This window comes from Eretmochelys imbricata, chromosome 8, assembly GCF_965152235.1.
Source record: "Eretmochelys imbricata isolate rEreImb1 chromosome 8, rEreImb1.hap1, whole genome shotgun sequence".
NCBI lineage: Eukaryota > Metazoa > Chordata > Testudines > Cheloniidae > Eretmochelys > Eretmochelys imbricata.
This window is the reverse complement of record NC_135579.1, coordinates 3118051-3221688: the sequence shown is the minus strand read 5'-3', so window position 1 is coordinate 3221688 and position 103638 is coordinate 3118051. Positions and strand designations below refer to the sequence as shown.

The 103638-nt window shown below is 41.3% G+C and overlaps 1 protein-coding gene across 1 annotated transcript; it reads right to left on the bottom strand.

Moving 5' to 3' along the window:
- Positions 1-22198: 22198 nt before the first annotated feature.
- Positions 22199-99877, bottom strand: CLINT1 (clathrin interactor 1). The gene is made up of 12 exons (XM_077824716.1): positions 99684-99877; positions 59290-59394; positions 58467-58563; positions 56755-56863; positions 55699-55863; positions 51175-51352; positions 41926-42172; positions 36723-36801; positions 31220-31297; positions 25574-25866; positions 24632-24836; positions 22199-24028 (listed from the first exon to the last, which is right to left on the bottom strand). Exons 1-12 carry the CDS (start codon positions 99722-99724, stop codon positions 23664-23666), a joined length of 1962 nt encoding a protein of 653 aa, XP_077680842.1. The 5' UTR covers positions 99725-99877; the 3' UTR covers positions 22199-23663.
- Between the last annotated feature and the right edge of the window lie 3761 nt (positions 99878-103638).

Below are 103638 nucleotides of genomic sequence, written 5' to 3'. Positions count from 1 at the left end.
GTCACTTCCCCTCTCCGTTCAGGTTTTGCTTCCAGGATCTCTGAGATGACATAAGAATAAAAACCTTTCAGGCCTTCTTTGCAACTCATGTGGGGAAAAAAAAAAGAGCAGAACCCCAATTTTAGTTTCTTTGAAGGTCCTCTCTCAGGGCTTTTGGGAACTTCCTCAGAGAGACTTTCCCTCCAGAGAAGAAAAATCACATTGCTTTAGGGCAGCTGAAGCCTGAAAGGCAATAACTCTCCAGTCTTCAGCAAACTGTTGTGAGCATGCTGCCACTTGGAGGTGTCTATGGAGGGCTAAAACCTAATCTTACAAATGTGGAAAGCATGCCTTGCTGGAAGAAGGGTTATTTTCTGCCAAGACTGGGACCTGGTAAATCTGGGCTCTGTAGCTTTACAACAGATTTTGTGCATTACCTTGAGCATGTTATATGCACATTTGGGGCCTGGTTTTCAATGCTGAAGACCCTCTACTCCCAGTTAAAATCATTGAGAGTTGTGGGTGCATGCTCAGCGGCTCTGAAAACCAGCCAAGTGGCTCAAGTTGGCAAGACCAAAATTGAGGCCTAGCAGCTACTCTTGAAAACATTGGGCTGTGATCTCTGCATATCCATTTCTTATCTATAAAATTGGGACAATAATACTTCTGAATCTCTCAGGTGGCATGCTCAGAAGACTGATGGCTGTGAAGAGTCAGATACTATGCTGATGAGCATCTGCAAATAAATAGATGTCCCAGCCTCTAGCTGGTGTTCTGTGTTTTTCTCTCTTTGCCTTGCCTTGCCCCATCGTTAATTTGTGGTAGTTGCTTCCAGTGGGGAGCGAGGCACTTTTCATGTCCAAACACTGCTTGAAAGACTTGTTCTGAATTCTGGGTGCTTCTCCTCAACTTCTGATACACTTTGTGTTTGTATATTATTTATTATCCCAAACACCTTATCCATTCCATTCTATTTAGCTTTTTACGTGCCTCAGATCTCTCACCCTCTCTGGAATTTATTACTCAGAAGAGGAGGATGCTCGGTCTAGCTAAGTCTCCCTTCGTAACACAAGTGTAATGAATTACTAGTGAGTATTTGGACTTCATGCCTTTTCAGTCCCTGAAATTTCTTTACCCTGCTCAGAGATACACAGACTATGCCAGATGAGGTCTTTGAGGGGCATACACACCGCGGGCTGTCACTTAGGGCATGGCTACACTTGCAGATGTCGAGCACTTTGAGTTAAACCCACCTTCAGAGAGCGCAGTAGGGAAAGCGCTGCAATCTGTCCACACTGACAGGAACAAGCGCACTGGCGTGACCACATTTGCAGCGGCATTGGGAGCAGTGCATTATGGGCAGCTATCCCACAGAGCACCTCTTCCCATTCTGCCGCTGTGGCTTGTGGGAAGGGGGCAGGAGGTGTGGGGCATTCTGGGTCCTGTCCCAACACCCCGTGATGCATCGGTTCACATCCCAGCAATCCCCGTGCTTCCATCCACATTTGGTGCCATCTTTAAATGTTTTTGTACTGCGCGCTCTGTCTTCCCTTTCGGTCTGCGGGAATGGAGCCCGAACTGCTGGGAAGTATCTGACGAGCCTCACCAGCATGTCATGTTTGGCAGTTGAGTTATTCCTTAGGATCCAAAGTGACAGTGAGGGCTCTGACGATATCGACTTGAGTAACACATATGACACAAGTTTGCTTGTGGCATTCAGGGACATGCTCACCATGGTGGAATGCCGCTTTTGGGCTCGGGAAACAAGCACCGAGTGGTGGGATCACATCGTCATGCAAGTCTGGGATGACGAGCAGTGCCTGCAGAACTTTCGGATGAGAAAAGCCACTTTCATGGGACTGTCTGAGGAGCTTGCCCCCACCCTGCGGCGCAAGGACACGAGATTGAGAGCTGTCCTGACGGTGGAGAAATGGGTGACTATTGCAATCTGGAAGTTGGCAACTCCAGACAGCTACCGATGGGTCGCTAACCAGTTTGGAGTGGGAAAGTCGACTATTGGAATCATGTTGATGCAAGTTTGCAGGGCCATTAATCGCATCCTGCTCAGAAGAACCGTGACTCTGGGTAGCGTGCATGACATCGTGGATGGCTTTGCACAAACTGTTTGACACTAAACTGGGAGGAGAGGTAGATACGCTGGAGGGTAGGGATAGGATACAGAGGGCCCTAGACAAATTAGAGGATTGGGCCAAAAGAAATCTGATGAGGTTCAACAAGGACAAGTGTACTTAGGACAGAAGAATCCCATGCACCGCTACAGACTAGGGACCGAATGGCTTGGCAGCAGTTCTACAGAAAAGGACCTAGGGGTTACAGTGGACGAGAAGCTGGATATGAGTCAACAGTGTGCCCTAGTTGCCAAGAAGGCCAATGGCATTTTGGGATGTATAAGTAGGGGCATTGCCAGCAGATCGAGGAACGTGATCGTTCCCCTCTATTCCACATTGGTGAGGCCTCATCTGGAGAACTGTGTCCAGTTTTGGGCCCCACACTACAAGAAGGATGTGGAAAAATTGGAAAGAGTCCAGCTGAGGGCAACAAAAATGATTAGGGGACTGGAACACATGAGTTATGAGGAGAGGCTGAGGGAACTGGGATTGTTTAGTCTGCGGAAGAGAAGAATGAGGGGGGATTTGATAGCTGCTTTCAACTACCTGAAAGGGGGTTCCAAAGAGGATGGATCTAGACTGTTCGCAGTGGTAGCAGATGACAGAACGAGGAGTAATGGTCTCAAGTTGCAGTGGGGGATGTTTAGGTTGGATATTAGGAAAAACTTTTTCACTAGGAGGGTGGTGAAACACTGGAATGCGTTACCTAGGGAGGTGGTGGAATCTCCTTCCTGAGAAGTTTTTAAGGTCAGGCTTGACAAAGCCCTGGCTGGGATGATTTAGTTGGGGATTGGTCCTGCTTTGAGCAGGGGATTGGACTAGATGACCTCCTGAGGTCCCTTCAAACCCTGATATTCTATGAAATGGGTTTCCCTGATTGCAGAGGGGTGATAGATGGCACTCATATTCCAATTCTGGCACCAGCGCACCTAGCCTCCGAGTACATTAATCCGAAGGGGTATTTCTTTATGGTTCTCCAGGCACTTCTGGATCACTGTGGGTGTTTCATTGGCATTAATGCAGGCTGGCCCAGAAAGGTGCATGACGCACACATCGTTCAGAACACTGGCCTGTTCAGGAAGCTGCAAGCCGGGACTTTTTTCCCCGGATCAGAAGATCACCGAAGGGAAAGTCAAAATGCCCATTGTGACCCTTGGAGACCCCGCTTACCCTTTAATGCCGTGGCTCATGAAACCCTTGACAGCAGCAAGGAGCGGTTCAACAACAGGATGAGCCCGTACAGAATGACTGTGGAGTGTGCTTTTGGCCATTTAAAGGACCACTGACGCTCTCTGTATGGGAAGCTGGACCTGGCCGATGACAGCATCCCCGCGGTTATATCCGTGTGCTGTACCCTCCATAACATTTGTGAAGGGAAGGGTGAAGCATTCACTCAGGCATGGAACTTGGAGGTTCAACACCTGGAGGCTGAATCTGAACAGCCAGAGAGCAGGGATATTAGAGGGGCCCAGCGCGGGGCTGCAAGGAATAGGGATGCCTTGAGGGAGCAATTGGAGGCTGAAAGCCACCAGTAATGTCTGGTGCCCTGCACGGGAGTGAAATGCAGTGCTTCCAATGTTAGTAGGAATCTGTGTTTGCTACACTGACTTGCAGTGCCTGTTTCTTTCCAGGGCTAAGATATCTTTTACTTTTTGTAATAATAAAGAATGTTTTCAAAGCCAAAAAATCCATTTATTGGAAAAAAACACAACTGTTTGGGAAACAGAAAGGGCAAGGGGGTGGGGTGGGGAACGGTACAATCACAGATTTGCTGTTCTCATACTCAGCCTTCCTGTCTGGAGTACCGTACAATGAGCGCTGCACTTCAGGATGGCTCTACTGCATGGTGATGGGGGTTGAGCGCAGTGGGTCAGGGTCGTAATTTTCAGGGCTGGGTGGTGAAGCTACAGATGTTGAGGCAGCTGGTGGCGGTAAGAACCCAGATGTTGGGGAAAGTGGGTTGGAGGTGACATGGGGGCACAAAGGAAAGTTTTGAGACAAGGGCTGCAGGGGTGGGGTCGGGCACGGTAGTGTTCCGCCTGCATGGCTACGAGCGCCTGGATCGAGTCCGCTTGGCGCTCCATGATGCTCATCAGCCGATCCGGGCTTTGCTGCTGGAGCACCGCGCTTTTGGGCCGGCGCTCCTCATTCTGCCGGTGGATTTTCCTTTCACTCTCCCGCCACTCCTGCACTTTTCGATTTTCATTACTTGAATGCTGCATTACTTCATGCAACGTCTTCCTTCCTTCTACGTGGCCTCTTTCTGATTCTTTGAAGCCTTTTGGCCGGTAATAACACGGATGGCTGAAATCTCAACGTTGCATCCGTAAAGGCAAAATGCAACACTTACCAGAGGCAGCATTGTTCACACCAGACAGAGCAATGATTCCCCCGTACGTAAGGGCAAGCACAGTCTACACAATAGAATAATTGGCCCGTCCCAAAGCGAGCGCACGTAAACCATGGGAGCCCCAAAATGGTGAATAAGCACAGGGTCAAGCGTGACTGATTGTTTCACGGCTGTACTGTCCTCTGGGGTTCTGTGCCTTGGGGAGAGCCAACAATAGCAGGGGACCCCAATACTGAACACTGTCCCCACATTTCCACAGGAGTTCGTCCTGGAAGATACATCGCTGCTGAGGGTGACCTGGGAAGCAAGGGAGGATCTCCTACCGCAATGCGGATTCTCCCCTGGCCCATATGCAGCTTGCCCATGAGCAGCAATGGTCCCCCCGCCCCTCCCAGCACAGTGGCGTGGACAAATTAGCCTGACTGGGACAAGGAACACAGTGGCTCTCCCGAGAAACCTGCGCATTGCCCATGTTCTAGCTGAGACCTTTGAAGAGATCACTGAGGCCAATTACCGCGATGTGAGAGAGCACATCAGCGCCCTATTCCGCATCTAGGCAGGCATGCAGCCCTAATCCTCCTCATCCCAACAGCCTGCACCGAATAACTTTCTTCCCAAAATAAAAGCTGCTTACCGGGAACCTCCTCTGGTGTTTGTCCTTCCCCAAGCACCGGCCGCCGCGACTGGCTACCTTCCTCCTGGCTTGAGAACAGCTCCTGGCTGCATGCATCTAGGGAGTCTGGGGTGTCTTCCTCCGCCTCAGCACCCTCGCTCCCGCTTTGCTCCTCCTCCTCCTCTTCCTCCTGCGTTGTTGCACTGGATCTCAAGTGTCCATGGTGGTCCTCGGAGTGGAGGCGGGGTCGACCCCAAGTATCACTTCCAGTTCTTTGTAGAAACGGCAGGTCGTGGGGGCAGCACCTGAGCGGCTGTTTGCCTCGCGTGCTTTGTGATAAGCATTCCGCAGCTCCTTCACTTTAACCCTGCGCTGCAGTGCATCCCGGTCATGGCCCCTTTCCCTCATGCCCCTTGATATCTGCCCGAAGGTATCGTAATTCCTGCGGCTGGAGCACAGCTAGGACTGGACAGCTTCCTCCCCACAAACACTGATGAGGTCCAGCACCTCGCCATTGCTCCATACCGGGGATCACCTGGCACGTGGAGGCATGGTCACCTGGAAAGATTCGCTGAGAGCACTCCACGCCTGGCTGAGCAAACAGGAAGGGGATTTTCAAAATTCCCAGAGAATTTAAAGGGCAGGTCTGATGGTTGGTCACCTGAGGGCAGGGCAGTAGAGTTCAAAGTGATGACCAGAGTGGCTAGAACAGGCATCGTGGGACACGTCTGGAGGCCGATTAGGGCGCACTAACAGACCAGGGCGTCCACACTGGCGCCGGGGCGCTCCAGTGGGGGCGCATGAAATGTTATTCCACTCACCGAGGTGCATCGCCAGGAGCGCTCTAGCCGCGGAGTCAGAGCGCTCTACGTGCCTTGCCAGTGTGGACGGGGAATGAGCTGGGGCGCCCGGGGCTCCTTTATTGCATTATAACTTGCAAGTGTAACCAAGCCCTTAGGGAGAGAAGGCTGGCTGGACCCAGGGTGCTGCGTTGGGCTGCTAGCAGACAGAGCCTCCCTCAAAGAAGGTAGACCTACAAGAGAGAGCCAAATGAAAGCTGGGGGAAAAGAGTCCACCCAGGGTTCTCTGTGCTGGCAGAGAGGCCTGCAGGGAGTAGGAAGATTCCTGCTGGATCAGAGACTGCCCTGCCAGGGGTGTAGAGAGAACTCTCCTGCAGGAGCACCAGCTGGATGGCAGGCAGTGCTAAGAAGCTCAGCAGTGAGCCTAGAGAAGAGGTCGAGAGAGAGATGCTGATACACAATGAGCCCGAGAAGAGGCTGGGGGAAAGGCCTAAAATAGGGAAAGGTAAGAACTGGGCCAGGTAGACAATCCTTGGCTACTTATTAAAGGGACCCTGGACTGGATCCCGGAAGAGAGTGAAGGCTAAATGTCCCCAACCAGCCCACCGAGGAAGGTGGAGCACAAATCCTCCTGATATTAGGGGTAAGGACTAGTGAGTCTGGAGTTGGGCTGAAGCCCCAACTTGAGGTTGGCAGACAATTGTTTGTTGGACTACTAATTTACCCCAGAGGTGGTGGGATTATAGATTTCCCAGCCGGAGGGCCGGGTCAGAGTGGACGTCAGCAGGGGCTGCCAAAGCAGGAGACCCTGACATGCCATGCCTAGCCACAAGGGAGCATCCTAGCTGGTGAGTCACACTGCTAACAGAGTTACCAGAAAAGTACACTGTCAATTTTCAGCCCATGCTCATGAGTCAAACTGGGAAAAAGAGGTGATAGACAGAGACCGTTCTTAATCTCAGAATCTGCTAAAAGCAATCAGCGGCAAAATATTTAACAACATTGATATTTGAATGTGCTATCATTAGGTTTCAGAGTTAATACCCAGTGGATATGAACTGGATAGTTAATTAAAGCACTTGGGTGGGAACCTCTGTCAGTGACAATAGGCATAGATCCATTCTAGTGGGTGGAGGCCTTGTTTTTCTGGCTGTAGACTCAGTAAGACAACAGCGTATCAGGTCATGTTCAGAAGGTTTTCTTCATAACAAAGGCTGGAAACTTAAGCATTCATTTAAAAATAATAAAGCAATAAGTCTTTCGAAGCTGATGGGCACCCCTGGGAGGAGCTGCTTTGAGGAACTGGCTCTATCTGACCCTGTCCAGGCCTCAGGACCTTTATCGCCTTCCCTTTTGCTTTGTACAATATTTGGCAGATTTTATAACATATGGTTTTAATATAACTGCCCCAATCGCCCCTAAATCTCTTCCTCGGGCTAGTCCTCTCTGCTCGGCTCTGCTCTCTAGCTCCCAAGCTGAACGGATTGAGATCACATTTCATTTGCTTGCCTCTGTTTCACTCTAGCTGGTGCCCCAGCCGCAACTCTTCCCTTGTTTTATTGCGTCGTTAGAAGCGGCAGCTGTTTCGGGACACTTAATGCAGGTCAGCAGCAGAGCTGCTTCTCACAGATAAAGCTCGAGTCTGGGGCAGGGCTGGGCCTGCGTGTATCATCACAGTCCCATAGCTCACAGCACAGCTGACTCACAGGGCTCGCTGGAAAACAACTGCCCCTGCACATGGCTAGTGAGTCCCTTTGAAGGCAGACTGAGACCGGATGGCTCAGACGCAGGTTGTAGGTCAAACCCAGCCCTGGTTGATAGCAAGCAAACTCTGCGAGCTGTTCTGCCTGGCATCTTCTGTAGGTGCCGGATACCCAAAAGACAGGGTTTGAACCAAAGCCCCCTTGGAAATACAGACCCTTAGACTGCTCCTTCTTCACTTAAAAGTTCCTGGAGCACATTGCTCCTTCAGAGTTCAGCTAGCATGGGGATGAGAGTTTCGGAGACAGTGTCGGAGAGAATAGCATGGACTTTACGGGCACTGAAAGCGTGGGCTGCTGGAGGAATAAATCCCTGACCAGGCCAGTCTCTGAAAGTGGGAGTTAACTGCACTCAAGGTGGTTGTAATGTGGAGGGGAAAGGCTTGAGGAGGCTTTGCTTTCTCGCCTTTTCACACCAGTACAAGGCCTGACTTCAGCTGAACCTTAAATGGCCTTCTGCACTTAGCTTCAACTGCAAAATCCCAGTCCGCTTGTCTCCCTTCCCACCCACTTCTGGAGGAGAAAATCCTGAAATTTTGCTATAGTCTTATTACAAGAAATCCTTTTTTCAGCTTTTTCTTTCCACCACGAGGTGGCACTAGGTTAAAGAGAAACCCCTACACAAGGCTGGCTGGGGAGTTCTCCAGTCGCAATAGCCGGTTAGTGCTGAATACTTACAAGCCCAGATTGAGGCCATGAAAGTTACACACGATGCAGCCGGCCCAAGTGGCAACACTGACCTTTCTTATCAACACTGAGTTTATTTAGTCCGAGGCACGGGGAAGCCAGCTGTGTAGAAGAGGCAGTACTGAGGACAGCGTGGGCTGGCAGCAGAAGGGGGTTACCTTGACAAACTGCACATACGTGAGTCTCGAACTAGAAAGAGCCGGGCTGGGCATTGTGCCCCATTCAGGGTGATTCTCAGTCTGCAGTTAAGTTAATGTAGCTGCTGACCTTTACTGTGTCCCCTACGAGCTCGGCACTCGTGCTAGTGGGAGTTGGAACTGGTCACAACCTGGGCCAGATCAAACCAGAGATCATTAATGAAGATGTTCATTTAGACTGCTCTGATGGCCAACCCGCACTGGACACCACCCTTCAACTCGGCTGGGCAGAGCACCACATTCTCCACTGGGTACAATCTGCTTGGGAGCGTCAGACTCTGCAATTCTATGACCACACCCTGGATGGCTCAGGAGCTTGGTAATGGGAATATAGAGCCTTTCACCTTCAGGTCATGGGGTCACATTCAATCCAGGTTGGTACTGACCAGAAATTGCTACTCAGCTGTTGAGTGGCCTGTGCAAATTGGGTGGGGGCTTAATTCCAGAGCTCAGTGCAAGGTGTCCATGCGAAGAAAATGTCACTGCAAGTGGCACTGGAAATCCCAAGACTGAATGGAGCTGAGGCTGAACCACCCCTCCCTCCTTGGAGGCGATTCCTGCACAGCAGAAAGCACACTGGTTGGAAGGGCAGGGGGGGAAGCCAGAAGTGCTACTGCCCTGTGCTGTACCTGTTCTGTGGATGAGGATCAGCCTTCAGCCTCCCAGCCCGTCAAGCCGGTTCCTTCCATGACACTGAATTGCACACAGATATTTCTCTCCTGCACAGTCATAGCACGGAAAGCTGAGACTCATGGTCATACAACAATGACAAAAACAGCAGGGGAAAGTAAAATAGGTGGCCAAAAAGCAGAAGGCAAAGGGTTTCAGATGCGATGTTATTGGAGAACATCGTGACAAGCAGTAGCTGTTCGGGAATGTCTTTCAACCTGGCAAGTAATTAGGAATTGGTTTACCTTAAGTGTCAGCTTCAGGGTCACTGGGTGTAGCATCTCATAACTGGGATAGGGTATGATCAACCTGTGTGTGTGTCCAGGTACTACGATGGCTGGAGGTAGAGCAAATAATGAGGAGCAATGCAATCGGATACCAGAAAATTCACATCACTTTGATGGCTGGACAAGTAGACCTGCCTGTAAATAGAATAATTTAAGTAGGAACAAGCTCACGATCTAACATGTCCTCTATTGGGAGACTGTTCTGCTTCTTCCAGGGAGGTAGCCTTTTCCCGTCATGGACTGTCAAGATCTGATCTGTTAAGTGGAACAATCCTCTGGCAGGCGGAGCAGGAAAAGCGTGTGGGGCTTTCTGTGGAAGAACTGAGAGCACCAGCCTAACAGCATAAAGCAACAGGAAAAATGGCAAAGCTGATACAAGGCAGCGTCAGCAAAGGGAGAATACCAAACCACAGGCACTGCTGCTAGCTAAGGTGGCTGCTAGGCTGTCTGTGCAGCATTAGTCCTGGTGCCACTGGCTGGAAGACCATGGGACTGTACTCACTCCATAGCAGACCAGGTCCCCTTCCTGAAAGCATCCAAACCCACCCAGATCACCTCCTCCATCCTGGTGTGTCGTTAAGCCTAAAGGGGTTGGCTAAGAAGCACTCTTCCTTCCTCAGTCCAGACAGCATGGTGCACGACCCACCCCTCCCTAGAGCTCGGACAGGGTGCCCTCATGTATCAGTGAAGCCTGAAACAACCTTTGCAGAGACTCTCCAGACACTGGCTGAAGGTAGGAATAAGAGAAGATCATTTGGCCCAAGCAGTGTCTCCATTTTAATTAATCCCAAAGTGTTTATCCAGTCGCACCCTCCTCCGGCTCCAGACACACAACACAGTGTCCCCGAGACCCACCCATACTGCATTTTTTGAAGACTTTAGTCATTACCCAGCACGAACTTTCCATACAACTGTATTTATTCCCTTGAAAAGACCCATTTGTGTTTGAACAAAATAGTCAGACTGCTAAAAGGCCGAACAAATTCCAAAAACGGGCACCATGCATTACAAAATCCACTTGATCCTGACCCTCCGGCTAACTGTCGTTTTATGCACTGGCAGGATTTCCTAGGCTTTAGTTCTCCAGGCTGCTAATGCTGGGGCGAGCTGTCCTTTCCCCAAAACCACCTACCTCACCAGGGGTTGCTCCTAGCAACTGTGCTATCAGTAGGTCTTTCTCTGAGTGACTGACCCCCCTTTGGATTATGATCTAATGGCATCACCCTGAGTTCGGTAGGCAGCCTATCTTCAGTTCCCTTGAAAAGTCCACCCATCCGCACTAGTTGCCTGATTGGTACCCTCTACCGTACATGTACTGATTTTTGTTATCTTAGGTCCTTGATAGGATTTTAAAAAAGACTAGATGAGTATCAACTAATCGCTTCTCCTTCACTGCTTCCGGCACCTGTGCCTGCCACTGCATGACTGTAGCCACACGACTACCCCACCCTCACCCAATGGACCAGCTCCCACAGTGCCAAAGGGAGCAGGCATGTGCACCTTCCTGGCCTGCTAAACAGACCTAGGATTTCCTGATGCTCTGCTGACTTGCGACATCAGGAGCACAGAAGGGCCAAGCTGCTTATTAGCTTTGAAATGCCCCATTTCTTTTAACCACAACCTAAACTTTCATTGCCTGGAAGATTAGGAAATGTATAGCAATCCCTCCAGGGCTCTCTTTGGGGTGAGTTTGTAATTAAACCTACCAGAACAACATGTTTGGATCAATGAATGTGTTTAGAAGCACATCTCTCTGATCTCTTTTTTTGTGCTCACAATTGTCTGTAGGTTCACTTTTTCCACTAATGTTATTACCTTTACACACACATTTGGATGGAAGGAGGCACACTGGCTCAGTGAACAGATTCTGGGCACACGAGACAGCATTACAATCTACTGTGTAAATCTCAGGTTCAGTACTTTAACAATGGATTTTTGACTATCAAACTGCAGGGGTGCCTTAGAAGTTGTCCTGGTCAGTTTGCTGTTGCAATGTTCTAGTGACTTTCCCTGGTGTTTAACGCATAGCTCACATGAAATACAACCTCAACCTGGGATCTGAACATTAAGCTGAGTTTATTCCACTGCCTGCATCCCCAGCTGTACTAGAGGCTCTGCAGGACAGGTGTACCCTCACCGCCCTTTGTAGAAGGAAGGGAGTGGCCCTCCCATTGAAAACTGGCAGAGAATTTTGTTGAAGATACACAAAAATGCAGTCCAACACACCCTCTCCTAGCTGGGTTGGCTCCTGCAACGCTAATAGCAGTAAAAGAATACTGAATGTACTGGATTATAAATTACTTTTAACACAGCAGGGCCTAGTCAATAGAGCTAAAGCTAGCAGAGGATCTGGCCCTAGATCCGTTGGGCCCACACCTAAACGTGCATTAGGAGGAGCTCCATTGCAGTCAGTGGAACTGCAGCAGTGTAAAAAGGTGTTTGGATGGTAACCCATTGTCAGCCAAAAATGCTGTTTGTGATGCAGTGAAATTCATACACACAGACAACGCTACTAGGAAACCACATCCTGACTGGCTTCAGAAATTCAAAGCAGAAACAGAAATTTCCTCTTTAAAATCTCTCGCCTTAGTCCTAGCTGTGATTTCAAAGGGCAAGGTCCTCCTCTGTGGAAGGGGCTCAGAACAAAGGAGAGACTGTATACAGGCATGTGAAGGAACTGAAGTCTAGTTTCCTGGCCTCGTGGAGTTTAACCCCTTACGCTCTCACCGTGAGTTGTGTGTGCAAATCAAAAATTAGTGAACGATTCTGGTAACCCCCTGGCATCACCAACATTTTGTAAAAAGACTAATTGCCAAGAAGCGTATGCATGTGGGACCATTAGTAATTCTGTAGCTATGCAAATTAAAACAGTGATGTATGATTTATAGCTTTAATAATGTTCTGAAGGCTCTTAAATTTTAATCACTTGCAACATCCTTTTTAATATTCAATTACTTTATTAACTAATTAGGTCACTTGCTGAAAAAGCACATGAGGCTGGTGCTATTTTAATAGCAGCTGTGCATCACAAAATCTTTGAAATGGTGTAAAGGGTTTATTTATTTTAAGCAGATCATTAAGATTCTGTCATTACTAAACCAATTATGAAAAAAGGCAAGAAACTGATAGGTGCCAAAAACGACACCAGCAACGTCCATAGGCTTATTCAGTTTCTGAACAGTCAGCGAGGTGCTGAAGTCAGATGGACCATGGCCACTGAAGTACTTTCCTCGGTGATTCATATTCCGCTGAGGAATTAGCTCCAAGGTACATCTGGTTCACTATAGATACACCTAGTACTTTTTGTACTAATTTAGATTCAACTGCTGAAAGCGCCACAGGTTACTGATTCTGCTGCATCTGAAACCTTGAAAAGTAAACCCTTTAGAAGGACCCCCTCACTGCATTACAGCCCTTTTGTATCCTTTGGAAATAGCGAACACAGGGCATCTTACTTGCATGGTGCATCTTAGTTCTGTTGGTCTAAGGCTTTAAAATTAAAGTAAAAACATTCCAAAGGAACAAAGGGGACTTAAGCAGCACTTTTGAAACTAGGGCTTGGTCAAGATCGAAGCACCTAGGATCCTGTGTCATTAAAAGTCAACAGGATTTTGACTCCTTTAATGCCTAAGTCGCTTTTGAAAATTGGACTTGGGCTCCAGAGCCACACAGGTGCTTTTGAAAAGGTTACCTACAGCCTTTCATCAACGCTTGGCACACCCAACCCCAGGTCAGTCATGACCCCAAGTTGTCACCGTCTTAAGGGTTGTTTGGTGCTCTCAGTCCAATCCTCAGTAGCAAAGTATCTATTCAGCTCAAAGTTCTCCATTTGGCGTCTTTGCTGACGGCCTCAGCCGAAGAGAGACGGGCTCAATGGATGTGGTCCATAAACCACCTTCACCTTTAGAAGTGGTCCCTCGAGGTCAATTAAGACACACTCAGGTAAGGCAATGCACAATAGCTTACTCTGCCACGGGGGATGCTAAAACTATTCAGTAGCTAGAGAGGGGGCTTCAGGCTCCCGGGGTTATCAGTCTGACCAGCAGGATTCACTCTTTGCAAAGTGTACATTTGCACATCTATGTGCCTTTTCCGGGGAAGTTTGGACTGGGCTTTCCCACAAAACACAATTAAATTCCCTGGGCTCCAGGGCTAAGATAAAATCAGTGTGTTCTTTACCTGCGGCATATTGCATTGACCCAATTTTCACTACAATCACAAATATTTGCTGCCAATGGAATTTACGCTCTGACTTCCTTTGACTCACGTGACCTCTGGCCCTAGCTGGTAAATCAATCCTCTTCAGTTGCTGATGAGCAAATAGCAAAATTTGCTTTCAGTCTGCATCACACCACTCACTACCGTCTAGCAATAGAATTGTGGGCCTGTCTCTAGCTGGCATGGCTCCTTGTACCCTGCTAGTGGAAAGTGACCTAATAAAAGGCAGTGATCCAATATTGGTTTTCAGAATGAGAGATAAATAAGTGGTGGGGAAAAATTGGAGTCATTCTAGCAGTAACTGTGGTTTAAATAATCTGTCAGTAATAACAGGGTTCCTTTCACCTATGGGCAGACGAGTGGAGTCTTTCAGGACTTATGTAGTCTGGGAAGCAGTCCCCATTGCCAAAGAAGCTTGAGGTGTATAATGAACACAGGATGCCATGGGATGGGAAAGGTGTATCAGCATTCATTGGGGATGACCTGCAACACTCACTTGTGACTTCCCAGCTGCTAAATATTGTGCCTCTTAATCAGGCCAGACCTCTACACCCCACAATTGTGTATGACATATGCGTGGACACAGTCCCAGAAAAAAAAAAAAATCTTAAGGATTAGGAAATTGTCATGACCCACAAGAAAACAAGAGACTGAATTGATAGCGAACAGCCCCCGAGCTCAAGTATTCACACTCCACCTAGTGGCAGAATTTAACTCTGCAAACAAGCTGCCCATCAGTGTGGCCACTGTCGTCAGTCATTTGTTTCAAACCTTAGGACCAGTGAGAAAAAAAAATACACTACTCCATTCCTGAAGTAATGTCTCTCTCCAACTAGCAGAGTTTCGCTTTAATTGTATGAGTGTCATGGTATGTGGGGAAAAGTAAAGTTATCAGAAGCAATATGCAGCAGATCTGTAGCAAATACATACAGCTTTGCTTCGGATTGAAACTTTTTCTCTTTTGTTTCTTGCTCACTAAATGCTACTGCTTATGAGGAAAGAGAGCAGTGCTGAGCTCAATGCCACTGCAATCATACTGACTTTAGTCACAGCAAAAATCCAGATTTTTCTATTTCACCCCAATCAGACAAGTTTCCCTACAATCTACTTTGTGAGCCAGAACTGGGAGTGACTTGGGGGCTAGAGACGTCTGTGTTCTAATCCCAGCCCCAGTGCAGACTCAGGCAAGCCACACACTGCCTCAGTTTCCGTCACCAGCAAAATATGAAAAATACACACCAATCTCACAGGGGGTACGTGAAGATTAGTTAGCACTTAAAGGAAACTGCTGATCAGTATTAACCATCTATCACTAATGGGAACCGGACTGTATCGCAGTGTTCCCCAGTACAGAACTGCACCTGTTTATCACTTTGCATCCAAAATCCCGAACAATCATCAGTACTTCTCGTATGGCTTATAGACTCATCTAGTCATGCACAGGAATTGGGCACTGGGTCACTCCGAGAGGATCTCTACAAGACAGAGCACTGGGTGCCTGAAACAATGCTAATCCTGTTTAGAATCCCACCAAGGCATGTTAGGATGCAAAGGTCGGGGATGACATCATAGGAGGACAGCCACCATTCACCTTCTCCTGCCATGGATTGGTACGACACATGCTGCTACATATGCTGGATTCAGCTCTTGAGGTCAGGGATTTTAGGAATATAGCCATTGACATCTCCCAGTTCCTGCAGCCTTCTTTTCACAGGAAAAGAGGTTTAGTCTCTGAAATCTGCTATGTTGATTTCACTCTATGAACACACTGGTGTGTCAGAACAGCTCCCGGAGTGTTATCATTCCACTTAGAAACCTGCAGTTCTCTGTCAAATAGATAGGTAGGTTTTATTGCAGTTCCTGTAATTCCTGCCCCGTCATTTATTCATATGCTGGATTCCCAGGTCTCCTAACTCATTTGTGCTGAAGAACAACTCCCAGCTTTGTAGAACACAGTCAGACAAAGCAGAGCGTGGCGTTTGAACTAAAAGGTCACCAGCGCCCAGCACACAACTGGCACCAGGAGAAATAAGGAAAACAACGTGCAATAGAAACCACCACCAACGCTTTGTGACTTCAACCACCATCCCCTGCCGTCTCATGAATGGAAGCAGAAGCCCTGTTCTCAGGCACAAAGACACTGGTACCAAGGAGTTGATTCTTAGCCTCACCAATTCGATTCAATGTGACAGTGACACTTCACAGCACAGTGCACCCAATCTCATTTGACGCTGACAAAGATTGTTTCTGCTTTATATCTATTGGTTTATTAATGGACTACAGCCTCTTAAGCAGATGCATATTCATTAGATAGCCAGCTGTTAGGAGGTTCCCAGATGTCGAATGTAGCTCTGTCTTGGAATGTAATTTTCCCCCCCCTTATCATGAAGCAAAGCAATTGAAGCCCTATTAAAGAACCAGTTAATTACTAAACCAGTACCTTATGGCACAAGGGTTTTTTTTAAAAAATATAATTTAAAGCTGCAAACTCTTGGGGACTGCTAAAAATTGTTTTAAAAGAGCCAATAAATAGTCCTATACCTGTTTATGTATAGCATATACACAGAATAGGTAAAGAGTCCTACCAGCTGTAAGTATTTATTGCTACTATGAGTGTAAAAAATTCAGATTTACATTTATCAAGGAAGGCTCTCGAAACCTAGTTAAAGACTCCTTTCTAATAAACATTTCCATTCAGTATAGTTTCCTGTATGGTTTTCCTCCTATTATTGTGTACAGGAACAACATAAAAATGGAGACTTTTTTCCTTCTGCTTCCTTGAAGCTTTTAGATGTCTGAAGAGAAGAAAATCCCTTGCATCACATATGGGTAGCCACATCCCTGGTGAGCCAACAGGCTGTCTGTCCAAAATAACCTACAAACTCCTTAGGACAGGAAGTCTTATGTACATTAGCTGCACTCAATAAATGATTGTCTCCATTACAGCCTTATTCTTCCCAATCCCTTTCAAGGCTTTTCACTTTAATATTTTTTTTTTTAATGTTTGTAAAGCTCTATGAATGTCTGAAAACATCAGCTTCAAAATACAAGCTTTCAATTTGTTTTTGAAACGTTACAGGAAAACACACACACACCCATATTAATATGTTTGCTCAAAACATTAGGTGAGCTCTGACTCTAACAATTTTAAGGGAAAACTGTTCAGACTGATTCTGAATAATCTGGTGGAAACAGAATTGAAGTTTATAGACAGCTGGGCATCATACCATTCCGCAGCAGAAAAAGGAACCAGAGACTCCAATGAACATCTAGTACAGTGGTTCTCACCCTCTTGAATACAGGGACCGCTCTCCCATTTAGCAATAGGGAAAGCGTATGGTGGTCACATTCCCCTTATGACTGTTTGCAACCTCCAGGTGTAATAGATAGTTTCTAGCAATCTGTACATATTGGACTTCCATTTCTTTATCTTGTGCTTTCATTTCTTATTCTTTTATAGTCAAACACCAGAGCATTGGGAGACTTCTTCTCCTTCTTACTATTCCATCTGAAGTCAACCCTCAGACAAAGGAAACTAATTCATTACTCAGCAATACAATACAAATATACCAGTAGTCCAAAAATATTCACATCTGGCCATCTCTCCCCATCAGTGCAAACTGACATTACTAGGTCTGTGATATCTAAAAGAGAAAAGCATTAACTTGATCATATTGTAAAGCAACTTTCTTTTCCTGTGGTCGTAACTCCTTAGTTTATTAGATTGGAGAAAATTTTTACTTTTATTTTTCACTGTTTTTGCAACGAAGTCCTGTTTGACTTTGGTTTATAGTTAATTTCACTTCCAGATTCTCAGAATTGCAATGCTGAAGTTGCCAAAACTTTTAAGTAAGTGCTATTTAACAATTTTCCACTGGAACATTAAAAAAATGGAAACTAATATTGGCCTTTTGGTTTCACAGAGGTTTATTTTTGGACCAATTTTGAGAGAAGTGTCCCTTTAAAACATTTCCGCCTCCTCCACAAATACATTAAAACTATTAATCAACACCAGGTATGCAACTAGTGTAGGAGTTATTATAAATACTTATATCATATACACACACTCATAGAGGAAGGCAGAGCCTGCAGAAACAAGTTCTTGGAGTAAGTGCCTCCAGGAGCAAAGACCTAGGAGAATAAAAAAGTCTTCAGATGTTTGTTACGCTGTTATTGTTGGTATCACCTTGTGTATAGGATGCCTGCCTGCATTATGTAAACGCTTCATTGATAAATCCCTCCTCTACCTCCCTCAGCAAGCTGCCTCAGACAGTTCCTAGCTGAAACAGATGCTGCTATAAATACCCTTGTTTAGCAGTTTTGAATGTAATTTTTCTTTTGTAGAACATACTGAATGCTCTGGTTATCCCTGAACCTGCATCTGTGCTGCAGTTTTACTTTGCAAGACTCTGGGTGCACACAACAGGAAGACGCATGTGTTTTTAAACAATCTCCTACACACAGAGCCAGATGTACGGGGACAGAGTCTACTGCCCACCATCCTTTAAAATCGCAATGGAACTACCTGTAGATTGAGCAGCTATTCATTGTGAGGGTGGCAGAAGCTGGAGGTCACTGCGTGGTCAACAAAGCAGCAGGAAGAAGTTTGCTCAATTTGAAAACTCCATGCAGGGACACTTCTTTCCTACAAGATTGAAATTAAAATGATTATGCAGATGTATTGGCAGTGGTTGGGGCAGCCTAGGGAATGCTCCAGGGCTGTATTTATTTACTTGATTTTATTTTTTAGCACCCAACCTGCGAGCACTTTCATCATGATTAATAGGTCATACAAAAGTTGGGACTGGATGTAAGCAGGAAAAAAAGCCAGCCCCTCCCTTACCAGTTATAATTCATCAACAGACCCACCATCTCATCAGCATATATAACTGACTAGTTAGCCACATATATGGTTTGGTGATAAAATCGAAATCCAATTGCAAAGTTAATAAAAAGCTTTTGTACAGGTTCTATAATGTGTCATGGTCATTTGGTTGCGTACTCAAAATCTTAGGTGACCGTACTAAGGAATAGGTGAATCAGATTTCATTTTTACAAGTTCCAGCTGTATTTATTTTAGATAGATTTAATCAGGATAGTTTCCTAGAATGTTTTCCTTATCTTTACCTGTGTGAGCAATATAAAGAGTATTAAATAATGGTCTTTACATATTTCATATCCTGAAAATTGGCTGGTGGGACTTCTTAAATATGTGGTCAATACCTTTTCTAAAAACTTACCAAGATGTGTTTGTGGATCTGAGATTTCAGTTTTTCATAATACAGATCCCTTTAAAGAGAAGTGGAAACACTAATTTCCCTGCCTAATACTTCTACATTCATCCTCCGTAGTCTCTCCAACACCAAGACAGTCTTTGTTGTGCATCCTTTATATTGACAAAATGAGGTTTACTTCCTTGTCAAGTTGTGTCAAAGCAGTACCTTTGACCACTGTCTGCATGTATTCCCTTAACCTTTGTCTCTACACTTTGCATGCCCCTTGGGCTGGGACCAAGTTGCCTTTGGAAAATCCTGGATTATTTTGGACGTTACCCAAACCAAGTAATCCCCTCCATCCACAGCTTTGGGTTAAATATGGGTCACCTATGGATTATGCTCATTCTTAAAAGCAGTCATTTATATTTTTGCAGGATGGCAGGTGCTGCAACTCTGGGCCTGATCCCACTGAATTAAATGGAAAGATTCCCATCAACTTCAAAGAGCTTTGAACTAGGCCCTCATTTGGCAACTTATGGCAAATATATTGATTTGTTACACTTTTTTTCTGTTAAAATGGCTTCAAAGGACTTTGGTTGACATGAGGACTGCAGATGCGTGCGTAGGCCAGCTGCATTGGCTATCATGCTGCAAAGCACTGAGAAACAGCTCAGGAAAAAACATTCAACAGAGCATATCAATAAGATTGAAAGATTCCCTCCTCTCCCAGCACTAGTGGGTATAACAACTGAGTAGCTTGAATGAAACTAAAAGCAGGCTGCAGAATTCTGCCCAGATTCCTCCATTTGCACATGTTCACTAGAGCTTCTCAGGCATGCTGTGCTGGGGTCATAAACCAACTCATGAAATGGAAAGAATTGCAGATTCCACGTAAACACATGTATGGGAAAAAAAGGTTGAACTTTGGGCCTCCAGTCTTCAACCATGTCTCGAAGGTAAACATTTAGGCCCTTCATATTTTGTCAGTACTTCTGAGATGGAGGAAGAGGAAAACCCAGGTACAAGCTACAGCAAACCTATTTCAAGGGATTGATACAGTTCTTGAGTTTTGTTCCTATATTCCTGTAGGCTGTTGCCAGAACAGGAAGATCCTGGCCAGCAAAGCTGCTCCACACAGGACGATAGCTAACACAGTGGTCCTTCACAAGTTGTTTGCTCAGCCAGTCACAATGAAGGCTGAAGAACCAACTTCATTTTACCCCAGTGATCCTCAGATGGAGGCTTGGGAGCCACAAGTGGCTCTTTAATGCATCGCCTGCCATTCTTTGCAGCACATATTAAAACCACTGATTTAATTATTAACTAATCCAAAATATTAACCAATCAGGATGCTTTTACTATATTATCAACCAATTGTAGAATACTTGGTCAGTCATTTTAATACTGTGGCTCTTTTGGGTAATGTTGATTGCTAATTTGGCTCCTGAACCACTGAGGTCTGAGTATCATGGCTGTACAGTAACATTTTTATTGCTCTCCCTAGGTGAATATCACCAGCGGCGGTGCTAGACTATATTGGTCACAAGCATTTTTACTTGTTGACTAACCCTGCAGATCTAGAGGACATGGTGGCTAAATTGCCAGTGGTCAGCCCACATCAGTGCTCCCAACAGGGGACATGCACTGAGGAGAGATTGAGACAGACTAGTGTAGGACCTGAACAGGAAGTTTCTCCTATCCTTTCACATGTGCATGTGTCATTACAACATATTGCAAATGTTAGGGTAAGAAAAATTAGTCAACTTGGTCATGTAACTGTCCGCAAACCAGTCTTGCTATTTTGAAAAGAAATGAGCAGAGTGGAATTAGACTTATGGCAAAGTTGGGAAACTTTATTAAAAACACACACACACACACCAAAAAACTCAACAACTAAGTAGTACTAAATACATCAACCCAATAGCTACTAGGCTGCAGGCTGGGCAAACTGCTGGATTATTCTTGTGTTTATTAATCCTGGGAGTGCAGTGTCCCTAGAATTGTTTTTTATTAAGGGGAAGCACCCAGGGTCACACCTCCCAGTATCTTCCTATATTTGCTCAGCATCTGCTTTGCACTATGAGCAGAACACTTTGTATGGTCCTATATGCATACATTGGGCTGAAGTTTGCAGAGAAGTGCCCAGCCATTAAAAATGGATTCACTTGCTCCTTGGGCAGAGCCTTTAAGGATGGAAGAACCTCTTTGAGGTGTTCCAATGAATGTCAGGGAGCCAGGATATTAGCCCATGTCTCACCTTTTTCATAATTCTTTATGGACCAATAGCCTACTGTTGTGTTGATCTATGCAAAGACTCAGCTCAGTATTAAGATTATGGTGTAAGGACAGAGGTATTAGATCTATGAAATGAGTAGGGTGGCTTCATTTGGAGCCATTCCAATCCATTGGCTACAAAAAATATCTTAGAAAAAAGAGGATTTATAATAGGGACCAGAGTAACCCCAATGAGTTAACTTCTAAAAGTAACTGAGAAACCAAGGCAAGGCCATAGATTCTATGTTCAGTTAAAAGGCTGTCAGGCCCCATCCATAACAACCAGCCAAACTGAGTTTAAAGCATATCACTCTAAACAGCTGACTGTAGCTTCCAAATGTTTATACAGAGGACGTTCATGTTGACTGTGTTTGACATTCTTAAGTTGTGCAACAATCTAACAGTTTGGCCTGTACGTTTGGCTTTCTGTGCTTCTCCACCATACTCTCCAAAAATAATCTGTTCCCTCCGCCTGGCAATTCTGTTTTCCAAACCAGCTTGAATCGTACCATCTGTCACAAGTTCTGAAGAGGATTATTCCAACGAAGTTTAAAGGTTTCAAAATGGTAACTGGAGAGAAGATCTCTCTTGCTCATCCACTAAAGTCTGCCTTGATTACTTTGATGTAACAACACTTGAAAGCTCCTATTCTTTGAAACTAATTTAAACACATTGAATTGTTGAAAGATTAAAAACCACAGTCAGCTAATTACACTCACTCTCATCTCTTATTCAGCAAATGAATCACTTTTCATTACCACTTAGCTGAAGTACATGAATTTCTGCCTAATTAGAAATGTTGTAGATGGAGCATTAGCAAGGCTGGAGTGGGTCAGGATATCTTGCCTGCTTCATTTTTAATTCCTAACAGTAGAGCCAGATAGGAAAGGCTGGAGATAAGAAGTCATTAAACAAATTTAAATTATTTATAAAAATTACTTTGCCCAAATTATAATTATTTTTTTTCCCAAACACTCTTATAAACGTCAAATGGAATGAAAGGAAAAGCGGCCCAACACTGATTTTAATGACCATTTTAATGTTATGTATAACAGAACATTGTGCATACAATGGAAACAAAGTTTTATCAATTTAATAATAAAAAAGAAATCCAACATAAGAAAGGGGAGGTAATAAATTTCATACCTATAATATAGTGCTTATTCTCAATAATACTCCCAGCTTGTGAGTATAACCATGTCTTTGTATTCCAGACTCTAGAATCATGATTCATGTGTGAGCTTAAAATGCAGAATTACAGCAGGAAAACAAAACCTTAATTAATTTCCTTTATTTTCATTAAATCAATAAAATCTTTGACTGCTACAGGTTTCCTTTAATATATATGTATTATATATATTTAACTCCTTTCTATTGGATTCCACCACTGCTAATGCCATATTTACACCAAAAAGTCACCAAATGTTGTATAAAATCTAAAATGCAATGCTGTTGGATTGACAAGGTTTAGAGATTTATATTAACTTAAAAGAATGTAGTTACCTTGTTACTTTTCTTTTTGTAAAGAATTTTTTTTTTGCCTTTTGACTGCTGCTGACACTGTAAACCAGTGGCTCCTAGGGTGTATGTGGCATGAAGTTGCCACTGAAATAGAACTGCAAAAAGTGTATATATGCTGGGAGTTTTCTGAAAGGAAACCATAAAGCAGCTCTGGACGAAATCTCTCCCAATTCAGCACTGGGTATTAATTATATCAGTAAAGGTGTGAAAAGCCCCTAAACCTATTAATGACCAAATTGCTTAAAGAGGTTTTTACAATAAAAATTTGAATATTATAGCAGTGTTGCTGGAACATCAGCAAAAGTGTGTGTGTGTATATATATATATATATATATATTATATACATATACATATCTATACACACACACACACACACACACACACACAGATACACACACACACACACACATTCCAGGTCCCTTTGAATTAGCCATAAGCACATATGTAAGCCTTTTTTTGGACAAAAATATATATTCTTATAAAAAACTGATCATTGTACTTGAGTGACTTCAAATATGGACTCAGAGTGGTAGTAAAAGGAATGGCTTCAATTATGACAAAGCGATTCAGGGAGAGAAAAATCAAGCTCTTCAAGAAAAAAAAGAAAAGTATAAAATTAGATTCAAACAGATTTACCCAACACCCATTCCAGTCTCCCCACAAGTTTCAATGTTAAAATTGGTTCTTCCATCTAGAAAGGCTTTTGATGGTCTTGCTACAAAACAATGGCCTCTTAATTGCAAAGTCATCCAATTGATTCATCAGAAGAACCTTTCGTCTCCCCAGAGCTTGAATGCTAGGTGTTTCAAGCTTTTACAAAATAGCCTTTTGGTTCTTTATGTAGGTTCATTTTAATTAACTGATAAAAGGAAAAAGGTATTGATCAGTGTTCTCCATCCCTCCCCCAGCTCTATTTGTGCAGCTAAAAATCCTTCATTCACTCTGACCAATTCTTTACAATCTTTATTTGCTAAAATTGGCAAAATTTGCAAAGGCATCTTGCTTGGGTTGCACAGTTCCAGGAGTCATAGCAGAGGTCATAGCTATATTGGGTACCCCCATGCCCACTGTGCCTGTCAAACCCATTCCAGCAGCTGGCATCCCCATGTTCACATTCATTCCCATTATTCCCTGGTTCATCATAGGTGTGTTTCCCAAGGAGGTCATACCCATTGTACCCGTCATAACACTGGGCATCCCCATTCCCACTGGAATGGGCCCTCCCATCAATGAACTTGTTGGGGGTCGAACAGGCATCACGTTGGACTGGGAGTTGAGGCTCACGGCTGCAAAATTTTGAGTCATCACATTCACAGGTTGTTGCATATCTGCAGAAAAATAAAATACAACAGCCTTTAATTTAATCAATATCCTAGGATTGAACATGGTGAGTTACAATCTACTTTTAGAACTATATTGTGACTTCACAGTGAACAAAGACAAGGACAAAAGTTATATTTATGTTCTCTAGCCAGTTAGCCTACAAAAAATAATTAATTTCCACATCTCTTCCTTCTTCAGTTAAAGTTCAGAAAAGTCTAACAGTTTTACAATATGTCTTACACCCAGGTTAACTATTGCTAACAAATTGAGCTCTGAGGTCAGATAGTTGATACCATCCATAGGAAGAGCTTAAGAGATGAGGGAGACCTAATGTGAAGATTTGGGAATGAAGCAAGCCTCTGCAGTTAGAGGCTTGGCTTCACAGCCCTGAAACATTCCCAGGCTCATTCTTCTGGATCATGTTACAGTAACAGAGCTGCCAATGGTTAGAGGCAGTGTAGCAGATGAAAAATGGGATTATGAATAAAATTAAGAGGAAAAGGTGATCTAGTAAAGGGGTCTTTTTTTTTTTTTTTAAAGACACATTGGGAACATCTGTATAGCAGGTCATGCCAGTGAAGTATTATTAAATCAATGGGATCACTTACTCTGTTGCTGAATCATTGTATTAAGCGATGGCTGCTGAGGTTTAGAAGGCTGCATACCAGGTACTAAATTGTCCAAACTGATATTTACACTGGGATCTGACCAAGTGGATGGTAGAGTTTTGCTGGCATTTTTTTGGACCATCTCTGTACTCTGATTATAAAGAGGACTGGGCTTCTGCAGCATAGTGTTAACGTTCTGCAAAGGCTAGAAACAAAAGAAACATTTTTTTTTAAAATGATACCATTCATTCCCTAACATTTACTACTGCTGTGTCTAAGAAATAAACAGTTCCATCACATCATCATAAAGTACAACAAATGGTTGTTTATGTTTGCATATGAGAAGTTAAAAAGCCGAAGAGAAATGTCATCAGTTTTTATGAGACAAAGAGTTCATATAAAGAGTTCATCTCTTTCAAAGTAGTTTCCCCATCAGTTGGTATCTTGTTGGAAATGATCAGGATGGTATTTCATATGTTAGCACTAAGCATTTGCATCAGTGCATTGTGTGTCACAAAATCAGAGTTGCCTGGTGTCTCCCAGACCAGGAGCCCATTCTATTCTGGGCTTTTTGAAATGCATTTGTAGGTTTTTTGCACAAGAGTCAATGTGCTTTGGTTTCAACAGCCAATTACTTTCCACTGGAGTAACCCCTCTGTGCGTCAGGGCAACACACAGAAGAGGGTGAGGACTGGTCCACCAGTTACCTGACAATGTAGGCTGTGCACATATGCTATTGGGTTTTTTCATGTTCGAACTTTAAAACCTTCCCTCCCCCAAAAAGGATAACAGAGCATCTCAGATAGAGTGACCGAGTGATAAAGAAAGCATCTGAGAGCTACAGGTAACAAGAAGGTTTAAGCTAAAATAAGACAAAAACATTCTAGAACCTTTTCTTTACAGAGGAACCAGTCATTAAGGGATTGAGTAACAACAGCATACCTGTGACCTTGACATGGGTAGACCGATGCCCACCGCACTAGAGCTCATCATAGCAAAATTCATGCTTTGCGAAGAAGCCATGGTTGCTTGAGAGGAACCCATCAAATCAAAGAGGTCAGTAGAATTTGAGGCAGCTGGAGGATGGCCAAGAGCTGGCTGTGAGCTACCAAAGAGCTCTACAGTTGGCTGGGCAGTGCCTCCGAAGAGCTCTCCTGCTGAAGCACTGGGACATGGAGAGGCTTGGTTGAAGGCACTCCAGTCTCCGAAGTCTCCGTTCCCACTTGCTGCTGTACCTGTGGGTGAGGGAAGGAAGGTAAAAGATTTTGAAAGGCACAGAAAAACATCACATTCTCTGAACTGAAACAAATGAGACCTGATTTGTGTCCGTCCAGATTAACATCTGCAGGTAGAATCTCCATCTGGACATCATTCCTTCTCATGAATATTCCAACAGTTTTAACAAGGTAGCAAAGGAAATATGAAACACCCATGCACAGACAAAAAAATCACATCTGATAACGTGTCACCTATGGACCTGGGTGAGTGGGACACAGGTTTCCTTCAACTAAGTTTGCAGCATCCAAATACTTCTAAACAGACGCTGGAAAAGTAGATTTGAGGTTCTGTCAAAAGCAGAGCTAGAAGTTTAAGAATCAAAACTTGCCAGTACTTTAATCCAATGCTCTGATCTTCTCAATAGAGCCATGATCCCATCTAATGGGTATCATCCAGTCATTGCACATGAGAGGCACAATTCCACTGTCATAGTAAAGCATACAAGAAAACAGCCATTTGTTCAAAACTTTTTAATTACATATAATTAATAGTTTTTGCACAACATAGGAACATAGTGACACTAAGTGGGATACCAATAAAACCAAGAGCTTTCGAAACAAATTACCAGAGGGTCCTTATCTTACTCTGTTGCCTGCTAACATCGTAAGTAATATTTCCCCCGGGCTATGAGAATACATGATGCTTTCATATGTACCGGTTTCAGATCACATGCCCCAATGCCTACATACAGACCAGCGAGGCCAGGATATGACAGGATCATTACTTCCATTTCCTTACCTTTCTAAGGATCAGTCAAACCACTGACATCAAAATAAGTTTCCTTCACTTACAGGAAAAAAGTTACAAGAAACATCACGGGTAACATTTTATAGTGAAAGTTATTTAAAATATCCCAAAAGCTGTGGTGTTTTTTGTGGTTTTGTTTTTAAATGGCCACAATCTTCTAGAGTTTTTTTTTTTTTTTTTTTTTGTGTGTGGGGGGGGGGAATTGCATAGGTCAGATTTTTGGTTATGTGGCTAATGTTTTACAGGTCTGGATGTAGTAGATGAATATCATTCTTCTGGCACATGAAATGCACAGGACTGCTTTATTTGCTACATGGATGCACAGCTTAGAGGGAACATTTCCACCATGCATAAGAATTATGATATTCCCCCGTAGGATTGTACCTCATGATGAAGTTCTCACTCCCAGCTAGGCCACAAGCAATATCCCTGCAGTAGGAAAAGAGCTCTGAACTCTAATGAATGATTAAATCAACTCCACTTCCCCTTGCAAAAGCAAAGGAAGAGGCTCTGAGATTTCACGGATTTCAAAGTTACTAGACCTATGCACCTGGCTAAGTGTCCCACCCACACACCTGGCTATTTCCTAGAGCTGTATTTTGTCTAGTCAAAACCAAGGGCAATAATATTTTACACTCCATGTAAATGCTTCAACACCTGTGTGATCAAACCTGGTTTTAATTACCTTTACCTTCACTCGTGTGTTAAATTTTAAGTAATGGAAAAGGGGGCAGGAGGAAAGAAGCGAGTTAGTTTACAAAATCCAAGCACTACCAGCAGCTTTAATGCAAGAAATGGACCAATTGTCATTAGCTCAGGGCCTTACTAGAACGTTTTGCTTTCATTTCCCTTACAAAAGGGACCGTATTGGAGTGTTTCAATTAGTACTGCATATTAAAGATTTAAACCCACTTTAAAGTATTCCTGATGGACAAGTAAACGCTGAATGTGCTGATTCTATGTGTACTGCATGCACAGCTCTGAACACAAAATAAGAAAAAAGAGGGGTAAGAGGAGAAGGTTTTGCCCCCCTTTTGGGGAACTTGATCAAAGATGATTAATCCGGGAAGAAAGGATTACTAGAGGGGCTTATATTGTTAGAGAATGATTAATTATTTCACAAGACTCCTGGCCCCTTGCATAATGGTGATCGGAATAGATTAATCATGTTAATGCAGATAAAGGATTGTGTCATTTAGGCTGTATTCATACACAAATTATTTGCATAGTAGGCAGCTTTATACTTGTAAAAAAGAACTTTATTTTGAATAAGTATCACAAGTAAGGAAGCCTGTACAATTAGGACAGTGCTTTTTTTTCCTGCCGGTTGAAATATTAAAGGTGTGTTAACCCACAGATGCCCAATACAGCTTTCCTAAATGTAGCAAATAATGCAAAAAGATTCCCAGGTGCTGATCTTCAGCCAATTTGCCAAGAGATTTACTAATCTGACACAGAAATGTCTTCATTCCTTCTGAATTTACTCCTATACCCGTAGCTGATGCACAACTCCCAACTGCCTCAATAAAAGAATTAAACCCTTTTTTATTGTAGCTCCATACTTTTTGGTCAATCGCAAATACATGTATTTAGCAACATTGTTAAGTTGGCTCCTGCAAGTGGCCGAGCACCCTCAACTCCTACTGGAAGGCTGAGCTCAGAAAAACAGAAGTTAAGAAAAAAGAGATTTTAAGTGGTCAGCTCCAACACACTTTGCTAGCATAAGACCGTTCACTCTGGTTTGCTTACTGCTACTTTGTTCAGAATAGTTTTAAGCACCACAAGCGACGTGGGCTCTATTTCCCTTGAGAAACCACTCCCCAGCGTGATATTTCATTATGGATACATTCTCCTTGTTAGAAGGAAGAGCTGTTCTCTCTTACTCCTAGATATATTTCTTGTGCCCCTATAAACAGTTCCTTCCCCTCCTTGGTGTTCATATCTTTCCAATACTTGTTTACAAGTTGTCATTTAGCTAAGCTATGAAAGACCATCGATCGGTTTTAGCCCACGAATATGCATAAGCATCTTCCACTGAAGACAATGAAGTTATGCCAGAGTACTGAGGGCATAACTTGGCCTCATGTCAGTCCTTCCAGGTGTAACTCCTATTCCACCTGGAGATTTTGAAATCTTGATAGTATCCTCCTTGACATCCATCAAAGCCAATATACCTTTGTCTCTCCATTTATATTATAGAAATGTTTTGTTAATCTTGGAAGACAAGTGGGATTTTGAGTATCTTTAGGGATTATCATTCGTCCTGCACAGGTGGACTGTTATTCCTCATTGCATATGAGCTTAAATTTTTGGTTTTATTTGTTAGACTTTTATAGGTGAATTGTTTATGGGAGTGTCTGGGGAGGTGGGGTTATCCTGAGGTTAAATTCCAATTTGCCAATGTAGTGGTCAGTCTGAGCTTTGGGCTATGTCAAATATTCTATTGTTATTTTCCCCCAGAATTTCCAACATACTAAAATCCCTTTGTATGTGTCCTCATGGACATTCACAAGCCTCCCAACTAAGTATTCTCTCATATTCCAGATTAATACAGTTGCTATGATACGCCAGTCCTAGAAAGGATCCCTGAAGCCAGTGTTCCCTATAATTTTTCCCACACGTGTGGAATGAATTGTTATGTGCACCAATATGGAGGTGATGTGTGACACATTACCTCCACATTGGTGCACATAACAAAATTCATGTGGTGGGGGTGGGGCCAAGGGGTTCGGAGTGTGGGAGGGTGAGGGCTCTGGCTGGGATTACAGGCTCCTGGGAGGGGCCAGGGATGAGGGGCTCAGGGCTGGGGCAGAGGGTTAAGATGCAAGGGCGGGGGAGGGAGGGCTCCGGCGTTCAGGGTGCAGGCTGCCCTGGAGCTATGGCGGGGAGAGAAGACTCCTCCTAGCTCTCTATCCCTGCAGCAGGTCTGGGGCCACAGGGGAGGCGCCTATCCCCCGGCAGGTCTGGGTGTGGGTGTGTGCGCGCCTCTCCCCCGGCCGCAGCAGGTCTGGGGCTGGAGGAGAGGCATCTCTCCCTGCCGTGGCCCAGAGCGGCTGCGTGGCCACGCAGCTTAGAGGGAACTTAGCCTGCAACACCGCTGAACAGTTTGATACATTGTTGTTTGTCATTACCATGTGTTTAGGGCCCTTCAATCACTTTTCAGTCCATGGCTGTGCTCACAGTCAAGCAATAGAAATTTGTTTTTGAAGAAAGACTATCAAATACTTTTCTGAAATACTGCTGTCCCACTCAGGCAATTTTTTAGAGTCCTTGCTTGTATCTGAAAAAAGTTTGCGAACTTTTGACTGGAAAGATCAGGAGAAAGGCTGCCTTTTCTCAGAGAAAAAAGTCTGTCAGATGATCTTACATAAGGCATTAGAACATTTTGATGAACAGTGATTAGCTGTATCAGTTAGCGATTCGTTCTATCAATAACAGCCAAGAAAGCATGAAGAGTTCTCCAATGATTTTGGAAACACAAATACGGTCAGTGGGAGCACTCAGCATACCACTAAGACTCCTATTAAAAAAGCTCCCCCCTCCCCATTTCCAAATATTATAAAAACCATGTTTTTACTGTGGAGTTTTTTCTGATGTTTAATATGTGTTTTTCACTTGGCACGCTACACCCACAAAACTTGGAAGTGTTGAATACCTTGAGTAAGTTTTATTGTCTTGATTTTCCACCCTAAAAGCCACATCTTATTTTGTTATGGTTCAAGCGAGACCATAATTCCAAATGTCAATTTGTAAGGAATTCTACTTTCACTAAAACAAAGTTATGCCTGAAGTTCCCACTGGTACAGTGTTTTATGAAATAAGGCCCTCACAAATTTCAGAATCAACTATATCTGCTATTGCCAAGAAGTGGGGTTCTCGCTTTCTGTCTGCAACATACCACAGCTGTGTTTTCATGGACTATTTAAGTACTTAAACCTTATGCCAATACAAAGATGAAATTTAAATACTGATTTGTGACATCCACAAACTCTCCTCTAAGCCACCTGACATCCAGGATGGACAATGATATTGAAAGCAACTTGGGAATCTGAATCACTTTGAAATGAATGAAGAGGGAGGGTAAAGACTCATCTAAATTTCCGTTATTAGCCTCCATTTTTTCTGACTATTTATGTACTATTTCTCCTCACTCCCTGTCTCCTTCTGATGGAAGTGACTATGAAGTCTGCCAATTTCCTCTAAGATATCTTCTGAATTTATAGCAACATTGCTAAGGGATGCTTCTCAGCAATGCAGCGTGCATCGAATAAGGCAAAATAGTGTTCTAAACCATACCCCTTAAAGGAGTACAGAAGAATCATTTATCAAAACCAGAAAGCTGTCCTTTATTTATCCTCAACTGCGTGAAAATACCCATAAGAGACCCTAAAAGCTATCAAGCACCACTGAGGTGAGGCATGTGGCTTTCTTGGTCAAACTATACAAACACAAACCAGCCCCAGTAAAGGGAAATGACTGCCAATAATGCCACAAAAAGGAAAATGGCTTCATTCCCTTCTCCTCATCCCTAATGGCAGCTTTTCAGTCAGTAAATTATCCTACCTTGTGGTGAGGGGAAACTTGCTGAGGCAGCAGCAGAGCCAAAGTCAGCGAATCCTCCAAACGGGTCAGTTGATCCACCTAGATATGAGAGGAATCACAGTGTTCTTACAGGATTGTGGAGAGATACCCTGCTCAATGAACTTGAAAAGGGCTTTCTGTAAGCTGCTTTCAGGCGTTTCATTTTATTTTTAAACCTCTTGCATTTGGCAGTCAGAGCTTGTTGATTCTGTCGTATGTCTGTACCATTTTTTGTGGCTTTATTACCACCACCACTCTGTATTTATATGAACCTAGACAAATTGGATTCTTCTTGCCTATGCTGCAGATCTAGCTGATTGTGCTTTGCCATATAGGTGGTGGGGAAAACAATAAAGATGCAAGTTCTGTTTCACAATTCATTCTAAAATAGTAATTTATACACCGCAATGAAGCTTGAGAGATCAAACTGGCAGGAGATGGTGCTGGTATGGTATAAACAACTAAGTAATGGGAGGATTACAAAATTAAAACTTGAGAAGCAAAAAATATCAAAATAAATACTTTTTGTTACTGGAGGAATCCTTAATTTATTATGCTGCTTACCATGAAAAATTAAGTCTTCTTATATTTAGTTTTTATGTTTCTTAAAGCATGAATGATTCTGCAATGATCTTGGTATCAAGATTTCAAGGACAAAGCTTGCATTGGTGTTCATTTTTTATAAGTTTGCTTTCTCTCTAGAGCAACAACATTGAAGTCCCAGCCATGCATTTGTAAGCTACCAGATAAATTATTAACTTTTGAATACAGTATTGTAACTTTTTCATTAAAGCATATTCAACCCAAACTAGAAAGAAAAGGAAAAAAGCTCTAATAATTATATTTGGGACAATAGAATAGGCAGAAGGCTAACTGCTTAGTCCAAAACACACTTTGCTTTACAGTGTAGTTTTGATCACTTCTTTCCCCTACAGCTTTTAAGTGGCTATTCTAATGGCCTAAAAGTACCAAAAAGTTGACCTTATTTTTGTTTGTCCTTAAAGATTTCACCTCTGAACAGTCACACCCTGAGAAGTAGCAGCAGCAGTTCAATTATTGTGCTTTTAGTGTTATGCGTACATTATATAGGTTACATCACAGCTGCTTAGCCTGCAGTGCTTAGAAACTAGCCAGGTGGGACTGGAACATCTGTGCTGCACTCAAACACCACCAGGGACAGCTTCCAACATCTGGTGCCATTTCTGAATTGTCTTATCGCTGCAAGACATTCTGCCCCATCTGCTACTCTCAACTGGGTTAATTAAACTAGAACTATCTCCTTTATAATAAACGGCTAGCAGTAATAAAAGGAACAATTCACTTTCTAATACATGTGTACTTGTATTTTTTTTTCAAATTTTTTTTTTTTACTGTAGTCAATATCAGGAAGGCATGACTGTTTTTCAAAGGGGATATGGTCTCTACCTGCAGAATGTGTATGATTTGATATAAAGCAGCAAATAAAGAGAAAGGGAAGACCATGCGTCTCTGAATTCCCACAGAAGGTTAATTCCATTGTAATTCCTGTACCACTCTTTTTAGAAAAGAGACAGGAAATTTCAGTCGGATGATGATGCTGTCCGAACAAATGCAGTAGGATTTCTATTGAACGAATTTATATAAAACTATTTGTTTAGTCTGTTGTATTTTGATATAAAAACCTTGCATTGGATATAGTGTAAACGTGGGAGGGAGGCGGCATGAGCCAGTCAAATATCAGAGTCAGAAACTAAGTGAGAAGATCAAACTTAGTGGGTCTTCTGCAAAGGAAACACTTTAATAATAATACCTCATTTGCTTCCTGTTAAGGAAAGTGAAGATTTGATCTTTTTGTATACAGAACATACAATGCAATGTATACAGAACATACAATACAATGTATTCTCCCATGTCAAACCACCTCAAGATCAGCTGCTTTCCTGACAAGCATAAAGACGTAACCCAGAGCCACAGCACTGACTAACCCCCTCACTTTGAACCCAAAAGATGTAAGGGATTTCTGAATATTCTTCAGGTCTTTTGTCTCAATGCTCACTCCTGCCAAGTTTCTCTCTCTCATGTGCCTGTTTCATTTTCAGATTGAACACTAAGCTCAAGAGGAAAGCAGCAGAACCTAGACAGATAGCAACAAAAGCTGCTCTCAATGGAGGAAGCCATTGGCCTAGAATTAAACCGAGTCTCCAATAATCCGGGCACTGTCTTGTTGGTGTGACTTCTCTATGCAAGTCTGTCTTTACACCGTCTGTAAACAGGATGTAACTTACTTGGGCAACTTTAGTAATTTGTAAATCTCAAATTTCACCATCCCTTTCCTGTACTGTAAAACTTGCTCAGTGTTCCCGCATCTCAGGAGAAACAATTACAGCACCTACTACACTGAAAAATACATATAGATGAAGAGTTGTTTAGCAAATGCCTCCACAGATCCTTGAACTCATAGTATTTCCCTGCCAATTTCTTTACAGGGGAGATCAAAGGCTGCTTTTGACCCCTCCACTATGTCTTGTGACCTAGGAAATGTTCCCACACCCTGTGCTGCAAGGAACATATTGGTCATCACAAGTGACCTGCATGTGAAGGACAGTGCTAATCTTCACAACATGAGCTATCCTCAAAGATTCCCACAGGAGATCTGTCGCTATAAACGAACTCTTTCCATCTGCCTTCACAGGGCAGCAAGGAGATTATTTACAATGACCAGCTGGTAATATGCCTCTTCTCAATACCACTCCTCAATGCTGCTGAAGAAGGGAAAAATTGGTGTATCACTGTAGAGCAACAAAAAGAATCAGAAGGTCAGATGTGCTCAAATGTGGAGAGCTCCATTTGTTTGAAAAGCAAGGAGTCAGTTTAAAAGTGAAAAATTCCTCAGTTCAGAATTTTTTAAAAACAACTCTCTCTATATATAAATAAATGGGAGATTATACATATACAGTGTGTGCTTGTGTATTTTTTATATATCTCCCATTAAAACTGGATTTAAAAGGGAAAGAATAAAGTGTTACAAAATAGGCTTTTTACAAAAAACCTGACAGAGGGTATTTCCAAGGATAAAGGGGCAAGGTGGAAGACAATGTGGATTCTGCATCTGGAACATATCAGAATGGCCACAGATCTTAGCATTTCCAAAATGCATGCCTCACCTCATTTACCTTTCCCTCAATAAAGGCAAATAAAAGTTAATGTATGAAAACTTTAAAGATCTCTGGGAAGCGGCAAGGAGAGAAACTTAAGACAGATACTAATTTATTATTTATTTTAAACTAGGTTGTCTGGTGAGAACTATGGGTGCTGTTTCTACCCAGCATCACTGCTTTGTCACCCATACTATTTTCAAGATCACACCATTACTGCACAAGTAGTATCTCAGATATTTATCACATTTGACAGTTATTTCATGAATGCGTAACAGGTCTAAACTAAACAAGTTTGCACTCTTTTGATAAGTGACATTGTGCACTGCAGCAGCATTGAGGTTGTGCCACATTGTTCCTGGCTGCTAAAAATGTAATCCTTTACTGAATTTTCACGCACTTATGGATTCATAAATAACCCACAAAGTTAGGAATTAAATACATTTTAAGTTTTATGTAAATCTTATACTATTGTATCTAGTTAATGATTATGCATCATCCACAAAGCTATTAGCCTTTGGTCTGGGGCAAAACTAGGAAGCATGGCCTTAAAAAAAAAACAAACGTATCATATAAAAGAGTAACAAGTTATTTGAAAAATTGTAAATTTGTTTTGATCAATACAACTGGAAAACCTGCAATCAATTCACAGAATTTAAATATTATAACCCAACCTGCTATGGGGAGGACGAGGCTCATTCAGCACCACTATAAGCTACTACAAACACTACAAGGAAAGCAGCACTACCAAGGTGCCCCATGTTCCACAGAAACAGTAGCTTGTGTTAATTAGTAACATTTCTGTTTGCAACTGAGAGAGAAACCTTCTCTCAAAGGTTTCTTGCCAACTAAAAGGGTCACACTGGTGCTTAATTCTCTGTTAAAATTGATCTTGATACAGAGGAAAAAATTACATCCAGCCATTTGACCACCTGAATCCTCCTCCAGTTAACTCTTCTTTGATTGTCCCATTAAAACACCCTAGATACATGACAAACTCCCTTTAATAGTTTATGATCCACTGTTTAAACTGTAGCTGGCATGAAGGTCTGTAGCATAACATTTTTTAAAAAAAATTATATTTGCTCTCTCACACCCAACCCAGTCTTGTACTTTTGTAGGCAAGTCACTGAAATCTAAAGCTTGTCTAAAAGAGTTACTGTGATTTCATAGTTTAGTGCTAGTGTGGACATGAGTGAACTTAAATTTCAGTTTAGTATTTAGAGAATAATTCACCATAAATTAATTGAACAGAAATGTAACTTCAGAGTGAGTTTTTTGGCATTAGGGTTGGGGTTATCCAGGAGTCATGAGAAGATAAAAGAAATGAGTTTGCTTTTGCTGTATACATTAGATGTGGCTAGTGAATGGAGGTCATCCATTTCTATAGCTGCCTATCCCTTAACTTGTAACATGAGAAACTTAAAGCTGACTGGATTGTGCTTGCTTTTAGAATTAATTATAAATAACTCTGCATTATAATCCATGCAGTTTCTGACAGACTGATTTAGTGGCTAATCTTTATGATTTGCTAAGGTTATTATTAATCCTATGTACAGTAAAAGCAGTGTTATCTAGCACTTTACCAACCGGACAGTTTTATAAACCAGCATTTCTGATCTTCATTGAAAGTCCGGTTTATAGTCCGGTTGGCACTGGGTCATCAGGCTCCCTACGTGGCTCAGCATGGCTCCCCAGAAGCGGCGACATGTCCCTGCTGCTCCTAGGCAGAGGCGCAGCTAGGCATCTCTGCACACTGCTCTGGCCCTGCCCCAAGCGCTGGCTCCGCAGCTCCTGTTGGCAGGGAACGGTGGCCAATGGGAGCTGAGGGGGTGGCGCTTGCGGGGGAGGCAGTCTGCAGAGCCATCTAGCTGTGTCTCTGCCTAGGAGCAGCAGGGACATGTTGCCACTTGAGGGGAGCTGCCCAAGGTGAGTGCCACCTGGATCTGGCACTCCAACTGCTGCCCCAAGCCCTCTCCCTCACCCAAAGTCCCTCCCAGAGCACATGCCCCATACCCCCTCCTGTGCCCCATACCCCCTCCTGTGCCCCAACACCCAGCCCCATGCCCCCTCCCACACCCAAACTCCCTCCCTCTTAGTTAACTGGATTTTTTCATTTATGGCACCCCCCATTCTCCCAACATGCCAGATAAAGCTTTTACTGTAATATGGTAATTTGTGTGCAATTATAAACTTATACACAGTAGTCCATTTTTTGAGTACTTGAAACATTTTGCTTTGCTTTTCACCATTTTTCCGATTCCCTTTATCCTTACAATATTAAAACCCACAAGCTTGTGCACAGACAGTCACAATTAAACAGATCATAGATTAAGGATAAAGATATATACCTGTTGAGATTGGCTGGCCAGCACCATCAAACAGATCAAACAGATCATTAGACGACTTGCTGCCAGGGGGTATTGAAGCCTAAAGACGACAGAATTTACCAGCTTTTTAAAAAACATGATTGAAGCACTATTTACAGTTCAACTACAAGTCTGGCTTTTTAACGGTCTTATCACAAACTTCACGCATGAATTGAGCATTGTTCTCCTGATGAATTGGCCCCCCAAAATGGCCAGAATGTCTGCAGAGATGCAGATGGGTAGAGCGGAGCTTGTTTGAGTAACCTAATTAAGCAAAGACAGACTTCACTAGAATATATTTCAGAAAACCTGAAGTTAAAAAGTGCTGAAGGAACTAATTACCTAGTTATTTTTACTATCTGTAGCCATTTATGTCCATGGAAGATTTAAACCGGAGAAGCAAACATCAAAAGGAATGCATGTTTAAATTACTCTGGTTTTGGTTGAATGATGTAAACCTTAAGTAAAATACTAGTAAAGAAGGTCACCGTTAACAGGTGGTGAGTATGTTCCATTAGTACTCCAAGTAATGGATCTTAGGACTTGTCTACATAGGGAGATTTTCTTCCCACATACTTATAGAAGAATTATTAATTCATTAATACATAATTATTCCATACAGTTATACTGGTATAAGTCTCCATGCGGACACTATTCCAGAATTACATTGAGTTTATTCCAGAATAATGACTGTGCTTTGGAAAATTATAAAATCACTTATTTTGGAATTGTGTGTCCACAGGGGACTTTACACTGGTACAACTATTCTGGTATAGCTATGCAAGAAAATTTTGCCATGGAGACAAGCCCTTAGTTAATGGACAGAGCTATCTGGGAGAAAAAGTGTTTTGCAAGACATTATCTAAAATCTCAGAATAACTGACTTGTATTATCAAATATAATTCCAAAATTACTGGGGGACCCTGACTTAGCTTGCAAGGTCACAAAGGAGACAGATGGAAAGCTGTATTGAAGCCTTCCTTTTATCAGTCATGTCACAAAGAAGAGAATGCATTTCCTGACAGTACCATGACCCATCAGAAGTCACTTAATTGGCATAGTCACTAATACTAGTATTGGTCATGAATTTCCAAGAGAATGTTTTTCATCAGAAAATGCTGATTTGGCCAAAGTATTTTCAGGAAAGGGTCAATTCTGACAAATTTTGAAAAAAAAATTGGAAGAGCGTTTTGAAATTTTCTAAACATCTCATTTTGGCACTACTGAAACAAAAATATTTTGTTTTTTGGTTTGAAACTAGTTAATTTATACTAAAAATACAAATTTTAAAAGGTCAGAATTGAAGGGAAACATTTCATTTAACCTGATCTGAAATTTTTGGATTATTGGTTTGTGAACGTTTTTGAAATTTCAACTACTTGTCTGATTCAGGATGGGAAGTTTTTTAAAAAGTCTTCGTATGTGATGAGAAAACTGCTTCTCACCCAGTTCTAATACATGAGATCACCATCTGTTTGGTTAATCTGTCATACTCTGAATCCTATATTCTTGCAGGAAACATCACAAAGAATACAATGGCATTCTTAATGTTCTATGAACCTTGGCACTGCGGTCAAGTGCATCTATGGCAGACTGATGGATGGCCTGCTGAAAAGTGTTAAGTACAATTTTACTAAACGTCTGCCTGACTACTTGCCTGTGAGGAATTGTTTCTTCCTCAAACGCACTGGCGCAGTTTGTGGATTCTCTTACTTTAGGTGGAAGTGGGAGACAGTCCAGACAATCAATCCTGGTCAACAACAAAAAGAGGAAGGTCTGCTGACCCTCCAGAACTCTCCTAGTAGGCTTCCACATTTTAAGATGGTTTCTACCTACTAGAGGAACAATCATGGACTCAGACATTAGTCCGGGGTGGGGTGGGGTGGGGTGTGTGTGGGGGAGGGAGGAAGAGATCCCGAATGGCTGACATTAGCTTTATTCCTCCAATGAGAGTTTTGTACCCCTCTAACGCACTCATTAAATTAGTACTTGTGGGCTACAACCAGCAGTAAGAAAGAATCAGACACAAGAGCATGATCATCTGGAGGGGAAAGCTTTACAATCCCACTCTCAAAAGAGTTTTAAAATTAAAGAACTGCTTCAGAACCCTCTTCCCACAGGCAGCACTAAGGCTGTAGTCTAGTTTGTAGATCCTGGTGAAGATACGCATCAATGGCCAGTCAACTCTGAACATCTCTTCAGGTGAGGGCCTGTGTCAATAGAGAGCATTGCCCCTGTAGACTTTTGGGAACCGGTCTATCAATGTTGGGGTAGACTTTTCTAATATCACATCTTAGCCATTTGGAAATGGTTATTTTGAAGACTTTTTATTCCTGTATTTGGGGTGGAATCTCAGATTCACAGATCTCTAGTCAAGCTGATAACTCATCTGAGATCCAGTTTGTGCCTGAATTCCTCCTTATGCTTCAGATTCAGACAGAGGGAAAGATGATTTTCTTAACATCACAGAGGATTCACAACAGCAATTATTGAAAGCAAAGTTGACAGGATCACCTTGTCCTTGTGAAGTATACAGAATGCTTCTTTGTCTGGGTACTCTGAATATCTACAGAGGTAATGGAAACCAAGAAAGCTACTTCACTGGACCACAAGTACATGGATATGATAACATGAAGTTTGAGAGCTTAAGACCCAGATCAAGTTCCATATAGGTTGTTTGTATAAAGGCAGCTTTATTTGGACTCTGATAAAATCAGGCTATGTGAGAAAGATAGTGGAGTCTTACTGCCTGCTCCTAGAATGCTGGGTATGTTAAAGATCTAAGTGATGGCTTGTCTATTGGATCAGATTATTTAGTAAGAATGGAGGAAGGTCTTTAGTTCTTCTTGGTGTCACACAGTCCATTAGCTCCAACCACCGAGTCTGAGCCAGAAATAAGCAGAGGCCTTCTAAGACTGCGTTCCTTTTGAGACGATGGTATAACATAATAATTAGATAAAATCTCTTTAGTTATGCTACATTCAAGAGCCATACTTCAAAATTCAGAAAAGCAGGTTCCAGATGGAAGATCAGGGTAACCAATAGATGAAACGTACATATGGTTGTTATCTCCATTTGTTCAAAGTATCAGGGACTCATTAACCAACTGGTTATGAGCAGGACGACAAGTAATTTTTCTCTTTTTACACTGTTCTGTTCAATAAAAGCATGGGGAGAGCAGAAGTAACTTGGAAGAGAGCTTCCATGCCTAGAACTATAGAACTATTGAGTGTGTCCTTCAAGACATTTGTTTTACTAGCGATTTGGCTGTGAAGCAAATAGGAACACTTAAGGCTGGCTGAATCTCAGATATGATATGGAAGTACTGGTTGCTCATTCTCCACTCTGATGACTGGACAACTTGACAATTCAGTCAGACTGGATTTTCAGGTATGTAGGGCTAAATGAAGGCTAGCTTCTCTCTTCCCATTCCATACTGTGAAATGTCTCAGCAGTCAAGAGCTTCTGATCCCTCCCGGCCAGCTGATGCAGACAAAGGTGGTCACTTATCACCTTAAAGTACTGACCCTTGGGGAGGTCTGAGAAGCTAGGAATGTGAACTTCACTGATCTCAGCCTGAAGAGACTTTTTTCATAGCTTTTTCCACACTGTGGATGACCAAATGCCCTGAGGGTTGTGTGGGAGCCCAAGGTGAACCCCCACGCCTGAAAACAACAAGAAGTCTATATTATTTTCTGACTTCTTGCAGATAGGACAGCAGCGAAGTGCCTGTCAGAGAGCGCTTGATGAAAGACCTCAACAGGAAACATTTGGAAGTCCAATGGGAAACATGCTCTTCCTTTTTATGGCAGAGAAGCGAGTAGCCTCAGCTTTGCAGCAGAAATCTCTGCAACAACCTCTTGTGGAGTCTAACCAAAGACACATCTTTGCTTGAGAACATTGTGTCTAGCAGCCTGAGGCAGTCTCAGTGACACTAATTTTTAGAACAAGAAAGTTTAATTTCAGAGGATTTACAATTTCAAATAAGGAACAAAGAGCAGGACAGGAATAAAGATCCACTTTGCATGTCAGTGTCAGATTAAAAATAGACACTATAAAGGATATACATATAGGCAAGATGTGCTCCTAAAAGTTTCTGCCATTTTCCAAGAGATGTCAATAGGCTCTTGAATTTTTCAATATTTTCTGATGTGTGTAAGCCAACCTTACAAAAAGGTTCATAAACTGTGGATTGACCATAAATAATCGTTTGACAGAGTCTGGCATGCCCACAATTACAGGGAGACAAAAAACAGAAAGAAAACAGATGGGGTAGGAAAGGAAATACATTAGTAGAAACCCAAGGGAAGCTAGGAAGACTAGACACTTCACCTATACTACATAAGTAGATATGTTTAAACACTATTGTGAAACAGGCTTTCAACCCAGCCATGTTATAAAAGACTTCTTTCCTCTCTTTCCCTTTGCGTACAGAAAAAATTGTGTCTGGGCCACAAACTTGTTCCAACAATTATTTTGTAGCTTAGATTGGACTGTAATTAAAACACTGCCCCAGACACTGAGTTTTCTAGTCTAATAGCGATAGAGATTGACGACCCGGACCAATATTTGTGAACATACTATATGGCTACCCATGCAGGGGCAAGGGAAAAAAACTTGCCACAAGTATTTTTTCCCCCTTAGATATGTCCAAACAATTTAGGAGCTAATTCAGCCTAGTGATAAATCAAAATCATATTTCTGTATTTTAATTTGGGGCTTTTATTTTGAGAGGTTGGCTAATTATATATGGCTGAATGTGGTGTTTTTAAACAAAAACTGTTAAAAATCAAAAGTATTGTATAGAATACTAATGTTTGAAATACCAGACTTTGGAGATTAGAAACAGAAGTATCTTTTGAATTTTAAGTTCTCGCCTCCTGCAATTATTTTTTTTTTTGAGAGATAAAAATAGAGAAATGATAGTTACTTGGTCCAAAAACCACGTCCACCCATCAGAGCCTGTCCGTTCTAAATGTGCGTAGCGATGGCACTATACTACTACATAAGGGACATATATTCTAGGTTCAATTTTGGGTCTTAGACGCTACTGAAAATCCAACCCTTTAATTTCTGGGAAAATAGTTACTCTTTGGGCTGATCTATAATCTACTTAATTCAGAGTCCCCTTGTTCTTAAAGCAAAAATGGTTTCAGAGTTGGAAGAATGGAAGTTTACATCTTACCTTTACTGTAGATTGTGGGGTATGAGCTGCATTCTGATCCGGACTGGTTTTGTCTCCCGTGTAATGTGCTGCTGCTCCCAGATCAATGGTTTTGGAAGGGTTTGCTGTGCGTTTGTGTCTGGTGGTGGTGGTGGTCTCTGTGGCCTGCGTTATATGAATGTGTTTGGTCGTCACAGTCTCTTCTTCATCTTTGAATTCACCTTTGGGGGATTTACCTCTTCTTGCTTTCTTTTCCTCATCACTGTCACTAGAAGAGCAATGAAGAATGAAACAAAAATGATGCTAGTAAGTACAAATATGATTCAGTTCCTCCTCACCAAGATCCAAAGCCCACTGACATCAATGGAGTCTTTTCATCTACTTCAGTGGACACTGGATTCAGGCCTAAGAATTTTGACTATCATCCCCTTCACAGTGTTGACTGATATTAACAAGAGACTGTAGACAGCGACTTAGGGAAAGGAGTACACAGCTTTAATATTTGAGAAATTAATACTTTGCACTTATGTGGCACTTTACAAAAGTGGGGGTAGCATTATCCCAATTTTTCCAGAGACTTTTCTGTGCACGTGTGGGGTATAAAGGTATTTGGTAGATACAGCTGTCTAGCCTGTTATAATCAGGGATATTTAGAAAAAGAGTAAAAAGAAAAGGAGTACTTGTGGCACCTTAGAGACTAACCAATTTATATGAGCATAAGCTTTCGTGAGCTACAGCTCACTTCATCACTCTCTAAGGTGCCACAAGTCCTCCTTTTCTTTTTGCGAATACAGACTAACACGGCTGCTACTCTGAAACCTAGAAAAAGAGTGAAGTTGGTAGGCCTGTTCAACACTTGCCCCAAGAGGTATTCACTGGTCCAAATGAAGCAGCGCACCAAGAAAGGATGCTGGCCTTAAGATGCCAAGCATACCAACTCCACTTCCAGCCCATATCCCATTTGAGATATATGGGCTTTTATTTCTTTGAGGTATTTGTGAAAAAAAGGTTACCCAGCTTTAATAAGACTGTTTCACAGTATTATACAGAACTGTTCTAAATTTCCCAGCTCAGAAAACACATTTATTCTTACACCTCAAAGCATGTGTCTGTTTTAGTTGAAATCTTTTTATGCACCACAGTAATGTATGTTTAACCTGATTATTAAATTCTCCATTCTTACTTTGCTTGTGACCAAAGGTGGTGTACAAGCTCATTCGTTTTTGCAACAGGCATACTGCATGTTATCATTAGGGCAACAGAATTGTACACAACAATGAAAAATGCTAGAGAGAAAGCTTAAATATATTGAAAACTATTTTGAAATAGCAATTCCCTTCTGGGTACACAGTTAAAAGTGAAAGGTTTTTATATTTTAATAATGCAGAAGAGTACTAACATATGTAATTGAACAAAGATTGTCCTTTTGTCAGTGGAGATATGACAACCACAATATACTCTAGAGCAGTGCTTCCCAAACTTGTTCCGCCGCTTGTGCAGGGAAAGCCCCTGCCGGGCCGGGCCAGGCCGTTTACTTACCGCGTCCGCAGGTTCGGCTGATCGCGGCTCCCACTGGCTGCGGTTTGCTGCTCCAGGCCAATGGTAGCTGTTGGAAGTGGCGCGGGCCGAGAGATGTACTGGCCACCGCTTCCAGCGGTTCCCAGTGGCCAGGAGCAGCGCCGCTTCCAGCGGCTCCCAGTGGCCAGGAGCGGCAAACTGCGGCCAGTGGGAGCCACGATTGGCCGAACCTGCGGACGCAGCAGGTAAACAAACCGGCCCGGCCGGGGCTTTACCTGCACAAGCAGCGGAACAAGTTTGGGAACCACTGCTCTAGAGGGTAGCCTTTGTTCTCTGCTGAGAATAGGGGGGTGGATTGTCATACTTCATATACATAGAGGAAACAGGAGACATATAGTCTAGTTGCCACTGGAAGTGCTTCAATTCATGATCACTCAAAATAAACGTCCAGCATTCCATTTTGTATTCCAAAGACTAACAGCATTAGCTTTAGCCAGACATACAAGCAAGTATGGTGCAAGACTCTCACACAGCTCTGCCAGCGCACCTAACCCCTGACTTGTAGCAACTGTTCCAGCTCTTGGCCCTCTGAACCTACAGTACTATTAGCACCATGCACAAATGAGGGAATAGAATGAGACCTCTACATTCATTTTCAGTTGTGATATCAGGATTTTAATCCAAGTCTCCAAAGACGACTGGCAAGCTCACTAATGCAATGCATCATTTAGCCACCACACCCCTGGCTTAGACTGTAAGCTCTTTTGGGGGCAGGGTCTTTCCATTGTGTGTTCATGCAGCGCTTAGCACAATAGGTCTCCAACCCTGATTGGGACCTTTAGGTACTACTGAAATACAATTACTACTGTTAATTGTTAATCACATCAGTGCAGTCCCCGGTACCTAATGTGTGCATGTGTTGTGGGGAATTTGAGGGAGAGGAGATGTTAACAACTGCAGGTGCTGCCACATCCATGGATGAAATGTACGCTTCAGATGTATGCCCTTATTACACTATAGCACAAGTTTCAGAGGAATGTAGCAAGGTTAATCTTACTTGCTCAAGAGTAAAACAGATGACCCTTTAGCGATCTACACCATCTTAACTGCTGCACTACCAGAAATTCTAGCTCTACAAAAAATAAAAAGGGTTTGAGTGGTGAACTGATCTCCAAAATCTACAGCATTAGAGAAGCGACGTTTAGGTGGATACATGTGTTATATTTGAAAGTTTTCCAGAGAGGTTAAATATATATTCTGAAATTAGGACATAAAATATTACAGTGCCCAATTTTCTATAATAAACTGTACTGCTTCAAACTGAATGTCTCAGGAGATTTGTTTTGATTTTTCTTTGATGGTCACATTAACAGCAATGAAACGTTATAGATTAATGTTCGCTTTAAGTGTGTTTACTATGTACAGAATAAATCCCTATAAAATCGCACCGCTTCATGTGAGAACTGCATAGTGAATGTTAAGAAGTTTCATCTAGTATTGTATTGAGTCATTAAATTCAATGTCCTATGAGCAGTACATGTTCACATAACAGCCAGGAGCTGAACTCTAGCCTGTGGTCTCTTCCTTTACTTTAGAGTTTCTCCCCTCACCCTCCCCCAACCCTGGGACTGAAAATGGTTTACTGTCCCTTAGATTCTGGGGGAGATAGTTTGAGGCAGAATGCCTAAACCTAGTCAGCCCACAAAGAAGGATTACCACTCTTTAAACCAAGGTCACCTTTAGCAAAGATGACACTTACAGTTTTATGGGAGACCAACACCACATTTTGTTTTCCTTTGCCATCTGCTGCCTACACTAGCTTCTTAAAATGTTCGAGAGAAATAAATTTGGACAGAGTTCAAGAATTCCTGTTTGGTATTAAGAAATTGTTTTACAGATGCATGAAGGTACCTGGTGGAAAATACTGCTTCTGTACATAAGGATGGGATCAGCATTAATGGAGTGCAAAGCAATGAGGACACTGGGGTCAGGCTTGGATCATTAGTGTAAGATTAGGGGAAATCCCAACGAACAGAAAACCAGGGGCTTTTTTAGTGACTGCTTTCTGAATTGCCTTCTCTTCTACCATTTCAGTTCCAACGAGCCATCAATACTGGTAAGTTGGGAAAGGAACAATTCTGTGAGACAGGAATGTTTTCCTTCTAAGGTTCAAAAATAGCCATATCTCAAATTGTAGGCCCAGTTTCTCTGCAGACAAAACAGCTGCACATACCTTAAGTGTAGCTCTGCTCTGAAAAATGGCATGATGGGGTTACATATTTCTCTCTCAATGACTTAGATCAAGTGTTCAGCATATAAGTAAAAAAGAACCTTTTTTCTAACTGGACCAGGAATCTGAAAGTCAAGCTGGGTTCTTCTAGTTCATGCATCAATAAAAATAAAGATTGTAATTGGAATTTTAAGCATTATAATGACGAGATGAAAGGCAGACGGAGTCTGTTCTCATCCTTCCAGAGCAGTACTGACTGCAGTGCAAACAGGAGTTAAAAAAAAATTTTTAATCAGCAACGTCAACAGTTGAGACTGAACACAGAGAAGATCTGTGGATTGAGGCAGTACCCCTTACGTAGTCACTTTTCAGAGTAGAACAGCACATTAATTCTACAGTACTGCACCCTCACAGACTGCAAATAAACTGGGGAGGATGTTTGTTTTTAAGTGAATTCATTTAGGTGGTAGTACTGCTGAAAAGGATCTGGGGCTTACAGTGGCTCACAAACTGAATGAATCAACAACGTGATGCAGCTGCAACAAAGGGTGCTATTCTGGGATGTATTATGAGGAGTGGCATATGTAAAGACATGGGAGATAAAAGGCAGCTACCTTTTCAGTAACTGGTGTTCTTCGAGATGTGTTGCTCATGTCTATTCCACAATAGGTATGCGTGTTCGCCACGTGCACTGGTGCTAGAAGCTTTTCCCCTAGCAGTACCTGCAGGGGGGGAGTGCCCCCCCCCGGCCCCTGGAGTGGTGCCTGCCTGGCACGATATAAGGGGAGCTGTGCGCCCCCCTCCCCACCCTCAGTTCCTTCTTGCCAGACAACTCCGACAGAGAGGAAGGAGGGCGGGGTGTGGAATAGACATGAACAACACATCTCGAAGAACACCAGTTACAGAAAAGGTAACTGTCTTTTTTGTCTTCGAGTGATTGCTCATGTGTATTCCACAATAGGTGATTCCAATCTATATCTGTTGGAGGTGGGTAGGAGTTCACAAGTTCCCAGGACGGAGGACAGCCCTGCCGAACCTGGTGTCATCCCTGGTTTGGGGAACGATCGCATAGTGCAAGGTGAACATGTGAACTGAAGACCACGTGGCGGCCCTACAAATGTCCTGGATGCGGACGTGGGCCATGAAGGCAGCCGACGATGCCTGTGCCCAAGTCGAGTGGGACCTCACAATGGGTGACGGGGGGACACCCGCCAACTCATAACAGGAAGTGATCCAAATGGAAAGCCGCTGAGTGGAAATTGGCTGGCCTCTCGCGAGGTCAGCTGAGCCGACAAACAGTTGGCGAAGACTTTCTGAACCGCTTGGTCCGCTCGAGGTAGAAAGCCAGAGCCCACCGCACATCGAGCGTGTGGAGACGGCGCTCTTCACTGGATGCATGAGGCTTGGGGCAGAGGACCAGTAGAAAAACGTCCTGACCCATGTGGTAGGCAGAGTCCACCTTCGGGAGGAACGCGGGGTGTGGGCAGAGCTGGACCGTGTCCTTATGAAACGCAGCGTACGGTGGCTCGGAGCTGAGGGCCCTGAGCTCTGAGACTCGCCTGGCCGATGTGATTGCAACCAGGAAGGCCACCTTCCACGAGAGGTGAGACCAGGAGTATGTGGCCAGTGGTTCAAATGGGGGCCCTGTGAGAGAAGCCAACACCAGGTTTAGATCCCACTGTAGGGCCGGGACTCTAGAATATGGAAAAAGACCGTCCAAACCCTTAAGGAACTAGCCAATCATAGCATGGGAAAATACCGTGCCCCCTTGCACCGGCGGATGGAAGGCCAATATGGCTGCCAGGTGCACCTTGACTGACGAGGGCGCCAGGCCCTGGGCCCTCAGGTGGAGGAGGTAATCAAGGATGAGCTGGATCGGGGCAGCCACCAGGGAGACACCGTGGTCTGCCACCCACCTAGAGAAAAGGGACCACTTCACCAAATAAGCGCAGCGAGTGGAGGGCAGTCTACTTTTGAGGAGGACGCACTGAACCTGTTCTGAGCACGTCCTTTCCTCTCCACCTAGCCACTGAGCAGCTACACCGTGAGGTAAAGAGCTGCTAGGTTGGGATGGAGGTGGCAGCCCTGGTCCTGAGAGAGCAGGTCCAGGCAGAGCGGCAACGGCCACTGCGGAGCTACTGCCAGGCCCCGAGGGTCCTGTACCAACGCTGCCTGGGCCACACCAGGGCAATCAGGACGATCCAGGCCTTGTCCATCTTCATCTTCTCCAGGACCCTGCTTATTAGAGGGAAAGACATAGAGAAGTCGGCCTGACCAGGACAGGAGAAAGGCAGAGACAGTGCCCCTCCTCGGGTCCCTCCGGAGCTGAACCGGGGCATCGTTAGTTCTGCCAAGTCGCGAATAGGTCCACCTGGGGAGTTCCCCACCTTCGGAAGAGCCAGTGGGCCACTTAACCTAAATCTCTCTTGCTTCAGATGAAACCCCATTGCTGGGGGTCCTGTCTTCAATGGACATGGAAAACGTAACGTCCCTGGACATTGTCCAGAGCGCCACAGATGTCGGCCCCATGCTCCAGAGGCAAGCCGCCACTGGGATCTCTGCAGTCGCCTCCAGCCCGGTACCGGTACCAGTCGAGGGAACATTCCCGATGCTGTTCACCGCCGAGCGACCACTTGGGGCAGAGTCCACGTGGATCTCCCTCAGCGCCGACTAGATTGTCTGGGTTCCGTCCGACTGGGACTCTCGGCACCGCTTGTCCTCAAGAAGCGAATATCGACGGGACCAATTAGCTATTATGAAAAACTTTTAACTATAAAGGTTATAAAGCTCTGGAATATGCTTCCAGGGTAGGTTGTAGAATTCCCATAGTTGGAGGTTTTAAAAAACAGGTTGGACAATCAGTCAAGTTTACTTGATCCTGCCACAGTGTAGGGAACTGGACTTGACAACTTCGACATACATTTGTATGATTTAGACAGAGGATCTCAGCATTTCCAGACTACTGTATCCCTTTCAGGAGTCTGACTGGTGTTACGTATCCCTAAGTTTCACCTCACTTAAAACTACTTGCTTACAAAAATCATACACAAAAATATAAAAAAGTGTCACAGCCACACTATTACTGAAAAATTACTTGCTTTTTCATTTTTACCATGCAATTATAAAATTAATTGGAATAGAAATATTGTACTTACATATCAGTGTATAGTGTATACAGCTGTATAAACAAATCATTGTATGAAATTTTAGTTTGTTCTGACTTTGCTAGTGCTTTTTATGCAGCCTGTTGTAAAACTATGCAAAATCTAGATGAGTTAATGCACCCCTGGAAGAGCTCTGCATACCCATGAGTATGTGAACCCCGGGTTGAGAACCACTGATTTAGGTTATTTCCATGAACCCAGAAGGACAGAAGGATACAAACTCCATATCTATTGCACACATTCTTCAAAGTACCATTCTGTGCAGTGTTGGATTTTTAATTTTTAAGCCACACACAATTACTAAAATCCAATTTCTTCCAATCACTGATGCTTAGACATTAAATATTTATGTAGAATTTGCACCTGCAGTATTCAATTAGTGGGTTATGGAACAGGAAACGATAAAAATAGGTACCACAGTTCTAAGAGCATAAATAGCTATCAATATGATTTTTATTGGGTTTTAATTACACATTACATCATGAGATTCCTATGACAATATGGACCCACCCTGAAGACTTTGCTCCTCCTGCGGACAAAACTTTCATTTGTTTCAATTCCCACTGCACAAGTAATGGCTTCCAGATTAGGCTCCACATGTATGCTGTTCAGGCAAAAAGATGCTTTTGGATTGCTTTTTGTGCAGTACTAGAGACACGGCATATTGGCATAAGTCTGGATTATTTTGCATTTTGGGACTTAGATGGCACCACCTCACCTTAACTACCACTTGGAAGAGCATTTTTGCTTGTGTATGCTGCATAATTTCCCATTTTTACTCCTTGTTTAAAAGCTGATTATTTAATAGTACCAAATGCTTTTATGGCACTTTACAGAATCAAAGACATTGTCCCTGGGCTGACATTTCTGGTAAAAGATGAAAGGAAAGAGAAAGGATAACAACCACGTATACAAGATGTAATAACTATGAGGTGTGAAAGAGCAAATGATTAAGTTAGAGAACTAGTTAGTGCAGAAGATTAAAAACACTGGAGTAGAGCAGAGATTAGCAGTTGAAAGCTAGCTGAAAGATGACTGTTTTGGGGTGGGATTAGAAGGTGGAGAGAGGCTTGCTTGGCACACTCGGAGATGGAGATACACCCAGGTGATGAGCAGTAGTGGGAGGAAGAACACAGTGGCACAAGACAACACGAGGGGAATATCAAGGTAAATATTTGTTCATTTTCTATTTGAAATATAGCTAAGGATCTTTAAGGATATTCTTGTGTGCAAAATTGCTTCTGAAGGATAAGGACATAAAGCTCAAATCAATGTATCATTATTGTTAAATCTGAAGTTGTTTAGGTTTCTTCTGATCCTTTCTCTTTGTAGTCTATTGATGATAAATTCTAAGAGGGAACGCTGATGTGTGCATAGAGTACTAGGTTTTGGTTTATTAATGTCCTAGGGGGAAGGCCATATTGCCCTGTTCTGAAAAGTGCAGCCATTAGTATTACTTTCACTTCCCTGATGGACCACTTGGTATTAAAAAAAATACTTATACATAGTGTTTTGAAAAACTACCAATACACATAAATGCACGATGTATTAGAATTCCTACAATTTTAGAATGTTTACCCAACAGGAAATTATTTAAATGAGCATTTTCTCTGTAGCAATTTCAGATTGTTAAGAAAAATTTTATTATTGAGAGATCAAAATCAAACACACCTGTTAAACTGTGCTGCATTTAGAGTTCATGCTGTAGGCAAACACACCTCAGTTTTATTTTCTTACTGCAGAGGATTTAGTGGCCAGGTGAACAAACATCTGTCATATTTTACAAAAAGGTTAGCTGAAAACGAAACTATTTGTTTCAAGTACAAGAGTAAGTGGGCCAAATCTGTTCTTCCTGAGATCTGCTCAATACAGAAACCCAGTGAAAAACAATGAAAATAGGAGATGGAGGGTGGGGCTAAAGTGGCTATGAGCAATTTCTGTGTCTCCTCCTATTCTTGGGTCATTTAGGAGTTTGCCTGGACTCCGCCATAAAATAGAGCAGCTTCAAGGCTGCTGCAGTGGGCCCAGGAGGCCAATAGCTGAGAATTACTAGAGCTCAGTGCACTTTGGCCAGACTCCCCCTGAACAAGCAGTTGCAGGGCCAGGGAAGTTATGCTGACTCTACACCACCCAAAGAGCCTTCTTATTCTCTGGGGTTGGGGAGGACAGCTACATAGCCCCCCCCGGACCAACAGAGCAGGGTAAAGGGGGTGGGAGAGGGTCATACAACAAACTGGCCCCAAATTGTATTTCTATTAGGAGGGGAAAGCGTGGCAAAAAACTGCAGACACCTAATAAGCCTTACAATAACAGTGACTATTCAGAATAGATACAGCTATTTTAACACAGTAAAAGTACCTGCATCTTTCAGGAGAGTCCTCTCTATCTTTCCTCCGGAACTTGCTGATGGTATCATCAATTGTGCTTCCAATTTTGTCACTCAGTTCACCTAGTTTATCGCTGAATGGAAAAGCACCCTTGTTTTTATCCCACTCTTCATCCCATTTTGACTTGGGCTCAGAATCATACCTTTCACCTATATAATTTGTGAAGACATAATACTGATGGTAAACACACAAAAAAGCCTGTAGTCTTTTTGGAGTCGTCCCCCCTTACCCCACAAAAACTGTAATCTTATGAGTTTTCAAAGCAAACTGAAAGCTCCCACAGCGCTGAATCAACACTGCTACAGCAAGGCATGCCATGTAAGGCCAATGATTAAGTGGCAGGAATGCAGATTCAAAAGCTTTTGTTTATGATAACTACACAACCTTAATCCACTGCACAGCATAGCACATCAGGATAGTGTTAAACCTTCCTGGAGGAGCAGCATAAGAGAATCAACTCAGGCTGTACAAGCAACTTATCAGAATTGGAACATGCCATTTTTATAATGGTCACTTAATGTGCAATACTGCATTCCAGGCCAAGCTGCTATGCTAAGTGGTAAATCTTTCAAAGATTTTATACATTTTAAAAGCTCATGAATACAGAGGCAGAGTACCAAACACCAAAACAAACTAGTGTGAAAACATATGGTAATATTTCTAGCATCTATTCCTGTTAAAAAACCCTCAAAAACAACAAGATTTAAAAACCATTAAGGAAAGTATAGCAACTTACTTTCTCAGCAGCCAGTCAGTGCTTTCACTTCTCAACACTACAGTGCCATCAAGAATTAGCAGCAAAATAAATCTGCTTCTGAATGTTGAGAAGCAAGAACTCCAACTAGCTGCTGGTTAGTTTAGAAAAAAGATTATAGCTGTGCTTGAATTACGTGCAAATAGTCCATGTACACATCTAAATGGAGATTTATTAAAGTAGATATTTTCACTAAAACTTCCCCTTGAATTGTTGGAATCTGAAACAATGACGACGACTGCACTACGGTTGAAAATTTTAGCCACCCAATCAGTGGCTTGGTTTCCATAGGGCAGGTATTTGGATCCTGGAAATATTAAGCCACTTATGGGGTACCTAAATTTGTATTCAAGTACTTACATTTAAGCACCAAACATTTGAACATGTTGGTTATAGTGCATAAAAATTAGAAAGGAGACATTGACCAGCCTGCTTTTAGTGCCTTACCTGAGTGAAAGGGAACTAGCAAACACACGGCAAAAACAGTAAATTATTTGGGAACTCATAAGAAACTTGTAAGATACTCAAAAAAAAAATACAAGGATCATGCTCAATTAAAAGTTTTAAATCCACACACAATGAATAAGTGATAGGAATATGAAAAAGGTTCAACTGAATCCAAATTATGCCTCTCTCCAACCTGAATTACACATGCAAAAATAAAAATCTCAATCTCTGGAAAAGGAAAATGTGAAGATCAAAATGACTCACTTTGTTAGTTTTTTTGGTATAACACAGAATCTGGACACGTACAGATATGCTTTCTGATCAAATGGCTCAATGTTAGTATCCAGCTGCCTATATCCTTTTCTCCATTTTATATGTACCAAGACTATATTGAAAGTGTCTACCAAACCAGATAATCAATAGTGCTCTCCATCACAGGAAGCAGAGAAAGTGCTAGACAGCACATCAATGTGCACTGAATGTGTTTTTTGTTGTTGTTGTTTCTGTATTTTAACTTATATTGTGTTTCCTTGTGTGTTATAAACATTTAGAATGCTGACAAGCAGCTTAAAAACCTGGCCTGATGTACTGAAATGTAGATTGAGACAACAAAAAGAAATATTGGTTGGGTGGGGTTGTGTAAAAAAAAAACAAGTTTCCCTATGTAAAGTTTATTCACATGTTCCAGAACTTTGTTACACATTAGCCTGACACAGCATTGTTAAAAATCGTGGGCTAAAAAATAGCCTGTTCACATTTTTTAAAACTCACAAAATAACCCAAACGGATATGTTTTTGGATACTTTAGAAAAAGCAAAAAGAATCTTAAAACTATTTCCCCCCATAAATCCTACTGGATCCCTCTGCAAAAAATCCATTTTCTGTATAAGAGACTATTCCTTTCCAGCTGAAAGACCTGACCTTGTATGTAAATTTTTTTGTGCTGGCATTTTAAGATGATGCAAATGGCTTGCAAACACTTCAATATAGTGATAAATGAAGCGACGCTAATTATAGATCCTTTAGTATAAAAACAAATAACATTTGAATGAGATGACACAGGTTCAGATTCGGAAGTGTGGTGAAAAGAGCCGAAGAGAATATGGAAAAGGAATGAAGTTTTCCACTGATCAACATGGGGTGGGTAAGTTATCTTTGGACAGAGTAAAACAAGAGCCAACCCAGACAGAAAGATAGGAGACAACAATGAAGAAGGTACAGAGGCAGTGGCCCATGAGTGTTCTACAAGACAAGAGGATTACCAGAGCCCCCAGCAGGTAGCAAAAACCCATAGAAATATATTGCAAGGAGGCACTTATCCTACAGCATAGTGGAACTGCCTGTCTACATTATTTAGTTGGGGGGGGGGGAGGGAAGGGGGAAGGAAGGGAATCCTTCCCTATACCATGGAGACGGTTCAGCCCACTGGCACTTCTACCACAGTGAGGAGGAAGGGTACGTGTAAGGGTCCATAGTGCCACACAGTGGCTTGTTCAGAGTAAATCTCCAGATCACATAGAGGATGCATACTCCTGGCACACCTCCCTCACATACAGTCCATTCTCGCACAGAGAAGTCACACTGGTTTCACTGCACAGGAGCACTCAGAAGTTGTGAGCATGAGGGTTGGACTTTCCTCTTAGTGGAAAATATCCCGATCTCTAATAGTACCAGGGAGAATATGGACAGACTGATGGTTTAGATGCAACATGTTGGGCTACACTGAAGAGATGCAAATTTAGATGCACCGCTCAGAGCTTTGTTCCTCACTGTGGCAGGGCTGGGAGCATGCAGGAGGCCAAGGAGGGAGTGGTGCACAAAGATGTGCCTTGCATTGCTCATGAGTGATCATTTAAGCAAAGCAGAGAGAGGTGGGGAAGCTTCAAAGCACGGCAAAAAAAGGCCTGATGTGAGATATCAATGCTTAAGTCATAGGAAAAAACCTATCAGTTCTATGAAGCTAGATTTTAGGCAATCACTCCTGCAGATGAAGGGCAACTTCCCCTGGACACATTAGGCTCTGGAGCACCTATTGTCAAGGAGAGATGCAGAGTTATGAATGGTCAAGTGACCTTAATGGCACTTACAGACTTATACATTTTTGCATTTTAACCCTAGAATATCCCTTTAAACTGATTTTTAAGACAAAACTACTGCTTAGTTTTCCTCCCTTAAATTCACAGTTCCCTAAGCTTCAATACCAGCTGTTGCTCAAATAAGGTTCCTTTAAGTTTCCCAAGCACCCACTGAAACACTGAACGGGTGACCTGCCTTCAGTTTTGCAAGGCAGAGTGGGCCTGGTGGGTGCAATAAAGCAGCACAGTACATATTCAGCTGCAAGTTTCCTAGCGTATCAAGGCAAAGTGGGTGTGGTGCTCGTGCTGGCACTGGGAAGCACGCTCCTTAAGGTGCACATGGGAACTGCAGATTCAACGCATACAATAAAAAAAAAAAAAAAATCACATAGACCAGATGCAGACCCCTGAATTCCGTTAGAGATTGTAGATCAGCAAGCAGCACCACACGCACATTAACGACACCACACAGACCTGATGTGAATATCAAAATACATACATATGATGGCTTATATGCCAAGGGTCCATATAATGCTACCCGGGGAGTTTAAGATCTGCTTGCATATCTTAAGGTACGCATTGTTTTACTTTAACACCATACACTCACCACCAAAACAAAATCAGAGGCACGCAGTGAGGTCAGTTCGCTAAGACAAGGGTAGGAAGTCTACGTCAAGCCATTTTTCAGCTATGAAGCGGTGACAAGGTATTAGCAATTTAAAAAAAACAGAACAAAAAAAACCACAGAATTCTTCTGGAAGCCCTGTATTTTTAAAATGCCTTGTTTGATTTGCTTCAAACTTTCCATTCGAATTCTATTGTGGCAAAAGACCCTACATGCCAATTTTTAGGTAGATCAGTTAAGTTTTGGAAGTGTCAGTGCATCACCATCAGCCATATAAAAAAAAAAATCTCCATTTTAGTTCTTTTAAGTGACTCTCTCCCCCTCCCGCCCAGGGACATTTGAAAATATTTAATTTCTATTCAGAGGTACCAGAAGGATGTGAAAAGTTATTAGCTTGATAAGAGTATTAAAATTGCCAGGTATATTTTAAAGAGTCCTTTAGAAAGGGACAATTTATCCAGGAAGGATTTGCTCAGTAAGTAGCTACTCTTTTAGTATTTATTTGCTCCGTGCAGCACATCCATGAAACCAAGCTAAGTCACTGGGTGCAAATTGCTCTCCTCAACTAGTTGACCAACACAGCACTGAACTCACCATATCTGAACCCTCCGACACTGTCAGAAGAAACCCCAATGTATTTGTCTTTGTTCTTCTTTGCCTTTTTCCTCTCTTCACGAAGTCGATCATCATCCTGGGCAAACTCTACCATTTCTTTTACCTTTTGGCGTATGTTTATACCTTGGTCTTTGCCATTCTCATCTGTATATATTGGCAAAGGGGAAAACATTCAGAAATAGCAGTTAGAATTGAGCATTAGACAAGCTAACAAATTTAAAAAGTTACAAAATGAACAGTTATGAGAAAAATCCTAAAATGCACTGAACCTGTCTAAAATATGAGGTCAAACATAACATTTTATTTCAATTGAAATTTCATCCTCAACTAAATCATGTATTTTCATTAAGCACGATTTTTATTTAGAAAGGTCTAGCATTAATCTTTAACAGACCAACAACAGTAAATTTTGGAGTAAAACAACCAGACTCAGATTTAAACTATTTTCTTCACTCATTTTATTCCGATTTTAACCCATTTTAAGAATCAGCACCAGTTTTTAGCTTTTTTAGTGCAGTTTTAGAAACACTAATTGCTAGAATTCTGTCACACTGCAAAACTGAATTTTTAAAGTGCTTTCAGCTAAAAACTAAAATTTGCTTTTCTCGCCAGCCTCTTTCACATTCAAAACACACATTGGCCTTGCTGCCTTTGCACTGTAAATATTATTTGGTGGGAGGAAAAAAACCCCCAGCTTCAAACAGATGTGTGTGTTTTGGAGCTCTAACCTTTTCTTCCCATATGATTAAAGCTATTCCTTTACGGACACCACAGGGGACCAGTCTCTAGTGCATATTTTAATATAAACCCGAACACTCATGTTGTGTTGGTTCTGTTGTTATTAGCCAGTCTTTTCTGCAAGTTCTTGTCTTCACTAATTAATACTCTAGGGTCCCACGTCTTGGATTCTGCACTCTTCACACAACCGGCAACAGTCACATTCTAATTAGAGCAGGGAAGCTTCTAAGCTGGTTCAGGTGACTGACAACTCCAACTCCTGTTTTAATTTGCTTATAAGATTTTTCTATTGCTCACCTACAAAGTGGTAATTTTCCAGGGAGCGCAAATCATAAATGTGTTCTCTGGCACTCGTAACAACACGCTCTGATCCATTCCTTATGAGGTAAGCTAGGAGCAGTAAAGACTATAAAAATACAAAGCACATTAAATGACTGCATGACCAAAAGCTCTATCAGAATTTGTTTTAAGTGCAATAAAAAACTAAATCCTAAAATCCAAAAAAGTCAGTCAATGTCAAGGTTTGTTCCCCTTTTAAATAAGTAACTATTACACTGATTTGCCTTATCAGGTTCTCTTTTTTCCTTCCCCTTTTTCATTTATAAGCATCGCAAGCAAATTTAGATTGCATTTGTTCAGTAAAAACAAAGTAGATTGTTATTAGATCATCACTAATTCTTGAAGCAAAATAACTTTTCATCAGAAAAAGATGGTGATGGAAATCTAAAAAGCAAACCTAAACCTGTAAAACAAAACAGTTTTCCTGTATCCCCCCTGCCCCTTCAATTCCCCAAAGTTTTTCATTTAAAAGCAATTTTTATGGTGACTTATTTCTGTTGCTCTCTACAGGAATGTGTTCATGTATAAAACACAGTATTCTGGAGTAAGTTTAAAGGAAACTTCAAGAGAAAAATTTTAAGAAGTTGAAAAAGTATTTTTTAAAATTGTGAACTTCCTTGAACTTCAATAAGTTCCATCTAAAAAAAAGTCACATGAAAGAGTATCAGCTACAATACGTACTCAAAATGCAATATATTCAAACCTGGTAGATAATTCCAACTTAATTTAGAACATTAAGTAGTACGTATGATAGCATTAAATATTAATTTACATTATACTTCAGGGAAAACAATTACGAGTACAAAGCATTGGGCACCCCAAGAAAACAGTGTGCCTTACAATTATTTTTGTCTTGTTATATATAATCTAAGCCTCAAACAAGACACAGTAGGATCTAAACCTTAAATTTTAAAAATGATATGTGCTATACCAATCCCACCCCATCCCCGAAAAAAAACAATATAATCCTACATATGTTGTTACATTGGAAGTACAGCATTACAATATTAAGGGAAAAGATCTACTTTACACAAATTATTCAAAGCCACAAAAACTTCAACTGGTGTTCAGTGCTTTCTCTACCACTAATAAGACAAAAGGCAAATGAAATACAATCTTCAAAATTAGTGGGAAAATTTGGATTCTTTTCAGGCAGAATACTTAATGTAAATTAAGTTTTAAGCTGTTTAATTTGGAAACAATTTTAATTTTTCTAGTTAGAAACAATATCCTTTAGAATGCTTAAAAAGAATTTGAAAATAATTTGAAAAAGAATTGTTTACCAACAGGGATACATACAAATTATATTTCTTTTGTTTAAGTACAAAATGTAGATGTTATTCTGTTTGACACTCCTGCAACAGTAAAATAAGATTTCTATGTTAATTAAAAAGCATTTTACACAAAACACTTGTTTTTAGAAAGCTCTATACTGCAGAACAAAACAAAACAGAAATTTGACTTTTATAACAGAATTAATAGTAACAACTGACAGGAGAAAACTAAAGTTTATTGTAACTACAGTTTCTTGGTAATACAAACGTAACATAGTTGAATACGTACATGCACAACAGTGCATCAAGATATGAAACTGAAATTAATACCTTGTTTGTTCTTCAGTACACAGAGTAAGAGTAATCACACCCTAAAAATGTCTTATATGCACACACCTTATAAACTCTCCTCCAGTTCTTTTTATTATCTTTCAACATTCGAGTCCAAAGCATGTTCATAAGTTCTGGAAACTGCTCATACATAAATGTAGCTCTAGGAGAATTAAACAAAAGGAGCAAAGCAATTATTTTCATAAGTTTTCCCTAGTAGTTTGCTACAATTAAATGTTGACAGTAGATGGCAGACTTGGTCTAAAACTATTGTAATTCCATCACATTCCAAGTGAAGAGCTACCAAAATTTCTTATTTATACAGATGAATTTCACACACCACCATTCAAACAAAGCTGAGTATCTATCAATTTGGGGGACGCGGGGGGGGGGGGGGGGAGAGGGGAGAAGAGGAATCTATTCTCTTCAAAGCAATGGTTTAATGTCTACAACATGACTGTGGTGGTGCCCCTCATAACTAGCTCATCACACACTATCCAAGCCCTTCTCTGAAAGATAAACTGATACATATGTTCAGGAGCAAAAATTTGGCTAATCTTACTCTGTTTAAACCCTTAAAAAGTATTGGAGCAACTGGCCCCAAACAGGATCTTTTTTATTCTGAAAACCCCACAAAATTATACATATTGTAAGACCAAGAATTAAAAAAAAAAAATAATAATAATACACTGCAAGTACACTGTGACATGTCTCTGATTTGGTGATTCTGATTTTTTTTTTTTCCAGCATATAATCCTAAAATTTAATTTACAATTATTTGTCAGCTCCTCTCTATCAACCTGGCATCCTTGCTGGTTTGGCAGCAAATTTTACATTTCTGTATAAAGATGCATCTTTTTCATCACCGCTGAGTCAAATCATCACTTACTTGGCAATCTCTCCCATGAGCTGCCCTGAAGGTCCCCATGGATCATCATTGGTTGCTTCTCGAACCTTAGACTCGATGTCTGAATAATTCATAACCACGTTGGTGCTGCAAAGGAAAAAAAATTAACACACACATGAAGATTAGCATCAAACTGAGAAACACATGAAAACTTAATAATGACACTAGTGGGTACCTTAATGAGATTCCCACCCTGTAGAGGTAAGAAAACATCTTTAGTGAAGAAGCTACCCTGAGGACATTATACAACACATTTAAGTTATCTTTAAGAAGATTTTTACTTTCCATTAGTCTTCAAGAATACAGATGACAGACTAGGGATTACACGAGAGTTGGAATCAGTCCAGTAAAAATGGCTTTTGGTCAACTTAAAACTGAAACAACCACTAGAGTCTAAATTGGTAGTTTCCCCAGCTAGATCTGGCTTGCTTGCAGGCTTACATGTTGCACAATTATTTGCCAGTACTTCTATAATTCAATGAACAGAAGTGGATGTGTATTTTTTCAAACCATGTGCATTATAATGAAATCCAAACAATGTCAGTATCCCAGCAGGTGCTAGCAAAATTACACAGATAGGAGAAGCTGGAAAGAAGGGAGATGAGAAATTCACAGGGAAGTATGTTTTTTAGCTTGAACAGTTTTAATTAAGGGAAAATGGGAAGGAGAAAGGGAGAGAAGCTACAGGGCTCCCTGTATGCCGATTAAAGGAATGAAAACAATATCAAGAGTTCAAGGACCCTCTACGGGAGTTCTTGCAAAAATGCAATATAGAAAGAGGAAAAAAAGATGTTGCAGTACTATCTTTAAGAGAGTCAAAGAATCTGCCTTCTTAACGAATAGCTGCTGTAGAAAATGTTAACGTTTAATCACAAATCTAATTTTTAATGCTTTCTTACGAAAAAGAAGTCCTAATATACTCTGGAAGCAAGATGATCTGCCTTAACCCGAACAAAAGAGGGGCTCAGTGGATTTATTCCTTAACTGTATTCACATGAAAAGAGCTCTCCTATGGCAATATTTAAAGATGTATTTTTTTCAGATGTTGTGTTAGTGGGAAAATGGAATAATTGTGCATATTCACATGTACATCAGAGAAACACTGCACAACTAAAACACACACCATTACATATACTCTGCCTACTTGTAGAATGTTCTCACATGCTCTAGTGTATTTAAAATAGATATGCAATGGCTATGTTTATACCCCTTATACTACAAAGTTTAGAAAAAAAACCTGTTAAATACATTATACAACTGGTTTCAGAACCTGAAAGAAGTTGCTGCAACATGATTGTTTTCAACTTGGGAGTCCATAGAATGTCTTGTAAACCAACTGGAATGAAATGCGGAACTGGTCCAGTGGCCTAGTAGTAATGCTATGGTGGGGCGGAGACTGGGTTCACCTTCCTTTGTTTTCTGAATCCAGAATGGCAACAAAAACACTGCTTTACAGTCACCCGTCTGGGTGTTTAGGGAGAAGCATGAATAGGTTTTAAAGTGACACCCATCTAACCCTCCGTGCAGAAGAATGATGGAACTGGGAGTGTAAAGCAAAAGAGAAAGGAGAAACAAAAAGTTTTTAAGAGCCAGAAAAGGACACAGAGGGTAATAAATCCAGAGGTAGAACTCCTAGACTTAATCAGGGATTCTCAGCATTAGAATTCTTGCGATCAGATTCTGAAAAATAATTTTATTTGACTGTGTCTGAAGAAAGCATACCCTACATGGCTGAGTAAGTAATCAGCAAGCCAATAGACTATGATCTGTTTAAGAAAGCATGTCCAAACTCAGCAATAGGTTTGAACAATAGCAATTAGGGTTGTATAAAGTCACCGTTAAAAACTATTTAAAAAAACCCTACAAACTTTTGTTTCTGCTGTTTTGTTTGCTGTAGACATCCAGATGTAAGCTAGTACCATTTTCAGTTCTCATGCATATGGAACATTTTCATTTATTTGTTTAACTACAGGCTTCAGAAGCTTTGCAGCTTTCAGCACACTAGTTTTCTTGTCCTATGTAAGGAAAACTTGTGGGTCAAAAGGGAAAGGTTCTGTTTGCTTTTATAAAACCTCCCCAAGCTCTTGTTTGAGGGGATGGATGGGGATGGGGAATATAAAAAAGAGTTTCCTATATTTCAAGTAACGTTTGAGATTGGGGGAAAAAAAAAAAAAATCACATAAAAAAGAAACTTGCAGGAAAAATACCAGCATCAACTAAATAGTTTCTCAAAGTACAGGGCTAACACAGTACTGGGAAGAAGTAAGCAATGGGGGGTGGGGGGGAGTCCAGTTAAACCCCACTAAAATAGGAAGACATGCTCCATTTCTAAAACCATCCTACAGTAAAGTTATTGTTCTCAGCAAATTGTAGAAAGCTCTCAAATACCAAGATGAGATCTAATGGCACAAAACGTTCCAAAACAAAATATCTTTAAGCCACAGTTAATTCAGAAACAAATGTAAACTTAAAAACGTTGTATAGTTTGGCTTTGTTCCAGGTCTTTTAAAAATAGCTATTTTTAAAAAGGTGGAAATATAGTTTTATTCTTCCTTTCCCATGTTTTCTATGGCCCTCATTCCATGCCCTACCCATGATTCCTGTGACCTTTGCAGCAAAAAATAATTTATGTCCAGATGTGAAGGGAAAAAGTGACTAGTTTGATTGCCAAGACTTCCTGTGATTGATATAAATTTAATATCCGAGGACACTTTCAGACGCCAGGGGGGGCTCTCTGATTAGTTTATACTGGGCAGCTTCCAGGGAATCGTGCTGGACTTCATGGACAGATTGCTTTGCAAACAAATGGTTATGCAATAGTTAAGACTAACAGAAGGAATCCTAGTACTGAACGCTTAAAGCACACTATAATCTCAAAGATTCCCTTTGGATTTACACCAACTCATTAATTTAAAGCCCTCACAATTGAAATCTTATAACAAGCCAGTTTTGACATGGATAGAGATGTTAAGTAAACGGAAGAAGTGGATTTAGCCATTAGGTTAAAAGTACGGCATATGGAAAAAGATAAATTAATGATTACAAAACCTTTGCCACATTCCTTTCTGCTTACATGGTACATGTTAGCTTTCTTATAATTGTCTTTTTAATCTTATAGATCAGTGTCAACTCCCACTGATACATTTTAATTTTCTTTTTCATTCACTGTTCCAGCACCTTTTTTCAAAGTCAGTGATGTCAGTATAGGTTTGGTTCTTATATTTCTAGCCAGAAAGAGGCACTAGCAACAAATAAATAAATAAATGGGTTCAGTAAAAAAAGCCGTGGTCCGTGGGGTGTTCTTTATTTTAAAATCTCAGCAACAGATGGGTTAAGTTTATAAATACAAAAAGCTACACATCTACAACAATTTTAAAAAGGTAGCTCAAGTGATGCTCTCAAATTCTTTGGCAGTGGGAATGCCAGTACATCTCATTATTTAAAAATATTTGGCTTGTCTCAGTGTGGATCAATTAACAAAGATTAAATATTCTTCACATTTTTGAAAAAATGAATATTTATATTTAACACCTAATTCTACAATCAGATAAACTAAAAAAAGAGATGCCTTTATTGTGATTAAACATACCCAGTTTACTTAAAGTGTTTTATGTACTTCTGAAAAGGAAAGGATCTTTGAAAGAACTATACAGCAACCTCATAAATATTCCAAATTTCTTTTTGAGTTATGGTTTCCTGAGATCTAGAATATTTGCAATGCGGTTCTCATCAAGACCCAAGTGTCATGCCTTAAAATGAGTTAAAAACAGAAAATAGGGAAAACGGGTTGGAGAGAAATATTGTACATGCTTCATTATATTTCCTGCTGCTTGTCTTTTTTGTGGGGGAGAAGGGAGGTGTGGGAGAAAAAAGTCAGTTCTGTAACCATTCCTACAAAGATAACAGAAAGCCAAAAAACAATAAGCTCCATCCAAAATTTGGTGTGCAGAATATTTACAAATTAGCTATCCGTTCCCACTCATATTAGAGAACACTCATAAATCACATCAGCTTTCAGGAATAAAATGAGGGAAGAAACCTGAAATGCTCTTCCGAAGACAAACAAACATATATGGATTTCTTAAAGCATACAAATGAAATAGTTCATTTGCAAGTAAAGATTTACATGTGTTACAATTTTCTGAAGGAGCGTACTTCACAAGACTAAATACAGAAAGCATGAAGATCATTTTTCACCATACAGATGGTACACACAACTCAGGAACAAAGTAGGCACAAGAAACACTGTGTACAGAAGTAAGCGATAACTATGTTGTGCAGAGTTTTCTAAGTACTTGATTTCAATACATTCCGTGGCTGTGATAACAGTAATATTTTAGGCTACTATACTATGGCTCTTCACAACACTGAACCCCATAATGAATCATCAGATCTCAATAATGCTCCTCAGCTCTGAAGAACAGCGTATTAAAGAGGGTGAAGTGTATTATGCTCTCCAGAAAGTATCAACGTCTCTTCAAAGTGTTTTACCATAAAACACCCATAAAATAAACACTGAAAAGGAAAATACCCTTAGGCTAAAAAATCACTTTAGTGCCAGGAAAAATCTGTTCTATTTTGTGTTTTCAGCCAAAACATTAGGGATAACAGTTTTAAATAATACCTGCAATGTTGTGAGGTGAAACCTTGATCATCAATCATGTGGTTTTCATTATTCTGGATCACAGGACACCCTCCACAGATTCTTATGCTGTACTTGTACCCAAATTGGAACTCCTAAGGGAGGTTTACCATCCAACTCTAGATTTTGGGAAGCAATGCTCTTTTGAAGTATTACAAATACCTGGCTCACTAGAAAATGACATTTCAGCCCTTCAATGGGCACAAGAATCCTCTAATGACAAGAAGTTTCTGGATTCAGAAATGTCCAAGTGATTCCCCCAACACCCAGATCCAGACCCAAACTGTGAAATATCCCTGAAGTATCAAGGAATATAGTACTGCTTTACAAGTATCAGTATACAAAATTTGAAGTGGATAAAAACTAACTATTGCAGCACACTTTAATCAGTATTTACTGGAGTTTGCAAATACAGTTCTTGCCACGGGGAGAATCACTGTGCTGAATAAAACTACGCTCCCATGTAAGCAACACTAGTAAAGTATTCCCTTAATTCAATCCCCACTGTAGCACTGACTATTACTTCAAAGTAGCTAGAAGAGCTGATATTAGGTAAGGAATGCAAATATGAGCCAAAAGGGGTTGAGAAAAAAAATTCACACACTAAGAAGTGTAATGGGAAAGTGTAAAACGTATCCACACACAGAACCCACTTAATGCTGGTTAAGGGACCAAGCAGCATAACAAAAGTTGTTTAAATTAGTATTTTGCACAACTAAAAAACCTCAAGTGCAGCCTGAGGTAAGAGTCAGGGCACTCCATTTAAAGAGCTATGAGAATTAGGACTCCTATTGATGTAGGTGGCGTCAGCAAGTGCACAGGCTCAATTCTGGACAGGAGATCTGCACTAGCTTTGTTCAATGCTAAGCCAAAACTAGTGAGAACTAAATTATCATACACATTGTAAGGAGAGTGGTCACTTTAGATAAGCTATTACCAGCAGGAGAGTGGGGTGGGGGGAGGTATTTTTTCATGCTTTGTGTGTATAAAAAGATCTTCTACACTTTCCACAGTATTCATCCGATGAAGTGAGCTGTAGCTCACGAAAGCTTATGCTCAAAAAAATTGGTTAGTCTCTAAGGTGCCACAAGTACTCTTCTTTTTGCGAATACAGACTAACACGGCTGTTACTCTGAAACCTAAAATAAATTGAAATCATAGTGAAAGAGAATATTATAATAGTTTCTTTATAGTGATGGAAAAAGGTATTGGATTGGACAGGGCAAGACTAATTAGAAACATTTCTCAAACCTTTGGGAAGCTACCCACTGTGCTGAGGGAGCAAGCAGCGTGAAAAGGGAACCTGGCTACCCAGTTAAATTTTTTAAATGCATATTTCAAACCAATTATGATATCATATATACATGAACTCCTATGTGCATAATATTATACCTTTAACTATTACTCCAAGGACCTTACTGGATTATGCACCTTCTGTTTTTCCTTTTTAATTTTACAACTGGGAACACTAAAATACTAAAAGCTGAAACGAGAAACTCTTTTTTAACCACCATTAACAATTTGCAATGAAAGATCATTCCTTAAATATCTCCATTTGAAGAGTAAAGCTGAGTAAAAAAATGTTATATATTATAGAAAGCTTTAATACCAACACTACTCAAACACCAAATTTAAAAAGAAAAAGAAAAAAAAGAAAAACAGCAATCCACATTTGAAATCATTCCTTCCCAAGAATTACTCCTTTGATAAAGACTATTAGGTTAGGTACCGGGCAACAAAAGCTCTATTACTGTAAAACATTGCTTAGTATAGGGAGAAAATTTTGCAAGAGATAAGAAATATTTTTTTTTAAATAATTGAAGTTATTTCTATAAGAGCTATCACAGTATATGCCTAATAGTCCTATCCTCAATCTATAATTACCATCTGCTGAACAGTCATACCTTTTAACAATTTTGAGATGTGAACACTTCAGTTTTCATCAAGTCTAATTTTGTTAGTTGCTTATTCCCTTTTTATGAAGCAGTTCCCACAATACCTTCTACCTGACCACTTCAAACAGAGTTTTCTTATTAAGCGGAGAATAAAATAAAATCTTATATTGGGGCCATGAAAATATGGTTATGTATTCAGAGTTGGTAACAATCTAGTGCTCTCCTCTTCTACATCAACAAATGGTGGTTTTCTGCAACCTCAAGCCCTGCACCCATAAAACCAAATAAAAATATGTTAACAAAGATCTGTTGTATTTTCAGACTGGCCATATCAATCTAGTTACTTGTCAACCATAAGAGGTCAATGGCTGACATCATCTGAAAATGGATATGCAAATAAATAAATAAATAAATAAATCCATCTTACAACAGGGGTAAAGATCACATTGTATCTGGCTCAATAAGCAAGTAGTTCCTTGCACTCTCTCCCTCCTGCACAGCTGTCTCAACCAGAGTATCAAGACTCTTGAGGTGGGGTACACACAAACACACGAATGTTTATCCATGTAATATCATGTTAGTAATTAACTCCTGAGGTAAACCTCTGAGCATGTCCAGTGTGGACTTGGGAGTTTCCAGGAATGTAAGTAGACTCAGACTGAGCTCTGTGTTCATTCTAGTAATATGAGTGCTGGAGACCATCTCTCCAACCAATTTAACTACTATCCACTTCAGTGCATGTTATTGGGATCTGCTCTAAACACCCAAACTGGAAGAGATAGGACTTTGCTTGTGGTAAGAGACAGAAACCCAGATTAATAGTTCAGTCAGCTCATTGGTGCCTCTCTTATGAGCTTTGTTCAGACCTGTCCCCTGACTTCACACAAGCAGCACAGCTAGGGGCTAAAAATGGCATAATAGGTAAAATGAGGGGGTTTATTTCAACATGAGGTTATACTACACAACCTTTAGAAGTCAAAGATAGTAACATCCACACTTATAGAGTAAAATAACCTTTTACACATCATATCACCAGGGTGAACATTTATCACATCACCTTAACAGCAGAAAAAGCAGCTCACATTAATACTATATTTGCAATGAAGTGGCAGTTATCCAGTAGAGCTTGTGTTTAGAAAGAAGTCAGAAATTTTCCTCTACCATTTAACAGGGTCGTCATCATCAAGAGATAGAACAGAAGTGCTATGTCCAAACGTCTGAGTGGATAAAGTATCTTTAGTACCTAGATTGCTAATTAAAGGATCCTCAGTCATGTACTGTAGGAGGAAAACAGATGCATTTTAAAAAGTTAAAGATTTTCCTTCAATATAAACAACGCAGTCTTAATATTGGGCTCAGAAGTTGGCCTCTACTGTTGATGTGTCATAACATACAAAATTTCCAACTGGCTCATATAGAAGACATTTCCCCACATTCCTACCTAAGCTGCTCTTAACCTGTTTAGTCCATCTATATACAGTTTACAATTAGTTTTCCAGAATCATTACTTTGTTATTAAAATAATTTACCTAATACTTAGCCAGCTGTGCTTGAAATATTTCAAAAGGGCATTTAAACTGCAACATGAGAAACCTGAGCTCCTGAACCCCAGCACTGCTCATCAGCCACTAGGGGCCAGCACAACATGTGAGGAACATTAGCATCCCAGAAGAGGAAAAGTTTGATCATACAGCTCTATTCATCTCCTTCTGTTAGCAGATTATCAAGGCATCACTTGTTCCAGACTTTGAGGAAACAGAGTTGATCACCCATCCAAAACAAGCTCCTGTTTCAGAAATATATTCTTTTTTAAACCTTTAAGTCCTGTTCCTTGTATATCAGAGCTCAGAAGAAAAGGTGTATTACAGCCTTAGGATTTCATTGGCTTAACCTGTTACAGTATGTGTCACTGCCTTAGAAAGCTTAATGCACCAAGTAGCTTGGTTTACAGTTGGGAGTGGGAGGTCACATGCTTACTTGCCTGTCTGCTCTCCCAACCACCCCCCCCCAGAAATTCAAGTATCAAAGTTCCTCAAGCTTATTGACTAGGTTTGCAGAGGAAGGGAAGTCAATTGTACCTGGAATAAATCTTAACAGTGCATTTAAAAAAAAAAATAAAGTCTTCATCAATCCAACATAGGTTAGTTACCATCTTACCAGCCAGCAATCCCCCACTTATTCTCAACTAGCCAGCTCGTGTCATTTTCATTTAGTTTGTGTCAGTTATGTCAGTATTGTTATGAAATGTGCAGTCTGGATTTAAGATCTTACAGATGGAACGTATGGATGCCAACTATGACACCGGCAGTTCAAATTCAGCTGAGAAATAGATGGGCACCCTTATTCTAAAATGCCTTCGGTCAAGTGCTACCTGACCATTTGAAATTACCTACTTTTGAAAAGCAGTTTAAAACACCACAAGAATGAAGACCAGTGGCACAATTACAAGGAGTTGGAGCAGGAGAGGGCACGAAGAGCTCCCTCTCCCACAAGGGTTTTGCACTTGCTCAGAGTTCCACAGGTGGAACTGGGGAGGGATATGGCCCAAACAGTTTTAAGCAGTGGTCCCCGTACTAAATCAGTACAGCTGCTGTCAGAGTTGTCTGAAGCATTGCTCAGACTACATGGTTGCAGTGCACTGAAATCTGACCCACCTGCCCCTCCATAGAGAGGGGCTGCTGAGCCAAATTTTAGCAATGGTGTTGTGAGTTGGCACACAGGAAGTCTGTTAGCATACGGGGCAGCGTGGGGGAGTCCGGCAAATACTCAACTCCTTGTGACTCCTGCTCATGCGCTGTGTGGGTAAGAGGGGAGACTTGCCAGCCAAGGGAGATCCCAGGTCCCTGCAGGAGGAGGGTGGATGAATGGGGACCAGAACAGGTTCCAGGCTGAGGGGCGGAGGGAGAACCAGAATTTGCTCCCCCCACCCGCCAAAGAAATATCTGAATTGGTGCCACTGATGACAACAGCAGGCAATGTTGTATATAAATACCGGATATGATAAGAATTCTCTCTCTGGAACTCTCAATCATTTGAGTTTTTTGACCAATGATACCATCTTCACTATAGCACAGTAAGAGTCTGAATATCGTCTTCGTTTTTTCAAGTTAGCAATTTCATAATTTACGTGGCAGATGTGCAAGGCAAATTGTACAGAAAGAGATAAGCCAAGAAAAACATCCTGGTGTCCACAACTGAATTATGACTTGGGGGAGGAAGGAACTATAAAGCTATTTCCTGTGCCTTACAACTTCTGTGGTTAAAACAGTACCAAGTAAATAAGATAACCCACTATGCAGCAACCCCTTTTTCAAACCTTTAAAAAGCATGCCGAATTAAAGAAATGAGGATTGCATGCTGCTATGAACACCTTAATACGCTGTACAGAATATACCCTCCTTTCCCTTCATGAACTACGTTTACTTCTCACTTAAAACAAACAGAATCATTCCATTTCCAGAGCTGCTACAACTTATACCAATGCTGTGCTATAGCTAAAGTACATTTTTTTCCCTTTTCAAAATGTTTTAGAAAACATGAGACTATTGTTTTTAAGTAGTTATACAATGAAATCTGCATTAAAAGGTCAGTGTCCCGTGTCATAAGAGAGGCAGTCGCCCTCTTCTGGTGAAATTTTAAAAGTGCTTTGGGAGAAAAAACCCCCCACACTATCAACAGTTCAGTCTTTCCTGTCCACTGAAGTTTGTGTGTAATCAATTAGTACTTGTTCAAAAACAGAATGATAAATATATTTAAGTATTTTCCATAAGACATATAGGGTGGGAATTTCAAAAGCAAATCAAGTGACTCAGGAGCAAAAGTTCTATTGAAAACTCAATCTGACTTGTGCGCCTAGATCACATAGGTACTTTTGAAAAATCCCACCCATAATCTTCAAACCCATGGGCTCTCTTTCCCAGGTTACAGATCACTGTGGAAATATTTCACCAATATGCGCTAAGCTCATATTTTGTGAACTGCTTGTATTACAAACAGACCCACCCTCAGGACTTTTACAAACAGCAGTTTAAGCTTGCCAAGAAGCACAACAGCACAGGACAATGGGACACCTGGATTGGAAGATAACCTTAGAACTATCTAAACTTGTAGTGATCCAGTACCATAAACTGAACAAAAAATATCTAGTCTGTGATGCTGTACCTAGGAATAAGAGAAAGTTTTCACGGAAGTACTTCAGATAGTTATATTCTTTCAAAGAATTCTTGATGCATCTGACGCTACAAACCTCTAGCCATTGGGGCCACAGGTAAGCTCTCTCACAGTGGTGAGCACTCAGGTCTGATAGTATTTAAGGGTTCAGGGCCCCAGTGACTGTTTTTTCCCCCCTAACATCTCGAAGTCCATTATCCTTTTCCAGTGACGAGTGTAATTTAGGGAAGAAGGCTGGCAAACTGAGAATCTGATTTAAGTTGAAGTCAGAGTCTACCGCAGGTAAGAATTTTGGTTGTGGGCATAGGGTGAAATTCTCAGTTCCACTCAAGTCAAGGCAGAACTCCCACTGATTTCAGTGGACCTGGGATTCTACGCGGTCTCCTAACCAAATAAAATAGCATAAGGAAGATCAGCCACCAGGGCCAATAGTTCACTAACTCTCCTTGATGTTGTTATTGGCAATAAGGAAGGCAATCTAAAGTGGTTAAAGGCTCAAAGGCTGCTTCCATCAGCTTTGTGAGCACTAGATTTACAATCACATTAAGGCATCTATTGGGATAAGAACAAGTTAGAGGATTGAAAAGGTGTGTCGGGAAGCTGATACAATGGCCACATTAAGACTTACCAAGTTCAGCAAGAAACCATTTCTTAATAAATTAAATTTTTATATTGTGGTTGCTCCTAATTCCAAGGATGGGCCCTACTGTGCTAGCTGCAAGATAGACGACACCCCTTCTGCAAAGAACTTACAGTTTAAGAGCCATATGTAACATGGATGAGAGAAGCAAGTGGCATAATAGATAACAGAAATGTCACTCAAGTGTCTTCAGTGTCAAACATTTGCTAATTCTTCAAGTAATTCCTTATATATAAAATCAGTAGACTTGAATTATATTACACACACAGTTACAGTGCGTATTTCCAGTTCTTCACCCATCAGAATGTTACAGAAAGTATTCATGTGAGAGTTTATGCAGACAGTCACAACAGTTTTAATACTAAGCAAAAGTATCAACAATTGTAACATTCCTGGGTAACGTAATTAGTTACTTCAATCAAATGATACACTAATGGCTTACCATAAGTGATACTAGCACATTTAGTGTTGTCAACAGATAATCAGTACCACATCTAAAAGCATGCCTCTTCTCTTATCCAAGTCCTTCAACCCTGGTCTATTCCTTGGTTACCTCTTGCCTTCCTTCTCCAGTCCCAATCTTTCCCATTTTCAGTCTACCCAAAGTCCTGCAACTTATTTTAAAAAATAAATAAATAAAAAATAAAAAATTGGATATGCTGTCAGTGGCTTCCTCTAATCATTACCATCTTCTCTCCAAATTCAAGCTGTTTGGCCCCATCTATGGCCATGTCTACGGTAGGATTAAAGTTATTAACATATGATCTCTCTCTTATACAAACTTCCTTCTTTAAAAAGGTTGTTTAACACACAAAGTACTTAGAAAGTTCTAAATTCAAGTACTTAAGAACCGCACTTCCTTTTAATGGGAGGGCTCGACAGCTACATGGTAAATATAGAGTAAGAATTTCATTTCATTATATTAGGTTTCTCAGTGGATTTACAATGTTTAGATTGCACAGTATTCACTGCTATAATGTTACAGTCACTGCACCTTTTTACAATGAAACATAGCCTAAGAATGGAATTAGTAAAAATGTAAACCAATTTCACAAAGAGATTTAATAGTTCCTTTTCAATTCACCCTCTTAGCTGAAGACAAGACTCAATACTTACATTGCTGAACACTGGAAAAGTAAGCTTGTGTTCAAACGAATAGAACAGAGAAAGTAGTCATGGAACTGCAAATTGGGCAAATTTCCCCATCTCTTCCTACACCAATATACACACACAAATCTGGCTTATTACAGCTGAAGTCACTGTTTAGCAGGATTAGTTCCTTTTGATTTGTATGCTCCCAAGGTTATGCAAATTACATTTAGACTATAATAAATATACAACCAAAAGATTTAAAAACATGTAGTCTGGGGATCCTAGTAATTTTTGACATATAGATTTCTGGTTCTTACAGTTTAGATACATTTCGTAGCCAGAATGATTACACTTACTTCTCTTTTTAACCAGTTCTCAGACTTTTAGATAATGAACAGGACAAGTGAATAAAACATTTTCTTTCGGGTAATGGGCAAACTAGCAATGAGATTAGTACTTTTAAAATTAACTGTGTTCGTGTACAGGATTTAGACATCTCGTTCCCTCCCTCAGGACAGAGTTAGCCACTACTTAAAAGAGGTAACACTAGGGATTGAGAGTGATTGCTTCCCTGGCCTGCCATCTGACTGCTGGTGGAGCTGCTCACCAACCACATCCAGGAGGAAAAAAAGAGTGCTCTGGCCACAGCTACTGCTGACAGCTCCTTCTGCCCACACAGCCACCTCTTGGGGGATAGAGGGCTTCTAGGGAAGAGAGATGAAATGTTTAATTAAGAAGGAAGAAAGGATGGCAGCCAGAAGTTTGCCATAATGACGCTGATTTGTCAGAAGACCTACATAAGCTTTTTTGCTGGGCGCTTTGGCTCTTTCCCCTTTTGAAGAAGAGTCCTTACTTGATTTCTATAGTGGGGTTTGCTTGTTCTATCAATGACAAGTCCATGATGTACTAAAGGAAAAACAGACATCAAAGTCCTTTTGAGGTCTAGTATTTGCACCCCAAGGGACAGGGCTACAGGTGAATGTTCTCCTTCTGCAGTTCCCCAATCCCCAGCACTAATCAGAAAGGGATGTTTTAGTAGTTCTCTTCTCTCAATGTACTAGTGTTTAAATCACTCGGAGAATTAATCAAAAATTCAAGAGATATATGCACACCATGTATCTACAGTTGCACATAAAGTTTCAACGTCTAAAGCAGAACTGTAAACCAAGTAAAACATCTGTTTTAAATGAAGTTGAGGATATTAAACATGTTTTAAGAAATTAAATGCTGTTATTAATGGCACAAAAAAGGAAAACCATAAAGCAAGAATTTGAGGATACTTGAGATTAAAGTAGTTGAGAGCTACTTGAACTTTTAATCAAACTAAATTCAACCCACTCAGGAGGCTGCAGAATTTCTACCATATCCCTGGTGAAATTCTTGTAATCCGGAAAGGAATGATTTGGGGGGCAGGGAGGGGGAAGAGGAGAAGGAAATAGTCCTGATGATCTCTTCAGTGTCTTGTCTAAGTTGTGATTGTGTAAGAGCACCTGTTTTACTTTTACAGAAGGTAAAACAGGTGCTCTTATTTACCCTCTCATAATACAATAATAGGGCAAATTACACAGCAAAATTTCAAACTGATAAAAATATACTTTTACATAACAATTAACCTGTGAAACACACTGCCATAATTTATTGATAGCAAGAGCGTAGACATTTATCTAGATAATGAGAATATCCATAATTGTATTAGATAAGAAATTAAAAACAGTACGGATATATGCCTTTATTCTTCAGAGCATAGGTTTAATAATAACTAAGCATATCCCGTAAAATATTTATAGTCAGTAAAATATATATAGTCAGTATGATAATTCCTAGGCTTCTTAGAAGGAAGAACAGGAGACATGTGGGAGACGCAAGAGGTTTTAACCAAAAGTTAAAGCTAAAGTGGAAAGGAAAGAGTTACACTTAAAACATTTAACAGCATTGTTGCGTCATCAGTTAGCTGACAGAATACTAAACTGTTAATGGAAGATAATTTCCACAATTACATTTTACAATAAAATTACAAACATCTATTTTGATTTTTTAAAGAGCTTGTTACATGGGTGTAATTGAAAATAGCCACTGTTAGTGTCTTATATTCAGTTATGAAAGCCTGAGTCTCTTGCTTTAGATGCAAAGAAAAACATGAACTCAGTTGTTTGATACATAAGATGTCCTTTAACAGAAGCAGCATATTATTTGAAGATCTAAAACCCTGTATAGGGAGGCAGGGCTCCTATGTTAAGCCATGCTCGGTTTGTTTGAACCCTGCACTGGAGCACAGTACAGTTACTGCTAAATTATACAAGCAGGTGGATTTTGTTGAAACTCTCTTGGCATGAGGAAACAAGGATCTGGGTCAAAGAGCTCAAGCAGCAATAAACCTTGGAGAAAGCTTTGGCGTTGTTTGAGCGTTGTGTTACACAAAGTCAAATCTCAGAAAAGGGCTAATCTGGATTATACAAAATGTGCATGTGATTTATTCAGAGGAGGTTGGAAACCACACCTGTTTACAGAAGGGTGAGAGGCAGCAACAGTTAATTGATTGTGAGTAATACACAAACATTAATTTAGAAAATATTGATCGAATATTAGTATTTATCTACAGTTACAGATGGAATCACTAATTAAATTGGATTATTTATTCTGCAATCAGCTGCTGGAGTCAACCGTTTTTAAAAAAGGAAAAAGCACTCAGTCTGTAAATTAGATGTTTAATGCAAAATCACCTCCCATCAAGTGAATGCACATCATAACTATTTTCTTTTAATAGTCAGACCCATCCTTATTTAAAATGCAACACATTTTGCTCCTGAACATTGAGCCTAGTTCATCCCTAGTGCAGTTCAAATGAATATGATGGTGTTATACCAGAGATTAATTTGGGCCCATTACATGTAACAATACATGTGTATTACACGTAATGTTATAGACTTTCAGATATTTTGAGTGCAAAGGATACTAAATATGCAGAGCATTGCACCAATGCCGCCTTTTGTCTTTTGGGATGAATTTGGCGAATCTCTCAGTTATGTGCGTGACACACTGGCAGTGTCGGCTACACTAAAATGAGTGCAAGCTTCCCACCCAGAACTTCCACTGTCTTTCTTGACCAGCAAAACTCCTGCTACAAGACCTCTCAAGTGAAGGCTCCCGTTGTACCAAGGTTTGCTTTCCAGATGCTACCCATAGCAAACTTTTAATATTTTTATGACAGTAACTCTTAAAGGACTATACAAACACATAGGAGTATCAGTCTTGATGACCTTTCCAACTAAAAAGACACAACAGGTAACGATCCTTACATCATCCCCATTTTACAGATGGGGAATTAAAGCAGCGAGATTAAGTGATTTACAGTAAGTCTGTGGCAGAGGCAGGAATGGAACCAGATCACTTGAGACCCAGTCCAAGGCCTCAGCCTGAAGGCCATCCTTCCACCTTAGCCAGTTCGGTTTACAATATAAAGTGTTGAACATACTTGCTTGTCTACACTAGAGAATTCTGTAGAAGTTATACTTCCCCTTGTTCCAACACAAGTTCAGATGAACCAGTGGGAACCATAGAGTAGATGATGTTCTTGAAGCTGTACTAGTTTACACCGGTATATTCACAAGTGTCACTGAAGCCTTGCCTAGACTATGAGCCCCACCAATTCAACTGAACCAATGCGAGAACTGATGAAGTTTTATTGTAAAATTCCATGATGTGAATACAGCTGTTGATTTGGTGTTTGAACTCTATGTGTAAACTAACTTATGTACATTTTTTTTATTTGGACATGTTAAAGCACTTATTTTCTTTATAAGAATGGTCTGAACAAACTTCTAACATTTCCTTTATTCCTCTGACAAGTGTCTCAAAATGGGACACAGATAAGAACAAGTGAAATCTGATTATATTCTGTAAGAGTCAAAGTACTTTTGATATGAAAGGCCCAAGTCTCCAGTATCACATCTTTCACCCCTGAAGTTAATCAGCTAAAGAGTTATTTGAGCAAGGATGGATTTTGGAGGAGAAAAGGGAACACATCACTTCACTTCCATTGTTAGCCTATACCTTAGCCTACAAAACATTCAACAATGACTAGGCCAGCTGATGTGGTATGTCTGCTGCTTATTATACTAATCATAATAGTATTATTGAGCTCCTGTGCTCCCCCATCCATTTGTTGCCTCTGTCATGTTCCTTACTTGGGGCAGAAACTCTTCCTTATGCTGCATGCAATGGCTCACACAAAACCACCTCAACCTTGATTGAGGTATCTAGGTATTACTGCAATACAAACGAAGAATCATCCCAAATTTTACTAATATAGTAACTATATTCAGTTTTTTCCTTTTACAAGATACCTAAGCACTGTTTTTTACTCCCCTACTCAGCTCTTCACCCCTTGCTGTGTTTATATAATTTACGCAGTAATGTCCTTGTAGAAAAAAACTAAATGTGAAGTGTATTTATAAAATGCTGAATAGATGTAAGTCACTGTCTGAGAAACATTTCTGATGTCTTTTTCCTCCAGCATAATTACATTTGATTAAATTATCACTTTAAGGCCCCAATCCCCCCACCCCCACAAGAGCCCTTGAAGCTTGCACAGAGCCCCACTGAAGACAAAGGGCCTTCCATGTACATCAGCTTGCAGGATCAGGCCCCAAAAGTCTTCAACTTCCTAAAAATCTCCACACAGCGAAGAGAATCAGGCTTTTGCCTCTAGAAAGACCATGAGACACAAATGATAAAAATAATGGTTTCAAATGGACAATCAGGGTTCAACTCACCCACCTTTTCTTTTGGTATAAAGGAGAGACAACAGCACTAGGGATTATAAGAAGCTGCATAAAAACAAGAAAGAATTAACTGAATGCCTTGAACCTTATGCTTCATATTACTAACAATACTAAGGAGAAAGGATTTGTGGAAATCAGTGCAGGATTATTCCATAATAACTAGCTGTGGGGCAACTTTTCTTTTTAAGTTTGTAAAATTAGGTGCAGAAACAGTCAACTACTCTTTGCATTGCAAACAATGATTTATCAACATGCTAATGCAGAGACAATTTCTCTGTTAAAAAAATTACATTAAGATAATTCTTCTAGAAAACAAAAGCAGTTGTACCCCACGCAAGAATTCGATTGATTTAAAAAATAAAACTAACACTGAGGATATTGGTCTATTGATGACTGTTCATTTACTGGTCTCTTTTGATTGTGTTCCAGTAAGGCATATAACAGATCACACCATGGCTTTCTAAAGAGATCAAGAGCATGTGACAGGGTTATGCTGCCAACATACAAGTAACACAGCTTGCCAAAGAATGGTCTTGACACGATAAATGCTTGAAAAGTATTAGCTGAACAATTAGAAATTGAGTGCTTACGCCACAAAATAGAAAGGAATTCTTAGAGAAAGACTTCAGCCACTGGTCCTAGCAAATACACTGTGTAGTGCAGTGATTCAAACTGGAATTCTAGATACATCTAAAACTATCCTTACATTGAGGAATCAAGCTGGGGTTTGAATATCCAGGAATTAGTGGTTGGAGGGGCTATGGTAGACAAAGAAGAATGTACACACTTCACAATAAAGCACAGTTCTTACTTTGCAAAATAGCCACTGTAATGGACCAGGTTTATCAAACAAGTCCCATTCATTGGCTTTCCATCACTGCATTGTTAGCTCAAGGTATACCTCTACCATTGTCCCTAAATCAACTCCTGATTACACACAAAACACACTATATCTGGAGTTAAGTGGTGCTTTAGCTAGTTGGCCTGTCAGGGAGCAAGGGTTAAAGCTCAAGTGCTGATGATGCTTGAGCTAATAATACAGTGGGGTCTCCTCTACCCTGTGCAGCTAATACAATAATCACTTTGGTGCTGATAATCCACATACAGTCATAAGAACATAGGAACGGCTAGACTGGGTCAGACCAGTGATCCATCTAACCCAGTATCCTGTCTTCTGACAGTGGCCAATGCCAGGTGCCCCAGAGGGAATGAACAGAACAGGTTATCATCAAGTGATCCATCCCCTGTCGCCCATTCCCAGCTTCTGGCAAATAGAGGCTAGGGACACCATCCCTGTCCATCCTGGCTAACAGCCACTGATTAACCTATCCTCTATGAACTTATCTAGTTTTTTTTTGAACCCTGGTATAGTCTTGGCCTTTACAACATCCTTTGGCAAGGAGTTCCACAAGTTGACTGTGCATTGTGTGAAAAAATACTTCCTGTTTGTTTTAAACCTGCTGCCTATTAATTTCATTTGGTGATCCCTAGTCCTTGTGTTATGAGAAGTAGTAAACAACACTTCCTTATCTGCTTTCTCTACACCAGTCATGATTTTATAGACCTCTATCATATCCTCCCCTTAGTTATCTCTTTTCCAAGCTGAAAAGTCCCAGTCTTATTAATCTCTCCTCATACGGAAACCATTCCATACTCCTAATCATTTTTGTTGCCCTTTTCTGAACCTTTTCCAATTCCAATATATCTTTTTTGAGATGGGGCAACCACATCTGCACACAGTATTCAAGATGAGGGCATACCATGGATTTATACAGAGGCAACATGGTATTTTCTGTCTTATTATCTATCCCTTTCTTAATGATTCCCAACCTTCTGTTCGCTTTGACTGCCGCTGCACACTGAGTGGATGTTTTCAGAGAACTATCCACAATGACTCCAAGATCTTTCTTGAGTGGTAACAGCCAATTTAGAACCCATCATTTTATTTGTATAGTTGGGATTATGTTTTCCAATGTGCATTACTTTGCATTTATCAACACTGAATTTCATCTGCCATGCTGTTGCCCAGTTACCCCGTTTTGATAGATCCTTTTGTAGCTCTTCGCAGTCTGCCTGGGTCTTAACTATCTTGAGCAATTTTGTATCTGCAAATTTTGCCACATCACTGTTTACCCCTTTTACTAGATCATTTATGAATAGGACTGGGTCAAGTACAGACCCCTGGAGGACACCACTATTTACTTCTCTCCATTCTGAAAACTGACCATTTATTCCTACCCTTTGTTTCCTATCTTTTAATCAGTTACCAGTCCATGAGAGGACCTTTCCTCCTATCCTGTGGCAGCTTACTTTGCTTAAGAGCCTTTAGTGAGGGACCTTGTCAAAGGCTTTCTGAAAATTTAAGTACACTATAGCCACTGGATCCTACTTGTCCACATGCTTGTTGACCCCCTCAAAGAATTCTAGTAGATTGATGAGGCATTATTTCCCCTTAGAAATACCATGTGGACTCTTCCCCAGCAAATTATGTTTATCTATTTGTCTGACAATTTTGTTCTTTACTATAGTTTCAACCTGTCTGTCTCGTACTAAAGTCAGGCTTACCGGCCCAAACTCTGGAGCCCATTTTAAAAGCAGCTTCAGTGTTATTTTGCAGTGTGACTACTCTCACTCAAACTAGGCTAACTCAGGAGAAGTGAAGTCAAGCCAACACTGTAACTAAGACAAACCCTTAGTCATTTTTTTAAAACAAGTTTATAAAACCTGAATATTTTCACTATCCTGCAAGCACCATCTACAGTTAGAGTGTGTGTTTATTTAGTGGGGTTTTTGTTTTTTTTTAAAAAAACCACTGTTGAAAAAAAGCCACCCTCCATCCAAGTCCTCATCTTCTGAATTATTAATACTGCTTTTCAACCCACCCAAGCACATTAATTTCCTGGGAAACATTCTCAATCTACAGACTTCTACGGCTTCTACCACTGCAGCATCTGAGTACCTAACAAAAATTGATAGTCTTACAATGCACCTTCTCAATACATTGCTCTTTAGTATTGTGTTTGCTTACAGGCTTTCAGTTCATGGGACACCGATTATACCCAAACCACATATTATATCAAGGGCTTTACTCACATGTAGCTGTGATACATCTACTGCATTCCTTTCACAAGCAATACTGAAATCTGATAAAAAAGTTATCAAATTTATCTCGCAAATCATGCCAGATAAATACAGTGACCAAGTGATACTATTTTTGCCCTATATTGTGCTAAAGCAAGAATGCATTGGCTGTGACTAGATCAATGGAGCTCATTCCTAGACTCCATTGCATATAGCAAGAAGAGCACATTGCAAATGATAAAGAAACACAAATTTAAGACAGTTTCCAAAGTGGCTTCCCTTTTTCTGGAGATGCAAGAATTGCCAAAACTAAGGCTATCCCCCTCTATTCAACCCTGATAATAAATGGGCGGGGGAAAACTCTTGAGTTCAAGTAATCTAGAGTTTTGAAGAAGCTGAAATACTAGTTCAGATAAAGCAATAGTCCGTGGTCTCACTTCGTGATCTAGTTAATTTTAGCCTGATTACACCCAATTTGTTGACATAAAGAGGTTTTTCAGCATAAATCTATTAAATGGGAGCTGACCAACTCAACAACTTGAAATTTTTCATTTCATACATCTTTTAATAACCCCTTATTACATTCAGGTCAATATGCTGGCTAGTTACGTGATGGAGATATCAACAGGTACTCTTCCAGTCTCAAACACCACTACTCATTTTTTAGAGTAACAGCCGTGTTAGTCTTATCCGCAAAAAGAAAAGGAGTACTTGTGGCACCTTAGAGACTAACCAATTTATTTGAGCATAAGCTTCTGTGAGCTACAGCTCACTTCATCGGATGCATACTGTGGAAAGTGTAGAAGATCTTTTTATATACACACAAAGCATGAAAAAATACCTCCTCCCACCCCACTCTCCTGCTGGTAATAGCTTATCTAAAGTGATCACTTTCCTTACAATGTGTATGATAATCAAGGTGGGCCATTTCCAGCACAAATCCAGGGTTTAACAAGAACGTCTGGGGGGGGGGGTACGAAAAAACAAGGGGAAATAGGTTACCTTGCATAATGACTTAGCCACTCCCAGTCTCTATTCAAGCCTAAGTTAATTGTATCCAATTTGCAAATGAATTCCAATTCAACATTTTCTCGCTGGAGTCTGGATTTGAAGTTTTTTTGTTGTAATATAGCAACTTTCATGTCTGTAATTGCGTGACCAGAAAGATTGAAGTGTTCTCTGACTGGTTTATGAATGTTATAATTCTTGACATCTGATTTGTGTCCATTTATTCTTTTACGTAGAGACTGTCCAGTTTGACCAATGTGCATGGCAGAGGGGCATTGCTGGCACATGATGGCATATATCACATTGGTGGATGTACAGGTGAACGAGCCTCTGATAGTGTGGCTGATGTTATTAGGCCCTGTGATGGTGTCCCCTGAATAGATATGTGGGCACAGTTGGCAACGGGCTTTGTTGCAAGGATAGGTTCCTGGGTTAGTGGTTCTGTTGTGTGGTATGTGGTTGCTGGTGAGTATTTGCTTCAGGCTGGGGGGCTGTCTGTAGGCAAGGACTGGCCTGTCTCCCAAGATTTGAAGGATGACCCAACACTCTCACACAAATGGAAAACCTGGATTTGTGCTGGAAGTGGCCCAACTTGATCATCATACACATTGTAAGGAGAGTGATCACTTTAGACAAGCTATTACCAGCAGGAGAGTGGGGTGGGAGGAGGTATTTTTTCATGCTGTGTGTGTATATAAAAAGATCTTCTACACTTTCCACAGTATGCATCCGATGAAGTGAGCTGTAGCTCACGGAAGCTTATGCTCAAATAAATTGGTTAGTCTCTAAGGTGCCACAAGTACTCCTTTTCTTTTTACTCATTTTTTAGTGCCCCGGCACTGGCTCAGACATTCTGCAGAGAGGCTATGCTGCAAAATACTAAGGTCTTGTCTACACTGCATGTTGATGTGCACCAGCTGGGATGTAAACTATAGTGCACACCAGTGTGCTGTGCACTAACTGGGCCCGTTGATGCACGCTGAAAGTTCCCTAGCATGCACTGATGTAGTTCTATTTCAAACAGAACTATGTCAACATACACTAGAAGACTTTTAGTATGCACCAATCACGTTCACACCACACTCGTGTATATTAGAATTTACACCCAAGCTGGTCTGCACTAACGCTTAGGGCTTATGAACACAAAAACTCTGCCACCTTAGCTATGCCTGTATAGTTAAAAACAGTATAAACCCTGAGTGTTGACACAGTTAGGAGAATAACTTACACCTGCATAACTTACACCTTCCTACTGGTATAATCTAGTCCAACGTTGGGGGTATACTGCTTTAACTATTTAGGTCTGCAAACCCCAAACTTTTGAGGGTTGTCCCCCCCCACCGCTGTCCTTGCCTCGCCTCCCCTCCTCCCCCACCCCCCTGGAGTGGGACTGCAGCTGTGTGTGGGGGTGTAATATGAACTGGGGTAAGGGGGCCACAGCTAGGGATGGGTCTGGGAGCGGGGCCACGGCTTAGGGTGGGATCAGGGCTGCAGCCAGACCTGTGGCCAGCTGCAGGTCTGCTCCTGGCCTTGCCCCCAGGCCAGGAAAGGAGCTGCAGCACACTTTGGGGACCTCTGATTTAGGTTTAAAAAGTCACCCCCCCACAACCAAAATAGTTAAATCTGTACAAAAACTGTAGATCAAGCCAAGACAGCTGAAACTAAAATGAAACAAGTTTTCCGGAGAATGGAATATATTCCTTCTTCTCTAGAAGAGATATTATGTAATGAGTTATACTACAAACCTTTTCTTAAGTTAAAAAGAACTGCAGATATTTTGTAAGGAGGCAGTATATTTTCTTGTCCTCTTCCCTCTGGATATTCTAGGAACACTCTACTCTACTCTAGTTTACTTTAAGTGTTGTATCTAGGCAGCCCCTAAGATTCCAGACATTGTTTCCACTATAACCTTACTTTCAGAATCTATTCCTTGGCCATAACATTTTAATCCAGTCTGCCACAAATGGGTCTGTCTGAATCCAAGTTCTCCCTTAGAAAAATATAACAGAATTTTCACATTAAAAAAACCCTAAGCCTGAATAATCTCTGCATGCAAAATTTTAGCTTCCTAAGTAAACATTATTGTTTCAAATGCATACTGGGAACAATATTCAGATACATCTTAAATATATTTGAACCCAATGGTCTGGAACATCCCAATGTACAATAGCACAATTTTTTTTAAATCTTCATCCTTTTATCAAAAGCAGCAGCTTTAAAGAACAGCAGCAAAAAAACACTGCTGCCCAATCTTCTCCTGTTTCAGATTTTTCCTCTGTTCTCTGATGAATTTGGATGACTATAATTTTGCTTTCCCACTCCCTGAATATCCAATTAAGGATAACAAAAGATGCAGTTACCAACTCTCAATATACTCAATTAGCTCAATACTTCTGTTTACCTTTAAGATTTCAGTGAAGCAGAGTCACAACCTACAAATCCTTTTATTTTATAGAGTTGGAGAAAGTTATTTCATAAGATGTAACAAAGCAGAGGATCTTATATGAATGGCTACAGTCCACCTCCATTGGTTCACACTCAACTATGCCAGACAAATTGCATACAAATAAAATTGTGACAATGGAACATCCAGGATAAGAGATATCTATATACATCAGTCGCTCTTGAAACTTTTTTTTTTTTTGGGGGGGGGGCGGAAGGCAGTGGGGGAGAGAGAACTTAACTGAGATGGAGCTAAAAATACATTACAAATACCTTATGGTGATCACTGAAGATAAATATTCTTTTGTATTGCAAAGCTTGGCTGCCAATATTATATACACAAAATAGTTTTTTTAAAATGCTCATATAGAAGGACAATGTGAAGTTTCCTCTCCTTTCAGAGGTATCATTTATTAAAATGGTTCCACTAGGAGAGCAAACAATTAAATCCTCAAAAGACAACATAAGGTGGTTTCATTTCCGTCATAGCCCCAGTTTCTAGTTTCTGCCTGCAAGTACAATGAAAAGAGGAAAATCTGAGATGAAGCAACAGACTTGAAAAATTATTTAAATGTATTAACTATGATCAGATATAAAAACTTACAAATTAATGGGAAGATTTGCACATACAGTAAACCTCAGAGGAACGAATAACTTGGGAATGGAAGTGGTTTGTAACTCTGAAACGTTCGTAACACTAAACAAAACGTTATGGTTGTTCTTTCAAAAGTTTACAACTGAACATTAACTTAATGCAGCTTTGAAACTTTACTATGCTGAAGAAAAATATTGCTATTAACTATCTTAATTTAAATGAAAAGCATAGAAACCATCTCCTTATCTTGTCAAAAAAAATTTAAACTTTTCCTTTTTTTTTTTTAGTAGTTTATGTTTATAAACCCCCAGTATTACTGTTCAGTATTTGGTAGGTTTTTGTGTGTGTTTGTTTTTTGTTTGGTTTCTGCTGCTGCGCTGTCCAGTTTCAAATGAGGTGTGAGATTGACTGGTTTAACTCTGGTGTTCTACTGTTCTAGAATCTGATCATTGCAATTGTGCTAGGTAAATTGCTATAATATATTTATATTATTTTGCATAATTAACCAAACGAATTGTCATTTTGACAGTCTAATGATGGAAAATAGGAATGAGAACCCAGTTTCCAATTAGAAAGTTTTGGATTTCTAAGTTTCCAAGTTACTGTAAGTAAAACTATATTATGATGTCACCAAAAAGATTATTAATTTAGCATGCAACAGCCTGAATGTTTAGTATTTTAAAGGCTTAATTGAAAAGCAGATTCTTTCAGCCTTACTTCACATCATCATATGGTGACTAGAAAGCATCATGAAAAATTACAGCTTTCTTTCATGCTTCAGAGATGCACACGCAGCTACCGACTTCAGTGAGATCCCCATCTAAGGGGAAATTCTGACCGTATCAAATTCATTCCAAAATGAATTTGAATATTTTAAGAAGTTTTAGAACCTCAATAGAACACAACCCCCAAATCACTTCCTGTCCCTTTCCAGTCTTCCACAGTGCTCCCCCCCTCGCCAAGTCCCACTTAAAAGACAAGTTTCAGACTAGCAGCTGTGTTAGTCTGTATCCGCAAAAAGAAAAGGAGGTCTTTAGAGACTAAGGTGCCACAAGTCCTCCTTTTCTTTTTAAAAGACAAGAAATCCTACCTTGTGTGTGTGACACTGCATGTCAGGTGGCACTCAAGTGATAAATGAGTTGAATATCAGTTGCTGTTTTGGGGGCAGGGATAGGGCAAACAAGGAGAGGAGCATGCTCCCTAATCCATATTAGGTCTTCTTATCATTGCTACAGATTAATGAGGCTGGGCTGTGTATTTTAAGAAGTTTGAGAAATTCTAACTAATCCTGTCATTTTAACATTTCTAATTGTATCCTAGATGGGCCAGCTATTTTCTGCTACACAATAAATATGCAGTCTATATCAAACTGGTGAGGATGATATGGAATACACTTTAACAGTATCATAGAAAGCTTCCTTAAAACACAGACACTCTACAGTGGCTTGGTATCACACTAGCTGGAACCTAATGACAATCTGATCCATGTCCAAAAAGATTTACTTATCTATTCAAAAATACTATTCTACACAAAGTACTGGTTTGTTAATGATTCATCAACCCTAAAACAAGAAAAATTAAAGTACATCCCTCCAGTGCTTCGAACACTATTTACGTTAGCTTAGAACTCGAGTTGAAAGTGTCTCATATGTGGCTATCTGCACAGCTGCTAAATCAAATTTTAGTCGCCAAATGTGCGATCATCTACTTCAGTTTGCTGCTGTTTTCACAAATTAGCAGAAGTGCCCAAGATAAACCAGAAATAATGGCGTGTTCAACCCCAAAAGAGTGACTGGGATGAGAATGCAACAAACATTGGGTAAACAAAGTCAGAAGTCTGAAGCAGTGATGTGTGATAAGGAGGATGCAGCCCTAAGAAAGTGTGGCCAAGTCTAAAGTTGTAATCATTGTGACATGCACAACTGTCCTAAAACATTACTAAGAGCAACTCTTCTAGAGACCAAAAACCACCTCGTCACAACCTAGACATTAAATATTTCTGCACTACCCCATCTTTATAATCCTTGCCCTTCGGGGACAGAGTAGGGGAGTCCCTTTTGAGGTTGCAAAATTCCTTAAAACTCTTAGGGCTTGTCTATACTTACATTTTATAGCGCTCTAACTTGCTGGCTCAGGAGTGTGAAAAATCACCCCCGAGTGCAGCAAGTCTGAGCTGCTAGTATAGACAAGCCCGAGCGCTGGGAGCCATGCTCCCAGTGCTCAGAGCTAATCCCCTTGTGGAGGTGGAGTACCAGGAGCGTTCCCATGGGAGTGCTTTGAAGTTTCCAGTGTAGCCATGCCCTTAGTATGTGTTTTTACGCTGGCTTCACTTAGGCCTATTGATGGAATTATTCAGTCATGAAAGTCTCCATTGTACTTACAGATCTCAAAGGTTATGTCTACACTGGGAAGCGATTCCTAGCTGGCACTGATGGCCGTTTGGGCTAGCCACCTGAGTCCAAGCTTCCCCAACCCCTTGGTCTGAGTTCAGGTGACTAGCCTATGGTGCAACATCCACAAGATGATTTTTTGCATGCTAGCTCAAGCTGAGCTAATGAGAGTATCTGGACTGGGAATCACACCTCCCAGTTGCAGCACAGTCATACCCAAAGTGATTACCCAGTCTGGGAAATATCAAAATATGTTACTTAATCAGTTGAAACTAGATTAATTGAAACCTAGTTATTTGGATTGCTTTCTTTAAGCTTAGTACAGTCCCAACTGAGGACACTGAGGCAAAATTCCAAACTGACATTCTCTCTAAAAGAAGATACTCAATAATTTGGCTCTACTCTTCAGAAACAGGGTATGAACAGGGAGAAATAAAATTAGTCTTTAAAGAAACTGTTGGACTTCTTTATGTGAGTGACCTTTGTAGTCTCAGATGCACTACCATCTCTGTCTAAGGAGCACATTCTCAAGTGTGAAGGACTTTAGCTAAACAATATCCATTTATTCCAAGTCGAGCTGGGAAGTTAAAGCCCTCACACAACTCAAAATATACATCTCCTCCATCTACCTTTATCGGTTTCCTGTGAATACAGACGACTGCGATGTCAGTAAGATGAGAGACATGCTGCAAGAAAGATAGAGGTAGACCAATGAGAGAGCTGAACACATTAGTATGCACATTGTGGAATAATGGCAGGCATTTGCCATACCATCTTAGTCAGGTCTAGGAGTGCCTCATTAACAGGTAGATTCACTCTGGAGGGTGTTGCCAACTGCAAGGTATCCAGCTGCTTGTTTTGAAGATCCTTGACCTCCTCCAGCAGGATCTGCAGAGCATCTGCTACCCTTCTAATGAGGTCCTGAAACTGCCTGAAGTCATCAGCCATGGAAGGTGGTGGAGGCATAACAGTCTCATCCGGTGATGATGAAATAGGCGTGTCAGGGGTGACAACTTCTTCTGCCCTAGCTTCCTGTTCTTTGAAAGTTTCCACCTGTTGTGGGGGGATGGGTGGGGAGGAGGATGTAAACCTTGGTCTCCCTGGGGGATGACACATGTCGTCTCTTAAATTGGTGCCGACAGGTAGCCCACAGGTCCCAATACAGCCATTATGGGTCTGCAAAGATGCGGAGCTGCATGCAAAGCTGGTTCTACCATCCTTGGTCACCTGCAAGCTCCTCCCTGTGGCTGGCTAAAAGCAAATTCCTAAAGCGTTACATAGGAGAACCCTCCCTGGAACCAAGGAGACCTACTGGGAATCTTCTTCTTGCACATCTTCCAATGGGGGAGGTCAGGAAGCAATTGAGGATGGAGGAGAACCCTGGGCCATGGGATGGCTGCTCAGTGACAGAGGCCTCTGTAACGAGAGACATTCAGTACCTGTCAACAACGGGACTCTGGTTCTTCCAACACTGAGAGGTACCTCAAGTATAGGAATTCCCAACAGCATTGAGGACGATGGGCATAGTACAGGCATTGTAGATATTAGATGCCACTGCTTGCTCAGTACCGATGGTACCACTTGCACAGGAACTCGCAGCTGAGCTGCCTGCATCAATATTGGTGGCTGGATTGAGGCGTGTGTCAGCACCGATGGCTGATGCTTCAGGCCGAACTCAACGGTTCTCTGTGTTTGTTCTCCTTACTGGTGGAGAGCATCGGTGCCCTATTGGAGCCATGCATCCTCTCCTTGGAGCTGCAGGGCTCCACAGGCCTGCTGTACTAGAGGAAGAGTCCTCAGACTCAATGCTACCTTCACAGACCGAGGACCTTACCAGTAATGTGGTCTTTTTTGGAGCACGCTCCTTAGAGTGAGAGTCCACGGTCCTCTTTCTGGGAGTCTTCCCAGTGGGTTTCATAGACTTTCCTTTCTCAGAGGAACCATGCCCTGAGATTGATGGGGCACTGGATCTATCCGGGGACAGATGTATTGGGGTGGGGGGGGGAGGGGCGGCAGGCTCCTGACCTGGCTTGGGGTGTATTCCATGGCTTGAAGGGTGTATTCCATGGCTAGCAGTTTGAGATTTATCTCACTGTTCTTCCTTGCTCTGGACATAAGAGCCAAACAGAATTACTTCTGGGAGACATGGGAATCCCCCAGGCAATGGACACACTTGGCGTACCTGTTGCTTACCCATAGAGCCTCCCGAGAAGAGAGGCAGTGTTTGAACTCTGGCAAGCCAGGCATGTCCTGCCAGGAGAAGACAATTCTCCAGGAGGGACTAGAGGGGGGGAAAAATCCTAAAAAAAAAACAAAAAACCCACTATACTGAACACTAAGGACTTGTCTTCATTACCAGGGTAAGTCAACCTAAGTTATGCTACTCCAGCTACATCAATAACTTACCCCAGTATATTTGCTGCGCTGCATTGACAGGAGACACTCACTGGTCGACTTACCTTACTCTTCTCAGGGAGCTGGAGTACTGGAGTCGACCGGAGAGCACTCTGCTGTCGATTGAGCGAGTCTTCACTAGACCAACTAAATTGACACCACCTACATCAACTGCAGCAGCATCGATCCTCCCAGTAGTGAAGACGAGCCCTTCCTTACAACTACCTAACTGCAAGAAAAAACAGAAGGCCGAGTATGCTCTAGGTGGGTGTGGCAGGGTTCCCTCTCAGACCAAGGCGGTAGAGAAGAAACTGAGGGCAGCTTCGTCACACACCTCTATATAGCCTCAGGGTCTGCCATGAGGAAGTACAGGGCACATGTGAAGGTCATCATATGGACGCTGCTAGCTCGAACTCTCCAATCAAGGGCTCAAGAGGTGCAATGTGCACCTGAAGTAGAGCACCCATAGGGACACTACTCGAAAAAGTAGTTTGAGTTCAAGACGCTCGCTATATACTACTGGTTTCTCTAGCAGTCCATAGTTGAAGTGCAGGTTTTTTTCTCCCACTGATACATGTACATAACTGTCACGAACAATTAGAGTTATGTATGTGCATCGAGGGAAAAATGGTGATCTGCTATTTATGTCTTCATTATTTGTAACTGGATTTTATATTACTTTGTTCAACAAGTTATGAGGTTTTGGAGGAAAGGGGTTGTTTGATTTTTAGTAAAAGTGATTGACCAGATGCCTTTAACAAGGTTGCTCAGAAAAAAGTAGAAGCTCTCTCTCTCGAAAACATCTCTATTTTCAAATTGTCACTTTACACACTGGAAGTTAGAGCTAATCAAGTATTTTTATTCTGTTTTTCTATTTTGTAAACCATTTTCCAATTTTGAAACAGGAGAACAATCAAAACTAATTAAAGTAAGTAGAAAGATTTAAATCTCAAGCATAGAAAGGCTGCGTTTTAAAGTGGCACGTGAAAACAGAAATGCACATTGATATTTTTTGGCATGGAAAAGGGACAGCACTATCATTATGCTTTCAGTCACCACTAATTTACAGCTGAGCACTCCTCTCTTAATGGTCTTTCAGCCATTCAAGTATTCCTTTTATTTAAAGACGGACTGAGAAAACAAAAGCAGGCTCACACTCCCGATTTGTGGGGGTGGGAAAGCACCATTCCCTACAATCAAGGAAATCTCTTGTTTTTATTACTGAGTTCTGACATGGAGCCATCACTAAATCCGATATCCCACTCACCTATCAGGGTACACACAATTTACTCACCCCAGAGGCCAAGAGGATCTCTTCTCTTTTCTAACGTTGCCATAAAGCCAATCTTACAACGAAGCAAAGCTATTCCAATTAGGAGCAATTCAGAGGGATTCATAATTTTTTGCATCTGCCTCATTATTATGTTGCTTCCAGAAAATGAGGAAGAGAAATGGCCATCAGCCAGCTCTACCTCTAAACTCTGTAAATGTGCTCACTGTTTACCCAAGGGGAAGAGAAAGCCAGGCACCAATGGATCCTCACTTTAAGGTTTCCACTGAAACAGATCATGGCAGTCTATGCTGTCACACATGGGAAAAAAAATAAAGACAAAAAGCAGGTGCTGCATAGTTTAGTTAGAAGCTGAAATTAGAGGGTGCATACACAGCATCTGAGTGCAGGATTCTTCCTTTGGAATTCAAATGATTTAGTTACAGCTGTGATGTTTATGTATAGATTACTTGGAAAGGAGCAATCCTGATTAGAAATGTATACAATGGAAAGAAATTAGTTAGGCTTTTGGGAAGAAAGCATGTGTACAACACACTATTTATAACGCACTGTGGTAGGCAGCATATCTGGAGGAAATAGCACAGCACTGGGAGCAAAGCACATCTGAGTTTTAATCCTGGTTCTACTGCTCTCACACTGTGTAGTGCTGGGCAAGGCACTTCACCTCCGCCTGACTTCCCTTTGCCATAAAATGAAAGCAAGGCTTAGCTACTTGAGCGATGTCAAAGTTAGTTCATGTCTGAAGAGCACTCTAAAGATGCTTAGATCAGGCACTCGAACTAAGATTAGCATACAGTACATACAGTGCTTCTATTGGTTCTAAGTGTTGTATTTTTACACTCCATACAAGGGTAAGAGTTTCAACCAAATTGGGTCCTGTTCTATAACTAGGCTCTGAGGAACGATAGAAATACAAATAAATAATAATTAAGGAGCTCTAAGATCAAGCCATCACAGGAATAAAGCTTGAGTGGATGAGTTATGACACACAAGCTTCCCAAAGTCTTCCTGATCACAACTGCCTTTTTAAATTTAAAATTATGTGCCCAATTAGATCACTCCACTGGCTGAACATTCTAACACCACAGAATGCCGTTACCCATTAAATGCAATTACGTATGGCAGGTCTTAGTACAAGAGGTTACAAATCATCAGTGGTACAATGCCTACGAATGCACACAAGGTAGTATGTTAAGGGACAAAGGGGCACATTTTGGAAAGTAATTTCTTCAAGCCATCCTAACCATCCTTATGAATACCAGGCAATTAGAGCTACCTTCACTTGTCTGCATGAACCATAAGATTTCATTAATATTGAAGGTCAGGTATTTCAAGATCTTAAACCACAGAAATTGCCATACTGGATCCAACTGCGGTCCATCCAAGTCCAATACCCCATATGACAGGCAGAGGCTTCAAATGGAAGGTTTAAGAAACCCTGTAATAGGCAATTATGGAATAACTTGCCAGCAGACATGATTCTTCCTTACCCCAGCAGAGGTTGTAGGCCTTTGCCCAGAAGCATATGGTTTTATTTCCTTTCCAAGTTGGCAGAGGAAAGATTTCACTGATCCCTGGAAACTGAGGAATCAGAGTAATTTAGCAACACAGAACCACACCAAAAGGGTGAAATACAGCTTCATTGTAGAGGGGAAAAAATAATTAATGTTTTAATGAGTACCACGATTTACTCAGTTTTTTGGGTATTCATGTAAACCAAGTGTTCTGTACTCAAACCTATTTTGTATAATACATGTATATATTTGTGTGTATACGACTACACCCACTTATCTTGCATTAAAAATATTGCTTCACTTTCTTTCATCTACCTCTTATTTTCTGGGCGATAATTTACTGGTACATTTTGGATAGAGAAAAAAAGCTTTGCCACAAAAACAGCGCATGGGCACAGAGGTGCAGAATGTGTGTTCTTTCAAAAACGAGTAATTTATAGCACAATATTAAATGACATGCACTAGTAACTAGAGGGATTCATTTAGAAAGGTAGACGAGTAGGTAGAGTGACTACTTGAAATTAAGCTGGAACTGTTCTCTTTGTTATTAAGCTGTTCATTCAGCCCTACAAGAAACAAAGGCTCTGGGAAAGATGCTGCCTGTGACAGCCGTGCTCAGCAAACACAGTTACACTCTGTGCTTGTATGTATCATATAGCTTCACAATGATCTTTCTTCTCAATCCCAACACTACATTCCTTCTCTCTCTCAGAAGGACTGAAGAGCAGAGAAGAAAAGTACATTTAAGGATGGAGACAGTAACAATCACCTTGCTTGTAATAAGGATACAAAACGCTCACTGTTAAAGCAGTTATCACCAGGAGGTTTCATAAAGCAGCAATGGGAGGATAACTCATGCAGTGAGGGTTAACTATCCCTTACATACAGTGATCAATATGCTCCTTGCTCTAGAGATCTTACTTATGCAGAACAAAATAAATCTTAAATATAAGGTAAAATTAAATGACCCTGGAGCTAGAGGGGAGTTTACAGGAAGGTCAGACAGCTGTAGATAAGTATTAGACAGTTATTTACCCTTCAGCTGGATATATCATGTGACAGACCATTTACCATAATACCTGCTATTACTAAGCCAATGAGCAATAACTCAGTCATGGAAGGGCTGAATACTCTGGGTGGACAAATCCATAAACCAAAAAGAAAACTGCCTGTTAACAAGCTCAACAATTACAGGCATAAGGAAAAACTGCTGAAAGTAGTTAAATGAGGTGACTTAAATCACACAGTGGGGTAATGGTAAGGCCCTACTTACATCTTGGTCACACATCAGCAAAAAAATATAAGCAACAGGGAGTTGAAAGTGAAATATAAGCCATATAACTGTAGGGTAAACTACTGATAAGCAATACTATTTAATCACTAAACATGGTGCAGACTTAACACGGGCAGATATACAAGCACATGCGACTAGGTGCCAGGAACTCCAGAGTACTAGCGTTCATTACCATTGTCTCACTCTACAGAGCTGAGCACTTAATACTAGTGCAGACGTTACTACCCATTCTAAACAGGGACATACACACTTGCTCTGCATATCAAAACACAGAAGTTACCTAAACGCATATATTTGGCAGGACAGTAATAGTGAAATATGTTTCCATAAATATCCCACTTGAAGTAGGGCCTACAGTGATATGGAACTATACACTGTCACTTGGGAGTAGAGCTATATATATGCATTTACCTCTATAGCCAACAGCGAGGAGGCATGTTGAAGTGTTGTGTAAGTGACACTTTCACCCTGGGGAGGGGTATGGTCAAGTTTCAACTATCAAAGCTCCAAAGCAATTCTATGATGTCCTCCAAGACTGATTATGTAACTATGGGATCAGAACCCATCTACCGGGTGGGGGGGGGAGGGGGGGACTATATAAGGGCAGGGAATTTAGAATTCAAGATCTCCCTCACCCTTTTAATTAATCCGTATATCCAAGTATCTCCAAAACACGAGCAGAGTAGTGACCAATCTTCTAGCTACCAATCTTCTGTACCACTAATTCATACATCTAAACTGTAATCCAAATGAAAACAGTCTGAAAACATTTGGATCATCCTGTGCTCATTACATTCATATTTTTCAGTGTGACACCTACTTTGTCTAGGCCATTCCTGGTTTTAGATCTTCCAAACCTCTTATTTCACGATTACTTTCTCCTTATAGGAGAATGTTAATTTTTAAATTGATAAAATCAGATTGTCTAACATTTTGTACTATTATCAATTCATTTCTCACTCCAAAAGCCATGGGCATTCAGGAGATAACAGAAGCTCAGAGCAGTAAAATAATGAAATGCTGCAGAAAGTGAAACCCCTGGCTATAAAGTCAACAGATTGAGATCTGATTGTTGCTTGTCACAGTAGGTCCAAGGTTAAGTAGGATGGAGGAAACAAGTTATCAATGTGCTCTAAAAGCCTGTGATGGGAGCTTCTTAGACAACACACAAAGTTACAATGACATGTTATATTTATGCATCAGCTTTTATTCCCCCCACAGGATCCCAAACTGTTTTGCAAACTATAGAAACACAAACACATAGGAATCGTATCCAAACTACTTTAAATGCAGCCACTTCAGGGGAAGAACACATTTGTTGTTTAAACAGGGCAAAGCAACAATATGCAAACAGTTCATTCAGGACAGTAAATTAAGAATACTGTATCCAACTGAAAGCAGAAGAGGGATTTGGGAAGTCGAAACATATGTACAACTACCTAAATTAGAATTTGGCAAGGATACTAGAGCTAACATTTCCATTCCTTTGAAAAGTACACCAAGGGATCTTAAGAAGATAACCATACTGGGTCAGACCAAAGGTCCATCTAGCCCAGTATCCTGTCTACCGACAGTGGCCAATGCCAGGTGCCCCAGAGGGAATGAACAGAACAGGGAATCATTAAGTGATCCAGCCCATGTTGCCCATTCCCAGCTTCTTGCAAACAGAGGCTAGGGACACCATCCCTGCCCATCCTGGCTAATGACCATTGATAGATTTATCCTCCATGAATTTATCTAGTTCTTTTTTGAACTCTGTTATAGTCTTGGTTTCACAACATCCTCTGGCAAAGAGTTCCACAGGTTGACTCTGCGTTGCATGAAGAAATACTTCCTGTTTGTTTTAAATCTGCTGCCTATTAATTTCACTTGGTGACCTCTAGTTTGTGTTTTACAGTAGCAGCTGTGTTAGTCTGTATCCGCAAAAAGAAAAGGAGGACTTGTGGCACCTTAGAGACTAACATTTATTTGAGCATGAGCTTTTGTGAGCTACAGTTAGTTGAATGATAGGGGTTTTTTTTGGACTGTATCTTGTTTTAAACTTTCCTTTACAAGCTTCTCTGGAAAAACCTTTTATAGAATATGAAGCATTGCACACAACAAAACTGAAAAAAGGAAATTTCAAGATACATAATATTTACAAAATATTCAGTCCCCATAGTTAAAATTGGCTAACATCAAGGCCTAAAATGTATGTTTCACCCAAGAGACTAAGGCCAGGTTCCCACTACAAACTCTTGTCATGTGATGAGGTGTGACTTGACTGAAATAGCTATGCTGGCAAAAAAACCCTACTGTAGACAATTATGCCAACAAAATTGTGCTTTTGATGGCATAGGTGATTTTAGTTGTAGGGGCTGGGCTTAAATAAACAAGACCAACAAAAGCACAGATTTGCTGGTATCAGCTGCCTCTACACTAGGATTGGCCAGTATAACAGCACAGCTATACTGGCAAAGCACTACTGAAGTAGACCTTAACCTAAGTTTCTGACGGCACAGCACTTCATAACATTCTGCCAGGGCACTGGTTCAGCAATGACTCAGAGGGGAGGGTGCCACCTGAATCACCAAGATCACATCATGCAATACCCTAGATTTTTCTTCCGCAGGAATAAGAGAGCTCTGCAGACCAGAATCAACCCTGTTTGGTGGTAGGACAGTGAACAAGATGACAGCTCAATGCAGTAGGGCTGCAGTCAAAGAGTTTATTGTTTTGTTTCAAATATTAGTTTTTTAAAAAATAAAACTAACTTCCAAATGACACATGCTCACAGAATCAAAAGGTTTCATCTTTTCCAATGTTAATTTACTTACAAGTTAACAACAACGACTCAAAAATAGCAATTTATTCCAGAAAAGATGAGAAAATTCAAGTCAGAAGCCTGCAAGCAGTAATAAGCTATGCAGACAGGCAGTTCCTCATACTAATATGACACATTTGAGGAATACTTGTACAGACTGTGATATTTAGTAGCCTATGTTTTAAAATACTTCTGAACATCCCTGTGAAAAATGTGGTAATTAGAGACAGCCGGGATAAAATTAAAGGTGCAAAATCCCCTCCATATATAGCAACAGAACTACATTAACCACTTGGTTTAGGCCCCAAACTATTTTCAACTGGCCAGTAAAGACATGGCATGAAATTATTGTTCATTTACCACTACTCAGTAAACCTATAAATTTAACAAGAAAAAAGTGTGAAGACTATTAAAAGGTTATATTGATAGCTAAAAATACTCAGGTCACACAGTGGAAACTGGAATAGTGTCTTCCCAAAACTTAAAGGGATACGATCAGGTAGTTAAAATAAAAAATCACAACTTTATTAAACATAAAAATCTCACAAAACTTCAGTTAAAATAGAAATATTTTCATGAAATTGAAGTAATCAAGATAACTTCTTTTTTGGGGGATTTAAATATTCCTCTTTAGTGTTTGGTTTGCAACCACCACTGCCTGGGTCCCAACCTGCAATTTGCTATGCATGGGTCCCTGGACCAACATGGAGCCAAGTGAATGGGGTTCTGTGTGGGCACAAGGGTCTACCCACATTAAAATATTGCAGGATCAGCGCCTTGGAATGGGAGCTCTTTGAGGACAGGACCACATTTTTGTTATATGTATGAACAGTGCCTCACACAATGGGAAGTTAACCCCGTTTTGGACATCAGGTACTACTGCAAAGTGATGCTAGTGCAGGTAAATCAAAAAGTAAAACTAGACAACTCAGTTTCTATCTAAACTGAGGGAAGCATACAAAGTAAACACCTTAAAAATGTTAATTATAAACTTGGATCTTTATTTGCACTTTTCATAATCTAAAGAACTATTCTGTCATCTCTTGTCATGCCCAGTCTATTTTCAGATTATAAACTCTCCGGGGCAGGGAATGTGTTTTATACCTCTTCTGGAATTTCATCTAGCACACGCAGATGTCAATAACAAAATAATAAAAAAATAAGTAGTAATAGTGGTAACTTAAAAACAAATGATTACTAACTCCACAATGTCTTTTTTAGAGAACGAGAGCCTAGAAAGTCTAGAAGTGGTTCTCCAATTTGACATCTGAGATGACTGATCAAACAGAGCTCTAAGCCAGCAAAAGACAAAGTGAAGGACACAGGTCATTGTGGTGTGGATCACAACCAAAGAATAGAAATAAATGATTGAATGGAAGTCTTCTTTTGTTATCAAGATATTTCTAACAAACTTTTTGTATGAATTTATATAACAGATCAGTAAGTTACAATAGTAAGAAGGCCAAAATCAGCTTTATGTGGAACCAAGGTCTAGGAGATAAAATAAGCAAAAGACTTCATATTAAAGTTTTCAGAACTGTGTTTTCAAGTTACTTGCACACATTTCAAGCCACTTCCTTATTTAAATCCCATTCTCCCTCTTCAAAGGGAGAAAGTGTTACTCTTGTTAAAATTCAACACTGCAGAAATAGAGGATTTTTTGAATGACTGATTTTTAATAATAAACAGAGTGGAGAAGCTACTATAATGGTCAAAGCCAGTGGATATGGCACTAGACATGAATAAGGAGACTGAGTTCTATTCCTAGCTCTTTCACTGAATATCTCAGCTTCCTTCTATATTAATGTTTAGGAAAGTAAAATAAGTGTGTATGTATATTTGTTTATAACAAAACCTATGCAACAAAAACTAATCCCTGACAATGTCTTTTTAAAATCTGGAATTCAAGATCAGCACAGGAATACTAGAAACTGAAGGCCAACAAAACCTGACATACCACTTTTTCTATCTATTAAAACTAGTGTCCGCCATTGACAAGAATCAATTGCTGTCATAAAAAGGAGACTCAGCAGAGAAAAGGTAAACAACTTCCTGAGAAAAAGTCTTACACTCTGCATATTTTAAATGTCAACTTTGTTTCCTGTCCTAGAAAAGACTCAGTTGTGTACTGGGTCAGGGTGCACCAGGAAGCAAAATGAATACTTAACCAGTGTCAATAAGAAACCGCTGTTCCTCTTCAGCTGGCTGTTTCTAAAGCAGGCTGGTTAAAAACTGTTCAGACAAACTAGAGTAACTGAAGATTAAACAAATAGAGTCATGTTTTGAAAGACAGATTCTTAAATTTTAAGGTCAGAAGTGACTATTAGATCATGTAGTCTAACCACCTGAATAGTGCAGGCTATAGCATTTCATCCAGTTACTCCTGTACTGAAGCTGATAGCTCATGCAAAGTTGCAAAAAGTTTACCATTAAATAAAAACTGCATTCTCTGATACAGACAAATTTTGTGTGAAATTCTCAGTCTTTTCTCCACCACAACAAATAAGGAATGGCAGAGAAACACACTAAGTGATAACTCATGTCCTGCTACATTCTTCAAAATGAGACAAAGGTGATGGTCATGATGATAGTAACCAAGGCAGCCAGGCTAGTGATAGAATTTCTCATGTGCAGTATGTAACTATGCAAATAGCTGAGTCTACGTATTAGGTTGCCCTTATGCACCTTACATCAACCTAATTCTGTAAGCATCTACATGAAAATGTAGCTCCCACCAATGTAACTCGCCCACTACATTGACTTAATAATTCTACCTCCAGAAGAGAAGTAGCACTTAGGTCGACGTAATCAGGTCGACACAGCATCAGTGTAGACACTGCATTGCTTACATTGACTGTTGCTGCCTTTCAGAAGCCATCCCACAATGCCCCATACTGACAGTTAAATCACTGCAAGCACTCCTTGTGAGGACATGATACAAGGAGCATAGTGTGGATGTGCAAAACCAATTTAACTACTGTGGTGGCTGTCTGTTGATGTAACTTAAACCAGTTTCATTTTGTAGTGTAGACTTGCCCTAAACTATCTGGGGTTTTTTAAGGTCCTCACAAAAGGAGTGTTTTATTTCCTGGATTGCCTTTTCCCCACCCACTCCAGCTCTGGCCTAAAGGCTGTGAGTCAGTTATAGCCACAGTAGCAATAAGGTGCAGTATGTGAATTCGGGGGGGAGGGAGGGAGGGAGTGGCAGAAAACTTGAGAGAAGAGGAAATGAACCTTTGCAAGTATTCTGGTGATTTCTTCCAGTACAGGTCATTTTTTAAGTGTATCACTTCCTCTCCCACCTGAGAGGCCTGGAGCCCATGACAGGGGCCAAATAAGCAAGGGTCAGCTGCAAAGACAGTGAACTTGGGGAGCGGGAAAGACTAGCAGTTAGCCATGACAGAGGGCAGATCATCTAGAAGAGAGGTGGATGAGAGGGGCAGCAGCCATGATGTGGGGGCAAATCAGCATTCATAATGGGAGGGAGGGAGAGAGACAGATCAGCTAAAGGAGAGAGAGGCACTGAGGTTGTCAGAGGGGCATCAGCCATGATGGGATGGGGTGGAAGGGAAGGCTGAGAGAGGAGCAGCAGCCATGACGGGACACACACGGGGGGGCAGCAGCCATGACGGGACACACACGGGGGGGGGGCAGGGGCAGATGAGGCTGTGAGGGGGCAGCAGCCATGACGGGACACAGGGGCAGATGAGGCTGTGAGGGGGCAGCAGCCATGACGGGACACAGGGGCAGATGAGGCTGTGAGGGGGCAGCAGCCATGACGGGACACAGGGGCACATGAGGCTGTGACGGGGCAGCAGCCATGACGGGACACAGGGGCAGATGAGGCTGTGACGGGGCAGCAGCCATGACGGGACACAGGGGCAGATGAGGCTGTGACGGGGCAGCAGCCATGACGGGACACAGGGGCAGATGAGGCTGTGACGGGGCAGCAGCCATGACGGGACACAGGGGCAGATGAGGCTGTGACGGGGCAGCAGCCATGACGGGACACACGGCGGGGTGGCCAGATGAGGCTGTGACGGGGCAGCAGCCATGACGGGACACACGGCGGGGTGGCCAGATGAGGCTGTGAGGGGGTAGCAGCCATGACGGGACACACGGGGGATAGGGCGGTAGAAGGGGTAGTCACAAGGTATGGGGTCAGAAACCATAACGGGGAAGTCAGCTGAAGGTGCCGTGAGGGCAGCACGAGGAGACAGCTCGGCATGGGGGGGAGGCGCCCGCCAGCTCAACAGGGGGCGGGGCAGCGGCCACGTCGGAGGGCAGGAAGGGGGGGTAAGCGCGAGGCCGCAGGCCCAGACCCCGACACCCCATAATACTCACGCCTTGTCCACCAGCTCCCGGACTTTCCACATATTGAGCATGGCGGCGCAGAGTGCTCCCCGGCCTACGTCCCCTGCTCCGCCGCCCGGAGCCCCGCTCGCCGCTCCCTGGGCCCCCGCCGCCGAGGCACCGCCAGGCCAGACCCGCCTCGGCTCGCCGCCTCCTCACCCCACAGCTCAACGGCACCCACGGACGCGGCGCGGCGCAGCCTCCGGAAGCCGACACCGCATGCCCGCAAGGCCTGCTGGGACTTGTAGTCCGCTCCCAGGCGGGGAGCGGCGGTAGCCGCTCTCGGCCTTATCCCTCGCAAGGCATGCTGGGGGAGGGATTGCTCTTTTGCCCCGCTAAGCTTGCTGGGAGTTGTAGTCCTCGTGGGGTAATCGGAAGAACTGTGGGAGTTCCTCGCAAGGTAGTCTGGGAAGGGTAGCCTGTCTTCTTCGGGGGCATCGCTTCCTTCCACGGGCTGTCGTTGGGATTTATGACATGTCTGCAGACAGTGCTGGGGGCGGGGACTGCAGCGTCGGGGCACCCCTTCCTCGAGCACAGCCTCTCTCCCCAGTGCCCCGGAGTCCTCAGACTGGGGTGTCCCGCCTCCCTCCCCACTGGGCGAGACAGCCGCCCGCTCCTCTTTCGTCAGCCTTGGCACAATTCGGTTTTTTCATTTGTTTTAAAAAACAATTCTCACAGATAATATCGAAGTATTTTTCAACTTTTTTTAATCTATTTAATTTTTCACAGTTGTGGGAAATTGGGGGAGGGAGGGGTGTCCGACAATAATTATTTAATGCAAACTTCACAAAGCCAAAAAACTTTTAGGAGCCAAATCAGCTGGGAGGAAGAATTGAATCAGAAAAATGTGAAGGATACGTGGAAATCATGTAAGAGCGGCTTTGCGAGATGCTCAAAAAAAACCCCTCAATCAAAGAAGACCATGCAGGTAAAACAACAACAACAACCTGGTTTAGAGGGGAAAGCAGCTATACAAATTATATATATATATATATATATATATATTTACAGTTGGAAGGGTGGGTAAAGATGACAAGAGTCAAGCCCCATTATCCTGGGGGCTCAACACACATAAATTAACATTGTCCCTGCCCCCAAAGTGCTTGCAATCTAATTTAAGTCAAGTTGTAACAAGTGATTGTAAAGCTGGGGTAGAGATGACAAGATCATGAGGTTCCATAGGCTGTCTACCTGCACTATTTGATGGCTCGTTTAACTGCACAAGAAGTTTTAAGGGCAGGAAGGAAAACAAAGTACCCTATTTTACTGAATATCCACCAACATTTGGAAGTGAATAAATGGGGACAAAATAAAATGGAGACACAGTTTTGAATAACGAGGAAATACACTGACGCAAGAGAGCATTTTTGGAGGAATATCATGAGAAAATAAATATTTTGCTTCAATATTATGGTCTGAGTGTTTGCAGTAGGGACAATTGGTTAGTGTACAGTTGTACTAATTAATTACCACAGCAGTCAAACTTAAAATGTTTATAACAGTTTATTACCACTCATTAACTTTCATTTGGCATTGTGGGTGCTCAGTATCTTTGAAAATCAAGTTGTAGGTGTATTAAGATAGGAACTGAAATATACTGAGGAACTCCAAATTAGTAGGCCCTTTTGAAAATGTTGGCTTATGGTCACACCACAAACCACTGTTATACATCAGATGAGTAACCAGGTAGTCTGCCGCCCCCTCTCATGCTCTAGTTACAACATGGCCTTTGCCTTTCATCCTATTTATGTGTATTTACTAGATTCTCTTGAAACACCAGCACAGATTAATGTCTGCTTTTAAGGCCATGCAAGAAATGACAAGGACACAGGTCTGTGCAGATAACTATTTAAACCACAAAACAATTATATAAGAATAACTTCTGATTAAAATATGTTTTTAGCCTCCAGGCTTATGCATTATATATATATAATGGTCTAATAAGAGGTATCACATTACCTCTTTTGGCCATTTTTTCCCTACAGAATACATGTGGAACTAGGTAGAAACATTTTCTTTAATAATGATTATCTTACTTAGATTAAAAGAAAATAGGAATCCAGAGTTAAGAATAAAATTCTGTCATCGTGATTTCTTTTTTGTTTATAATTTATACATCACCATGACTATGCCTTCCACTTTACAAATTATTTAATAGCATCCCTGCCCTCAAGGCATTGCTTAGGTATTGAGAAATGTGTGCAAAATAGTCCACCGAATACTTGACCAGCATTCGGAAATAGGGACCACTACACAGTTAAGACTAGTTTGTGACATGTATATTGGAGAAGATGCAGTGCTTCATCATCCTAGAGGCAATATCAGGAAGCACGAGAAAGGCAGGCTACTTCCCAGAGCTCTCTAATTGCACCGGGGTGGGGAAAGCCATCTGTCACGCACCTTTAGGGGATGCACTATACATGTCCTGTGTGGAACTGGCTGGGAGCCATGGTTCTGTCTACTTGCTATGGCTTTTCTAGTCAGTTGTTCGCATTGGTAACAACTAAACATCAACCCCTCAACTGTCCTGAGCCCAGGGGCTGCTTGTCTGACTGGCCTTTACTCTCTCCCCCGACAAAAAGAACAGGTGGCTGGGTAGGGGAATCATAATATAATTTCCAAAGGACTTGTGAATTTTTAAACTGCTGCATTAAAAGGTCAATGACATGTCATGGCACATTTTTAGAAAGATTCCATTTAGATACAAATCTGCTTATACAGCAGGTTTTCTATAATTCTCTTCTCTCTTCATTATTAAACATAATGTATTCCTGAGACACATTAGCAACTTCTCCCAGGTGGTTGAGATCATCTGGGTTGACCTAGCTCTCTGCTCCTAGGTTCCATCTTTTATCTGGATGAGTAAGGTGAGAACAAAGGATGTGCAAAGCAGACGGAGGCAGTCATCGCAGTGGGCAGGGAAGAGGATTTTCCTGGCTGCATTTTATATTAGATGAGTGAGGCAAGAATCACGGAGATTGAAAAGGAGGAGGTTGCAGTAATCAAGGTGAGAAGTGATCAGAGCTTGCACCAGTAGCTTAGCTTGAGAATGGGCAGATGCTGGCTATGTAGAGGAATAATTGGCAAGATTCAGCAATAGCAGCAAAGTGAGGAGGAGGAAAGAGAAGATGAAAATGATACATAGATTGTGGATCTGTGGAACAGGAAAGGGAGTGGAATCACTGACAATGGAGAAGGAGTAAAGAAGAGGGGTTTGGGAGTTAAAATGGGGCATTGGTGGTTACCACATTGAGTTTGTAGCAGGACAGATTGACATTTCAGAAAGGGGTCAGAAGAGCAAGACCGAAAGGAAAGGGAATGGCAAGGCGAAGCACGTGCACATTTGGAGCTAGTACAAGTTCATCTGCGTCTAGTACATGCAGAAGCCTTGTCTCTGTTACTCACAAAAGAGCAAATCAATTAAAGGAAACTAAAGAAGGAGGAATCATACATTAAAGCTGCACCAAGAGAATATTAACTTGCTAAAATTACTTGTCAACACAGTGTTGCAAGATTTATCTTCAGATATTACTTGTCTGTGCAAGGGTATTGAGCAGTTATCATAACAACTCCCTTGCGATACAATGACAACTATGGGGCCAGGGCAGTGATTCCATAGATTATCAGGAAGTTCCCATTCTAAACTCAGTTTTGATATCTATCTATCTATCTATCTATCTATCTATCTATCTATCTATCCATCTATCTATCCCCTTACACCCCTTCTGTCTGTCTCTCTGTCTGTCTATCTATCTATCCTCTTACACCCCTTCTGTCTGTCTATCTATCTATCTATCTATCTATCTGTCTGTCTGTCTGTCTATCCATCCCCTTACACCGCTTCTATCTATCTATCTGTCTATCTATCTATCCATCCATCCCCTTACACCCCTTCTATCTATCTATCTGTCTATCTATCTATCTATCCATCCCCTTACACCCCTTC

Coding starts and splice junctions, on each gene's coding strand:
- CLINT1 (XM_077824716.1), bottom strand. CDS start 99,724: ATGCTCAATATGTGGAAAGTCCGGGAGCTGGTGGACAAGGC. Junction 36,802..41,925: donor CCCCACAATCTACAGTAAAG/GTAAGATGTAAA, acceptor TGTCGTCTTTAG/GCTTCAATACCCCCTGGCAG. Junction 24,029..24,631: donor TACAATGATTCAGCAACAGA/GTAAGTGATCCC, acceptor ATTTTTCTGCAG/ATATGCAACAACCTGTGAAT.